Source organism: Schistocerca piceifrons, chromosome 10 (genome assembly GCF_021461385.2).
Source record: "Schistocerca piceifrons isolate TAMUIC-IGC-003096 chromosome 10, iqSchPice1.1, whole genome shotgun sequence".
Taxonomy (NCBI): domain Eukaryota; kingdom Metazoa; phylum Arthropoda; class Insecta; order Orthoptera; family Acrididae; genus Schistocerca; species Schistocerca piceifrons.
This window is the reverse complement of record NC_060147.1, coordinates 133,321,999-133,460,918: the sequence shown is the minus strand read 5'-3', so window position 1 is coordinate 133,460,918 and position 138,920 is coordinate 133,321,999. Positions and strand designations below refer to the sequence as shown.

Sequence of the window (138,920 nt, the reverse complement as noted above, 5' to 3'; positions counted from 1 at the left end):
ATTTGCTCGAGCATAATGGCTCTGATATGCTGGCAACCATTTTATGAAGTTTTTTACCACAACTGTCTTTGCTATTGATGTTTTGTTTTTAGCAGGGCATGTGTGCATGGGGTCTAGTGCTATACTTTGTGCAAAAGAACCCTTGTAATTCCACTGTCTGATATCTGCAAAATTTCCCCTGCTGGTCTGGGAGTAAGAATAGGCCCGAGGTATCCCTGTCATAAGAGGCGGCTAAAGGAGTTTCACACGTCTTGGCCCTTATGTGATGGTCCCCTGAAGGGTTTGACCTCCATTCTTCCAAATTTTCCCGAAGAGCGAGCCAATTGGGGAAGGGCACCTTATATGGTGCATAGTGTCCATTGTGCATTGAGGTCCTGCCCATTTTCCATCTCTTGGGTGAGGTCAACTTCCTGGGTGCATTTTTCAACATGCACTATGCAGTGTCGCTTTCTGCGTCGATGATGACCATGGACTTATTTGCACCCGATATCCAGCACCGTAGCCAGTCCGTTGTGGTGGGGCCGCCTTGTACCCTGTTGGTTGTAGCTCCTGACCACACAGGGATTGCTCTGTTAATGCCTGTGCCGTAAACTGCCCATGTATGCCAAGGGGTAGATGCCCATCCCCCTAGGGCATCGGGACTTCGGCAATGGCCATCCTGCCAGGTGGCTGGGTGGCACCCTTGGGGAATGGCCCCTGGTCAGAGTGGGTGGCATCATGGAGGATGACACGATGAAGCGTCATAGTCCATCATCTCTTGCTGGTGGTGAAACACCAGCAATCTAAGCGTTCATGAGTTCAATTGAACGCACAGAAGTATGACCCCAAATCGTTCCCCTCCCTGGGCCACACCATGGGAGGAACGTCAGGCTAAGGATGGCAGTGGACCTTATTCGTCCTGGTACTTTGTATGTTCGAGAGCTGTTGGGGAATCTTTCATGATGATGAAACCTCAGTTTTTTCTTGAACATTTACAGGACAAGTTTGGGGAGGTTGAGGGATTGTCCACAATGAGATCTGGATCAGTCTTGATCAAAACAGCATCCTCTGCTCAGTCACGGACGTTACTCAATTGAGACAAGCCGGGGGATGTTTCTATAACCATCACGCCCCCATAAGAGCTGAAATATGGTCCAAGGTATCATATTTCACAGGGACCTCCTCCTGCAGTCTTAAGATGAGCTGCACACCAACAGCAAGGTGTACATTTCATCCGGTGTGTCCACCGGGGTCCGAGGGCTAATCAGGTTGCCGCCGATGCCTTCATCTTGGGCTTCAAGGGTGATACATTGCACGAGAACGTCAAGGTGATGGTCTACCGCTGTGATGTAAAGCCCTATATCCCTCCTCCGATGCGGTGCTGGAAGTTCTGGCCATATGTCTTCCCGCTGTACTTCCAGCATCACATGTCGAGATTGCGGATGCCCATCACATCCCAATACTCCATGTGCCCCGCCTTCTATCTATGTCAACTGTGGAGAGCACCATTCGCCTTGCTCATCAGAGTGCAGGATTGACCAAAAAGAAAGGAAAATCGTGGAGTACAAGACCCTGGACCGACTGACCTACACTAAGGCTTAGAAAATATGAACCCCTGCATCATTTACGTATGACATCGTCTTACGCCGCCGCTACAACAGTTGTGGCACCATCAGCTCCACCAACCCCAGTCACCTCTCAGAGCCAGAAGACTACACCTGCCCCCTTGATGGTAGGGGCTATTTCCCTTCCCGTTGCTCCCACACACTGCCTACTTCAGGAGCAATACCCCGCCCTCCCAACCATCAGGGACATCCATCCTGACTTATAAGCCAGAGAAGCGTAAGTCTTCTTCGGCTTCTCTCACTAGGAAGGGGTCCCTTGCATCACTCCCTCCCCAGGTTTCTGCTAGTGGGAAAGACGACACTCACCAGTGGCTGAAAAGCTCCAAAGGAGCTGATTGCAGGGCTTCACACTCATCATCAGTCCCGGAGACTGAACCAGTGAAGTCCTCCCAGCCAGGGAAACCCAAGGAGCAGCGAGAGAAACCCAAAAAGAAAACCCCTAAGACCAAGGAAATTATGGTGGCACCCACACCACCGCTACCTACAAGCTCTGCGTCTGAGGATGGGGTGGCAATTCTGGCATCTGCTGCTGACGTAGATCTCGCCAGACCCTCAGAGACAATGGATATAGACTGCTCAGGCAATAAGTCAGTGGCAGCAGGTGACTCTTCGGCGTAAACTGCCTCATTGAATGTTTCATGCCTTCCCAGTCTCATGACGACATCACCCTCCAGTGGAATTGCGGCGGTTTTTTCCACCTCGTAGCTGAGCTATGGCAACTGTTCAGCCTTACACCCGCTATCTGCATTGCCCTCCAGAAAACCTGGTTCCCGGCAATGTGGACCCCTGCCCTCCGTGGCTGTAAGGGATATTACAGGAACTGTAATGACTATAAACGAGTGTCAGGTGGAGTTTGTGTTTATGTCCTAAACTCAGTCTGTAGTGACACTGTGCCCCTTCGAAGCCGTGGCCGTCAGAATATATATTTTCCTCCATTTGGTGCAACACCCCTGAGTGTATTAGCTGCACTGATTGATCAACTCCCTAAACCTTTCCTACTTTTGGGAGATTTTAATGCCCATAACCCTTTGTGGGGTGGTACCATGTTTATTGGCCTAGGCAGATATGTCGAAACTTTACTGTCTCAGTTCGATCTCTGCCACTTAAATACTGGGGCTGCCTCATGTTTCATTGTGGCTCGAGGTAGTTACAAGGCCATTGATCTATCAATTTGCAGCACAGGACTCCTCCCATCTGTCCACTGGAGATCACATGACGACCTGTGTGGTAGTGAGCACTTCCCCATCTTCCTGTCACTGCCCCGGCATCCCCACGGATGCCTGTCCAGATGGGCTTTAAACAATGCGGACTGGGAAACTTTCACCTCTGCTGTCACTGTTGAATCTCCCCCACACAGTAACATCGATGTGATGGTTGAGCAGGTGACCTCTGAAATCATCAGCCTCTCCAACATTGTTGCTGGAACGTGTGGTGTGTCGACGGATGACTTGGGTCATGGAGTCACGTGGCCTGCTGGGTCCATGTCAGGGCGGCGGTTGGAAACCTTAAGTGCTCTCATTATCAAACACTGGAGCAATATAGTCTGGCTAATTTGCACTCCATTTTATGCAAAAGCTAGTTCCTCATGCGTCTCAATGCTTACAACATTTTATCTCCTGACTTGTGTGTCCTGCAGTGACATAATTTGCCAGGTACATTCAGTGGTCCAAGTGGATAGCGTCTGCATAATGTGTTGCAAGTGGAGTTGGCAGTAAAGAGGTATTAATTTAAAAGTCATTCCTGATGCTGAAATTTTACTGTATGAACAGTGAACATGGAGAAAGTGACAAAAATTTTTTCCATTCATCATTTTATGGACAGTGTAAGTCAGAAAAAGTTACACGTAATTTCAAACCTTTATGAAAAGTTTGTTACTAAGTGCTCCAATTCTCTAATACTAGATGAATGTAGCTTGGCTAACTCAATTTGTGTACCTCAAGGTGTGTACACACTGTGATGTATTACTGTGTTACACCTTACCATAAGATTATATACCTCTTAATGAGCAGAGTGATAGCATTTTAAATTCTGTCAGTAATTATATAAAATACTGAAAATCAAATTTCTGTTGCCCCTGGAAGCCATTAGTTAGGCACTCTGCAACTAGGAAGCACGAATGGGTTTAGCTGTTTAGTAATACAGATTCAAAGAGTAAAAGTAACAACTCATCAAATAGCTGAGGTGCCGAGTCTCCTACAGGCACTTGAAGAAAACAGAATGTCACAAGCTTTTGCACAAATCCTTTCTGAGGGCTGTAAAATACATGTAATACGTGCCGCTGTATGACTACATTGTAGCAACTGATTACATTGTGCACACTGAGTCCAGTTGCAATGTCAGCACAATGCAGTCAGTTCAGACAATTTAACTGTACAAGTGCACATAATGCATATACTTCACAGCTCTCAGGAAGGATTCATCTGAAAACTAGTGACATTATCAGTCTTCGGTCCTCCGAGTCTTTCGCAGTGGCGCGTCTGAAGAAAGTCTCAGTTTTCAATCTTTGTCAATTTATATAAAATACTCGAGCTTTTGACGACTGTGTCCACCGTAGTCGTCAATTGTAAAAGTCACCGACTGCCAGGGCTGTCACGGTTTTGTACTTACGTAGGCACAATTGCAGCCACCGACACGAATCAGAGGAAGGTGAGTCGAGCAGCTGTGGCCCACAGTGGGATCGAATGACCGAGCGAGTTGGAGCGGCACCACATATAGAACTGCTGCTCCCACCTACCTACAAGTGTCTGGCACCCGTCTGTTTCCTTTCAATACCCAGAGCCTGTCCCCGTGCCTTATTAAGTGTGTATGCCTGGCTTCTGTTAAAATTGTTGCCATTTGTTCTAATCTCAGCTGCTTCCTTTATAACGGAATCCCAACATCTCTACGCACGAGCCGAGCCGTACTGTGTGGCAACGACAGCAAGTTAACACGTGTGCTGCAGAGACGTGGACCGGACCAGTGTTCCCGTCCGTCCCCAACATATGAGTTATGCTGCACCCTGTTAAAGGTGAGATTGCTCTCTGTGTCCAGTGCGTATGGCGTACCTCGCAACTGAGGCAGCATCTATATAGGTGAAACAATTCATGCAGTTGCAGAGCACTGTACTGAGCACGAGCGACTGTGAAAAAGGGAGCTCGACATGTTGGCCATAGCTGAGCATTGCCTTGAAAATGGACACAAAATACAGACTGACAAGGCCACAGCCTTGACTCGTGCAGCAACATATTCAGCTCCCATTATAAAGGAAGTGCGTGAGATTTTTTAACAGAGAGCAGGGGTACACACCTAATAAGGCGCGGGGGTGGGCTTTAGATATTGGAAGGCGGCTACTACGAATGCTCGACGCTAGTACCGAGGTGGGAATGGCAGTTTGAAACGTGGCGCCGGTCCCCCTGCTCTGCGCCACTCGACATCACTCGGCCCCGCGGCGGGCTGGAGCTGCCGGCTCACCTTCCGTGTACGAACCTCTTTGGCCCCCTCCGGTTGGAGCTGGAGGCTACGATCGTGCCTACGTAAGTAGAAAATATCGACAGCCCCGGCTGTCGGTGATTTTTACTCCCAGTGGTGACAGTGGACATAGTTGTCGAAAGTTTGAGGAGTATTTTAACCGGTGTGGCTCGAAAACTGGTAAGATTTTATTCGATCTCGGTCTCGTTTGTGTAGCTATCGGTATTCGGCACTTCGACTATTTGATGAGTTTTACCTTTACTGCCCAAGTTAATTGCTACTGTACTTGTCAGGATGGTATAGGAGCTCAGGTGAGTATCCGGGGTGGTTTTCCTACACGTAAAATGAGAAATGACAGGATCCGGGGAAAAATTGGTTTTATTCCAAAGAACTATCATAAGGGGTACAATATTCACGAAAACTGACTACGGCTACGGAGTGAATTGCATGTGGTACAGAAAGAACATTTCACCCTCAATTGGAATTTTGTGGAGACATCCAGAGGGTAAGGAAGTTGGCAGGCAAGAGAGCTATCCGCTGTCGCAGCCGCTACCTCACCGACCCTCTTCTGTACTTCATGTAACGGCACGCGGTCCTCCCACTGGTGTGTTTGTGGCAGACAGTTGGCATCTGTCACTCGGCAATACCGTCGTGGCATCCCTAGCTCAGCGTAATAGCTCGGAAGCCGGCCACAAATACTGCGGAGTAGTTTATACAACTGCTCACCCACTGCCTGAGGCTAAGTTAAAATTATGGAAGTAGAGTACTATTAAATTTTTTACCGTTATTACCCATTACCATGTACACTTATCATTAGAGAAACTTAAGAGTGTTTCACAGGCAAGTGTGACATTGGATCCCCGAATCAATGAAGTGTCCAGCAACATCCTTGTGATGGAGGTGCTGACAGCTGCGGACTGTTAAAGTGTTTGTTGTAGTTGTGTTTCTGAGAATGGTGCTAAAAACTGGTAAGAGTATATGGAATATCAGACAAGCTTTGTGATTGGATTCAGAACTTACTAGCAGATAACATTCAGCATATCATTCACTTCAGAGCAATATTGGCAAATACGAACTTCTAGTATACCTTAAATGAGTGTTTAGGAAGGTTACTGTTAATTTTACATATGTGACATGTGGTGTACAATGTCAGACATGTTAATATGCCTGCTGATGACCTTTTGAACTGCCAGTGGATTGTAGTGAAATGTAGGAAAATCTGCAGAGTATAAAATCTTTGGGACTAGACTGGGTATAATCCCTCAACATAAATAAATGCCATATGTTGTGGTTTGAAGTCCAAAGACGGGTTTGCTGCAACTCACTACACTGCTCACTCCTCTTTAAACCTTTTCACTTCCCAATAACTGCTGCAAGCTACAGTAATTTTAACCTCCTTACTGTAATCAAACTTTGATCACCTCCTCACTCACCGCCCTTCTCTTCTTGCCATTACTTAATTGATGGTTTCTTGATGACTCAGAATGTGTCCTCCTCATACTCGAGTTGTGTCACAAATTTCGTGTCTCCCCAATCCTGTTCGATACCTCCTCAATAGTTACGTGATCTACCCATCTAATCTTCAGCGTTCTTCTACAGCACCACATTTCAGAAGTTTCTATTCTCCTCTTGTCTGAACTGCTTATCATCCACCTTCTACTTCCATACAAGGCTATATTCCAGATGAATACCTCCAGAAAAAGCTCCCTAATAGTTGAAATTTGAGACTCTGAGAATGATAAGGGCCCAAAGCACAAAGTTTTGAGAAAAATAGATGTTTCTGAAAAATCAGATTTGTTGACAAATCACCAACCTCATTAGGCCTGATTTGCTTTTAACCAAGCCTCAACATCCTACATTTCCTTTGAAAAAGTAATGTACCCACTTTATGTTACGAAATATTAATCAAGAGGCACACGCAGGCCTGCCGGGCTGAGTTCAGTGGCGGCCGAGCAGAGCTGCAGTCTGGCCAGCTGGGTGCAAAAAAAAATCTCTCTGGCCCATTTGCAAGCAGTTTTTACCTTTGCACATTATTTTCCTACAGTCTTACACAAAAACCACCTCACAGCTGTAATATCCCTAAATCTTCTCCGTTGCTTGTAACCATTAAATCAACATTTATCAGTAATGACAAGCCCAGTGCTATTAAATATCCTCTCACTTGAGGCACGAGAAGAAAGTCTACACAGAACTTCTTGTGCCACTTGAGAAAGTCTCTGTAAGTTATTGCTCTCGATTTTCACTACTCCAGAGGGACTGTCCATCTGGATTTCCCATTCCTCTTCCGCCCACAATGGAAAGACTCTCTTTGCACATTTTGAAAGCCTCGATGTTGAGGCTTTATACTCTGCACAACATTTTGCAAATAATGCAACATACCACCACAGAGGATGTGTTACACCACATAGCTGCTGACAGATTTGGTACACTGTTCACCAGAATTTATATCTTTTCACTAATATACTATCAACCCTTGAGGACGTCAATACTTAACTAGCAAAAATATGTAATATTTTATTTACCTTGAAGAGCAGCACATCTGGAACTTGCTGCAGTATAAACTTCCTCACACACTTATTGAGAGTTGCTTCGGAGGACACACCTGCAATACTAGACAGAATGCTAGCAAATGCACTGGTTTTATTTTCATTTTTCACTTAAGAAATTCTGAATGCGAGCTTTCGGTCCTGAAATTTCTTGTAAATGTTTGACAGTACTGAAGCACACAGTCTTCTTCAAATACGATCTCTTATCCAATTTTTGGAGTTAGAAACATTTAACCAAATATTTAAACATTATTTGTTGAGAAATGCATCACTTTACATATACGAGAATGCTTACAACACCGTCTGCCGAATTCTCAGCACTGTGTTCCTGTACGTGGTACACTGACAGGACAAGCAGCTGCAGCACCCGTCGGACCATTGTCAGCTTCCGTTGCCTCGGTAGCCTCGTGAAATATTTTGAGAAATTGAATTAATTTCTCTGTGACCTGGTAATTCCAGTTTCCAAACAAGTGCATTTTCTCAAATTCACATGAAACTTCAGGTATTTGTTCACGACTGCATAAACATGGATTTTAGCACGACAAACAAAATATTCCAACAAGTTTCTATGTGCTGCTTTACAGTAAGATGCAACCGTGAATCTTTCACACAGCCGCTCCTTTCTAAATAAGTTACGACATTTCTCGTTGCTTCCAATTATGTGCAAACATGAATACAATATTCCCACAACCATTTATCCTCGAGGATGTCACATAAAAGAGTGCTACGGAATTGGTTGTTGTGTGGAAAGTGACAATAGTTCAGAAGAGCCTTTTTCACATTTGCCCACTGATCGGTAAGGAACATAACCCTCAACAGAAGGCTCATACATATTCCTAACTTGCTCATCTTACTTTCAGTTTCTTGCTGTATATCTGTAGCACTTTTCTCCATATCAGACAGAAATTCTGCGACAAACGTGGCCCGATTTTTCTATTGCAACTCTTGAGATATTGAATGTGTAGTAAAAATAAAATAATCTGATTTAGTGTACGTGTCTGTCCACATCAATTGTACATGCAAACACTCCACATTCCGTATCCTGCTACCTTTGGGGGACCATAGTCACAGGGTATTCCTCTGCAACTTGTTTATGGGTGATGAAGGATGTCTTTTGCACTAGCAGTGTCTGTGCAAGATCCTGAAAGCCTTCTCCTATTACTGTGCACCCTGCAAAAACTACAGATTTATTTGGACTATCTGCAACCTGTGTAAAATTTTACTGTACCATGCTATATCCTGATTTCATCAGACCAATGTAAGTTCTCTATTTCAGTTTCAGGGAAAATTCATTTTTCTCTTTAACACATTTCTGATCCTTTAACTTTGGGTGGACCTTTGCTGTGCATTATGTGTGTGTGAAATCCTGTAGGACGTAACTGCTAAGGTCATCAATCCCTAAGCTTACACACTACTTAACCTAAATTATCCTAAGGACAAACACACACACACCCAGGCCCGAGGGAGGACTCGAACCTCCGCCGGGACCAGCCGCACAGTCCATGACTGCAATGCCTTAGACCGCTCAGCTAATCCTGCGCGGCGCTGTGCATTATGTATTTCTGACAACAACAACAACATGCTGAATTGTAAGCATATGGTTGCATTAACTGTCCACACTCGAGCAGATGTTCCAATGGATTCTGGTTCATGTAACAGCCGATTAAGTCTCACTACCTGGGCATACACGTGCAGATTTCTGCTTCAATAGGCCATGCCATGAGCAGAAAGTTCATCAGTTTTCCTGGGGTTTTCATGTGTCAGCAAGTTCTAGTTGCTTCCAGTACGATGACAAAGTGGCCCTCTGACCACATCGAAACTCTTATAAAATTGTAGCGCAAAAGTCCTTGTTTGTGCAAAATGACTCAGGAACATTACATGAACAAGAATATAAAAAACAGGCTGTATGAAGAGCTGGTTGAAACATTTCTGGACAATATTCCAACTGTTGACCAAAGTGTCATAAAAGTGTAGCTACAAAGTTTGAGGTCACATTTCATAAAAGATCTCAGGAACGTGGAGGCTTTAGAAAGAAGCAGAAAAATGGAAGAATGAATTATATGAGTAGCCCAGATGCAAAAGACGCTAAATGTATTTTTTATCAATTTTTAGTTGAGCACACTTCTGTATAGATTTTTTCCTTGCCCACACAATGAAATAGGTTTCATGGTGCAAAACACGCTGTAAATTGTTGAAATTGGCTGTAGAAAATTGTGGTCAGTTTCAAAAAGCTGCTAGCTGCACATTGTCTCCAGCTGCAAAGCCCGCTAATCCGACATTTGCAAAACCCACCAAGGTCAACAGGCACGGCAGTCAATGTCCCATGTCCGGATGCAAAGCATGCCAACTGACATCAGACTTACCAGCCTAGACATTCAAAGTTACCTTTCAGTTTGTTACAAATTGGAAAGATAGCTTTCTTATTCAGAGATAGGCTGGCTGTACAGCAGCAAATGCGTATGCAACAATGAAGCTCTCACTACCGAGGTATTGTCAAAATATATGCTGGTAAGCACAATTCAACTAATCAGCAGAATGTTTGCTGGCGTATTTGCGTTAGTGTTTGAAGGAAATGTCAATGGTTTAAAAGCAGAAAATGGTATAAAAAGTGGGAGTAACTGAAATAGTAGTAACTCTTCAAGAAATTGAAGCCATTGTTGTAGTTGCAAATGACCAGAACAAGACTACGACGGTCCCTCCCGGAGAAGGAAGAGGCATCCTGATCAGTGGAAAAGAAATGTTTCCAAAACAGGATGGTAAGAAGATGAAAAGTATTATGAAAGAAATGTTGTGCAGTGAATACCACACTGACACTAATTCTTAGGACATATGGCGAAGGATTAGTGAAAGTTACTGGTAACTGGCATTTCCAGACTCAAGAAGACAAAAGAAAAAATTGTGTTCACAAAAATCAAAAACAAGAAGATTTGTATAGTTCATGGAGAGCCCTTCTTTTACTTTGAAGCTGAAGATGGGAAGAGCATCCTGAAGAGAGGAAAACATTTCAGTAAAGGAAATGAGCCAACACCAGACACAGCTTGTCTAAAACTTTCAGAAGCCAAATTTGGAGTTGTCAAAAAGCTTTTGGAACTCCACTTTGGTAAAGACTGGGTGACCAATGACAAACTCATATTCTATACTGAGATGCTAAGCAAGAAGGCACTCCTAGAGTCACTCCTGCCACTGTGAACCATCTGAAGAAGCCGGAAGTGATTTTGAGTTGATGGGCAGTGTTGAGTTTGATGTCACAAAAGCAATTTTCAGTTAATTTAATTTTTCTAGAATTTTTTTTTTTTTTCAGTGTTTTAACTAAGATGCAACTTCCTGCCAATTTATTTTCTAAAATTTTCTCAATGTTTTACTAGGCTGCAATTTGGAGCTTATTTTATTTTCTACAGTATCTTGTGAGGTCAGAAATGTGACAGTGTAATATTTTTTAAAAGACCTAATATTGAATATTCATATTTGTTCTCTTTTTGACATTAAGTAAGTCAGTTTTCTTGACAAAATAATACCACCTTCGTATTATTATAAGCCAATTTTATAGAATTTTCAAACTTCTCTTTGAAATAAAACAAATTCCGTTTATATTCGCAATAATTAAATTCCACCTTCCTGTCATTTCTAACATATCACCAAGTAGTGGATTTTGTTTTGTATTTGGATCGACACATCTGCAAAACCTGCGAACTGCATGAATCGGGTGCAAAAACCAGTAAGTTAATATTTAACTTAAGATTTTAAAGTATAATAAAACATAATCACAGGTGTCAGCTATTAATTTGTTTTTTACTCAATTTTTGGAAAGAAATGAAGTCTTAATTTTAATAGTTCAGATGGGACGAGTTTTTCATGATTATCTCAATTTCTCTTATCATGCGGTTAGCAGCTTTTGCATCTGGGCTATTCATATAAATAAACAAAGTTACTTGTACCACGTTCATTGCTGTACCGAGTGAGGTGGCGCACTGGACTCGCATTCGGGAGGACAATGGTTCAATCCCGCGTCTAGCCATCTTGATTTAGGTTTTCCGTGATTTCCCTAAATCGCTTCAGGCAAATGCCAGGATGTTTATTTTGAAAGGGCATGGCCGATTTCCTTCACCTTCCTTTCCTAGTCCGATGAGACCGAAGACCTCGCTGTCTGCTCTCCTCCCCCCAAACTAACCAACCATTATTGTATTCCCATTACATTGCTACTTCCATTATTTTGCATTACAAGCTATTTTCCTTTCCAAAGGATCAAGAACACACTATTCCTAGCATATCAAATCTTCACAATTCTCAAAGGAAGACAGATGATTCAGAAAGCATATCCTCTTGTACGTAGCCAGTCACTCTTGCCTTGTCTGTTTCTCTTCTGCACCGAGCCCTCTCGATACCTGGGCTCGGCCGGGTACCCGAACAAGCCACGGGCCTCAATGGCACATTGCGGCTCTCACACACACACACTGTTGTCGGTACAGCTGAGCTTGACCGCCTGCAGTGCAAGCAACACAAAAAAACGGTCAGCTGCAGGCGGGCTCCGGCGGGTAAATGTGGCGTGATGCACTGCTGATTCTGTGGCTTGGGGTTCAGATAAAACTACTGGTACACCTCTGATTATGAAGTATTACTACTATGTACATGGTGTAGACACTAAACTATGTTGCCATCCGTAGATAACAGTTGAGTAGTGAAGAGCAACAAAATTATGCTTTGTGCTGTAGGCCATATGGAAATGAACAGCAGAGAAATGGGCGAGACAGCTTTTCATGAATGTTCGTATATACGGTGTGGGCCCATATCCATAAGTAAAGCTGGTTCAGCATAAGAACAGCAGATATCAGGGGCATGCATGTATGCTGAAATCTCAAAATTGATGACAGTGTGCTGTAGGTCGTCGTGGTTCTCAGTGCCTCAATTATGTTCAGTGTTAACAAATTTCTCTTCCTCAGAAGCTCTTTCTTGCTATTGCCCATCCACATTTTATATCCTCTCCACTTCTGCCATTTCCAGTTATTTTACTGTCCAAATAGTAAAAATGTACTACTTTTAATGTGTGATTTCCTACTCTTAATTCCCTTTGCATCATCTGATTTTATGTGACTACTTTCCATTACCCTTATTTTACTTTCGTTGATGCTCATCTTCTAATCTCGTTTCAAGACACTGTCCATTCCATTCAACTGACCTTCAAAGTTCCTTGTCATCTCTGATGGAACTGCAATATCATTGGCACACTTCAAAGTTTTTACTTCTTCTCCATGAACCGTAACTGCCTTTCCAAATTTCTTCCTCACAGCTTGTTCAGTCCGCTGACTGAAAAACAGTGGGGATAGGCTATAACCCTGTCTCACTCCCTTCTCAACTATGCTTCCCTTTAAAGTCTTCTGACCGTTATAACTGTAGTGTGTCTTTTGTACAACCACCTGGGTTTTATCTTTGTTATCTTCAGAATTTAAAAGAAGGCATTTGAGTCAATATTGTCAACAACTTTCTGTAAATCTAAAAAAGGCTATAAACTTACAGTCTGCATTGCAGTGTAGTTCCTACATTTTTCTGGAAGTCATTATGGACTTGTCTTCCCACATTTGTCTTATTCGGTTCATATATGGGGAAATGCACAAGCTGGCTACCTAAAAAGAATATTCACAATTCAGAAAAGGGCAGTGAGATGCATTGCAAAAATACCACCAAGACAGACCTGTAGGCAAGCTTTTGTACACTATAATATTATGACAGTATATTCACTGTATATATACCAAAGCATAATGGTGGTAAGGTCAAGTGATAAACACCTCCTAAATAAAGATGTACACAAACACGGTACAAGAGGAAATGAAAATTACTACATGATAAACAGAAATCTAAAACTGTCTATGACTGCCCCAGAAGAAGCAGGCAAAAGGTTTTTTAATAAACTCCCCAAAATCATTAAAAAAGAAACAGATCTAAAATGTTTTAAAAATCATTTGAAACTATATCTCACAGAGAAATGTATATACAGTTTGAGTGAATACTAAGATGTGTTTAAACATATCATTACTGAAATGTACCTGTAAAAATTATCATTTCTGTATGTTTTTTTTGATTTGTGTGTACATATAATGTGAAACATGTAAAACCTTTGTATGATTATGGACTATTTCTGTTTAATCATTTGTTTCATTTATATATATATTGAAATCAAGTTTGATGTTAATAGGCTATTGTATGACACACCCAATACTCTCAGCTGGATTTTCAGCTGGAGTCCATGGGCAAAGAATAAATAAATAAATAAATAAATAAATAAATAAATCTGATTTAATTTTCTGAGGTCAGTTTCTATCAGTCTTTCCATTCTTTTGTAAATAATTTGGCAGTGTTTTGCAACCATGATATGTTCAACTGATTGTTCAGTAATATTCACACAAGTAAATACAAGTCTTCTTTGGAATTGGATTCGTTACATTCTTCTTGAATGTCCGATGATATTTGGCTATCTTTCACCTTGCACAATATTCTTGCTGTGACTGGTCCTCCCAAAGATATCAACAATGCAGTGGAAAAGTCATCTACTCCAGAAGCCTTGTCTCGACTTAGGTATTACTTTCCTCAACTCTTCTCGCAGTATGGCATCACCTGTTGTCTTCTAGTTTGTTTCCTTCATATTCACCTATATATTCTTTTCACTTTGCTCATTTGTTTGTCTTACAGAGATCATGAGAAAACTGAACTGGCAGATTCTTTAAGATAGATACGAACTATCCCATAAATCACCTTTAAGTGAAGACTCTGTGAAAATACTACAGTCCCTTATGTATTGTTCCACAACAGATTGTGTAGACAAATGTAGACAGATTACAGCTCACACAAAGGCTCTCAGGTAATCTTTCTTCTTACACTCCATACTTTAGCGGAAAGGGCAGAAGGCCTCATGGGAAATACACTCCTTACTATCTCACTCCAATTGTGCCACAAGCTAGCACACACAGGACTGAGTCTGCAGAATGAAATAATGGGACACAGAAATGATTGCTCTGTTCCTCCACTGGAACTGGACACAACTATGTAACATATATTAGGATTACATACAATTATTGAACTATATGAAATAAAAGCATCATAACTTCTGAATAGTTTGCATTGCGATGTTCAAACTGCACAGTTGGCTGTGACACATGGTGGGAATTAGTGTGCATATGCACACCAGCCATCTTGTTGATGGCCATTTGCATCTGAAAATGTCACGGTACAGTGTGCCTGAGCATATAGCACTTGTGAAGGCTCACTGTGCATGGAACAACAGCCCAACCGAGTTCAAGCTGAAGACAACCAGTCCAAGTGTGGTAACAATCAAGAATTTGATTCCCACATTGAGGGAATGGGTATTTTTCACGATGACAGTGTTGGTCATCCAAAAGGATGAAAATGCCTGAAAACTTTGAGAGGACATGCACTATGTTACAAACTGACCCCAGGAAATTGATCACATGAGCTGCACAAGAGGTGGGAATCAACTGCGAGACATCGTGACAAATTGTTGAAGACCGGCATCTCTTCCCATACAATATTCAAACCCATCCACCTTTAAGCTGCAGGGTCGTAGTACAGCAGTTGTGTTTCACCAACACTACCGTCCACCGAATTGACAAACAGGACTTTGATGTGAATATAGTTTGGTTTACTGATGAAGTCCAGTCTCATTTGGATGGGTCCCTCAATACGCAAAATTGGAAAATTTGGGGGGACTGGGAAGTTTCATTTCACAATTGAGTAGTCTCTTCACCCTCAACGGGTGACTCTTTGATGTTCAGTGTCCAGTCACGGAATAATTGGTGCGAATTCCTCGACGCCACGGTGATTACCAAATGGTATGTGAAGGTTTTGGAATATGATTTTGTCCCCATTATTGAAAGTGTCCACGATTTTGACAAAATGTGGTGCATGCAAGATGGACCTCAATGCCATCAAAGCAGGAGAGTGATGTCCTGGAGGAGCACTTCGGGGACCACATGCTGCTTCGGGGTACCCAGAGGCCACTGGCACGAGCCCCAATGGGCTGCCATATTCTTCGGATCTGAACTCGCATGACTCCTTTTTGTGGGCTATATTAAAGACAAAGTGCACAGCGTTAACCCCAAAACCATTGCTCAGCTGAAAACAGCCATTCAGGAGGCCATCGACAGCATCAATGTTCCGACACTTCGGCGAGTTGTGCAGAATTTTGCTATTTGTCTGCACCACATCATTGCCAATGATGGCAAGTATATCGAACATGTCATAACCTAAATCCGAATATCTGTAGTGATGTTTACATGTTGAATAGAGTGTGTACATTCTGTAGTTTGTAACCAATTTACATTTTTTTTCATACAGTTCAATAATTGTCACCCAGTAAGATTAACTTTCATAGCTGAAGCGAGTAAAAAAAAAAAACAACATTACTTCTATCCTCACACATACCACTGTTCACTGTTCGCGTGCACCTGGATTTGGTGTACATAACAAAGCAAAACTAAATACTAGCCTAAAAGTGTCCATGTAATTTAAAATAATACTCATCAATGTTCAAGTGATTACAGAGGGGCTGTGTGTATTTGGCTTAGAGAGGGCAGACTCCAAACCGCAAATAAGTTAAATAAGTTGTAGTGAATGATGGACTTTGGGTGCTTGCAGTTTGACATGAGGACACTGTTTATTGCACACAAGCCCATCGACAGTGCACTAACTATTTGTAACCTACAAACACACTCATGGTGGTCTACGTAACTTGGAGAAATACGTCGGTACATAGTTTGTGACCAGACTGGGCCTATGCAGTATCGTGTCAACAGAACACTATCGTGCACTCATAAGACAAGAGGAAGTGGACAAAGTGACCGTGGGTAAATTTGCTCTAAGCTCAATCACACATGACAGAAAGAATACAATTAAATACTCACTACAGTGGCAAGGGAAATGGCATACTATCCGTGAAAGTACCATTACACAATAATACCATTAAATAAATGAGACACAAATGGAACAGGCAGATAAAAGGACAAGCAACATATGAATTTACTATATAATAATTATAATCTGAGTAAGGCAGTACGATTAAACACTCTCGCTACTATGGAGAAGGAAATGACTGGTAATCGTTGGAAGGACAGTCTTGTGCAGGTGCACACGTGCACCCTTCAATAATACGCGTGGCAAGAGTGGTAACGTCTAGCAAGATGTAAACATTGATACAAGGGATTCCACAAGGTGGAAGCTGTAACCTGCAAAAATGAAGCTGCTCGGTGGTGCGTACGGACTGATAGCAAAACTTGGGTCTGTTTCAAGAATACATGAAGCTCTCTGCCACTAGCTATCAATAAGGCTTGCAGATGCCAGCAATCTCAGTTTGGCCAAAGCATGTGGTACTGACTCAGAGGTATTGTCTTTACCATCCGGAGCACTGTTATGGCAGGCCATCAGACTTTCTTTCTTCTAATATAGAATGCATTGGAATTAACACTCAGAAAAACATTATCTCATTTAAACGGAGATGCAGGTCACTCGGTGTCTCCGTGGCAAGTGCTGGTACAGGAGCACTATCGGCTGCTTGCCTTTCTGGGAAAAATTCTGAACTACTGCAAGGAAATGCATGGCAGAGAGAGCGTCCAACTCTCGGGTCCACTTTCACTCGTGGTCCTATCCGACACTGCTGTCTACGTCTGTCGAAGTGGACTGGTGGCAGGCACGTACCCACTCTAGTGCGCGAATCACAGCCTTATAAGTGGTACATTTGGAAGTACCCACTGCTATGCTATTTGGCACGGACTTCAATGCGAGATGCCTTTAATAGGTTCCACAACGAAACATTGTCTCAAAATTTGGTAGAAAATCCGAAGAAATTCTGGTCATACGTAAAGTACACAAGCGGCAAGACGCAGTCAATACCTTCGCTGCGCAGTGCCGATGGTACTGTTACCGACGACTGTTATTGAACGCAGTTTTCCGAAATTCCTTCACCAGGGAAAACGAATGGAATATACCAGAATTTGAAACACGAACAGCTGCTAGCATGAGTTTCTTAGAAGTAGATACCTTAGGGGTTGCGAAGCAACTCAAATCGCTTGATACGGGCAAGTCTTCAGGTCCAGATTGTGTACTGATTAGGTTCCTTTCAGATTACGCTGATCCAATAGCTCCCTACTTAGCAATCATATACAACCGCTCGCTCACTGATCGATCTGTACCTACAGATTGGAAAATTGCACAGGTCGCACCAGTGTTTAAGAAGGGTAGTAGGAGTAATCCATCAAACTACAGACCTATATCATTGACGTCGGTTTGCAATAGGGTTTTGGAGCATATACTGTATTCAAACATTATGAAACACCTCGAAGGGAACGATCTATTTATATGTAATCAGCATGGTTTCAGAAAACATCGTTCTTGTGCAACGCAGCTAGCTCTTTATTCGCGAAAAGTAATGGCCGCTACCGACAGGGGATCTCAAGTTGATTCCGTATTTCTAGATTTCCGGAAAGCTTTTGACACCGTTCCTCACAAGCAACTTCTAATCAAGCTGCGGGCCTATGGGGTATCGTCTCAGTTGTGCGACTGGATTAGTGATTTCCTGTCAGGAAGGTCGCAGTTCGTAGTAATAGACGGCAAATCATCGAGTAAAACTGAAGTGATATCAAATGTTCCCCAGGGAAGTGTCCTGGGACCTCTGCTGTTCCTGATCTATATAAATGCCCTGGGTGACAATCTGAGCAGTTCTCTTAGGTTGTTCGCAGATGGTGCTGTAATTTACTGTCTAGTAAGGTCATCCGAAGACCAGTATCAGTTGCAAAGAGATTTAGAAAAGATTGCTGTATGGTGTGGCAGGTGGCAGTTGATGCTAAATAATGAAAAGTGTGAGGTGATCCACACAAGTTCCAAAAGAAATCCGTTGGAATTCGATTACTCGATAAATAGTACAATTCTCAAGGCTGTCAATTCAACTAAGTACCTAGGTGTTAAAATTACGAACAACTTCAGTTGGAAAGACCACACAGATAATATTGTGAGGAAGGCGAGCCAAAGGTTGCGTTTCATTGGCAGGACACTTAGAAGATGCAACAAGTCCACTAAAGAGACAGCTTACACTAAACTCGTTGGTTCTCTGCTAGAATATTGCTGCACGGTGTGGGATCCTTACCAGGTGGGATTGACAGAGACATCGAAAGGGTGCAAAAAAAGGGCAGCTCGTTCTGTATTATCACGTAATAGGGGAGAGAGTGTGGCAGATACGATACGCGAGTTGGGATGGAAGCAAAGACGTTTTTCGTCGCGGCGAGATCTATTTACGAAATTGCAGTCGCCAACTTTCTCTTCTGAATGCGAAAATATTTTGTTGAGCCCAACCTACATAGGTAGGAATGATCATCAAAATAAAATAAGAGAAATCAAAGCTCGAACAGAAAGGTTTAGGTGTTCGTTTTTCCCGTGCGCTGTTTGGGAGTGGAATGGTAGGGAGATAGTATGATTGTGGTTCGATAAACCCTCTGCCAAGCACTTAAATGTGAATTGCAGAGTAATCATGTAGATGTAGATGTATGCACTTTACAGTAGTTTTTGAACTACAGCTGTAAATGTAGAAGTACTCTTAGTTAAGTGATGAAAAATTTTAGGACTGTGCCCTGTACCTTTAGAATTACACTCAGACTTCTTCCAGTGGAGAACAGTTGCTCGGTGTGTGGCAATTAGGCTGGTAGACAATTTGATTAATAGAAACAGTGGATTTCCTCTTAGTAGAACATAGAACCCTGTGCTATCTTGCATCAAAACAGAACGTTCTTCAGTCCGGCCAGTCTGAGTTTTTGAAAATACTCCGAGTGTGATATATCATTGCCACCGGTGTTCCCCTCAGGGCGGAGACAACTGTCCTGTCTCTGAGGGCAGCAACTGACGAGTGGTGCATGTGCTGTGTACGTTATGGAGGCCTGTATGGGACAAGAATTTGTAGCCCTGGCATCAGGTTTCAGCAGGACTCAACAATAGCAGTATTGTCCTGAAGATGGCGGATAGTTGGATCACTGGAATATTGAATCTAATTGATTTTAGGATCAGGCAATGAGACTTTCAACACAAGGTGTCTACATTACCTAACCACTGTGTCACACGATTAAGCATTATTCCCACTCACTTTGTCTCCTTCAAATGCAGAACTGAAATTACCACATTATGTTCTACTCTGGCAACAGACACTCTTCTAGCAGCATACTATGGTATTGGTATGGGGATTTCTGTTTTACCAGGACTAGCAGATATGTACCTGTAAACAGAGAAAAAATTAATTACACTACTATTTCTTGATGTAATAATTAAAACTCCACGACTTACCCCTTGTATGGATTCAAGAAGAGGAAGGTGTTGAAGGAGCGGTCTTTTTTTGAAATTGAGTACAAAAGTAACACGGGGCATTTGGGATTAAATGCGGAGTATAAATTTGTACATTGTGCTGAAGAATGTTATTTACTTTAGGAATACTTGATACAGATGAAACATATATTCAGACTTTGGTGCTGCTACTTGTGCATCAGTCAATCAATGGCAACTTCAAAATGCACAGCCTGTGGTGCTCGCCACACGCTAGATGCTCCACCGCATCTAGCCGGAGCGGGGCACACACTTGTTGCCCGCCTTGACGGACTTGTCCTTGACGAATCCCGCATTGCACAGGCAGAGCCCCGGGCCGGAGCAGATGCCGTTGATGCAGCCGCCGGGGCAGTTGGCGATGCAGCGCGCCCCACGCAGGTCCATCGGGTCCTTCACGTACCTGTAACACCGGGCAAGTTTTTAGGACACGTCTGATGTAGCAAAGATGCTGACAGACCAGAACTTTATGACCACTGCCCACCACAAGACCGAATGCTTTCTAGTAGCATCGTCAGCAAGTGACACAGTACGAAAAGTAGAGAGCCCTTCAAAGACGGTCTGATCTTTCCCTGCAGCTTCTGTGATAGCTTCCTATCTGCACCATAGTTTCCTATCTGCACCATGAATATTTGAAGAGACCAGGTTTTTATGTATTATACCCATAAGCAGCAGCACTCTCATGTCAGTAGGTTGGTAGTAATGCTCTATTTTGTAGATGCTCTTCGCATATACCGAACAGTGGAAGTGATACGAGAGCAGTAATACAGCACGATAAGATGCTGTGTTCATTTAAACCACTGAAACTTACGAAAAGCTGCAGCAAGCGTATGGTAAAGATGCACACCTTATGCAACAGTGTGTAGGACTTCAAATAAGGCCAACTTGTCTGTGTTAAGGAAAGTGGGCCTGGTGTTTCAGCTTCTAACATCAGCACAGCTGCTGTGATTGCCCGTGAGGATTGGCAGACAACATTACGTAACCTCAGTGAAGTGTCAAGAATTTAATATGGCAGTGTTCTTACAATTACGCACAGTCGTCTCCATACAACCTCTGTTTGTGCCCGTCGGGTGTCACGTCTGTCGACTCTCGAACAGAAGCCTGTGCGAACAGAGATGAGCCGTGAAGTGCTGCGGCTTCTTGCTGATTGAGGGGATGTATTTCTGGAATTTATCATCACGAGAGATGAGTCTAGGCTGCATCATTATGACCCTGAATGAAAATGAGTCAGCACAGTGTGGAAATCACCTGGTTCTCCAACACCAAAAAATTCAAAAGTTGTTCCATCTGCCAGGAAGGTGATGTTGATCACATTTTTTGACCCTCCCTCACACTACTGTTACAGCAGCACACTACACATCAGCTAATCTGGGGAAGCAGATTGTGAGGAAACTACCAGATCTTTCTCAGTCTGAGTGACCACTTCACCATCGTGACAATGCGCAGTCCTACATCGCAATCAAAGTCGTTTGTTTCTGGCAAGTTCAACTTTACCTGTGTGTCACATCTGCCCTGTAGCTCAGATCTCGCACCTTGATTTTTTTTATTTATTCTCATCAGTAAAGGCAAAGCTTTAGGGCATTCAATTTGAGATCTCAGAATCATGCTCAAGAAAAGTGAGGCGATTCTCAAGGACCTGACAAGGAATGGCCTGCACTATGTGCTCGGGGACTTGCTGAGATGCTATAAAAAGTGCATAGGAGTAGGAGAGGAGCACTATGAAAAAGATCTTGTAAACACTGAAATGGAGTGACAAACATCAGTGAAAAAAAATCAGTCTTGGTCTTTATTGATCATTTTGTATATACGTGGAGCTGATATGAAACAGGAATCATACTACTGGTAATTGGGCTAGAAATCAGGAAATCCACTTGTAGCAGTTTGCCTCGACTTTACTTTCTTCCTCTGTTTTCCTCCATGTCGACGTACTGGCTGAAAAAATAGGGAGTGGATGTGCAGTACTGTCTACTGTAAATGATGTAGCTGACAGATGCACAGTTGTGTTTCGCAGTATTTTACTTTCACTTTTCACAACTCCCCAATAATACACATTTATATGCCCAGTGCACTATTGTTTAACTTCCCGTAAGCCTCATTAATAGTTAGCAGGTGAACATCTACGTACTGCTACAATAATTTCCTGTTGAACATCTATGAGCAGTAAAAGCCTAACAACAAAGTTCACAGTTCTTGAAGAATAGAAAAGTATGTATGGAGCAGACACTGTCACTGTTTTAACACAAGGCCTAATCGTTTCACACTTATTACACTCTTAAGCTGATACATTGCTGTCGTTCTACCCGATACAGATTCCTTGTCTGAAACTCGGCCGTGGACTGTCTCGTGACCAAAAATTGGACCCTTAATATCATCACAATAATGGATGCTGAAACTGCACATTGTTCACAGTTAACTTTGAAGAAACTACAATTAAAACTTAACTCATTAAATTAACTGAATACATAGAAAAAATAATTCTTTTTAACAGTTTCTTCTGTTACAAGGTTTAGGCCAAATTATTTGTTTAAATCATGAAATTAACAAATATCGTTACACAAACAATACTTTTGACAAAACCGTTAATTACTCTGGAATTAAATAAGGGCTGTCTTTGCTAACATGCTTTCGAATAGAGCCAAATAGATACTTTAAGGTTACCAGCATTTCATCTTGCAAATGTTTATAATTAGTACAGAATTTATATTTGTTTATACGTCAACAATAGACTAAGTTACAAAACAATTACTGATTTCATCCTATAATGAAAGATACTGACTAGGAATAGTCAAAATAAATTAGAAAATCAATAACATACGTAAAACTAAGCACAAAACTATATTTGGTGTTATATTCCTTAAAAATCCCTACTTGCTTCGTCACACACTGGCATAAGCGACTTTAACAGAGGGCAGATTATTATGCCCTAATGCCTGGGAACAAGTATCTCTGAAACACCGAACCTGCTCAGATGTCCATATACAACTGTTGTGAGCACCTCTGGAAAATAGTTGAAGCAGTGTGAAACTGTGAGTATGTGGCAAAGTTTTTGATGTTCTGTCCTCATCGTAGAATGTTATGCTCCATAAAGCAGGGTCTGTAGCAGATATGACAACAGCATACAACACTGGTGCAGACAACACCGTTCAGCACACACTGGCAAACGTGGGGCTCGACTGCTGTAGATGCCTAAATGTTACCGAGTTGACCCAATGACATCACTTATGACTTTTAGCACCTATTTTTGACCTGTTTTGTATCTGTATCGATGCTGAAGGTGACCAGTTGTAGCGTTACAGACTACAGTGGACAAAGCACTATCGAGTTTACGATGTTTCCTGGTCGGGCAATTAACATTTCGTATTACACCGAGTAGATGATCGTGTCCAGATTATACTGTCATCCAGGTGAAAAGCTGCTAGGAACATACACCACGCCACAGGTGCAGGCTGGTTGGTGTAGTTTTATACTATGGGGAAGATTCTCCTAAGCTCTGTCAGATCTGGAAGGCTGCCAGTTTTAGATGTTTCGGTTAAACGAAAATCAGATGGTCCGCTCAGCCACTCTGTAAACCACAAACCAATGTTCACTGTTTTATTGCTGAATCCAGAGTGTTTTCACCACCTTGTCCAGAAGATAGCTTCTCTAAATACAATGATACATAGAGCCAAAGCTGGTGTGTGTTGCAAAAGAATGGCTATGGGACTTGAGATATAAACTTTGTTCTCTCATTGTAGGTGGTAGGTACCTAGTACAAAGTAGTAAGCTTAATATGTTTGGTGATAAATAAACAGTTTCAATTTCAATAGCTTTGAGTTTTAGTTTGTAAGATATTGTGCCTAGCTTCTATAAAACCCTCCCCACCTCCAGCTCTTCTCCTGGGTACCCTACTGCCCTATCTTTAACCAATTCCCCCCCCCCCCCTTTCCCCCAGCCACTCCTTTCAATTCCATTAAATACAAATATGAGCAAGGATGTAAGAGTACATTTTGGGATAAAATTTTTCTAAGAAGAAGGTGAATTATTCTCCAGAATAAATGTTGGTTTATCATCACAAATACTTTCATTCTATCGTCATTAAATTCCACGGTAAAGTGAAGGGAATAACCATTCTAATGCATCCAGACAAAAGATCAATTATTTGAATCAGTTGATGTAACCATTATATGTACAACAACAAAAGTAGATTTGTAACTGAGATAATGTAAATGTGCAAGATGCCATAATGCAAGAAGAAATGCAGGAGGCCAATTTTGTACTCATCTTAAGCAGGGCAACAGAATGCAAATTATGACATAAGTGCCACACAATTTGAAGATGGAGAGAAATGCAGTCAGTGCATGACACACAGGTCCTACAACATTCTGCATAAGTGGCCTTCCTGGCTGCACAATTTTAAAAGATCCCGCCAAGTAGTGGCTGGATGACTTGGGTGGGAATGGAAGGAAAAAAAAAATAGTGCAGTAGAAAATTTTATTTTTTTCTGACCATTAAAACTAGAATAAAACTTTTCATAATCTATTATGACATGCCGACATCTGGGAAGGATGGTGTAAACATGTGAAGTGTTATCAAATGCGATAATGGGGAAGTGTGAAAGACATAGCGCACAGATGGCCCAAGTTTGATGTGGAGAGGGTGGAGTCACACTTGGCAGAGTGGGATGGCTGAGGACGGACATCTTGGAAGCTCCTCAAGAGACCACAAAGATTATGCAATAGTTGTTTAGTGTCTCCTGCAAAAGCTGAAGTAAATGACTCAATGGGCTCAGATTCAGTCTATATGCCGAGTTTTGTTCAAAGTGTATTTTGAATTCGGAAGAAAAGATTCCGTGTCCCTCCTGACCGAGTAAGTATACTTACACTATATGCTTTGCCTTGCATTGCTTCATTTCCCTGTATCAGTGTTTTTACCAAAGATTGTCACAACTATACAGTGGACAAGACTAGTCCAAAGTAACCCAAATACGGCTTTATTCGTGAAGGTCTCAACTGCAACGGAAAACAGATTCCTGTGAATCCTCACATAATAAGACACAGTACACTGATGTGAATGGCGCACGCACACGCGCGCACGCGCGCACGCGCTGTTAATGTGGAAGTAAACCCATATTCTCTGCAAAGACAAAGATTTTTATGGGTTCTATAACTGCAAGTTGAATACGCAGGATGGATGTACTCCGAGTTTGCGGTTTTCTGCAATGGCTCTTCCCACGATGGTGCCAGATGTGAGCTATGTTAATGTTTTATATTGTATTACAGATAGAACATTTAGAGGCCACTGCATCTCAGTGATAAATTTTCAACAGCAACATTTTGTTTTGCTCTTCCTTATATGTTTAACACATCCCTTCTCTGGCAAAATTCACTTTAGCATTATGATACGAGGCAAGTGAGTCAAGCAGAGATATGGGTTACCTGGGAAAATTTTTGTAATAGGCCAATGAGGTACGTTCACAGAATCGCATACTGCAGAACGATGGCTATCAGCTGTACAGTTAAGGCGAGTCACTACACGACTTACATTTATTTCTGAATCTAACCTCTGGCACTAACGGGACAAATATGTGAGCAAGTAACTAGCAATCAAAATGTATGTCTCAGTGGAGCTGCCTGGTAAGTTGTGTGTACATACCCCGGTTTACACGTGCACACATCAGGACCAGTGCAGTCACCCATGACGCAACCGTGCGTGCAGACTGGGACACAGATGTTCGACTTGGGAGCCGACTCCGTGTAGCCCGGCAGGCAGGTGCAGCGGCCGGGGGACGAGCAGACTGCTCCCGGGCCACAGCCCTTGGGGCAGTCCGGGCGGCACAGCACTGTGGCATTCCTACCCTGTAATGTAAGAATGACCAATTCAGGTTAATTACTGCGCATACCTTACTCCCACAGCAACAAGTATTCTTTGAAAGAAAATATTCCACTTCTACACCTCAATGGGCCATCTACACCAAAGCCCAACCAACAAAATCTAATGAACAATATAGCCAAACTTTATACTGACCCTCATCACAGCTGACCCGATCTTCGATAAAACCGACCTGACCCTCAACAAAATGAACTGAACTATTTATTCTGACTATATGGCACGTTAAAATGTAAGGTCATAGTTGTGGAAGACATTTGTTGTGGCAAAACACACACCGTTACACATAAGGAGTGTCTGGTACAGACAACAAACATCACTGCAGGTCAGTGCTTTTGCAATAATCATGTCCCAACATGGTCCAGAGAATATCTCAGTTTTGTCAGTAGAATCAAAAAACTGATGTACCTCTTTTTAACATAACTTATTTGTATCCACAATATTGAGAAGGTATTCTGATACTACAGAATTAAGTAGCCATTTCATCATTGTAAAAAACAATGAGACAGAACAGAAAATAAATAATAGTTTATTAAGAACATTGTAAGTGCCATACCAGGAAACTGACTTGTTTTAAGTGCCAATGTGAAAGTTTTTGTTCTAAGCGTTGTTAATACTGAGACACTGAATTTTATTTGTGATAACACAAGTAAAGAAATACAGCAGTAATATTATAAGTAGCAGAACTGTAGTCAACAAAAACCGTTTCTCATTTCTTTTACAATTTTTTTTCTAGACAATAACAAAATTAAATCCATGGAAAAAACTCCTCAGTATTCACTTCTCTTTCTTATGCAAGTCTGTTTTCGAGATCAGATGTTGCAGTGTTTGCTGTGAAACTCCCTGCACTGTCAACAAAAAAATGGCAACATTGTCAACAGGTCTTGTTCTTCTGCAGCTGATACACATAGCTGATCCTTCAGATGAAGTACAGCATGGCACACATCTGCAATGGTCTTTCCTCTTTTGAATACGCTGATCTTTTTACATTCTTCTGTTTCTGAGTAAGAATTTTTAAAAACTATTCGAGATGGATGAGAGAGACACTTTACTCATACTCTATTTGGAGATCTTGCACATCTGCATTGACAACAATGTTTCCACATCATCTTTAAAGCCAAAGCAATTAGTTGTATGGATAGGCATTAGATGGAATGGGTTCACACCTTTCACTGATGGAACTCCTGAGGGAAGCACTCCTTGATCTAAGGGCCATGCACCTTCTAGTAATTGAAGGTTTTCTTCATGATTTGACACTTTAAACATGTCTAGGGACATGCAACAGTTTACCGAGAACATAATAGTACTGAAAACACATCTGAAAAAGATGGCATTTAGAACTTCAAGTTCTGTAGTCTTGTCATCCTCAGTTGCCTTTATATTATGGTATGTCAATAATCATTACTTTGGCACTGTCTAATATCAACTGAATAAAACACAATTTTTGTGCCATAGGTGTTTCACCTTAATTTCTTATCAAGGCATTTACAGTATCCTGGAATATGTAAACATTTTTGTACACACAAATAGTATCAACAAAAACATGTACATACTACTCTGTCAGAAAAGTTTCAGGACAGGTTGTTTATTTCTGAGATTGCAGTACTAAAATGGAACAAATTTTATTTTTAATGTTACCTGGTATTTGTGCATCCCTGAAATGACCTTGTCCACATTTCCCCACAAACACACATTAGTTACGGCAACACAATGGATGCCAATTGTGAGCAAAGACCGAACATAAATTCTGCACTAAGCTCGGGAAGACCCCTAGTGAAACGTGGACAATTATTAAGCAAGCACATGCAGGTGAGGCGCTTTCAAGAAGTCATGTTCTCAAACGGCACAAAAGATTTTGTGAAATCAGGGATTCAGTGGAAGACGATCCCAGAGCTGATCGCCCAACTACAGCTCATACCGATGCAAATGAGGAGTGTGTAAGGCAGTTATTGCAAGGAGAACATCATGTAACTGTACCTGTGATATCAGAAGAACTTAATTTGAGTTGTGATGTGTGTCATAATATTTTACATGAAGATTTAGGGGAATGAAAACTTAATGCAAAACTTGTCCCTCACACACTAACAGACAAACAGAAAGAGGAAAGCTGAAGAATTTATGCTGAACTACTGGATGGAGCCAGATGTGATCCCACATTTCTGTCAAAGATTATTCCTGACAATGAAAGTTGGTGCTACCAGTATGGCTCTCACATGAAATGTTGAAGTGCTGAATGGTGGGGTCCTGGATCACCAACCTAAAAAAGGAGTCAAATGACATCCTTTGAGAAGAAAGACTACATCGATTCCATTCTTTGGTACTAAAAGATTAGTTCACCGTGAGTATGGTCCTCCAGGTGAAACAGTGAACCGAAATATTTACATCAAAGTCTTGAAACATTTACAACAATCAATTCATTGTTGTCACCCTGATGTGTGGCATTCTCAGGATTGGTTCTTGCTGTGTGGCAGTGCAAGACCCCATACTGCATAATCTGTAAGCAAGTATCTGGCCACACATTCTGTTATTACTATACCACATATGCCATATTCGCCCGATCTCTCCCCTTGCAATTTTTTCTTGTTTCCGCAAGCGGGAAGGTGACTGAAAGAAAAGCTTCATCGAGATATCTCAGATATCCGACAGGCTGTGACAAGTGAGCTTACCAGTACCTGCTTGCTTCCAAGACCTCCAGTAACATTGGTGACTGCGTATAAATAGCCCAAGGGACTACTTCAAAAGGAGTTGGTCAGTGCAATTTTCAACCTTTAAGAAAACCTGTCCTGCAATATTTCTGACAAAAAGAGTATTCAAGTGTTATGACTTGACAATGGCCAAGGAGTGCTTGGCCGAAAGCTCGTCTAGTTTTAAGCAATTGATGCGGTTGGAAACCTGAGAACATGTTATTCAGAAATGGTTATGTTAGCAATTTTCAGGCCATTTGCAGTGATTTACAGACTTCATGTGCACAAACAACAATGGAATTTTTATGGATGATAATGCACCATGCCACTGGGCCACAACTGTATGTAATTGGTTTGAAGAACATTCTAGACAATTCAAGTGAATGATTTGGTCACCCAGATCACCCCACATAAATCCCATCAAACAGTTAGGGGACATAACAGAGAGGCCATTTTGTGCATCAAATCCTGCAGTGGCTACACTTTCTCGATTGTAGATCGCTTTAGAGAGATCACTGTTCAGTATTTCAACAGGAGACTTAGACGACCTCGTCGAGTCTGTGCCATCTCGAGTTGCTACACTGTGCTGGGCAAAAGGAGGTCTAAAACAACATTAGGAAATTTCCTATAACTTTTGTCACCTAAGTGTACGTGTGCCGCACACTGAGTCAAAGTCAGTCAAAAGTGAGCATTCTATCTGTTGAAACATTATGTTGGTCTGTGTAAGTAAAGTTATGTTATTAGTCTGTCTGTCAGTCAGTAAGAAACTGTTGCGACATCAGTATTTGTGACTGGTGAAATTTTGTGAGACTACTCAGAGGCTATGTAGTTTACCGATTTATGTTGCTAAATTTGTACTAATACCCTGCAAGAAAGCTGATCATTGTGTGTGTAGAAACAATACATGTAAATTAATAGCATTTGTTAAATTATCATTATTGACTGTTTAAATACCTTATGATCATTGCAAGGAGGTTGGTGAGGACTTAAACATACAAGAATTAAGAGGTACAGAAAATAGCTTTGTAATTTTACAACTTCCATTTCTCAAGGCACTTTGGCTCTCTCTAGTCCCACCCATAATGATGTTTGGCAAGTACTCCCAGTGTGGACAGCGTACCTTGACACCGGATGGTGCGGTCTCCCTCACGTAGCCGGGCAAGCAGTCGCACGTGTTGGGGGCGGTGCACTTGGCACCCCGCCCGCAAGGTGTCGAGCAGCGCGGAACACACACGCGGCCTGTCTTGTTCTTCGCGTCTTTCTCGTACCTAGAACACAATTGTTTAGTTAATTCCGGGTCACTTGGACCGTCTGCATCATCTATTGTCACAACAATGCAGAACAAATCCAGGTAGAAATACCACTGCAGTACGTTATCCCACACGGAGAGCCATCGACAGATGTAGAAATAACTTCCTGTGTGACACAGGGGAAGTGTGTCGGGACCCTCGCTGTTCGTGCTGTACATTAACGACCGTGTACACTTCTCTCAGGTGATGCAGTTATTTACAATGAACTACTGGCTAAAAAAAAACTGTAGCAATATTCAGTCAGATCTCAATAATATATGGAAGTGGTGCTTAGATTAGCAACTTGTTTCAAATGTTCAGAAATGTAAAACTGTGCAATTCATAAGATGACGACAGTATCAACAAGTCACAACTGGATTTGGTTAACACACAAATACCGGGGTGTTAGAATTTGTAGTGATACGAAATAGAATTTTTACAAAGACTAAATTGTACGTAAAGCAGGTTGCAATCTTTGGTTCATAGACAGGGTACTGGGAAAATGCAATCACTCTACAAATGAGACTATTAACAAATCACTTATGCGTCTCAGCTTAGATTATTGCCAAAGAGTGTGTGATCCATCCAAACAGGACTAACCGGGAATGTTATAAAAAGTAATGTTGACTGATTTGTTTGATCCTCTGGAGAGCATCACTGAAATACTGATAAACTTGAATTAGTACATCCTTGAAAATATGCATCAATAAACCTGCAAAAGCCCATTAGAAAGTTTAAAGAATGAGTTAAATGAAGAACCATGGAACATACTGCAACCCCTTGTGTCTGTCTCATATAAGGTCACCAGAGATGAGCTCAGGCTGGCTATGGTGCACACAGCAGCAGCTAAGCAGACTTTTTCCAGCTCTCCACATGTGAATAAAAAAGGAAGTAACCCACATGTGCTACAACAGAATGTACCCTCCACCATACACTTCACAGTGGCTCGCAAATAATAGCTGTAGATGCAGATACATTTTACGATCACGCGTTAATGTTATGGTGCTCGATGAAAAAGAAGGCACAAGTTTGTTGCAGTCACATTATCCTGTTCTGTCACAGTTGCCAGTTCATGCGAATGTCCCGAGACCTTTACAGATGCAGGAGAATGGTGTTCTGGTCGGTGACTCACCCAGAGAGGCAGGTGCAGACACCGGGTGCAGAGCAGACTCCACCCACGCAGCCTCCGGGACAGTGGGGTATGCAGCGAGAGCCGGCCGGCCGGGCTGCGGGGTCCACAGTGTAGCCGGAGTTGCAGACGCACTTATTAGGACCCGTGCAGCGGCCGTTGGCACAACCTCCGGGGCAGTTAGGGCGGCACCTGCAATGTGATCACCATCACGTACTACGAGATTGAATGGTGCCTGGTAGCAGTGTGTGAAAATATACAGGGTGGGGCAAATAAAAGTGGCCTAGATGAGGGGACGCAGTTGAACGTGAGTGTACGATATAACCACATCCTCTGACGTGCACATTATGTTTATGCTCACCATGTGATTCACACCAGTTCCTTGGAGCACATTTACATGATCTTCACATCTGATAGTGCTATTAATGGAAGTAGTGTGCGATTACTTTGCATGGGGAGCCCTCACGCCTTAGGTGTAATGCGGCAACCCTCGTAGTCTTCGAGAACTGCATATAACATTTCAGATGAGGTTGCAACAATCCCAGCAGTCCAGCTATAATAGTACACCTTCCCAAAATTTCAACTCAACATTACGATACCAGTCCAATATCATATGCTGTCTATATGGTTAAGTGGGTATCATATAGTTCTATATGTTCTAAAGTCTTTATAAGTTAATGTAACATTCCAGATCCATCACCAAGTACATTCTTAATTGTTAAATGACTGACACAACTAATCAGAACCTGTGCCTATGCCAAATTAGTCATCATTTTGTAAAACTGTAGTGATCATTCTGTAACAATTAGAGGCTGCAGAAGCTTTGGTATGAAAAGCCAATACTTCGAATTAACAAAATGGTAATTTAAAAATCTGATAACAGAAAACCTCATTACTTTTGTGAAACAGTTTGAAAGTTATTAGCAAGTGATTTATTTACATTTGTTATTTATTTTTATGTCCTCTTTTGTAATTAATATTCTTTGTAATTATGTTTCCAATTAACTCTCCATTGTTTTCGTCACCCAACTTTCCAATTTCCAGAATTTGAAGCTATATTTGTGAGTTTTACATATGTAATCAGATAAAGCACGAGTTCTGTACAGTCAATAAATGTTAGTAAAAAAATTCATACTGTAACTAATTCCAGACCAAAATAATACGAAAGACATTATTATAGTTAAAGTTCAGCTTGATTTTAATATTTAAAACCACTGACGATACTGTAAAAATGATGTCATTTGATTTTGCATTTCATATCGTATTGAGCTGTATTATCAGTTCCTTTATGTTTTGTAAATTTTAATTGTAACATCAAAATTGTACCAAATTAATAATGTTTTTTTTTTTTAATTCATTGTTAAAGTTCTGTACAAAGAAACACAGCAGTGCTGCTTCTGGCATGCTCAGTATTTTGTCACAATTTTTTTATGTCAGGGTCAGTCTTTTTGTATCTGTTTCAGTCTCAGTGTTTTGTCTTGACATGCTTTGGACAGTCCGCCTTTTGGTGATGCTGTTTACGTCATGTGGAGAACAAATAAACAATGATAGAATTGATAATAAACCTAAATCTTTTATTTACATAGTTTCTACATGCAAATACAGAACCAGGCAAATTTCATAAGAAGAATTCGACAATGTGGAGGCAGCAACAAAAACGACAGGTTACGTATCAGTTTAGTATAACTTCCGCTCATATCGATACTGCTCAGAGTGTTAAATACTGCGTTTATTACAGTAGAAACACAGTGTAGACTGTATCTGCAGGACTTTTGGATATTTGTTGTTAAAGAGAGGGTTGTACAGCTATACAGCTTCGATCTACCTTCAGCAACTTGCTGACCAGGGCCCAAAAGTGCCGAGAGATGAATGGTGGTCACTTTCAACGTCTGCTGTAGTCAGGTTAGTACTGCATTTCCTTTCCTCTGCTGTGTTTCTTTGTGCCCTGGAACTGTTCTCCAGGCCACTCTTATTTGCGCCATCCAGTGCAAGTGACATCATTCTACCCACAAATGGGGAGATCCACTGGCACAAGTGACTTTGACAAAGGCTGGAGTGTTATGGCCTGGCACCGGGGAACTAGCATATTGGAAGTGATAAAGCTGGTCTACTGTTCACATGCTGCTGTCATGAGCATCACTGGAAAGTGACTGGAAGAAAATGAAACCACGAGTAGGTGACTAGATGTTGGACGTCCACACACAGTACAGAATGTGGAGGTTGGGGACTTGCCTGTTCTGTAAAACAGGACAGGCAGCAGTCTGTTGCAGATGACACAACACAATGCTGGTGCAGTCACAAGTGTTCCACAGATCACCATTTAGTGCACACTGTCGAATGAGGAGCTTCGCAGCAGACGACACTGGTGTGTTCCGATGCCGACCCAAAGACGTCATCAGTTACGACTGGGACGAGATCATCGAAATTGGACTGTGTATTGTGTAGACGCGTCACCTAGTCAGAGAGTCGTAGATATTTTTATTCCAGGTCAGTGGTCATATCAGATTTGTCGTTATTCGGGCAAACTGCTGTTTGAGATATGCACGGATGCAGTACAGTGGAGGCTGTCTTACGCTTTGCGGGATATTCACTTGGACCTCCACAGGACCTGTGGAAGTAACTGAAGGCACCACAGCAGCTGTAGACAAGCAAGTCCCCAACCACCATACTCTGTACTGCAGGCCACGTACATCCCCTCATGATTTGTATATTCCCCAGTGGTGATATCTTATCCAGCAGGATAATCATCTGCATCACAAAACCGGACTCGTGCTACAGTGGTCTGTGGAGCTTGACAGTAAACTCACATCGACATTTCGGCCAGAAAATTTGCCTCTTCTGAACTTGATAAAATATATGTCAGTTGCAATCAGTTGCCAGCTCTGGGCATAAGCTTGTGGCCTGTAATTTACGGGAACTGCATACACGTGTGCACACGTGCGCGTGCATTTGATACCGCGTACCTCCAGAAATCTACAGAGGGCTTGTCAAATCCGTTCCACATGTAACTGCTACTGCATCGCTTTCCAAAGGTGCACCGACCATCTATTAAGCAGACAGTCCTAACATTTTGATGTAACTAACTTTGTTATTTATTGTTTAAGGTGATCCAAACAAGAAGAAAATTAACATTTATTTAAGACAAAAAGAATCCACATAAACAGAATTTTATTCATAATGCCTTAAACCTTAATAATTCACAACTTTTTATCTACCATAGAATGGGGTGAGAAGCGACACCATGGTTGTGACAGAGCAGGCTGACTGCCACCACCATGTTTTGTATGCACTCCTGTTCCATGTATTAAGGCCTATATGAAATTTTTACCAAATTTCTTTTAAAGATCCTAATGTTAAAGTTCCTTCATGAAGCACATACCATGTACATCATCACAATGGTAGAAACAAATTCCCCACAAAACTTCATTATCCAGATAGTTCAGTTTATTGTTCTGGTTGCAATGGGACATTCAGTTTCATCAGAAATGATGTTAATAAAAGTTACTGTAATTCTAAAATTTCATGTATCTATCCACAGGAAAAGTCTTCTGAGCTAATAAGTAAATTTCAAAGGAAAGACCATTCCCTAATTAAAGAGCTATTTTCCTCTTTTCTTTTCTGTGAAGTATTTAATTTGGATATTGATACATCATCACACCGTGTCATACCGTATGAACTTGGGACTGCCTTATCAAATGGGCATGTAAAATTCTTTTGAAAATAATTTTGTTTGTAATAGGAAACAAACTAAACTTTTTGTCAACCACAGACACCACATGGAAGATGTATATGTGCGGTTGTAGAAGACGTATCCTTTTAAAATTGAATGGTTCTTTTGAAAATAAATTGCCTCAACTTTGTATCTTCATCCCTGTATAAGGCATACTCTCACTAAATGTGTTTTATTCTATCTACTGCTCATAGATTTGAAATGAGGTTGGTGGCACCTTGTCTATGAAATTTTTAGGAAAAGAACATGCTCAGTGATGTTTGCTGTTCACAAAATCTCACACCTCTGCTTTACTATGGACACATGAAAAAGTAGCATATACAAGCTACTTTGAATCCATTATTATGTACGGTATTGTTTTTTGGGGTAGCTCGACAAATATTGTGCAGATACTAAAAATTCAGAAAAAAATCATTCGAAATACGTGCACTGCAAATCACAAAGAACCATGTCGACCATTATTGAGAAAACTTAAAATATTAACTCTGCCATCCTTATACATATATGAGATTGTTATATTTTTGTACACCAGACATGAATTATTTGAGGGAAACCATTTTGTCCATTCACACGATGCTAGAAATTAAGAAAATTTTATGCGTCAAACCCACCACCGCAAACTATCCCCACTAACCTCAATACATGGGAATGAAAATTTGTAATAAATTAAAAGGGAACAAGTTGATGCAGATGAATTTGGGTTCACTTTAAAGAAAGCTATATGAGGTACTGACACTGAAGTGTTATTACTCAGTGGATGAATTCATGCAGGACAAACTGGAAATTTGAGCTGGATATAATGTTTTACATATTCCAAGAAATATCCTTATATTGTTATTATTTATTGTAGTGCTATTATTTATCAATGTAAAAATATTTCTAACTGTATTATAAATTTTGGACACGTTTCCTGTACGCAAACCAAATCTATTGTAAATGTACGTCATGAGATGAGTAATTCACAGTTCACTAAAGACAATTTCTACAGCACACGTCAAAAATTTATTCATGTCTTTTGGACTACTTTCATCCTGTTAGGTGTACTGTTTTGTAATGTGTGAAATTTGGTTCTACATTTATTACCAAAGAAGGAAACTCTGATGATTTAAAAGGCCAAAGGCTTGAGTTTGAAACGACTGGTAGCACAGATTTTGTTGACACTAAGGAAACTACATGCAGAACTGTTAGGGCTAACCATTTCTTTACTTCCAACCTGTATATTTCATAAAATGACAACCTAAATGTATGGAGTGCTACTGAAGCATTTGACAAACATATGGCGGAAATAAGGGTATTTGCCACCTCATTCTTCGCCTCCAAGTTCACGTGGCCTTTCCTACAAACCTTGTGAACTTGCTCCATGCAAATGAGGTAAGTTTTTTGGTTGTCACAAAGACACCGTGACTTTTGCAGTTTTCTGTGTCACATATGCCTTTACATGGTGCTTTCAACATCTAGGTGAAACACTCTGTTATGAGCTGTTTAAGTGACGGATCAGGGCTGTCACGTAGATGTAGTATTCACTTTAATATCTAAAAAGCATTTAGCTCAGTACAACATTGCCTCTTTTTAATGAAAATATGCTCATATGAGGTATCAAGTGAAATTTCTGGCCAGCCGGGGTGGCCGAGCGGTTCTAGGCACTACAGTCTGGAACCGCGCGACCGAAGGTTCGAATCCTGCCTCGGGCATGGATGTGTGTGATGTCCTTAGGTTAGTTAGGTTTTAAGTAGTTCTAAGTTCTAGGGAACTGATGACCTCAGAAGTTAAGTCCCACAGCGCTCAGAGCCATTTTTTGAAATTTCTGACTCAGTTGAGGATTTTTTGGAAAAAAAAGGCAATGTGTTTTCTCGGATGTAGGGCGATTGACAGATGAAGTAGCTTCAGGTGTGCCCCCAGGAAGTGTCTTTGGACCCTTACTGTTCACGTTGTATATTAATGAGCCAGCAGACTGTATAAAAAATAACATCAGAATCTTTCCAGATGGTTCTAAAAATGGTTCAAATGGCTCTGAGCACTATGCGACTTAACTTCTGAGGTCATCAGTTGCCTAGAACGTAGAACTAATTAAACCTAACTAACCTAAGGACATCACACACATCCATGCCCGAGGCAAGATTCGAACCTGTGACCGTAGCGGTCGCTCGGTTCCAGACTGTAGCGCCTAGAACCGCACGGCCACTCCGGCCGGCTTCCAGGTGGTGCAGTTATCTGTAATGCAGTTATCTATAATGAAGTACTGTCTGAAAAAATGAGCTCAAACATCCAGTCAGTTACTTAGATTTCAAAGCAGTGCAAAGAGTGCCAACTTGCTACAAACATACAAAAATGTAAAATTTTGCTCTTCAAAAAGTGTAATAACGCAGTATTTATCCTGTAACAATAATATGAATCAGTCACACTGGAATCAGTCAACTCATACAAATACCTGGATCTGAAATTTGTGGGGATATGAAATGAAATGAGCACATCGGCTCGGTTGTGGGTAAAGCACGTGGCAGACTTTGGTTCATTGGCAAGATACTGGAAAATTAAATCACTGCACAAGGAAGATGGTTTCCAAAAAAACTCTCGCAGCCCACCCTAGAATACTGGTCAAAATTGTGCGATGAATACAAATAGGACTGACAGATGATATTAAACAAATACAAAGAAGAGCAACACGAGTGGTGTGACCTCTTAACTGGCATACACTTCATCAGTTCTTGAAGCTACTTACCAAGTTTCAATAGTCAGCATTAGGTGAATACTGCAGAAAAATATCCGAGGACTATGCAGTACACACAGGTGCATTTAAGCAGGAATTGCTCCTGTGCCCTGTATGCAGATGGGATGGCAAGAAATAGTAATATGTGCTACAATGTGAGGTTCCTTATGTCATGCATTTGACTACAGTTTGCAGAGGATACAGACAGATATAGATGTAGTTACTTCCACTTTCCTGTGCTATGCCTCGACAGTGCGCCTCCGTAGTCGAGTGGTCGACATAAGTGACTGCCGTTCTGAAGACCGTGGTTCAATTCTGGTACTTCCGAGAATTTTTTCTCAGTGGGCGGACTTGTACAGAGTGCACGCAACTTTGTGATGCCAGTTGAGAAGCTATTTGACTGAACAGTAGTGACTACACAGTTTGGAAAGTCTGCAAAACGGCCGGGAGAGCGGTGCGCTGATCACATAATCCTCCACACTGCATCCGTACGATGTCAGAAAGCGGGAATGACAAGACGGCCGGTAGACGTCCCTCGGACCTTTACGGTCTCGACGAGGAGCTCGCACGTGCCTCGACGAAGTGCCGCTACAGTCCAAGTGAAATTGGGTACCACACGGTGTTCGAGCAAATCACTGTACTTAGCAGCAAGTGCCGACAACTATCCGAGGTAGTTTTCTGTGGCACCTTTCCAGAGAGGAGACTGGAAAATTATGGCAGCTATTTGGTGTGCAGGTACTTACGTTTTGGTGGCAGCATCCAGGTAGTAGCCAGAGTCACAGGTGCAGGTGTCCGGGCCAGTGCAGCGGCCGTGCGGGCAGCCCGACTTGCATGTGGGCGCGCACTGGTTGGACTTGCCCACCTTCACGTAGCCGGCGTGGCACGTACACTCATTGGGTGCCGTACAGTCACCATTCAGGCAGCCCCCTTCACACCTGCGGTCACATGTTAAACCTTTTAACCCTTCAACATGACATGGTGTGACTGTCATATGGACCCATCTGCACAAGTTAGTTCTGCTCTATATGGAAACAGTACATCTGCTGACAGATTCATGACATAAGCTGCACAAGTTAGTTCTGCTCTATATGGAAACAGTACATCTGCTGACAGATTCACGACATAAGATTAGATGTGGCAGAATGTAGTATGTTCTCCTCATCCTTATTTTGGATAGAGACCTTGGACTGGCAACTGATAAATTAGAAGTACATGCAAGGCATGTCCAGTAAATAAGAATTCTGAGTCTGTGTCGTTCAAAGGGATTTTTGTTTCCTTGACAAAGGTGGCAGCACTGCATTCAATAAAAATGAGTTGGCAGTAGAATGCATGATCAATTGTCTGGAAACTTATTGTAGTGCTGAAACATATGTGTGTATTCTGAATCCAATCCTGCCAGCTGTGATGTGAGGACTGGAATCTGGTTTCTTCTTGAGAAGGAGAATGTACTGTTCCTGATTTTGAGTGAAATCTAGCTTACAGGAATAGTGTAATGAATCATAGTAATGTGTACAAGTGGTTCCAGGAATTTAAAGCTGTCAGACGGAACGTTCATAATAATAATAATAATAATAATAAAAGATGTGTGCATCCCTAAATCATGATTTGAAGAGATGGTGAACAAGATTGAAGAAATTATTCATGGCGGCCATCAACTGACTTCAGGCAAGACCAATGCCACATTCCCAGAAATCTCTGCATCTCCCCACATGTAATTACTGGAACACAGTGTGAATTGTGCATGCATGAATGTTTGTACCCATTTCTCCCTCTTATAAAGGGATTTGTCTGAAAGCCAAAATAAAACAGTCTCTTATTAATTGTGTCTGTTGGATTTTCAGCATCTCCTCTGTGAGTTGCAATGTATCATTATTTCTGTTGATTGTTATATATTAACCTGTAAATTATTCAATATTATTACTTCTCATATGAAATACAGAATCTGATGTTATAAATTATCAACTTTATTGTTCATTTGTTATTACTTATTTCCTTTCAGTTTTATTTCGTATTGTGTGTAGTTGAAATTAATCATATTCCATTTGACCACTTGGCATCCTACCCTAAAATGAGAAATATCATCCCCATCCCTCCCACACAGGTAATCTTCTACCCACCTAAGCAATACCCTTATCCATCTCTGCCCCAAAACTGCTTCCAGCCACTTGCCTCGTGGCTCATATCCCTGTGACAGACCCAGATGCAAGACCTGTCTCATATATCCTCCAACTACCACCCACTCCAGGTCTGTCTGTCACAGGCATCTCGTACCCCATAGAAGGCAGAGTCACCTGCGAAAGCAGTTGTGCGATCTACCAGCAAGCATTGTGCAACATCTTACATGGTTGTGACAACCGACAACCTGTCCATCTGCACAAAAAATCTGAACAGCCCAGTCGTCGAATATGGCACCCGACAAGATGTGCTTCACTTTTAATGACTTTTTCAGAGCCTGTGCCATCTGGATCCTGCCCAATTGCAGATTTTCTGAACTGTGCAGATGAGAACTCTCCCCACAACATATCCTTCATTCTCATAAGCTCAGTGGCCTCAACCTTTGCTGTCCCTGTCTTCCACCTTTCCTGGTCCCATCCCAGTGTGCACACACCTATCCTGCCAATGCACCTACAACTCCTTTCCTCTTCTCTCTAGCATAGCCTCTGACACTCCACCTAGCAACCTTATCCCAATCCCACCACATCCCTGAACAATTCTACATGCAGCACTAGCATCTTCCCCACCCCTACTCTCTATCCCTTCCCCTCCTTCCCCATACCACTTCCTTATCACTACCTCTTACCCCACCAGATTGCTGCACACGTCAAACACAGTTGTAGCCAGTCTATACTTCCTATATTACTGTCATTATTCCATCCTGGACTTTCAATTGTTTGAAACTTACAATAACTTTTATGTAAGAAAGGTGAGTACATGTTACTTACTACATCTTTGTGGGGAAAAGCAACACTGAGCTGTGGTGAAAAGCAACACTAAGCTGTGATGAACAATAAAAAATTGCTTCTCTGTATTGTAAGATAGCTGGTTCTAACATGCTAAATGTAGTTGGGAAGTTCTGCCAAAATGTAAACCCCTAAATCATTTACATTTTCTTTCAGGCCCTACTTTTTTCTGTGTTATTTCTGGTATTAAGTCACATTTTTTACGCATGCTTTTACACTACTGTCCAGTCTGTTGTTACTGTATGTTTTGTATCAATTGACAGTCTAGAGAAGGAAGCGAAAGTAATGGAACTATGTTGCAATTAAACATTTCAGTGTATATTACTTCACTGAAAACACATTGTTAGATAAAAAGAAATACCTCCTTATGTGCAACTTAATTTTTTCCACATCCCTGTAGGCTCTCCTCCAAGACAAACCTACAGAATACAGAGGGAGGGAGGTCTCGTGTAAACTGTACGAGACTGTGATTACCTGGGCAGGCAGACTTTCCTGGTGTTGTCCAGCGTGTAGCGAGCGTCAGAGCAGGAGCACACTCCGGGTGCCGTGCAGTTTCCGGGGGCGGGACCGCAGCCACCAGGGCAGAGTGGCACACACAGCTTGCCCGTGGAGTCCGGCCAGTAGCCGTGGTCGCAGTTGCACGTGCCGCTACCGGTACACGTGCCGTGAGCGCACTTACCGGGGCACGTGGGGATGCAGTTTCCACTCAGGTCCAGTACCTGTGGACGACACCGGCCGACCGTTATTTTAAACACATTCTGAGGTTAAAATGGGTCAGGCAGCAGTCAAAGGCCCGACAGGGTTGGGTTGTTTTGGGGGAAGAGACCAAACTGCGAGGTCATTAGACTCATCAGTTTAGGGAAGGACGGGAAAGGAAGTCAGCCGTGCCCTTTCAAGGGAACCATCCCGGCATTTGCCTGGAGCGATTTAGGGAAATCACGGAAAACCTAAATCAGGATGGCCGGACGCGGGATTGAACCCTCATCCTCCCGAATGTGAGTCCAGTGTGCTAACCGTGGCTCGACAGGTGGACTAGACCCTGGCTATTGGTCCCTACAATGGATTTTACGGTTAGGATTGGACACCACGATATAGTGGAGTGAAAAGCCTTTTCCAACTTCCTGGCAGATTAAAACTGTGTGCCGGACTGAGACTAGAACTCGGGACCTTTGCCTTTCGCGGACAAGTGCTCTGCCAGCTGAGCTACCCAAGCATGACTCACACCCCATCCTCACAGCTTTACTTCTGTCAGTATCTCGTCTCCTAACTTCCAAACTTTACAGAAGCTCTCCTGCGAACCATGCAGAATTAGCACTCCTGAAAGAAAGGATATTGCAGAGACACGGCTTAGCCACAGCCTTGGGGATGTTTCCAGAATGAGCACTTGCTCGCGAAAGGCAAAGGTCCCGAGTTCGAGTCTCGGTCCGGCACACAGTTTTAATCTGCCAGGAAGTTTCATATCAGCGCACACTCCGCTGCAGAGTGAAAATCTCATTCAAGCCTTTTCCAGTTCTGCAACCCTAAACTTCCGGATCTATGCCATCCTTGGTAAAACTTTAATGTGGTACACTTTTTAGGAAACGATATAACAGGAAGTTGACAGACTTTTCTGCAGAGGAGACAGAAAACTCAAATAATTACAGCAGTTGCCACAGCTACCAGTGCACCTATGCTGAAAGAGAGCCAACACACGTATGTAGTACCTGTAAATAATACCATTCTGATATTTATGTTTTAATACCTAACCCCGTTGGAGAATAGGAAAAAAAAACAGTCCTCATATATTATTATATGGAATGTCTAGATGGCAACCATCACCGGAACGTAGGGTCTATACAGTGAAGCATATACCATGCAACTTCGTGACCAAATGGTGTAGGCAATATACAGAAAGTTTCAAAATTCATGTTACACGCTTCTACCCCTTGTAGAGAGACTCGGTGGCAATTTTAAAGTGAAGATTTGGAGCTCATTTTAATAGACAGTAATTTTTTCCCCCCACTCCATTTGTTAATGCACCAGGTGGTCCACTACAGAGTCTGTCTATAGATGTATGTGCTAGTCCAATGAGAGGCTGGCACAGCAAATACAGAAGCGGTGGACCATCTAAAAACAGTCAGTAGAGAGATGTGCCAAAACGGAGAGCCAGTGACTACACGAACACACCTTTCCACGACCGCAGGTGCAGACGTTGGGTGTGGAACAGTTGCCACCGCGGCAACCACCGTCACACTGGGGCAGGCAGTGGTAGTCGGTGCCCAGCTTGTACCCCGAGCAGCAGTACGGCACGGTCTTCCAGCCGGGGGCCGGCGTGAATGTCTGCAAATACCACCAACAAATGAGTTTCTCACTGTAATGCCAAACATAAGCTGCAGAAAGAGATTGTCACAAAAATATTGGCTAACATCCGTTATCACATTGAAACATCATCAAGATTAGAAACTAATCTGTAAATAGAGGATGTAACATACTAGTATTTTTCTGAAAATTTTTCAAACCCATCACTTCCTCCCTCCCCTCCCCCTCTGCCACAACTCTTCCACTTGATTGCTTACACCTCTGACTCCACCACTTACTTACTCCTAACTTCCACTGTTCCACCACATGTTATCCGCAACTTCAATAGTTACTTATCCTCGACTTCACTGCTCCACCACCTGTTTTTCTCCCAACTCCATCATTGCTTACCTCCAGCTTCACAGCTCCATTGTCTCCTTGCCCCAAATTCCAGCACTTCCTTATCCGCAACTTCACTACTCTACCACTTCGTTATCGGGAACATCACTACTCTACCACTTGCATATCCCTGTATCCCTGACTCCACTCACTGCAACACCTCTCCCTCCCCCCCCCCCCCCCCCCGCACTCCAACACTGCATACCTCCTCTGTCCCACAGATCCTCTCGCTGCTTACCCCACCACCCTGGACAATGGATTTGCTCTCGCTGCTTACCCCCCCCCCCATCCCACGGATCCGCTCCCTGCTTATCCCCCCACCCCACGGCTCCGGCCGCTGCTTACCCCCCACCCCGCCCCACGGCTCCGCCCGCTGCTTACCCCCCCCCCCCCCACTCCACCCCGCCCCACGGCTCTGCCCACTGCTTACCCCTCCACCCCACACTGCCCCACGGCTCCGCCCACTGCTTACCCTCCACCCCAATCCATGGCTCCGCCCGCTGCTTACCCCCCCACCCCAACCCACGGCTAAGCCCGCTGCTTACCCCCCCCCCACCCCACGGCTCCGCCCGCTGCTCACCCCCACCCCACGGCTCCGCCCGCTGCTCACCCCCCCACCCCACGGCTCCGCCCGCTGCTCACCCCCCCACCCCACGGCTCCGCCCGCTGCTTACCCCCCCACCCCACGGCTCCGCCCGCTGCTTACCCCCTCACCCCACCCCACACCACGGCTCGGCCCGTTGCTTACCCCCCCTCCCCAACCCACAGCTCAGCCCGCTGTTTAAACCCCCACCCCAACCCACGGCTCAACCCGCTGCTTACCCCCCCCCCCCCACCCCAACCCACGGCTCAGCCCGCTGCTTGCCCCCCCACCCCAACCCACGGCTCAGCCCACTGCTTACCCCCCCCCCCCCACACCAACCCACGGCTCCACCCGCTCTTACCCCCCCACCCCAACCCACGACTCCACCCGCTGCTTACCCCCCCCCAGCCCACACCCCCCACTCAAACCCGCGCCACGGCTCCGCCCGCTGGTTACCCCTCCCCCCACCCCACCCCACGGCCCCGCACGCTGCTTACCCCCCACCCCACGGTTATGACAGCTGCTAACCCCCCGGCCCACGGCTCCGCCAGCTGCTTACCCCCCGGCCCACGATTCCGCCAGCTGCTTACCCCCATGCCCCGTGGTTCCGCCAGCTGCTTACCCCCATGCCCCATGGATCCGCTCGCTGCTTACTCCTCCCACCCCTCCCCAAACTCAACACTCTGCTTACCACTCCACCCCCCCCCTTCCCCCCCCCCCCCCCGAACTACACACACAACAAAATTCTTGACATGCTTGCTCGAGTTGGGTGAGCTCCTAGTACTCACACTGCCTGTAGAGGCGGGTGGCGTTGCTTTTGTTCCATTGGCTGCAGCCAGTGTGGCATTATATCTGCAACAACAAGAGGACTATTAACACCACTGCCACTACGACTACTACTACTACTACTACTACTACTACTACTACTACTAATAATAATAATAATAATAATAATAATAATTGCACAGAGAGTTCACAGTGTTATGATGCAAATGATAGAAAAAATCTTTAGTACATCTGACGTCACAGTTGTGAGAAAGATGTGTTCTTGATGGATTATGTGCAATTAGATCAAGGCTTAAAATTAGGTTCATGTCATTTGGTGTGAAGAATAGCTCAAAAACATTCGATTGAGGTAATGCAAAATTTGTTCACAACATCGTAGCTGTTGACGATGTTTGCACGTATTTGTATGAGCTGTAAAAGGAAGCAGTAATCGTTGTTTGGGTGTTCCTCAACGAACCGAAATCAACAAAAGCTGTTTACTTGTGAAGCACTTTAAAAGATGGTTGCTTGTTTCTTTGCTTGAACTGGATGTATGGTGCACATTGCTTTAAAGAATTGAGTAACTGTTAAAGCTGAATGTTACACAAGTTAGTTTGCCATGAGACACTGACGAAATCACAGAAACCAATCAAAAACATTACGTTGTTCTTCATCGTAGCATTACCAACGGTCATACAAAGTCTAACGATTGATTACTGGACAGAGCAAAACATGGATTATTGTCTCATTGCCTAAATTTGTCAGATTTATCAGTCTACGTCATTTCTTTCTGTTCCTTTACATAAACAAAAAAAATGTGGCTAGAGATTTTCATCCCCTCGAGAAACTGTTTAACTTTTACAAAACCATGTTTATTAGGTACCAAAATCAAAATGTAAGAATGTTTTCAGAATCAGATCAAATATATGGAAAAGTGTGAAACTTTTAACGATCTTGGCCCTAACTGTGAAGGCAGTGGTAAAATAATACCGCAGTGTTTGTATAACTCAATTCTTCAATCTTTGTTATCCTCCATTCCATGTTACTTTCTTCACGTGTAGGTGCAACATTTTTTATCAGTGTTTTTGTTTCGAATATTGATAGTTTTTTCTTCATCTTTGTTTTTAAATATTAATGCTTCACATGTATATTATGTTAGTGGTATAATAGTCTATTTATACAAGCGAATTTTGGAGTTAGTACCGTAGTAAATGATCTTGTGCTTCAGACGTTGATGAAAGTAAAAAGTGTTTTATTCGTTGTTACTAGATTGGCACCTATTTCTACATACGATGTAGTGTTGTTACTAAAACATCTAACGCAGCCCTGACAAATTCACGAAGGATGCGTGAGACATCTTGAAATATATAGCCAAATTGCTGAATAGGTCGCCGAGGCAAAAGTCATTGACTGAATGCAAAATGACATTATTAATCCAGTATTACGCGTTTCGACGTCTGCAGACATATCTGCTCATGTCTGTTATCTGTACAAGGTATAACTACTACGTCAACTTGAGCACGTAACTACTATATCTAGTGGTTGCTTACGGTTCCAGGATCTCTTGATGACGGCAAACAGCGAAGCACGTAATGCTGGATTAATGAAGTAATTTTGCATTCAGTTAATGACTTCTCCCTCAGCGACCTGTACAGCAATTTGCAGATTACATACGTGTATATGCTAAAAAGATCCCCAAAGTGGGTGAAGCTGTCAACAGTCTTCAAAGCGTACCCATTTACATCCTAAGGTGCATCACTTCGGATTTTTCGTAGTTATGACCAGATATTCTGTCTTTCCTTCATTAATACGTACGCCTGTTTTCTCGGCAATTTTGTAGTTTTACAAAACAGATTTAATCAGAATGATGTAAAAGTTTTTTTTACATCATTCTCATTAAATCTGTTTTGGAAGTACTTATTAATGATACATCATCTGCATAGGCAAGTCTACCAAGCTACCAAGTCCGATCTTATGCTGCAGTTGAGGAACGACAGCTATTTCATGTTCGACGAGTGATATTGAGGACATCAATGATTAAGAAACGTCTAAAGAAAAAACGTGGAAACATCATGACGCCAATGATACATTTACGTTCTTAAAGGTGCAAATTCGCTCTAATATCTTTTGCCTGATTTTCAAATTCTTTGCCGGCGGCAGTTATCATCTCATGATGGTCTTATAAGCCGAAAACTGGTTCATGAGACAGATTTACAGCAACCACAATTTCTGCTTTGTTTTTGACTGGTCAGAGAACATCTTGTTTGATAACAGTAGGCTAAGAACTGACGGCGTTCCCGCGTAAGCAACTGCAGTCTTGTCCGACACTTTTTTTTTTCCTGTTCAAATGTTTAGAGGTCGAAGCAACGAGATATTGCAGTTTGTTGCGGCACGCGGCGATACATCGAAAGCGATCCACTTTCCTCGTCCAATTCTTCTCGGAAGCCGCGCGCAGTCCTCGCCTGTGACGTCATCGGCTGCTGAAAAACAGACAGAGCGGCCGTGCCAAGGTCGTAACAGAGCAGCCAAAGAGCGAGGAGCGGTTCAGCGATTTACCTAACGGCTGTACGTGACTCAACAACATTCCCATTACTCGCGTATGTCACCCCTGTCTGATAACGCATGGGACGGAAATCGATAGACGTGATGTACACATACCGACAAACAAATGACTACAATATCAGAAAAAAATGGATGAAGCGAAAGAGCTTAACGAACCGAGCAAGTCGGTAACGCGTTCCTCCACCTATGGTCCTTTCACAAGCACTTATCCCGCTTGGTATTTATTGACAGAGTTGTTGGATGCCTTTCAGAGGAATATCGTACCAAATTCTGTCCAATTGGCGCTTTCAAATCCCGAGCTGGTTGGACGAGTCTGCCCGCAACGTTCCATACGTTCTGAACTGGGGGAGGGATCCGGCGACCTTCTGGCCGAGGAAGGGTTTGGCAAGCACTAAGACTAGCAGTAGAAATTCTCGCCGCGTGTGGGCGGGCACTATCTCGCTGAAACGTAAGCCCACGAAGTCTTGCCATGAAGGGCAATATCTCGACGTACCTCTGTGCTGTGAGTGCGGCGGATGAGAACGAAAGGGCTCCTGCTATGAAACGAAATGGCACCCCAGATCATCACTCCTGGTTGTGGCGTATGGCGGGCGACAGCCAGTTTGGTATCTCATTGCTGTCCGGGCATTTCAAAATACGCCCTCATTGACTGGACAGAATTGCCTTCACTGATGAGTCACCTTCGATCTGAACCCCGATGAGCTGTGACTTCAACCCGCTTAACCTTTACACCAACAGTCACTTCACATAAGAAATCAATAATATGCGTCACTAAAAGTGACAAACAACATAGTGACGTAAAAACAAGAACCATTCCACATTCTGACTGCTTACAGCGCTGTATTTTCAACTTGTGGCACAAAGTGGAACTATTATTTTTTCAGCGTACCCTGCGAACGCACCGATCAATGAACACACCTGCAACGCTTCAGCGTTCTCTCATGTACACAGCCTGCGTTGCAGCACTTTGAACACGGGTTAGTTTAGTAGTAGTAGTAGTAGTAGACGCTTTATTCATCCGTAGATCTCTTTTTACAAGGATACAGGACATGCCAAAGTATTTACAAGTTTAGATCAATTTAAAATAAACTAATTCGTAAACACATTTATTTACAGACTTCTAGTTAGAGACAACCATTAGATTTTACTCCTGGTATATAATACTTTTTTTACAAATAACTTATTAAATAATGTAATGCCACACTGTTCATTCATCTCTCACTATCAGTCACTGCACACACTATACACACAGTTTCAGAAAACACTTCACTCACTACACACACACACGCACACACACACACACACACACACACACACACACACACACACACAAGTGATCTCTGGGCCATTTTCTGTACCGCAACTTCCCATTTGCTATCCTGAAAAACTGAGTCAGCATCTCTCCACAATGAGTGAGACGTTGAGCTCAGAAAGAGGAAGAGGTGTTAGTATTGTGCTATGCACAGCTTGAAGGGAGAGTATTTCTAGAAAGGAAAAAAGAAGGAAAGAAATATAAAGTGAAGGTGTTATGCGGAATGTTGGATGTTTTATAATAATAATCATCATCATTATTATTATTAATTTGTATAACACCTACTCTGTTTTATTTAAGTAATCCTTCGATGTATAAAATGTATTGCATAACAGGTACTTTTTAGCTGTCTTTTTAAATAAGTGTATTTTTGCAATTTCTTTAATCTCTTTCGGTAATTTATTGTACAGTTTTATTCCTTGGTAGAAAACGCTGTTTTGAGTTTTATGTTTATTTTTTCTTGGTAAATGCAAGTTGAAAATTGTACAGTGCAGGTGAGTTTTGAAGTCACGACCCTCCATGCAACAGATTAGTATCATAACCACTGCACCACTCGGTAAAAGCGAGCAAACGAGACAATGAAATGAACTATGAATTTCATAAATGTGATGTGTACATCTACGACCAGAGCCATGGAACACCCAAAGTAATACGCCCAAGTACCGAAATCTGAACGCCCAAGTATCGAAATCTGAAGGGCTGTCTCGTTTGTACCGTCTTACAAGATATGAGTTCTGAACCATAGTTCTTAAGACATAAACTTTTAAGCATTAAAGACATGAACTTTTAAGCATTATCACATGTGCTTCTGCCTTCACGGGAAGCAACGTGCCTACTTCCTTCTTTTAAAGACGCGCATCGATGACAAGTATACTTTAAAAAGGCACATCAGACATCTGTATGAATCACCAGCGGATAAAAACTGAAGAGCGAACTCCAGTCTGGTTGTAACTGGTGTAACGTTTTTCGTATTGGTATTGGTCTCACCCATTCTCGGATGAACTGCTTTTAAACGATATATTCAAAATCGTACTTCATCAGTCTGAAAAAGGAGTGTATTCAGTACACACGTTAGAGTTTCGCAAGTAACTCGCTTACCTGGAAACAAAAAAAACCATAACGTATCAACAAAGTTCAAGTTGCCCGCCCGGTTGGCCGTGCGGTCTAACGCACGGCTTTCGGGAGCGGGAAGGAGCGCCTGGACCCCGGCACGAATCCGCCCGGAGGACTTACGTCAATGTCCGGTGAACTGGCCAGTCTGTGGATGGTTTTTAGGCGGTTTTCCATCTGCCACGGCGAATGCGAGCTGGTTCCCCTTATTCCGCCTCAGCTACACTATGTCGGCGATTGCTGCGCAAACAAGTTCTCCACGTACGCATACACCACCATTACTCTACCACGCAAACATAGGTGTTACACTCGTCTGGTGTGAGACGTCCCCTGGGAGGGGGGGGGGGGGGGGTGTCCACGGAGGGCCGAACCGCACAATAACCCTGGGTTAGGCGTGGGGCGGCGGAGGGTTGAAGTGGACTGCGGTAGCCGTCGTGAGGTTGTGGACCACTGCGGCTGCGGCGGGGACGGAGCCTCTCCGTCGTTTCTAGGACCCCGGTTAACATACAAATACAAAAATACATACAAGCTCAAGTTCCCTTTCCTTTGACTATTTTTTCGTTGCGGAATACAAGTATTTGTGAACCACACGCGGTTCCACCATTTCGTCCAATACTTTTGGCCCGGAGTTTACAGTGGGCGGCAGCGTTGCCGAACATGTGGCTGCAGTTCGTAGTTCAAAAACTTTTGTGAATACACTCCTGCATGCGCACAGTCCGTTGCCAGTAGAAAGTATAACCAGAGGTATCCAGGCTTTTAGTTTACCTGCGCCGCATTGGAAGAAGGCGAGTATGTCTGGGCCACGCATAACGTATTTAACGCCAACAATAACAGCGGAAGAAACAAAGAAGCGCGATGGACGAATGACATAACAGCATCGTGTGGCGTGAGTTTCATATTGAAAATATTCAGTTTATCGTAACTTCATACAAATGGAGTTTGTAGAATTTTTTTGCCGATCGCATGGTAAATGCCCATCTGGGCTTATCTGGCTCCAAAAGTTGCAGGAGTTTGTGTGCAAGGAAATGTTACCGTTTTTGTAAAATCAGCACCAACGGCTGTTTCTCTCGAAACACGGCTCGTCGATTTCCGCAGACTGCGTGGAACATTTAGGGCCAGAAAGTGATTGTATCATAAGGCACAAGCTGCCAAAACAGGATCCAAATTTGTCACTACAAGATTTATGAACTACTACGACAGCAAAATGTGATCAGTCTGCTGTATACTGAGCACTTTTTCAGCAACTGGGCTGCTGCACCTAAAAAGCTGAGCGGAATCAACAAGTTTCATCTCCGCAGTCCACCCAGATCATAAGCAACAGTGAAGCAAAGCCTGGCAATTTATTCGTATTCGTCACAATACACTGAGGTGACAGAAGTCGCCGTATACCACCCACCACCCCAGTACCGTATCTACATCTACATTAATACTCCGCAAGCCACCCAACGGTGTGTGGCGGAGGGCACTTTACGTGCCACTGTCAATACCTCCCCTTCCTGTTCCAGTCGCGTATGGTTCGCGGGAAGAACCACTGTCTGAAAGCCTCCGTGCGCGCTCTAATCTCTCTAATTTTACATTCGTGATCTCCTCGGGAGGTATAAGTAGGGGGAAGCAATATATTCGAACGTCATCCAGAAACGCACCCTCTCGAAACCTGGCGAGCAAGCTACACCGCGATGCAGAGCGCCTCTCTTGCAGACTCTGCCACTTGAGTTTGCTAAACATCTCCGTAACACTATCACGGTTACCAAATAACCCTGTGACGAAAAGCGCCGCTCTTCTTTGGATCTTCTCTATCTCCTCCGTCAACCCGATCTGGTACGGATCCCACACTGATGAGCATAACTCAAGTATAGGTCGAACGAGTGTTTTGTAAGCCACCTCCTTTGCTGATGGACTACATTTTCTAAGGACTCTCCCAATGAATCTCAACCTGGTACCCGCCTTACCAACAATTAATTTTATATGATCATTCCACTTCAAATCGTTCCGTACGCATACTCCCAGATATTTTACAGAAGTAACTGCTACCAGTGTTTGTTCCGCTATCATATAATCATACAATAAAGGATCCGTATCGAACCTACTCTTGCAACAACTCGACGTGGAACGGACTCAACTCGCCGGAAGGAAATATTGCCTCTATAGCCGTTCTTAATTGTGGAAGTGTTGCCGGTGCAGAACTTCGTTCACGAACTGATCTCTCGATTACATCCCATAAATGTTCGCTGGGTGACCAAATCAATCGCTCGAATTCACCAGTGTCCGAACCAGTTGTTAACAATTGCGGCCCAGTAACACGGAACACTGTCTAACAATACCACCTCTTGCAAAGTAGGTTAGAAATCAGATTGATAATGTTGCTCACGCAGCATATGTTCGCTTTATCGGGCGACAACAAAGTTATTGACTGTAGATGGTATCGTCAGAATGGAAATAATGAAGTCACTGTAAGAAAGTCAGTAATTTTGGCACTTATCTTGAATGGATTCCCACGTAGATTTCGTCGAAGTTGATTCTTGGGTGATTCCACTTTGACTGCTAGAAGATCCAGATCTGTATTTTAGCAATATTTGAAGGCCTAACAAATGCGTTTTTCAGGAAATTCTTAATGATCAAACAATCCCAGATCAGAACAATGGTATGGTAGAAATAATTTTTGACTTGGTGTTCACGATCGACATTTTTATTAAACTTCTTTTAAATTCACATATACTTCTTAATTGTCACTTCATCAAGAAAACAATTTTGTACCAATCTTCATATATTTAATTTCCACTTTAACCAAACACAAGACTTGACTGTTCTTTTACAAAGCGAAATAACAACTTAACTTCTGCAAAGTGAAACGAATAGACTTGGCCACTGTTTCTATGTTTCGATACAGTGTATCGATACGTGGAACTGTTTCAGTGTTTCGGAACGGCTGTGGTTCACTGTTTCGAAACAGTGATGTTTCATTCCGCCCCCGTCTCGGATATCCGGACCAGATTCGATCTCGAGCCAGACACAGAAACTGTATCGTTGTTTCAAAATAAGGCTGTTTCAGTCCACCTGTGCTTGGAATGGAACGATTGTATCGAAACAGTGATGTTTCATTCCGCTCTGTGTCGGACGAGATTCGGGCTCGGCACAGGTACTGAAACACAACATACCACTTCGTGAAACACTTTCAAGAGTGTCGAAATCGTTTTGACAAGCAATAGCATGAAGCTTAAGATATCCGAAAATAAAGCTTCGTTTCTAGGTGACTGTCCTATTCCGAAATGGCGTAACATTTGCTTTATAAACATTAACCAAACAATAAAACAACGCGTACTATTCACTTTCAAAATAATAAATATGTGAAAATCATTCAGTTAAATTACACTTTTTTTTATAACATGCGTTTCTCTGTTGAAGTACAGTAATCATATTAAGAAACGCAAGTAAGCCTAGAACATTTTGAATAAAAAAAAGGCGTAGAGTGACAGTTATTAGACATATACATAAATTTGATGTAGGTATAATTGCAAGCAATCTGTTTGACATATCACTGATAGTGTAATGGTGAACGGGAAGGCCTGGGAAGCATGGTGAATTTATAGTAACGGTTCGAAACACCTTGAAAGACAAAATTTTTCTGTTATATTTTGTTATTTATTCGAATTATTTGGCATTATTTGTGAGTCTATAGTCACTGTGTCTATTACCCACAATGATTCCCTTTGTGTGCATGGGAATTAGCAGGGTGGGTATATTCCCATACTAGCTGAATGTGGGAATCCCAGTAGCATATCCGTTGTTTCTGCAGTTCGCTCCCACCTCCAGTTTCGTTCGTGGTGGTTCTTCTGTCTTCAGCTATGGCTGTCCTCAGCCAATTGAAAAGTATGAAAGTCACACGACACGAAAGCAGCGCATTTGCTGCATGAAATACGAAACTGCCAAGACGCCTAAGTGGGAGTTTCATACTTTCTGCGATATGATTAGCGCTCTCGCACCTCAATTGTGTTTATATGGACATACCTATACAGTAGACATTCAAGATGATAAAATGTCTAGGTTTATTAGATTACAAAACACAAACTGTTTCACTGTTTCGAAACAGCGTATCGAAACATTACACTGTACTGTTTCATTTGTTTCGAAACAGTTACGTGTTTCAGTTTGCCCATCTCTAGAAACGAAGACTGCTCTGTGCGCATTCGCGCCAAAACGGTTACGAGTAAGTCAAAGATTATTGCAGTCTCACAGAAATGAATACACACAAGAACCATATCACTGTAATATTTCGATACATCCGAGTACCTATACATTAATAAAACCAAAATGTGAGTATTGTCACAAAAATATGTCTGTTACTTCGCAGAAAAGTAGTACGATATTACTGGTATCGAGAACTGGGGTTGGAGTGCCGTAGTGGTCACGTAAATAAAGAACCATTACAACTGCCATCCATAAAAATACCACCTTTGTTTGGGAATATGGCGTACATGAATGGTTGCAGATGGTCTCCATCTCCAGTCAGTGATCTGTTCATTTCATTTCACGTAAACGCACCCCACACCATTGTGGAGTCAGCACGGGCTGGCACAGTGCCTTGTTGGCAAGTTGGGTCCATAGCTTCCCGGGGGTCTGCGCCACACACTAACCCTGCCATCAGCTCTCACCAAATGAAAGTGGGACTCATCTGACAAGGCCCGAGTTTTCCAGTCGTTTAGGGTCTAACCGATACGGTCACGAATCCAGGAGAGGCGCTGCAGGGGATGTCGTGCTGTTAGCAAAGGCACTCGTGTCGGTCTTCTGTTGCCATTGCCCATTAACGCCAAATTTCGCCGCACTGTCCTGACTGATACGATTGTCATACGTCCCACATTGATTTCTGTGGTTATTTCATGCAGTGTTGCTTGTCTGTTAGCACTGACAACTCTACGTAAAGGCCGGCCGGTGTGGCCGAGCGGTTCTAGGCACTTCAGTCTGGAACCACGCGACCGCTCCGGTCGCAGGTTCGAATCCTGCCTGGATGTGTGTGATGTCCTTAGGTTACTTAGGTTTAAGTAGTTCAAAGTTCTAGGGAACTGATGGTCTCAGATGTTAAGTCCCATAGTGGCCAGAGCCATTTGAACCATTTTTCTACGCAAAGCCCGCTCGTCTCGGTCGTTAAGTGAAGGCTGTCGGCCACAGAGTTGTCCGTCGTGAGGTAATGCCTGAAATTTGGTATTCTCGGCACTCTTGACACTGTGGATCGTCTCGGAATATTGAATTCCCTCACGAGCTGGAATGTCCCATGCAGTCCGCATTCCCGCCGTGTGGCCATCATTACACTGGAAACCTTTCCACATGAATCCTCTGAGTACAAATGGCAGCTCCGCCCTTTTACACCTTGTGTGCGGATACTACCGCGATTTGTGTTTGTGCAAACCCCTATCGCTTGGGTTTCGTCACCCCAGTGTCGGAAACGCTAGAAGGAGATTAAATATACCGAAATTAGTTCATCGGTGGCTGAATGGAGCTAGCAATGAAACGCCAGTACATGCATTCACACAGGTTGAATAATATGTAATAAAATCGTCGTAAGTTCAGAACAGTTTGCTTTAGGACGTTCAAACGGGACGGTTGGCCGCAGGGCATGATGAGAATTAATATGCGCATTATGGTTTGGTTTAGATGAAGCCCACTTTCATTTGGATGGGTTCGTCAATAAGCAAAATTGGTGCATTTGGAACACTGATAATCTGCATTTCGCGATCGAGAAGTCTCTTCACCATCAACGGGCGACTGTGTGGTGTGCAATGTCCGGTCACGGAATAGTCGGTTCAATATTCCTTGATGGCACGGTGACCACCGAACAGTATGTGAAGGTTTTGGAACATTATCTCATCCCCATTATGCAAAGCGACCCTGATTTCGACAATGTGTGGTTCGTGCAAGACGGAGCTCGACCCCATCAAAGCAGGAGAGTGATGTCCTGCAGGAGCACTTTGGGGACCGCATTCTGGCTCTCAGGTACCCAGAGGCCACTGGTACGGGCCTCGATTGGCCGCCATACTCTACGGATGTGAACACGGGCGACTGTTTTTTGTCGGGGTCATATTAGAGACAAGGTGCACAGCAATAACTCCAAAACCACTGATGAGCTGAAAACAGCCATTCAGGACGTCATCGGCAGCATCGATATTCCGACACTTTAGTGGGTCATGCAGAATTTCACTACTGGTCTGCGCCACATCACCGCCAATGATGGCAGGCAGATGGAACATGTCGTAACCTACATCCGAATACCTGTCGTGACGTTTAGATGTTGAATAAAGTGTGTGCACGCCGTAGTTTGTAACTAATTTACGTTTTTTCATATAGTTCAATATCTGTGACCCTGTATATACATATATGTGTACAAATTTAAGATGTTTTTTGACACTTTATTTGCTTTCCTATCGTTTGTTGTTGTCGAAAGGTCCTGAATTTATAGTAGTTTATACGAAGGAAGCCCATTTGACTGTTAGAGATCACACCAGTTCAAGTTGTTATGCGTGAAGCAGGTAAGCCCCGAAAGGGGGAACGGAACACTTATGCTGCTAAGTCAATGCAATCAAAAGGTATGGCCATTTGTGTCACATATTAAAATATGATACACAAACTCACTCATCAAAACCTACAGATAAGTTCCCGTTGACATAGAAATTTGTCAGGCAGCAAGCTTTCCCCATAAAAGTAAGGAAAAAATCCCAAACAGTTAATTTGTCATATTTCATTTGTTTACACCTCAGGGTCATCTGCTGCCACCGATTTATTTCCTGAGCAGTCTGTATCCATGGTGTTATCCATGGTGTCTGAGGGTCCCGCGAGATCTAGGTCCTCAGCGGACGCCAGAATCTCCACCTCATCCTCAGAAGCAAAGCTTGTAGGTAGCGGTGGTGTGGGTGCCACCGCAAGTCCCTTGGTCTTGGGGGTCTTCTTTTTGGATTTCTCTCGCTGCTCCGTGGGTTTCTCTGGATGGGAGGGTTTTGGCTGATTCAGTCTCCGGGACTGAGGATGATCGTAAAGCCCTACGACCAGCTACTTTTGGGCACTTCAGCCACTGACGGGAGTCATCTTTCCCACTAGCAGAAACCTGGGGAAGGAGTGACCCGAGGGACCCCTTCCTAGCGAGAGGTGCCGAAGAAGACTTACGCTTCTCCGGCTGGTGTCCCCGATAGTTGGGGGGGGGGGGAGGGGGTAGTTCTCCTGAGGTAAGTGGTGTGGGAGAAACAGGCCCCTACCATCAAGGGGGCAGGTGTAGTCTTCCGGCTCAGAGAACCAACTGTAATTTGTGGAACGGATGGGGCTACAACTGTTCACGTAGCGGCGGTGTAATACGAAGTCATAGCCACAGGATGTAGATGCTCAAATTTCTTCTTAGCCTCAGTGTAGGTCAGTCGGTTCAGAGTCTTGTATTCCTTTTGCACTGTAAAATCCTGCAGTCTGGCGAGCAAAGGGAATGATGCTCGCCACAGTTGACACAGATGGGAGGCGGGGCACATGTAGTATTGGGATGTGATGGACGTCCACAACATCGACCTGTGGCGCTCGAAGTGTGGGAAGAAATATGGCCTAACTTCGAGCACTTAAAGCACCGCATATATGGCTTTACGTAACAGCTATAGACCATCACCTTGACCTTCTCGCGCAATGCGTCACCCTCGAAGGCCAAGATGAAGGCACCGGATGCAACCTGATTATCCCTCAGACCCCGATGGACGCGCCAGACAAAATGAATGCCACGTCGCTCTAAGTTGGCGCGCAGCTCGTCGTCAGACTGCAAAAGAAGGTCCCTGTGGAATATAATACCCTGGATCATATTTAAATTCTAGAGCGTGACGGTAACAGAAACATCCCCCGGCTTGTCACAAGTGAGTAATGCCCGTGTCTGGGTAGAGGATGCTGTTTTTTTCAAGACGTCCGTCCACCTCTCCAAAATTTTCCTCCAAGTGGTCTACAAAAAACTGTGTCTTTATCAAAACAAAGGCCACCTGGCAGGATGGCAATCGCCAGGAGTCCAGATGCCCCAGGGTGACAGGCATCTACTCCTTGGCATACATGGGGAGTTAACGGTGCAGGCATCAGCAGAGCGATCCCTGTGTGGTCAGGGGGCTACAACCAACAGGGCACATGGCAGCCCCACCACAACGGACTGGCTACTGTGTTAGATATCAAGTGCAAACAAGTCCATGGTCATCGTCAGCGCAGAAAACGACACTGCATAGTGCATGGTGGAAAACGCACCGAGGAACGTGTCCTCGCACAAGAGTTGGAGAATGAGCGGGACTGCAATGCGACGACGAGAAAGTAGGCTACAGATCTCAAGGCACAATGGACACGATGCACCATGAAGGCGCCCTTCCCCAATTGGCTCGCTCTTCGGAAAATTTTTGAAGAATGGAGGTCAAACCTTACAGGGGACCATCACACAAAGGCCAAAACGTGTGGGACTCCTTTTAGTTGCCTCTTACGACAGGCAGGAATACCTCGGTCCTATTCTTACCCCCGGACCCACGGGAGAGGGGTGTGGGCGTGTGGGGGGGACTGGAACTCACGCTGGTGAATCTGATACGGTATTTGTCCATTTGTCATCCTTAGTTTGGTTATGAAAATATGGACGAAATTCGCTTGCATAGTTTACGGGGCGTCTTGTTTTCGCTCCGCTAAAACCAGTACGGTGCTATAAATAATTAGTCCTTCCCCCCTCATCGGTTCAGTAAGCCACCGCCCCCCCCCCCCCCTCTCCCTCCAACTGAGCGAGTGCATAGTATTCTGCATGGAGTATTAGTTACGAACTAGCTGTGTGCAAATTGAATGCCACGATTACTCACAGTCGACCAAAAGCGCATCCGGCACAAAATTTCAACACAACGTCTGGCGATGTTTAATCGCAATCCGCAAGACTTTTTGCGCCCATTTGTAACTGCTGATGAAATCTGGATCCATCAGGTACACAGCAGACTCAGAACGGCAGTCAAAACAATGGACGAAGACTGCTGAAAGTGCGCCGAACAAGGCAGAGACCGTATTGTGAGACGGTAAGGTGATGCCCACTCGCCGGTCGATGTGACCGAGCGGTTCTAGGCGCTTCAGTCTGGAACCGCGAGACCGCTACGGTCGCAGGTTCGAATCCTGCCTCGGTCATGGATGTGTGTGATGTCCTTAGGTTAGTTAGGTTTAAGTAGTTCTAAGTTCTAGGGGACTGATGACCTCAGATGTTAAGTCCCATAGTGCTCGGAGCCATTTGAACCATTGTTTTGATGGCCACTGTTTTTTGGGATTCCAAGAAGTAATCTTTATAGTTTACTTGAGAGAAAGCAGAACAGTAACTGGACCCTATTATAATTCATTGTTGGATCGTTTGAAACTTGCGCTGGCTGAAGAGAGTCCAACATTGCCAAGCAAAAAAAGTATTCTTTCAGCAGGATAATGCACCATTCCCCATATCAATAATGAAAGTGCCAAAAGTGTATAAATTGGGTTTTGAACTGGCTCCTCGTCCACTCTATCCAACACATTTAGTGCCAAGTGACTTTTCCCTGTTCCCTAACTTGAAACTTTGGCTTGTTGCGAATAAATTTTCATCAAATGAGGAAGTGATTGTGCACTCAGTGAGTATTTTGGCAGACGCTATTTTTCCGATGGCATGGAAAGGCTGGAGATCGCTGGACCAAGTGTCCATCCCTCAGAGGAGAATATGTAGAGAAGTAATGTGACTCGCATTTGGGAGGACGACAGTTCATAGCCGCACCGGGCCATGCAGATTTACGTTTTCCGTGGAGGGGGGATTGGACTGCTGCTTCGTTCAGAGCGTGCTAAAGTGCCAGGGACAACAAACGCGACGGCACCTCGCGGTCAGCACTCACCAGAGGACGTTATCTCAGCTGAATACGACAGCACACCATTAGCGGCGCTGTCTGCGTGTTGACCGTCGCCGTAGCCGCTCCAGTGGCCCGCCCCCACTAATGCCTCGTGGGAAGTGAGCCGAGCGCCGAATTTTCCAGCGACCAGGGCGACCGATAACGCCGATGATGTGTGGCCAGAAAGGAAGGCATGATGTAGCGTGACTGAATTTTCTACATCTTAGCGACGATGTCTGGACTCATAAGCGAAAAACGTTCTGGTATCTGACGGTGGAATACGTATACTGGTGCTGTTGCTGCTCACATAATACACTATTGGCCATTAAAATTGCTACACCAAGAAGAAATGCAGATGATAAACAGGTATTCATTGTACAAATATATTATACTAGAACTGACATGTGATTACATTTTCACGCAATTTGGGTGCATAGATCCTGAGAAATCAGTACCCAGAACAAGCACCTCTGGCCGTAATAACGGCCTTGATACGCCTGGGCATTGAATCAAACAGAGCTTGGATGGCGTGTACAGGTACAGCTGCCCATGCAGCTTCAACACGATACCACAGTTCATCATGAGTAGTGACTGGCGTATTGCTCGGCCACCATTGACCAGACGTTTTCAATTGGTGAGAGATCTGGAGAATGTGCTGGTCAGGGCAGCAGTCGAACATTTTCTGTATCCAGAAAGGCCCGTACAGGACCTGCAACATGCGGTCGTGCATTATCCTGCTGAAATGTAGGGTTTCGCAGGGATCGAATGAAGGGTAGAGCCACGGGTCGTAACACATCTGAAATGTAGCGTACACTGTTCAAAGTGCCGTCAATGCGAACAAGAGGTGACCGAGACGTGTAACCAATGGCACCCCACACCATCACGCCGGGTGATACGCCAGTATGGCGATGAATACACGCTTGCAATGTGCGTTCACATGAGCACTTGTTCATCTCTCGTACTGCGAAAACATCCTTTCTATTGAACGAGTGCCAATAGCAGTTAAGGTATCCATTTTAGAGTCCATAGTTACTGGACTTACTTTCTTGTTCTGGTCCGTATTACCTCATCCCAAAATATGTAAGCTTAAGAGTTTGCAGTAGAAGAGATGCGTTTTACAGTATCGAAGATGGACAGGTGTTCATACCTGGCTCTGAAAGCTAGTTACCCTAAAATCTTAGCAACAACAGTAATGATACCTGTTTTCTACTGTCAGAGATATCAGTAAGATTTTCGCTAATAACTTTCGACTCAGTCTATTCTGGAGTCCCTTACTTCAAACTGATACGTTTGGCCTTCTGCATAAACCCTCAACTGTTGGCACATCATCATACAATCACCGGCTCAATGTTTTCATCTGCCAGGAAGTTTGACATTACACTGTATTTAGAAGGCAGTAAACAGGGTCTTTTTAGTTTATACTTTCTACCTTGTTTTCTTTATCAATGTGAAATAACATCGAAAATTATTTTCCCAGTTAAATACTTCTGCCTCTTCACTGCTGAAACTACTTTCATTAAAACAGTTCATGTATTTACATTCTTATTCATGCATAATGGGAGAGAGTGTTTCTTTGTGCAGGGACTGTAAAATGCACATACCTTTTTGCTTTCCGATACTTTATCAATCTTGTGGGAGAACTCTTGTAGGAATAAATACCAGTCTGTGGTGCAAGATACGCAGTGTGTCATAAAAACAAAGAAAACAACAAGATTACAAAGACACAAAAGCACAAAATCTATTACCAAAATAGAAGTGGCCCTGCGACAGCATGTTACTACTGCGGTGTTCGTACACAACGCCACAGTCTAACGTTTCTACAACATACTCCAGATTTCAACACTCCGCACCCGGCACACTCAGTTAATCACTGACGTCACTGACACACTAGCAACGTGGTTGGCTGCGGATTTACAACCAAGTAAACGGCGGACACTCGCAATGAGTAGTCTGTTTCCACAAAAAAAGTCGCTGGTTTAAAACAGCTTCACACAAGTAAACGAAATTAAACACAGGCATGGACCAGACTCAAAGACTCGTTTGGAAAGGATCGGTAACACCAGTATCTCTCTGTATAACTGAACACATCAGTCTGCTAAAGTACTGGAAGCATCAATGTGTCTACACGTACATCTCAATTCAAACGCCTTCAGAACAGACCACGAAAGACACAACGGTGCCGACCGACCGCCGTGTCATCCTCGGACAATAGGCGTCACCGGGTAGGGACATGGAGCAGCATGTGGTCAGCACACCGTTCTCCCAGCCGTTGTCAGTTTACCCGATCGGAGTCGCTACTTGTCAATCAAGTAGCTCTTCGATTGGCCTCCCAAGTTATGAGTGCACCCCACTCGTCAACAGCACTCGACAGACAAGGACGGTCCAAGCAAGAGCTAGTCCAGCTCGACAGCGCCTAACTTCGATGATCTGACGGAAACCGATGTTACCGTTGCGGAAAGGCCGTTGACATGTATGGAGTAGGCGAGGAGTCGCTCCCTAGTTTTAAATATCCATACGTTTTGTGATAGTTGATGTTTATTAACGAACGTCGTCGTGTTACGTTGCAAGGTCCCCGAGAAAACCTGATCGTCCGTAGCATTTTCTAACGTTGGACGACGAGATGGCAGGAAACTTTACTTTACAAGAGCGCGCCCAGGTCACTTCTTGGTTTGAAGTGTGGGGATGTGCAGCCCTCGTTCAGCGATGGCGGCAAGGTGTTGGTAGCCCTCATGCCACGCTTAATGCTAAAACCGTTAGGAATTGTCACACCAAGCTAATGACAACTCTGTCTGTAAACCATGTTGACGACGACCTTCAGTGTTGTGATCTCCAGAAAATGTAGCAGCAGACGCATCTTCAACGTACAGTCCTGCTAAATCAACACGCAATGCAAAAAAATTGCTCTGAGCACTATGGGACTGGACTTCTGAGGTCGTCAGTCCCCTAGAACTTAGAACTACTTCAACCTAACTAACCTAAGGACATCACACACATCCATACCCGAGGCAGGATTCGAACCTGCGACCGTAGCGGTCGCGCGGTTCCAGACTGTAGTGCACGCCATGCAGCAGGGACATAGTGTGTGTTGTGTTAAAGAAGAACCTCGTCTTGGAACCCCATTATATTCAGGAGTTATCGTGAGAGCACTGAGACAGGCAGATGGTCCGTAGCTCGTGGTCCCGCGCCCGGGTTCGATTCCCGGCAGGGTCAGGGATTTTCTCTGCCTCGTGATGACTGGGTGTTGTGTGATGTCCTTAGGTTAGTTAGGTTTAAGTAGTTCTAAGTTCTAGGGGACTGATGACCATAGATGTTAAGTCCCATAGTGCTCAGAGCCATTTGAACTACTTTGAACAGGCAGATGGATTGTGAGGAAATTATGTTGTCATGGCATAATGATTGACTGGATTTGTTCAAGAACATTATTTAGAGTGAGGAAGTGGTGTTCCACCATGGGGGATTCGTGAATCGATACAACTGCCATTACTGTGCAATAACAAATGCAAGAATGACAAAATCACGAAGTCGACCAAAACTGACAGTTGGGTGCAATGTGACTGTGGATCGTCTCACTGGTCCATTCATATTGAAAGAGACAATGAGAAGTGATTGGAATCGTCAGATGCTGAAGGAATATGTGTGACCACTAGTATCACAGTGGGACAGTGTTGCGAATATTCTTTTTCAGCGTGACGGAGCAGCATCTCATTTTGCCTGCACTGCTTGTGACGGCTGGACAAGCACTTCCCAGGACGTTGGTTGGGATGGTGAGGACCCGGTGCACAACCTCTTGAGAAGTCCCGACCTCACGCTTTGTGACTTATGTGGTTGGCCCAAAGAAGAGGTGTGTTAAACAAAGCCACACACTCTGAATGAATTAGAGTAAAGGGTCACAGCTGTCCTTGGAAATGGACCTATGACTTTCCTGCAGATATCAATTGATGACATTCCTATACAGTTACATCGTTTGGTTGACAACGGAGGAGTATATATGGAGTACATATATTCTCACAGTCCTGAAAACAGATAACAGGTTTCATGTGCAGATATTCATTAATTAAAAAACTTACAGACATTTTAAACTAGGGAGCGACTTCTCATCCACCCTCTACACATTCTGCCAATCTTCTTTTAAGGCAAAGCCATAGCGGGCCGGGCCGGCAGTGCCAGAGTGGGCCAGGCCGGCAGTGCCAGAGCGGACCAGGCCGGCAGTGCCAGAGCGGACAGCCTGGCAAAGCCACAGCCAGTGGGCCAGCAAAGCTATAGTTGCCAGGCTGGCAAAGCCAGAGCCGGTGGGCCAGCAGGTCCAAAGAGGACAATCTGCAAAAGGTGGCTGACTGGCAAATGCACAACCAGTGGTCTGGCAAAGCCAGAAAGGACGACACGGGAAAGGTGGCCGGGCTGGCAAAGTCAGAGAGGCTGGCTTCGCAGTGGCAGTGGGTCCAGAGTGACAAGTCCAGAGGGAACAACCTGGCAAAGGTGGCTGCACTGGCAGAGCCAGAGTGGCCCACTTGGCAAAACCAGAGTGACGGCCTAGCTGCTGCAGTCAAGAGGACAATATAGCAGAAGTAGCTGCGATGGCAAAGCCAGAGCGGCCTGTCTAGCAAATTCAGAGTCAGGTCCTGACCTGGCCAGCATGGGTGAGTACTTACAGACATAAAGCCACGGGCTGGTGTACTCACAGGACTTTGGTGACGCCGCAGACGCCGGGCTCCCTGAGGAACGCGGCGCCGTCGGTGTATCTGGCGAGGTGCTCCCTGCTGCCCGGCGGGGCGGCGGGGTCCGTGGCGTTGCGGACGGCGGTGGCGTTGGCCGGCTTGCCCTTGAACCAGCCCTTGACGGTGTTCACCACCCCGGCCTCGGCCACCCCAACGTCTCCCGCCAGCAGCGCCGCGGCCGCCACCAACAGCACCAGCCCCAAACGGAACATCGCTGCAAAACGAAAAGGTGGGCAACGATGCAATGAAGGCGAAATAAAAGGTTCAACTGCTGAGACTATTCAATATTGCAACGGAGTGGAAAAACTAGTACACCGTTACTAATTACACAGACTCTGAAAACACTGATGTGCCAAAACACTATCATTAGCTCATTAATAGCGTACAGGTCCACCCCTCTAACTCAATAGTCGTTGCTCGGTTTCAGGACATATATGGTACCACATGTCTATCGACAGGCAATTCACGTAAATTATGTACAGTGGTTTGTTGGCGCTGAGCTGGCACCCAATAGCGTGCCAAGTGTATTCCATTGGGTTCGAGTCAGGGGAACATGGTGGCCAACACGTGAACGCGAGTTGAGTGACATGTTCCACCAGCCACTGTAGCACGATTATGGCCTTTTACACGGACAGTTGTCCTGATGGAAGATGATGTTGCCTCTGGTGATCAATGGAAGCATGTGGTCCACAAAATGAAGTTTTACTTGAAGAAAGTCATCTATTTTTTAACATAAAAATAATTCAAAATCTTTTTTGGCTGTGAAAATTGTAGTAAGACATGTATGAACTGTGAATTCAGATGAAAGAGTGTCTTAAGTCTGTGGCTGAAATGAATCGGAGGTACGAAATGTCATATGTTTATATAAAACAAAATGTGATCGAGGAGCGTGGCTGCTGTCAGCAAACGGTATCTATTCTTCTAATAATTTCCGTGTATGCAGCCGGATCCCGTCGACATTCTTTGAATAGGTTTCGACACGATGTTCTTGGATTTACACTACTCATTACTCTTATTATACGCTTCTGTACTCTAAAAATTTTTTCTGTTTGTGGAGTCACCCCAAAATATATGATATAATGGAGTGAAAATAAGCAAATTATGCCAGTTTTTTTATATTTATATCTCCTATGTCTGACATCATTCGCATTGCAAACACAGACGTGTTTAGGCGCTTTAGCAGTTCGTTAGTATGTTGCTCCCAACTGAATTTATTATCAAGTTGTAATCCCAAGAATTTTACGCTCTCAACTTCTATTTCCATGTCATCATATTTTATACGCACATCAGAAGGAAATCTCTTGGAAGTTATGAACTGCATATAGTGGGTCTTCTCAAAGTTTAATGACAGTGAATTGGCTATGAACCACTTAGTAATGTCAGTAAAAATTTGATTGCCGCCCTTTCTAAATTTACATTTTTAGAAGTTTTGCGCCCTAAAACCAAAAACAAATTTGGTTTTAGGGCGCAAAACTTCTATGGTCATTAGCGCCCAGCCCGTGACTTAGGAAACAGTAAAAAACCGAAATTGAAAACCAGCAGCAATGGCAACAAAGTCATAAAATTGGAGAAACTAATAGCAGAAGGAATGCTTAAAAATCCACTACAGAAAGGGGTTGGTTGTCCCCAAAAAAAGCTTCAAATGACTGACGTCATTTCACTGTCACTAATAAACTGGAGAATGCGGTCGGCTGAGCGCGTGTCATCTGCTAAAATCGACGATAGATCAGGCGATAGCTGTAGACGGGAGCGTAACGGATTAAAATAGGGGCACTCAATTAAAAGGTGTCTTACCGTCCACAGCTGAGAGCAGTGGGGACAGAGTGGGGGAGGATCGCCGCTTAAAAGATGTCGATGGCTAAAAAGACAGTGCCCTATCCGGAGTCTAGCTAAAATTACCTCCTCCCGACGACGCGTTCGGGAGGAAGAGGTCCAAGCGCAAGGAAGGGCTTTCACTTCCCGCAATTTATTATGGGGAAGTGTTGACCAATGCGCATGCCATAAATGAACAACTTTGCGACATAAACCGCTCCGTAGATCGGTGAAGGGAAGCGACTGAATAGCTGGCCGAGGAAGAGAGACTGCAGCCTTGGCCGCTATATCGGCCGCCTCATTCCCACAGATACCAGCGTATCCCGGGAGCCAGAGGAACGCCACCGAGACGCCCCCCAGGTGGAGCAAGCGCAGACAGTCCTGAATCCGGTGGACCAGAGGGTGCACAGGGTAAAGAGCTTGGAGACTGAGGAGAGAGCTGAGAGAATCTGAGCAGATTACGTACTGTATCCGCTGATGGCGGCGGATGTAGTGGACAGCCTGGAGAACAGAGTAAAGCTCCGCAGTATAAACCGAACACTGGTCGGGAAGCCGAAAGTGATTTGGGGTGTCGCCAACAATATAGACACTCCCTACACCTAACGATGTTTTCGAGCCGTCGGTGTAAATAAATGTGACGTCCGTCATTTGTGCACATAGAGCAGCAAATGCCCGACGATAAACAAGTGTAGGGGTACCATCCTTGGGAAATTGACAAAGGTCACGGAGCAAGTAGATCCGGGGACGGAGCCAAGGCGGTGCTGTACCCCAAGTTGTCAAGAAGGTTTTAGGAAAGCGGAAGGAAAGAGAATGGAGCAGTTGACGGAAGCGGACTCCCGGGGGTAGTAGGGAGGAGGGGCGGCCTGCATACCCTACATCAAAGGAGGCGTCGAAAAAAAGGTCATGGGCTGGATTAGCAGGCATGGAAGACAGATGGCTAGCATAACGACTCAGAAGGACTGCCCGCCGATTGGACAGCGGAGGTTCAGCAGTCTCAGCATAAAGGCTTTCCACAGGGCTGGTGTAAAAAGCTCCAGACACTAAACGTAATCCACGGTGGTGGATAGAGTCGAGACGCCGAAGAATAGACGGCCGAGCAGAGGAGTAGACTATGCTTCCATAATCCAATTTCGAGCGCACTAAGGCGCGATAGAGGCGGAGAAGGACCACTCGGTCCGCTCCCCAGGAGGTACCATTCAGGACACGGAGGGTGTTAAGGGATCGCAGACAGCGAGCCGAAAGATAGGAAACGTGGGAGGACCAGCACAGTTTTCTGTCAAACATAAGACCCAAGAATTTAGCGACGTCTGAAAACGGAAGGTTGACAGGACCTAGATGTAAGGAGGGCGGAAGAAACTCCTTACGTCGCCAAAAATTAACACAAATGGTCTTACTGGGTGAGAAACGGAAGCCGGTTTCGATGCTCCACGAGTGGAGGCGATCGAGACATCCTTGAAGACGTCTTTCAAGAAGGCTGGTCCGTTGAGAGCTGTAGTAGATCGCAAAATCGTCCACAAAGAGGGAGCCCGAGACATCAGGAAGGAGACAATCCATAATTGGATTTATGGCGATGGCAAACAGTACAACACTCAGCACGGAGCCGTGGGGTACACCGTTTTCTTGGGAGAAAGTGCGGGAGAGAGTAGTGTTCACCCGCACCCTAAATGTGCGCTCTGCCATAAATTCGCGAAGAAAAAGGGGCAGCCGGCCTCGAAAGCCCCAAGAGAACAGTGTGCGGAGGATGCCTGTCCTCCAACAGGTATCGTATGCTCTCTCCAGATCAAAAAATATTGCTACCGTTTGGCGTTTCCGGAGAAAATTGTTCATGATATAAGTGGAGAGAGCAACAAGATGATCAACTGCAGAACGATGCTTTCGGAATCCGCATTGGCCTGGTGTTAAAAGACTGCGGGATTCGAGCCACCAAGCTAAACGGTAATTCACCATACGCTCCAAAACCTTACAGACACTACTCGTGAGAGAAATGGGGCGATAGCTAGAGGGGAGATGTTTGTCCTTTCCAGGTTTCGGAACGGGAACGACAATAGCTTCCCGCCATCGTCTGGGAAAGGTACTGTCGGTCCAAATTCGATTATAAAGGCGAAGGAGGTAACGCAGACTATGGGTTGATAACTGCAGCAACATTTGGACATGGATACCATCCGGTCCTGTGGCGGAGGAGCGAGAAGAAGAGAGGGCATGTTGGAGTTCCCGCATGGAGAAAACAGTATTGTAACTTTCGTGATTTTGAGAGGAGAAAGCAAGATGTCGCACTTCCGCTGCACGTTTCTTCGGGAGAAACGCTGGCGGGTAATTTGAAGAGCTCGAAATCTCAGCAAAGTGCTGACCCAATGAGTTAGAAATTACGACGGGGTCCACTAAGGTATCATGCGCGACAGTGAGCCCAGAGACCGGGGAGAAACTAGGCGCGCCTGAGAACCGTCGAAGCCGACTCCAAACTTCCGAGGAGGGGGTGAAGGTGTTAAATGAGCTAATAAAGAATTTCCAGCTTGCCCTCTTGCTATCGCGGATGACGCGACGGCATCGCGCACGGAGCTGCTTATATCGGATACAGTTGGCCAAAGTTGGATGGTGACGGAAAATGCGAAGAGCACGTCGCCGCTCACGTATTGCGTCACGGCATGCCTCGTTCCACCAAGGAACTGGGGGGCGCCGGGACAATTCGGAGGTGCGTGGTATTGAACGTTCCGCAGCTGTAAGAATAACGTCGGTAATATGTGTGACCTCATCGTCGACGCTGGGAAAGCGACGGTCATCGAATGTCGCTAGAGACGAAAAGAGTGTCCAATCGGCTTGGGCAAACTTCCAGCGTCGCGAGCGCATATATGGCAGTTGAGGCTGCAGTCTAAGAACACATGGAAAGTGGTCACTCGAGTGTGTATCATCAAGGGCGAACCATTCGAAGCGCCGAGCTAGCGGAACAGTACCGACCGCAAGGTCCAAATGAGATACATTTGTCGTGGAGGCAGACAAAAATGTGGGGACCCCAGTGATGAGGCAAACTAGATCCGCTTGGTGGAAGACGTCTAGCAATAGTGAGCCACGTGGACAAGGATGTGGAGATCCCCAAAGCGGGTGGTGGGCATTGAAGTCCCCAACCAGCAAATAGGGGGGTGGAAGCTGACCAAGAAGATGAAGGAGATCAGCTCGTGCCATTGGTGTGGACGATGGAATATATACCGTACGAAGAGAGAACGTGTATCCAGAAAGGGAAAGACGGACGGCGACAGCTTGGAAGGAACTGTTTAAGGGGATTGGGTGATAATGGAGAGTATCATGGAGAAGAATCATGAGTCCTCCATGGGCTGGAGTGCCTTCAACAGAGGGGAGGTCATATCGGACGGACTGAAAATTAGGGAGAACAAAGCGGTCATGGGGACGCAGCTTTGTTTCCTGAAGACAGAAGATGACCGGCGAGTAGGATCGTAAGAGGATCGACAATTCATCCCGATTGGCTCGAATGCCGCGGATATTCCAGTGGATAATGGACATAGGGTGAACAGAAAATGGAGGAATGTGACCAAGGGTGCTGTCAACTCAACGATTGCTCAGAGCTTGCGACCGACAGCATGGAATGGCATTCAGTCGAAGGCAGAAGATCCTGATCCATAGGTTGGTCAGGAGCAGCTCCTGCCACCAGCGATCGGCCGGTTGACCGGCCACCAGCAGTGCGCCTCGGCGACACAGAAGACGGCCGAGGGCGATTTCCGCCAGGTGGTGCTGCAGATGGGACACGCCTTGGCGGAAAAGGAGAGGAACTGTGTTTCTTTGTAGCCTTCTTAGAAGTATGATGTTTAGATGAAGGAGGAACCGATGGTTGTGAAGTTGCGGTACGTAAAAACTCTTCACGAGTATGCTCTTTTTTCGAAGACTTGGCGTCTGGCTTTTGGGCTCGAGATTTAGCACAACCCGACGAAGGGTGAGCCATAGAGTGGGCAGGCGAAAGTGGTGAGGTTGAACGGGCGATCTTTGCGCTGGCCGATCTGACGACCGTGGTACTAAAGGTGAGGTCGCAAGTCTGCGTGGCCGCCTCCTTTGTTGGCCGAGGAGAAGCAAGGACAGTGCTGTGTTTTCCTGTCTGAGGCACGGTGGGCTGTCGACTGGCGAATAATTTTCGAGCAGCAAAGGTCGACACTTTTTCCTTCACTCTTATTTCCTGGATGAGCTTTTCGTCTTTAAAACGGGGCAATCTCGAGAGGAAGCAGCGTGGTCACCCATACAGTTGATGCAGCGAGGGGATGGAGGTGGACAAGTACCCTCATGGGCATCCTTGCCACACGTAACACATTTGGCCGGATTGGAACAGGACTGGATGGTGTGATTGAACCGCTGACATCGATAGCAACGCGTAGGGTTTGGAACGTAAGGGCGAACGGAAATTATCTCATAGCCTGCTTTGATTTTCGATGGGAGTTGAACTTTGTCAAATGTCAAGAAGACAGTGTGGGTTGGAATGTTGTTCGTGTCAACCCTTTTCATAACTCTATGAACAGCCGTTACGCCCTGGTCAGACAGGTAGTGCTGAATTTCTTCGTCAGACAATCCATCGAGGGAGCGTGTATAAACGACTCCACGCGAGGAATTTAAGGTACGGTGCAGTTCCACCCGGACAGGGAAGGTGTGGAGCAGAGAAGTACGCAGCAATTTTTGTGCCTGGAGGGCACTGTGTGTTTCTAACAACAGGGTGCCATTCCGTAATCTGGAACATGACTTTACAGGACCTGCAATTGCGTCGACACCTTTCTGAATAATGAAAGGGTTGACCATGGAGAAGTCGTGACCTTCGTCAGACCGAGAAACAACAAGGAACTGTGGCAACGATGGAAGAACCGTCTGTGGCTGAGACTCAGTGAACTTACGTTTGTGAGCAGACATAGTGGAAGGTGAGGAAACCATTGCGGAAGAATCCCCCATGATTACCGGCTTTTCCGATGGCGCGCTCCTCCCTTGTGGGGGCCCTCTCTGAGGGCACACTCGCCTTAGGTGATTGTTCACACCTCAGGTCACACCTCCCGACGAACGGACGGAGGGACCAATCGGCACTTTCGGAAGGTATCAGCTCGGGTAATCACCCCTCCCTGGGCCTGGCCGTTACCAGGGGGTACGTACGTGTCCTACCTGTCCACCCGGGGCGGGGAATTACGCGTTACCCCGTCACCGGCTACACATGGAAGTGCGTGGGTCGGCCTTCAGACACGCACAGGGAGGAAAAAAGAGAAAGGGAAAGGAAAGAAGAGGGGGTCTCAAACGCCGCAGCGGAGAAAAGGGCAAAGAGAAGAGGGAAGGAAAAGAGAAGGACAGAGGAAGGACGAGGACTTGCAAGTGTAGAAAGCAAGGAATTTGGAACAGTTTCGAGCGTCCGTCTCCGGACGTAGGCACAAACCATACTCCCAGAGGGGGAGAAAGGGAAGGAAAGAGCCAGAGGTGAGGGGGGAGGGTGAAGATGGGGGACGGGGAAGGATGTGGAAAGGGAAGGGAAGGTATGCAACCCGGAAAGGAAGGAGGGCCACATTAGCTCGGGGTCCCGTGCTCGCTACGCACGTGTCCACAAAAGAGTTGTGGACCCCCTGGGGGGGGGGGGGGGAGATGATCCCTGTGTGTTCAGGGGGCTCAACCAAAAGGGTACATAGCGACCCCACCACACAGGCTGGCTACCGTGCTGGCTATGCACCCTAGCATCAGACAACGACGTAAAAGAAAAGGTGGAATGTACTAGGAGGGCGCACGTCGGAGACACTAGGTAAGGTGCTCTTCCCCAAATGGCTCACACTACGGAAGAGAAATTTTGGAATGGAGGTCGAACCCCAGAGGGGGACCAAGGAATGCCAAAAGGTGGAGATGATTACGCAACAAAGCTGGAGTGTAAAACCAACAGAACCAGGAGGATAGCGGGGGCCAACATAAGCAAGGACACCAATAGAGGGAGAGGAGAGGGCGAGGGGAAAGGAGCATGGAGGGGAAAGGAGGGGAAGGGGAGGAGAGAAAGAAGGCTGCAATGGCTCGAGGCCCCGTGCTCGCCACGCACGTATCCACAAAAGAGTTGTGGACCCCCTGGGGGGAAAAAATTTACATTTGATTTACTATTTATTGTAATGAGCGGTACCGTGCAGTAAGGTGGCGTCAGTCTTCCGCTATGCACGGACATTACGTTTAAAAACAAGGTTCTGTAGCCAAACGTGTGGGGAATAATACGCTATTTGGAATCCTGAATAAAACCACTTATTGAGCGCCCCTCATAGGATACTAACAACCACTTACCTGCTCTTTCCAGCATGAAAACTCTCCTAGCCTTCTTAATGGATTTGTTAACTATGACGCCATAATCGCTAATCCTCCTCTGTATACAGACATCGATAAGGTCAGTGCTCTTTGTAGTTACATGCCTTGTCGAAAACATATTACGGAAAAAGCTTTTACAACTTCTTCACAAGACTATTTGCTCGTACCACCTACTGTGAACCCTGGAAGTACCACTGTATACTCTGTAGGTTAAGGCCTCTTCCAACTAATATTGCATGATGAGGGTGTTTCCGCACTACTCAGCGTAGACCTCGATTTTACAACCGACACGGTGGCATCAGGTGGCATATGAAACACTGGATTACTTACTCGAGTTCACCTAGGCCGCTTGTCCGCATCCAGACAACTTCGCAGTCAGACTCAGTTTTCTCCTCGATAGACATTTCTGTCGACTGCACATCTACACCCGCACTCCCCAAGTCACCTTACGCCGTTTGGTGGAGGGTACTTTGTGACCACTGTCACTTCCCCGTTTTGCTGTTCCAGTCCAGTGAATCAGACGGTGGTACACAATGCCTCTCTTACAGCGTCTGCTACTGGAGTTAGCTAAGCATTTGCGAGACGCTTTCCCGTTTACCAAATGAACCTGTAACGAAACGCTCTGCTCTTCTTGGCATATTCCGTATTTCGTCGATCAGTCCTATCCGGTACGGATCCGCAGACTGACGAGCAACATTCAGGCACTGATCCAACGAACGTTCTGTAAGCTGCCTTCTTTGTGGATGGACTACATTTCCTGAGGAGTACACGAGTGGGCCTTCGGCTACGAAAGCCCATATCGATGTTATTTCGTAGAATGGTTCGCACGCTGACACTTGTTGATGGCCCAGTATCGAAATCTGCAGCAATTTGCGGAAGGACTGCACTTCTGTCACGTTGAACGACTCTCTTCAGTCATCGTTGGTCCCGTTCTTGCAGGATCTCTTTCCGGCCGCAGCGTTGTCGCACATTTGATGCTTTACCGGGTACACTCGTGAAATGGTCGTAAAGAAAAATCCCCACTTTATCACTACCTCGGGGATGCTCTGTCCCATTGCTAGTGCGCCGACCATAACCCGCGTTCAAACTCACTTAAATCTCGATAACGTGCCATTGTTGCAGCAGACTGCAACTGCTCCAGACTCTTGTTGTCTTATATAGGCGTTGTTGTCCGCAACGCCGTCTTCTGCGTGTTTACACATATCTGTATTTGAAAACGCATGTCTATACCAGTTTCTTTGGCGCTTCAGTGAACATAAACTGTGAAAAGTATTCGACCTATAGGCAGGGGCGTACCCAGGATCAGAACTGGGGGGGGGGGGGGGGGGGGGAGATTTTGGGTCTACCTTTATCGATTAATATGTTGTGAAAGAAGGAGATGCACTGAATAACAATGTCTTCGTGTTCTAAAGGAGTTTTTTTCTTTGGGAGAATATGCAACTTGCTCGTGAAAAATCCGAACGTGCGTTCCACTTGCACTCTAGCCGCCGATAACTTCTTGGTAAATAATCTTTTTTCGTCACTTAGTAACAATCCAGAAAATGGACTCATTAAATTATGCAAGTGAGCAAGGGCTTCAGGCAGCCCTAATGGAGCTTTTACTGAAATGCCCGGTAGTTTTTTCGGTGATGGCCAGTTTTGTTAAACTTTCTAAAAATTATTTTATAAATCACTTGCACTAAATGTCTCGCCATCTACTGCTTGTCATAATCTGCACGTCAACTGCTATTAATCTACAGTTAGCGTCAGCTGTAACTAAAAAATTAATAGTTTAGGAGCTGAAAAGCATTTTACATTTGAATATGGTAGGAGAAACGATGTTTTTCGTTAGAAACTTCACATAGACATGATCCCTTACTGCCTACAAGTGAATACGCTGTTCCTTGGCGACGTAACATGCCTGCGAATAGCAGAGCGGATCGCTTATCGCTAAATTTATTATTTCTATAAACTTCCCTGCCGACAGTAACGTGCCGAAGACGAAAAACTTACTCCCGGATCTGCGCGAACGAATTCGCCCCCTGCCGCTCGCTGGGTACGCCCATGCCTATAGGACTGCTTTGGGGTACTTCCATATTCATGTTCGAGACGCCTTTCGGAAGTCAAGTAACGTGGCGTCTACCTGGTGCCAGCATCTGCTGCTTTTTGGGTCTCGTGGACGAACAGAGGGAGCTGGGTTTCAGACTATCGTTGTTTTCGAATGCCATGCCGATTCCCACAAAGATTTTAGGCCTCCAGAAATGGCTTAATACGCGAGCACGAATCTTGTTCAAACTTTCTACAACAGAGCGACGTTGTGGATAAAGTCCCATAGTTTTGTGCGTCTGTTCGACGACTCATGTTAAAAACTGGAATGAACAGTGTCTTTTTCCAATCACTAGGAACGTTTCGCTACCTCCAGCGACTGCTTCGACCATCGTCTCTCCCGTGCACCATCTTCTAGCGGATAGCAGGAACTGTGGTGGCGTAAGCTGTCGCTAGCACACCGGTTGGCAAAGATGTAGCGCAAAGATCGATATTAGGCGCTGGGTCAAGAGTGTCTTTCACGAGAGAGGCCAGAGAGCGACTCGCAAGGAACGCTCCACAGCAGGTACACTACTGGTTATTAAAATTGCAACACCAAGAAGAAATGCAGATGATAAACGGGTATTCATTGGACAATTATATTATACTAGAACTGACATGTGATTACATTTTCACGCAATTAGGGTGCATAGATCCTGAGAAATCAGTACCCAGAACAACCACCTATGGCCGTAATAACGGCCTTGATACGCCTGGACATTGAGTCAAAAGAGATTGGATGGCGTGTACATGTACAGCTGCCCATGCAGCTTCAACATGATACCACAGTTCATCAAGAGTATTGTGACGAGCCAGTTGTTCGGCCACCATTGACCAGACGTTTTCAATTGGTGAGAAGTCTGGAGAAAGGGCTGGCCAGGGCAGCAGTCGAACATTGTCTGTATCCAGAAAGGCCCGTACAGGACCTGCAACATGCGGTCGTGCATTATCCTGCTGAAATGTAGGGTTTTGCAGGGATCGAATGAAGGGTAGAGCCATGGGTCATAACACATCTGAAATGTAATGTCCACTGTTCAAAATGCCGTCAATGCGAACAAGAGGTGACAGAGACGTGTAACCAATGGCACCCCATACCATCACGCCGGGTGATACGCCAGTACGGCGATGACGAATACACGCTTCCAATGTGCGTTGACCGCGATGTCGCCAAACACGGATGCGACCATCACGACGCTGTAAACAGAACCTGGATTCATCCATAAAAATGACATTTTGCCGTTCGTGCACCCAGTTTCGTCGCTGAGTACTCCATCGCAGGCGATCCTGTCTGTGATGCAGCGTCAAGGGTAACCGCAGCCACGGTCTCCGAGCTGATGGTCCATGCTGCTGCAAACTTCGTGGAACTGTTCGTGCAGATGGTTGTTGTCTTGCAAACGTCCCCATCTGTGGACTCAGGGATCGAGACGTGGCTGCACGATCCATTACAGCCATGCGGAGAAGATGCCTGTCATCTCGACTGCTAGTGATACGAGGCCGTCGGGATCCAGCACGACGTTCCGTATTACCCTCCCGAAGCCACTGATTCCATATTCTGCTAACAGTCATTGGATCTCGACCAACGCGAACAGCAATGTCGCTATACGATAAACCGCAATCGCGATAGGCTACAATACGACCTTTATCAAAGTCGGATACGTGATGGTACGCATTGCTCCTCCTTACACGAGGCATCACAGCGACGTTTCACCAGGAAACGACTGTCAACTGCTGTTTGTGTATGAGAAATTGGTTGGAAACTTTCCTCATGTCAGCACGTTGTAGGTGTCGCCACCGGCGCCAACCTTGTGTGAATGCTCTGAAAAGCTAATCATTTGCATATCACAGCATCTTCTTCCTGTCGGTTAAATTTCGCGTCTGTAGCACGTCATCTTCGTGGTGTAGCAATTTTAATGTCCAGTAGTGTATTTAGGCCGCCGCAGCCTCTAACCGGGGCTCAGCCTCTGTCACTGACTCATTCTAGTTTGGCATCTTTCACCGAACAGCAGCCTTGCTTACAAGGGAACCTCCCCATCGCACCCCCCTCAGATTAAGTTATAAGTTGGCACAGTAGATAGGCCTTGATAAACTGAACACAGATCAATTGAGAAAACAGGAAGAAGTTGTGTGGAACTGTGAAAAAATAAGCAAAATATACAAACTGAGTAGTCCATACGTCACATAGGCAACATCATGGACAATATGAGCTCAGGAGCGCAGTGGTCCCGTGGTAGCGTGAGCAGCTGCAGAACGAGAGGTCCTTGGTTCAAGTCTTCCCTCGAGTGAAAATTTTATATTCTTTATTTTTGCATAGTTATTATCTGTCCGTTCGTTCATTGACGTCTTTGTTCACTGTAATAAGTTTAGTGTCTGTGTTTTGCGGCCGCATCGCAAAACCGTGCGATTAGTAGACGAAAGGACGTGCCTCTCCAATGGGAACCGAAAACATTTGATCGCAAGGTCATAGGCCAACCGATTCCTCCACAGGAAAACACATCTGATATATTCTATACGACACTGGTGACGGCATGTGCGTCACCTGACAGGAATATGTTGTCGACGCACCTAACTTGCACACTTGGCGAAGGGGTAAAAAGATTCTTCTACCTTTCCCGATTTAGGTTTTCTTGTGGATGTGATAATCACTCCCAAAAAAGTGATGAAAACATAAGAGTTTGTCACATAAACTGAAAATAAAAAATTAAACTTTACACTCGATGAAAGATTTGAACCAAGGACCTTTTGATCCGCAGCTGCTCACGTTACCACGAGACCACGGCGCTCCTGCGTTTTCAGTCTCCTTGACGTTGCCTATCTTCCTATAAACTACTCAGTTTGTATATTTTGCTTATTTTTTCACAGTTCCACACAACTTCTTCTTGTTTTCTCAATTGATCTGTTTTCAGTTTTTCAAGGCCTATCCACTGTGCCAACTTATAACTAAATCTGAGGGGGGTGCGATGGGGAGGTTCCCTTGTTAGTAACAGGCTACGACAGTGCATAGCGGGACTCGTGCTATTCCAGCAGTACCGGTATGACTGAAGTGTGTTACAGCAAGATTACCGATATTGTCTACAAGAGGAGCTTGTACCACGAACATGGACTCTATGCAAGATAAGTAACTCTGCCAGTTTATTTACATAAAGTCATATTAATCCAATTGTGCATTTGTGTTGTAAGAGGATACCGGCCACCCATAGTAACATCCTCTCCCTTGATTTCTACGATACAACACCTTAGGGCTACAGCGGAGACGAGGGTGGTATACTACAGGAACAAATGAGTGTTATCTGTCAAATGTCGTGTCGCCTCGCGCAAACAGTCGACCGGTAGTGACGCAATCGGCTGGGAAACGTGAGGCGGACTCTAAACTACTGTCAGCTCAGCTGGAAGGCCTGCGTGTTTCTGCTGGAGTCGTGCCTACGTGAGATAAAAGCCTTCCACTGGTCAGAAGTTCTGCCAGATCTCTGCAGGCTCGTCCGCGCGGCTAACAGAAAACCAGTCGCCCCGTGAAGCGTGTAGCCGACGCGACTTTGATATCGTAAAAAAAAGAATGATTACCTTCATGGGAGAAGCTGCACCTATTCAGATTACTTTGTATGTGCTTTATGCTCTTACAAGCGTCTCTCACTGTGTTGATCGGAAGATAGTAGTGCGGACTCATTTCGCGATTTCGTTTTTTTCTGAGGCAGTGCGGCTAAAGAAAAACTGTTTGTTCAGCAGAATCGAGCAGCGAGAGTACTGTGTAAAATAGGTTACCGTATATCTCGCAAAAACGCTTTTGACCCTTTATTGGGCAATGTTGCTCCGAAACAATATAGAAATCAGGATTGGTTTATAGAAAGGAATACAGTCTCCCACCATTTGTTTGACACTGGTGCAAAGTAACGTGTCCTCCCTGTGATCCAGAGATAACACAGTGTGAATCACCTGAAACTTGCACCGCTGATATTGCGGAAATGGGAAGTGCTATTGATGTGCGGTTTTCGCAGAATTGGTTCCTAGTCAGGGGCTCGTGTTGTTAGTCAATAAACAGATTGTAATACTACTTAGAAATTTTACTGTACTTTTGTGAAAACATACACTTTTTAAGTGAAACAATGCCTACTAACATTAACAAACTTAAAGTAGGGTAAACTAGAACGATAGTGACGTTTTGTTGCAGGATTCTAGTGCGAGCCGTTTACGAGATATCGTATTTTGGAAAGTTTATAACGCTCGCTTGCTGTGACACAAACTAATGTTACCCTCTGGGAGGATTTTTAATTTTGCGTGTGTCTAACGGATGAAGGTATCGGACAGTAATTTTGAATATATTGTAATTAATAGAAAAACTAAACAGGCTTTTACTTTGGGAATAATGACAGTAGTAAAGTTCATATACGATGAAAAATCGAACGGTCGCTAGCCCAATTAGGAACTTTAATTTGAAATATTATGTTTAAGATTTGGGTTGGGTTGTGTGGGAAAGGAGACCAGACAGCGGGGTCATCGGTCTCATCGAATTTGGGAAGGATGGAAAAGGAAGTCGGCCGTGCCCTTTCAAAGGAACCATGCCGACATTTACCTGGAGAGATTTAGGGAAATCGCGGAAAACCTAAATCAGGATAGCCGGACGCGGGATTGAACCGTCGTCCTCCCGAATGCGAGTCCACTGTCTAACCACTGCGCAACCTCGCTCCGTTATGTTTAAGAAAACTGAATATTAGTTGTTGTAGTGACTTTCATTAAGATTCCCTTTGAATAGCACACGGGATACACACGAATACAGGGCAATCTAAGTTGTGGGTAGTAGTAACTACCATGAATGCACAAACCAGTAATCATAGGAAGCAAAATTGTACACAACTCATAATAATAACAGTTACAATCACTATCATTACGTGACTCGGTACTGAGATGTTACCCCAAGAAGCACCGAACTAAAGTTGGGCATGGAGGGGCTTCCGGACTTAACTGACATATAAATACCACAAATAAAATTAAATAATACAATTACACTATTTACATTCCCATTTATATAAATATATGAATTTATTTAGTAGCGGTAATATGCCAGTTATCTTTCTAATATGAGGAGAATATGGTGGGGACCCATAAACTGATACTGTATCACTAGTCAAACTCTATGATTATTTCAAAAAAATGGTTCAAATAGCTCTGAGCACTATGGGACTTAAAATCTACGGTCATCAGTCCCCTAGAACTTAGAACTACTTAAACCTAACTAACCTAAGGACATCACACACATCCATGCCCGAGGCAGGATTCGAACCTGCGACCGTAGCAGTCGCGCGGTTCCAGACTGCGCGCCTAGAACCGCTAGACCACCGCGACCGGCTTCAATACCTCCTCATTAGTTATGTGATCTACCCATCTAATCTTCAGCATTCTCCTGTAGCACCACATTTCGAAAGCTTCTATTCTCTTCTTGTCTAAACTATTTATCGTCCATGTTTCACTTCCATACATGGCTACACTCCATACAAATACTTTCAGAAACGACTTCCTGACACTTAAATCAATACTCGGTGTTAACAAATTTCTCTTCTTTAGAAACGCTTTCCTTGCCATTGCCAGTCTTCATTTTATATCCTCTCTACTTCGACCATCATCAGTTATTTTGCTCCCCAAATAGCAAATTTCTTTTACTACTTTCAGTGTCTCATTTCCTAATCTAATTCCCTCAGCATCACCCGATTTAATTTGACTACAGTCCATTATCCTCGTTTAGCTTTTGTTGATGTTCATCTTATACCCTCCTTTCAAGACACTGTCCATTCCGTTCAGCTGCTCTTCCAAGTCCTTTGCTGTCTCTTACAGAATTACAATGTCATCGGCGAACCTCAAAGTTTTTATTTCTTCTCCATGGATTTTAATACCTACTCCGAACTTTTCTTTCGTTTCCTTTACTGCTTGCTCAATATACAGATTGAATAACATCGGGGAGAGGCTACAACCCTGTCTCACTCCTTTCCCAACCACTGCTTCCCTTTCATGCCCCTCGACTCTTATAACTGCCATCTGGTTTCTGTACAAATTGTAAATAGCCTTTCGCTCCCTGTATTTTACCCCTGCCACCTTCAGAATTTGAAAGAGAGTATTCCAGTCAACATTGTCAAAAGCTTTCTCTAAGTCTACAAATGCTAGAAACGTAGGTTTGCCTTTCCTTAATCTAGCTTCTAAGATAAGTCGTAGGGTCAGTATTGCCTCACGTGTTCCAACATTTCTACGGAATCCAAACTGATCTTCACCGAGGCCAGCTTCTACCAGTTTTTCCATGCGTCTGTAAAGAATTCGTGTTAGTATTTTGCAGCTATGGCTTATTGAACTAATAGTTCGGTGATTTTCACATCTATCAACACCTGCTTTCTTTGGGATTGGAATTACTACATTCTTCTTGAAGTCTGAGGGAATTTCGCCTGTCTCATACATCTTACTCACCAGATGGTAGAGTTTTGTCAGGATTGCTCTACCAAGGCTGTCAGTAGTCCTAATGGAATGTTGTCTACTCCCGGGGCCTTGTTTCGACTCAGGTCTTTCAGTGCTCTGTCAAACTCTTCACGCAGTATCTTATCTCCCATTTCATCTTCATCTACATCCTCGGCCATTTCCATAATATTGTCCTCAAGTACATCGCCCTTGTGTAGACCCTCTATATACTCCTTCCGCCTTTCTGCTTTCCCTTCTTTGCTTAGAACTGGGTTTCCATCTGAGCTCTTGATATTCATACAAATGGTTCTCTTTTCTCCAAAGGTCTCTTTAATTTTGCTGTAGGCAGTATCTATCTTACCCCTCGTGAGATAAGCCTCTACATCCTTACATTTGTCCTCTAGCCATCCCTGCTTAGCCATTTTGCACTTCCTGTCGATCTCATTTTTGAGATGTTTGTATTCCTTTTTGCCTGCTTCCCTTACTGCATTTTTGTATTTTCTCCTTTCATCAAGTAAATTCAGTATCTCTTCTGTTACCCAAGGATTTCTACTAGACCTCGTCTTTTTACCTACTTGATCCTCTGCTGCCTTCACTATTTCATTCCTCAAAGCTACCCATTCTTCTTCTACTGTATTTCTTTCCCCCATTCCTGTCAATTGTTCCCTTGTGCTCTCCCTGAAACTCTGTACAACCTCTGGTTCTTGCACTTTATCCAGGTCCCATCTCCTTAAATTCCCACTTGTTTATTATGTTACTTATAATCCGTCTTGATTGCAAAATGTTTATTCATATGACCGGTTTCTGTTCCTCTAGAACCGTCACCAGATCTGATATTTCGGTTACAGGAGCTGATGTGACGCAGCATGTGAAAGTTACTGTGCTTGGACGGGTTACTCCTGTAAGCGAAATATCAGATCTGAAGATGGTTCTAGAGGAACCGAAACCGGTCATATGAATAAACATTTTGCAATCAAGACGGATTATAAGTAACTTTGTAAAATCAGTGATTGCGGCTATCCTATCAGACATTATGTCTGTTTTTGCAAAGTCTGTTTATTGGCTGACAATACGAGCTGCTGACCACCAATACACTCTGTGAAAACTACACACCAATAGCACTTCCGTTTCCGCAATATCTGCAGTGCAAGTTTTAGGCGATTCACAGAGTACGTGAGTGTGTTTTACCTGCAGGGTACTGTACCTAGCAACGCATCAAGATTCCTAGATGGTGCTTCCGTCTAGTGACATGTTTTAGAATCGCATGAAGGAATGCGCACTACAGACCGTCATAACCAATTTTCGGCATTTTTTACAGCTGTATTGTGAGACATGAAGTTGTGTTTGTGCAGCGATTGTAAATATTTCAAGTTCCACATATTCAAGTGCTGTACAATATACACTACTGGCCATTAAAGTTGCTACACCACGAAGATAACGCGCTACAGACGCGAAATTTTACCGACATGAAGAAGATGCTGTGATATGCAAATGATTAGCTTTTCAGAGCATTCACATAAGGTTGGAGCCGGTGACGACACCTACAACTTGCTGACATGAGGAAAGTTTCCAACCAATTTCTCATACACAAACAGCAGTTGACCGGCGTTGCCTGGAGAAACGTTGTTGTGATGCCTCGTGTAAGGAGGAGAAATGCGTACCATCACGTTTCCGACTTTGATAAAGGTCGGATTGTAGCCTATCGCGATTGCGGTTTATCGTATCGCGACATTGCTGCTCGCGTTGGTCGAGATCCAATGAGTGTCAGCAGAATATGTAATCGGTCGGTTCAGGAGGGTAATACGGAACGCCGTGCTGGATCCCAACGGCCTGGTATCACTAGCAGTCGAGATGACAGGCATCTTATCCGCATGGCTGTAACGGATCGTGCAGCCACGTCTCGATCCCTGAGTCAACAGTCTGCACGAACAGTTCGACGACGTTTGCAGGAGCATGGATTATCAGCTCGGAGATAATGGCTGCGGTTACCCTTGAAGCTGCATCCTAGACAGGAGCGCCTGGGTGCACGAATGACAAAACGTCATTTTTTTCGGATGAATCCAGGTTCTGCTTACAGCATCATGATGGTCGCATCCGTGTTTGGCGACATCGCGGTGAACGCACATTGGAAGCGCGTATTCGTCATCGCCATACTGGCATATCAGCCGGCGTGATGGTATGGGGTGCCATTGGTTACACGTCTCGGTCACCTCTTGTTCGCATTGACGGCACTTTGAACAGTGGACGTTACATTTCAGATGTGTTACGACCCGTGGCTCCACCCTTCATTCGATCTCTGCGAAACCCTACATTGGCGGCCGGGGAGGCCGAGCCGTTCTAGGCGCTACAGTCTGGAACCGCGCGACCGCTACGGTCGCAGGTTCGAATCCTGCCTCGGGCATGAGTGTGTGTGATGGCCTTCGGTTAGTTTGGTTTAAGTAGTTCTAAGTTCTAAGGGACTAACGACCTCAGAAGTTAAGTCCCATGGTGCTCAGAGCCATTTGAACCATGTTATATTGTAAACGATGTGTCTCTGACGGGCTCTATAAATCGGATCTCTGGCGTTGCACAGCCTCAGAACCAAAGATACTGCTTCCTGTCTGAAGTTATCGTGTTGGAGTACCAGAGCGCTCGGCGCACAGCAGTATCACACTGTGGCCGACAGAGGATGCAGTAGGCAGTTTTTATGGTGTGCTCTGTAAAGCCACCTAGTCTTAGATTATAATGTCGGAATGTTCTCATACCAATATTTTGTGTTATACCGTACGTACAATAGGTTGTTAAAAATGATGAGTGATTTTATAAAAGAATGTAAAGAGAAATCATGAAATGTAAATTTAATTGTGACAAGAAAGGTTACTGGATTGATGTTAGAAAGAAGCTTTACGAGTATATCTATTATTGAAAGTATGAACTTGGAAGCAGAAGTCTTCATGCAGTAAAGGTAAAAAAAAGAAGTTAATTTTTTATTACTTTCCTTTTGCCGGCACGTTACTATAAATGAATTGAGTGATAATTGTTAACTGTGAGTTCCATGTTGAATAACCCCAGAATGCACGTAAACAGATTTGATGTATAGGCTAGTTAGATATTTCCGTTTTGCACTGTTTGTAAGATTTGTTAACACAGGTACACGCAATGTGAAGATCTGTATATGTTTTTTAGTGATGTTACATAATACTTGCTGTACAGATCACATTGTTTGTGTCTATGTCAGCAAAGAAAGGTTTTCATTTAGAAAAGATGATGAAATTTTTCTGAGCAATGTAATTTCAGCTGTCAGATGTTTTGAAAATCCAAATACAATTTCACTATTGAAAAAGTCAGTGTTACTAATTCACCCAAATCACTACCAATTCCCTGTTTTTTAAAGACAACCAATTTTTCTTAAATGTTTTCATTTATCTGCCAAAAGAATTTCATGTATGTTTCGCAGTATTACGACCAGCATTGTACGCCGCTGAGCCTGTACCTAGTATATTTTATTCTTCTTCGTGAGAGAGCAGAATATAACGCGATCCACCGTTGCTGCTATAGACTTGAAACAATTTTATTAATTTGTATGTGCACAGGGATCAAAGTTATCAGTTTTGAACAGGACCGGAGGATTCAGTACCTAAGGGCCTGAATGTACACTGCTGGCCACCGTAAATGCAACACCCTGAAGGAAGCATCCGAATCAAGTGAAATTTACACCATGGGTTTGCAGCGATGAGATATGCAACTGATTAGAATTTCAGCGCAGACGCACATCACGCGCACCTGTGGCGCCACCTCATAGCGCCATTTAGGGCTCGGCGATTTCGACGAGTGTACGTTCGGCACGTGTGTTTACCTTGTGATTGTTTCACAAGACGCTCAGTTATGCCTCGTAGACAACAGCGAACATCGTTTGATCAAGTATCCGAGTTAGACAGAGGAAGGATAGTGGCTTACCGAGATTGTGGATTATCATACAGAGAAATCGCTAGTCGTGTTGGACGAAACCAAACAACTGTAATGCCGATATGTGACCGTTGGATGCAGGAGGGTACGACGGACCGACGTGGTCGATCGCATTCACCTCGGTGCACCACTGCACGTGCTGATAGGCAAATTGTGCGCATGGCAGTGACGGATCGCTCAGTGACATCCCGAACCATAGCACAGCACATTGCGTCTGTAACGCATCAGCCAGTGTCTGCGCGTACCATTCGACGCCGTTTACAGCAGAGTGGTCTGTCCACAAGACGTCCATTGCTTCGTCTACCATTGACGCAGAACCACAGACGTCTCCGTCGCCAATGGTGTGATGACAGACGGATGTGGACGGCAGAATGGAATGACGTTGTCTTTACTGACGAGGCACGCTTCTGTCTGCAGCACCACGATGGTCGGATTCGAGTGTGGAGACACCGTGGAGAGAGGATGCTGGACAGCTGCATTATGCACCGCCACACTGGTCTTGCACCGGGTATTATGGTATGGGGCGGTATTGCATATTACTCTCGCACGCCTCTAGTACGCATTGTCGGTACTTTAAATAGCCGGCGCTACACTTCCGAGGTGCTGGAGCCAGTTGTCCTTCCTTACCTTCAGGGCTCGGCCACAGGCATATTTCAACAGGATAATGCGCGACCACACGTGGCACGCATTGTCCAAAGGTTCTTCGTCAATAACCAGATTGAAGTGCTTCCCTGGCCGGCTCGCTCTCCGGATCTTTCGCCGATAGAAAACATGTGGTCCATGGTTGCTCAACGAGTGACCCAGATTACATCCCCAGCTGCCACACCAGATGATCTTTGGCAACGTGTGGAAGCTGCTTGGGCTGCTGTACCCCAGGAACACATCCAACGTCTCTTTGACTCAATGCCGAGACGTGTGGCAGCGGTGATCTCCAACAATGGCGGCTACTCTGGCTACTGATTCTGGCAGGAACCACATGTCACAGACGTCTGTAGACGTAATCATTTGATACTTGGTCAACATGTTATCTACAAAATAAATTTTGTTGTGCTACCTCTTGTTTTTCTTGGTGTTGCATTTACGGTGGCCAGCAGTGTATTTTGCAGTGACTGTATTTCTTTCTTGGTATTGGGAGTTGCTTTGCCCAATCAGTTCGTATAACGTTTAGTAAGAGTAAGTACACCACTTGCAGTTACAACATGCTACACGATAACTTCGGCTTTGTATGCATTCCCAGTTCAGGCATTCATTTAAGTATTTCAAATAAATACAAAGAACGTTATATCCTGTTGAGCCAACGGCATCGTCAGTTACATTTACAGTGAGCACCGCGTCATTGAGATTGGGCCGTGGATCAAGGGAAACGTGTCGGCCGGTCAGTTGCATCACGTTTCTAGTTACATCGGCTGATCTGTGAACAGATACGCCACCGCCTAGGTAAACGTCTGCCCGAAAAGTAGGTCTGCGGGCGATGATTGTACAGTGATGGACCATCACCTGGGCTTGCACGGGACGTATCGTGATATTCGAAAGCAGCGTATCAGCTATGGAGCGCGAACATTACGTGTTGCGCTGTGGCTAGCACTGCGGTAGTAGGGCATTATTTGTTTACACAGGACTGTGGCGAGAACGGTGGCAGTGCGTTTAATTTGTTTGCACAGATCACAAACAAAACTGATGCGGCGCCTAGAAACAGCTGCGCATCTGCGTCTGTCTTTTTTTCCCTCGTCTCGTCGCTTGGCTTAGCGCTGCCCGACCTTCGAGAAGAAATGTCTCTGAAGTGAGCATTCAGATGTGCAGAATTGATATTGTGTTGTCAGCAGGGGTGGCTCGAGATATACATTTTTAAATTCAGATACATATGGAAGTGAAATTAATAGCATCTGTTGTATAACAGTTACGCTCGTCAACATATTTATATAACTTGAGTCGCTATCGATGATAACAAAAACAACACATCAATAATAATAATAATAATAATAATAATAATAATAATAATAATACAAGCAGAAACAGACACATACAAGATGATACCGCGGATGACTGAAGTGAATTTTGCAACATGAAGTCACCCAAGCAATTAATTCTACTCACAATTGGAAAGCCTCTGGAAAAGATAAAATACCAAATTTCTGGCTAAAGAAGTTCACCTCAACACATTCACATCTAACTAAATTATCTAACAGTTACATTGCAGACCCATACACATTCCCTGATACACTTACACATGGAATAACTTATCTGAAACCTAAAGATCAAGCAGACACAGCAAACCCAGCTAAATATCGTCCCATAACATGCCTACCAACAATATACAAAATATTAACTTCAGTCATTACACAGAAATTAATGACACATACAACACAGAACAAAATTATAAATGAAGAACAAAAAGGCTGTTGCAAAGGAGCACGAGTATGTAAAGAACAACTGATAATAGATGCAGAGGTGACATATCAAGCTAAAACTAAACAAAGGTCGCATACATTGATTACCAGAAAGCTTTTGATGTGTACCCCACTCATGGTTACTACAAATATTGGAAATATACAAAGTAGATCCTAAATTGATACAGTTCCTAAACATAGTAATTAAAAATTGGAAAACTACACTTAATTTCCAAACAAATTCAAATAATATCACATCACAGCCAATACAGATTAAGCGTGGAATATACCAAGGAGACTCATTAAGTCCTTTCTGGTTCTGCCTTGCTCTGAACCTACTATCCAACATGCTAAATAATACAAATTATGGATTCAATATTACTGGAACATGCCAACACAAAATCACACATTTGCTATACATGGATGATCTAAAACTACTGGCAGCAACAAATCAACAACTCAACCAATTACTAAAGATAACAGAAGTATTCAGCAATGATATAAATATGGCTTTTGAAACAGACAAATGTAAGAAAAATAGCATAGTCAAGGGAAAACACACTAAACAGGACGATTACATATTGGATAACCACAGCGACTGCATAGAAGCGATGGAAAAAACAGATGCCTATAAATATCTAGGATACAGACAAAAAATAGGAATAGATAATACAAATATTAAAGAAGAACTAAAAGAAAAATATAGACAAAGACTAACAAAAGTACTGAAAACAGAATTGACAGCAAGAAACAAGACAAAAGCTATAAATACTTATGCTATACCAATATTGACCTACTCATTTGGAGTAGTGAAATGGAGTAACACAGACCTAGAAGCACCCAATACACTTACACGATCACAATGCCACAAATATAGAATACATCACATACATTCAGCAACAGAAAGATTCACATTAAGCAGAAAGGAAGGAGGAAGCGGATTTATCGACATAAAAAACCTACATTATGGACAGGTAGACAATTTAAGAAAATTCTTTCTAGAACGAGCAGAAACTAGCAAAATACACAAGGCAATCACTCATATAAATACATCGGCTACACCACTGCAATTTCATAACCACTTCTACAACCCTTTAGATCACATAACATCAACAGATACGAAGAAAGTAAATTGGAAAAAGAAAACACTTCATGGCAAGCACCCGTATCATCTAACACAGCCACACATCGATCAAGACGCATCCAACACATGGCTAAGAAAAGGCAATATGCGCAGTGAGACAGAAGGATTCATGATTGCAGTACAGGATCAAACAATAAACACCAGGTATTACAGCAAGCATATTATTAAAGATCCCAATACCACAACGGATAAATGCAGACTTTGTAAACAACAAATAGAAACAGTAGATCACATCACAAGCGGATGTACAATACTAGCAAATATAGAACACCCCAGAAGACATGACAATGTAGCAAAAATAATACATCAACAGCTTGCCTTACAACATAAACTTATAAAACAACATGTTCCCACATACAAGTATGCACCACAAAATGTACTGGAGAACGATGAATACAAATTATACTGGAACAGAACCATTATAACAGATAAAACACCACCACATAACAAACGTGACATCATGCTCACCAATAAAAAGAAGAAATTAACACAACTAATCGAAATATCCATACCCAATACAACAAATATACAAAAGAAAACAGGAGAAAAAATTGAAAAATACCTCCAACTGGCTGAGGAAGTCAAGGACATGTAGCATCAGGATAAAGTTGACATTATACTATCAACTACAGGAGTCATACCACACAATATCCACCAGTACATCAATGCAATACAGCTACATCCAAACTTATATATACAACTACAGAAATCCGTAATTATTGATACATGTTCAGTTACCCGAAAGTTCCTAAATGCAATATAACATATACCGTACTGTTAAAAGGAAGTCACGCTTGATCAAGGTCCGCGTCACTTTCCATTTTTGACCAGACATAACGTCTGCGAAAAGAAAGAAATAATAATAATAATTTGCATAACTTGTCTGAAAAAAAGAAGAGTTGTTTTTGTGGAATTTTGTTGTTTTGTGAATAATTAAGTACATTTTATGGCAAGAACGAAATAATTTTTAAGCTTTCGTTACTCTCCGTTTCGCTTTTTTGTGAGAGATTTTTCGTGCTTTTTTATTTTTGCGGGCAAACGTACAAGATCCCTAATTCATGCATACCTGGAATAAAGTGAGCTCTTAGCTTCGAGGAGCAAACTGAACGGGCATCAGGTAACGGCACCGTCACGTCAAGGTGTATTTATACTGTCCGTCACATCACGTCAGTTCCCTTAGCCCGGTACCGAACGGCGAAAGCGGGGTTACGTATCACGTTGTATTTATACGCAAAGTCTCAGTATCGTATCGGAACTGAGGAACCAACAACACAGTTTGGCAATGACCAAAGCAAATTTCGAAAAGTATTTTCTTGATCAATTTTGTTTGTTAAAAGTGCTAAAAAGAGCGGTAGCGTTCTCGCTTCCCACGCCCGGGTTCCCGGGTTCGATTCCCGGCGGGGTCAGGGATTTTCTCTGCCTCGTGATGGCTGGGTGTTGTGTGCTGTCCTTAGGTTAGTTAGGTTTAAGTAGTTCTAAGTTCTAGGGGACTTATGACCACAGCAGTTGAGTCCCATAGTGCTCAGAGCCATTTTTTTGCTAAAAAGAGAAACGACTTTTCGAAACACCAAATTTAATTGCTAGGGAAAATACACTACTGGCCAGTAAAATTGCTACACCAAGAAGAAATGCAAATGATAAACGAGTATTCATTGGACAAATATATTATACTATGGCCGAGCAGTTCTAGGCGCTACAGTCTGGAACCGCGTGACCATTACGGTTGCAGGTTCGAATCCTGCCTCGGGCGAGGCTGTGTGTGATGCCCTTAGGTTAGTTAGGTTTAAGTAGTTCTAAATCTAGGGGACTGATGACCTCAGATGTTAAGTCTCATGGTGCTCAGAGTCATTTGAACCATTTGTACTCTATCCATTTATCCGTTGTGCCCTCTGGGCAAAACAGTGGAAATGCTGGACTCTTACTGTTTACGTCCTTACATTGAATTTCACAGAAGGCTACTTTGACTTTTCCTTATGCCGAATCAGTCCTTCTGACGTCCATTCTTTCTCGAGCTCACCATATTTTTCCTGTAAGCTTGGTTCCCTGCACTTCCTGTTAATTTCACTCTAAAGTGACTTATACTGCTGTCCCTGAATATTTTTGTTCTTCCTTCTTTCGTCGATCAACTAAAATATTTCCTCGTTACCCTTTCGCTGGTTATTCAGTTTTTTTCTCACGGTGTCCTTTTAAATTAACGCCATTCTTATTATTGAGTTGTTGCATAAGTTGGTACCGTTCTTCTATAAGTTTAATAAACGCCAGAGATACAAATAAGAGACTTTAGTTATCAATATTGTATTCTCGTTCACTATTTCGAACAGTTGGGCATGGCTGTGTGTGACGTCCTTCGGTTAGTTAGGTTTAAGTAGTTCCAAGTTCTAGGGGACTGATGACCTCAGATGTTAAGTACCATAGTGCTCAGATCCATTTGAACCATTTTATTATACTAGAACTGACATGTGATTACATTTTCACGTAATTTGGGTGCATAGATCGTGAGAAATCAGTACCCAGAACTATCACCTCTGGCCGTAATAACGGCCTTGATACGCCTGGCCATTGAGTCAAACAGAGCTTGGATGGCGTGTACAGGTACAGCTGCCCATGCAGCTTCAACACGATACCACAGTTCATCAAGAGTGTTGGGACGAGCCAGTTGCTCGGCCACCATTGACCAGACGTTTTCAGTTGGTGAGAGATCTGGAGAATGTGCTGCCCAGGGCAGCAGTCGAACATTTTCTGTATCCAGAAAGGCCTGTACAGAACCTGCAACATGCGCTCGTGCATTATCCTGCTGAAATGTAGGGTTTCACAGGGATCGAATGATGGGTAGAGACACGGGTCGTAACACATCTGAAATCTAACGTCCACTGTTCAAAATGCCGTCAATGGGAACAAGAGGTGACCGAGACGTGTAACCAATGGCACACTATACCACCACGCTGGGGGATACGCCAGTATGGCGATGACGAATACACGCTTCCAATGTGCGTTCACCGCGATGTCGCCAAACACGGATGCGACCATCGTGATGCTGTAAACAGAACCTGGATCCATCCGAAGAAATGACGTTTTGCCATTCGTGCACCCAGGTTCATCGTTGAGTACACCATAGCAGGCGGTCCTGTCTGTGATGCAGCGTCAAGGGTAACCGCAGCCACGGTCTCCGAGCTGATAGTCCATGCTGCTGCAAACGTCGTCGAACTGTTCGTGCAGATGGTTGTTGTCTTGCAAACGTCCCCATCTGCTGACTCAGGGATCGAGACGTGTCTGCACGATCCGTTACAGCCATGCGGATAAGACTCCTGTCATTTCGATTGCTAGTGATACTAGGCCGTTCAGATCCAGCACGGCGTTTCGCATTACCCTCCTGAACCCACTGATTCCATATTCTGCTAACAGTCATTGGATCTCCACCAACGCGGGCAGCAATGTCGCGATACGATAAACCGCAATCGCGATAGGCTACAATCCGACCTTTATCAAAGTCGGAAACGTGATGGTACGCAGTTTTCCTCCTTACACGAGGCATCACAACAACGTTTCACCAGGCAACGCCGGTCAACTGCTGTTTGTGTATGAGAAATCGTTTGGAAACTTTCGTCATGTCAGCACGTTGTAGGTGTCGCCACCGGCGCCAACCTTGTGTGAATGCTCTGAAAATCTAATCATTTGCATATCACAGCATTTTCTCCCTGTCGGTTAAATTTCGCGTTTGTAGCACGTCATCTTCGTGATGTAGCAATTTTAATGGCCAGTAGTGTATATACATTGGTCAGTCACAAGACTGTGACCACCGACTTACTATCGATATAAACCAGTCCAGTCGATAGCAGCGTCACCTGGGGAGGAGTGATTGCTAGTGAGACACACGCACGGTGCATGTTGTATCAGGGAGCGTGCTGTCCGTGTGTAGAACGCGGAAGGCGCGCTATCTACCTGAGTTGGACCGAGAGCAGATTGTGATGGCCTGCAGGCTCGGCACGAGCATTTCGGAGACTGCACGACTTGTCCGTTGTTCGAAAAGCGGTGTGGTGTCTTCAAGGTGAAAGCACGGTCAGGCGTCGTGGGGCTGAGCTGCCACTCCTCATCACAAATGTCGGACGCTGTTGGCTGGGCGGACTGGTGAGGCAGTGAACCAACATCAGGCTTTAATGCTGGGCAGAGTACAAGTGTGTGCGAACACACACAGTGCACCAAACACTTCTAACGATGGGCCTCCGCAGCCGACGACCCGTGAATATGCCAGTGTTAACACCACGAGAAGGGCAACTACGACTGAAACGGGCACGTCACCATTGGCTCTGGACGTTGGCGCAGTGGCGCAGCGGCACAGCGTAGTATGGTCTGATGAATCCCTAGGCGTTCGGATAGATAGTAAGCTGTTGTGGAAAGCCCATGTTCAGAAACTAAATGCTGCTTAATTTACCATTAGAACAGTTTCTGAAATAAGTGACAGTTTAACACGAAAAGTAGTCTACTTCGCATATTTTCATACGCTTATGCCATATCGTATTATTTTTTGGGGTAATTCTTCTGATTCCAAAAGGGTATTTTTGGCTCAAAAACGGGCTGTTCGAGCTGTATGTGGTGTAAGTTCGATAACCTCTTGTCGACCCCTATTCAATAGTCTGGGAATTCTGACATTGGCCTCACAGTATATATTTTCTTTAATGTCGTTTGTTGTTAGCAATATTAGCTTATTTCCAAGAGTTAGCAGCTTTCACTCAGTTAATACTAGGCAGAAATCAAATCTGCATGTGGAATGCACTTCCTTGACTCTTGTGCAGAAAGGAGTTCAGTATTCTGCTGTAACCATTTTCAATAAGCTACCACAAGAACTCAAAAATCTTAGCGGTAGCCCAAAGTCTTTTAAGTCTAAACTGAAGAGTTTCCTCATGGTTCACTCCTATTCTGTCTAGGAGCCCCTGGAAGAGCTGAAAAATTAAGCAAATTCCAGTGTTACAGTGTTGATTTTCTTTATTTAAACTTACGAATTGTCGCCTGAATACGTTTCTAGTATTTCATTTTATCTATTTCTACTATCGTGTTATAATTTCATGTATTGACTCGTTCCATGACCATGGAGACTTCCCCTTAATTTGGTTTCACGGAACAATAAATAAATAAATAAAACCTTCTTCATCATTCCGATGGGAGGGCGTGAATCCGTCGTCTTCCAGGGGGACATCATCTTGATACCTGTTCTGTGGGACGGAGAAAAGCTGGCGACTGCTCCATTATGCTCTGGGGAACATTGACGTGGGTATCCGTTGGCGCAGTAGAGCTCGCGCATGGCACCGTGACGGCCTAGGAGTGTCGTGCACTGGTTGTGGGTCACATACGCCCCTTCATGACGATCGTGTTTCCCAAAGGCAGTGGCATTTTTCAACAAGATAATGCGCCATATTACAAGGTCAGGAGTGTGATGGAGTGGTTAGAGGAACACGGTGGCGAGTTCCAATTGTTGTGCTGGCGCCACAATTCGCCAGATGTGAACCCGATCGAACACATCTGGGTGTCTTGTTGCAACTCTTGTTCACTAAAGTACGAGCAGCCCTTAGCGGCTCGCCATCTTACTTACAACAATTAATGACGTCGCCTTTCCGGCTTGGATCTTTTTCAATATGTGACTTCTAAGTACTGCATCTTTTTCCAGTCAATACAAACTTTAATTTTATTAATGTATTGTATACCTAATATGTTTTAGAACAGTTAGTCTAATTCTGAAGACGACGCTCATAGTAGCGTCAGAACCTGGTCAATTTTGACTTAATATTTGTGACCGAGGCCTTATTTGTTCTAATACATCTGGGATGTGATAGAACGTGGCGCCAGAGCTTATTGCCCCGTGCCCGGAATTTACGAAACTTCAGGGACTCGTGTGTGCAGATGCGGTGCCAACTCCCTCCAGTGACTTGCCTTTCACGCCACGAGGCATCACCGCTGTTATCCTTGCCACAGGTGGACATATCGGAATTAAGTAGGTAGTCCTAATGTTCTGGGTGGTCGGTGTTATGCAGATACATCAGACAACAGCTGTAAATAACAAATGGAGCCTGTTTATCTTGTTGTTGTTGTTGTTGTGGTCTTCAGTCCTGAGACTGGTTTGATGCAGCTCTCCACGCTACTCTATCCTGTGCAAGCTTTTTCATCTCCCAGTACCTACTGCAACCTACATCCTTCTGAATCTGCTTAGTGTATTCATCTTTTGGTCTCCCCCTACGATTTTTACCCTCCACGCTGCCCTCCAATACTAAATTGGTGATCCCTTGATGCCTCAGAACATGTCCTACCAACCGATCCCTTCTTCTGGTCAAGTTGTGCAACAAACTTCTCTTCTCCCCAATCCTATTCAATACTTCCTCATTAGTTATGTGATCTACCCATCTAATCTTCAGCATTCTTCTGTAGCACCACATTTCGAAAGCTTCTATTCTCTTCTTGTCCAAACTATTTATCGTCCATGTTTCACTTCCATACATGGCTACACTCCATACGAATACTTTCAGAAGTGACTTCCTGACACTTAAATCAATACTGGATGTTAACAAATTTCTCTTCTTCAGAAACGCTTTCCTTGCCATTGCCAGCCTACATTTTATATCCTCTCTACTTCGACCATCATCAGTTATTTTGCTCCCCAAATAGCAAAACTCCTTTACTACTTTAAGTGCCTCATTTCCTAATCTAATTCCCTCAGCATCACCCGACTTAATTAGACTACATTCCATTATCCTTGTTTTGCTTTTGTTGATGCTCATCTTATATCCTCCTTTCAAGACACTGTCCATTCCATTCAACTGCTCTTCCAAGTCCTTTGCTGTCTCTGACAGAATTACAATGTCATCCGCGAACCTCAAAGTTTTTATTTCTTCTCCATGAATTTTAATACCTACTCCGAATTTTTCTTTTGTTTCCTTTACTGCTTGCTCAATATACAGATTGAACAACATCGGGGACAGGCTACAACCCTGTCTTACTCCCTTCCCAACCACTGCTTCCCTTTCATGTCCCTCGACTCTTATAACTGCCATCTGGTTTCTGTACAAATTGGAAATAGCATTTCGCTCCCTGTATTTTACCCCTGCCACCTTTAGAATTTGAAAGAGAGTATTCCAGTCAACATTGTCAAAAGCTTTCTCTAAGTCTACAAATGCTAGAAACGTAGGTTTGCCTTTCCTTAATCTTTCTTCTAAGATAAGTCGTAAGGTCAGTATTGCCTCACGTGTTCCAGTGTTTCTACGGAATCCAAACTGATCTTCCCCGAGGTTGGCTTCTACTAGTTTTTCCATTCGTCTGTAAAGAATTCGTGTTAGTATTTTGCAGCTGTGACTTATTAAGCTGATAGTTCGGTAATTTTCACATCTGTCAACACCTGCTTCCTTTGGGATTGGAATTATTATATTCTTCTTGAAGTCTGAGGGTATTTCGCCTGTTTCATACATCTTGCTCACCAGATGGTAGAGTTTTGTCAGGACTGGCTCTCCCACGGCCGTCAGTAGTTCCAATGGAATATTGTCTACTCCGGGGGCCTTGTTTCGACTCAGGTCTTTCAGTGCTCTGTCAAACTCTTCCCGCAGTATCGTATCTCCCATTTCATCTTCATCTACATCCTCTTCCATTTCCATAATATTGTCCTCAAGTACATCGCCCTTGTATAGACCCTCTATATACTCCTTCCACCTTTCTGCTTTCCCTTCTTTGCTTAGAACTGGGTTTCCATCTGAGCTCTTGATATTCATACAAGTCGTTCTCTTATCTCCAAAGGTCTCTTTAATTTTCCTGTAGGCGGTATCTATCTTACCCCTAGTGAGATAAGCCTCTACATCCTTACATTTGTCCTCTAGCCATCCCTGCTTAGCCATTTTGCACTTCCTGTCGATATCATTTTTGAGACGTTTGTATTCCTTTTTGCCTGTTTCACTTACTGCATTTTTATATTTTCTCCTTTCATCAATTAAATTCAATATTTCTTCTGTTACCCAAGGATTTCTACTAGCCCTCGTCTTTTTACCTACTTGATCCTCTGCTGCCTTCACTACTTCATCCCTCAAAGCTACCCATTCTTCTTCTACTGTATTTATTTCCCCCATTCCTGTCAATTGCTCCCTTATGCTCTCCCTGAATCTCTGTACAACCTCTGGTTCTTTTAGTTTATCCAGGTCCCATCTCCTTAAATTCCCACCTTTTTGCAGTTTCTTCAGTTTTAGTCTACAGGTCATAACCAATAGATTGTGGTCAGAGTCCACATCTGCCCCTGGAAATGTCTTACAATTTAAAACCTGGTTCCTAAATCTCTGTCTTACCATTATATAATCTATCTGATACCTTTTAGTATCTCCAGGGTTCTTCCATGTATACAACCTTCTTTCATGATTCTTAAACCAAGTGTTACTTATGATTATGTTGTGCTCTGTGCAAAATTCTACCAGGCGGCTTCCTCTTTCATTTCTGTCCCCCAACCCATATTCACCTACTATGTTTCCTTCTCTCCCTTTTCCTACACTCGAATTCCAGTCACCCATGACTATTAAATTTTCGTCTCCCTTCACAATCTGAATAATTTCTTTTATTTCATCATACATTTCTTCAATTTCTTCGTCATCTGCAGAGCTAGTTGGCATATAAACTTGTACTACGGTAGTAGGTGTGGGCTTCGTATCTATCTTGGCCACAATAATGCGTTCACTATGCTGTTTGTAGTAGCTTACCCGCATTCCTATTTTCCTATTCATTATTAAACCTACTCCTGCATTACCCCTATTTGATTTTGTGTTTATAACCCTGTAGTCACCTGACCAGAAGTCTTGTTCCTCCTGCCACCGAACTTCACTAATTCCCACTATATCTAACTTCAACCTATCAATTTCCCTTTTTAAATTTTCTAACCTACCTGCCCGATTAAGGGATCTGACATTCCACGCTCCGATCCGCAGAACGCCAGTTTTATTTCTCCTGATAACGACATCCTCTTGAGTAGTCCCCGCCCGGAGATCCGAATGGGGGACTATTTTACCTCCGGAATATTTTACCCAAGAGGACGCCATCATCATGTAATCATACAGTAAAGCTGCATGCCCTCGGGAAAAATTACGGCTGTAGTTTCCCCTTGCTTTCAGCCGTTCGCAGTACCAGCACAGCAAGGCCGTTTTGGTTATTGTTACAAAGCCAGATCAGTCAATCATCCAGACTGTTGCCCCTGCAACTACTGAAAAGGCTGCTGCCCCTCTTCAGGAACCACACGTTTGTCTGGCCTCTCAACAGATACCCCTCCGTTGTGGTTGCACCTACGGTACGGCTATCTGTATCGCTGAGGCACGCAAGCCTCCCCACCAACGGCAAGGTCCATGGTTCATGGGGGGGGGGGGGGGGCTGTTTATCTTATAGGTTGTTTTTTAGGTAACTAATAAAGTCATAAACAATTGTATGTTTTTGTTTAAGTAAAGCTGGTCTGTTCACTTAAAATGTTATGTAATGGAAGAGCTACATTGTTAGTGTCAGCTCGGTCTTGTTATTGTGAAATCTAAATAGGTTTTCGGTTTCAGATATTTTATAAAATGACTTATCTTAATAATATGAATATTTATATATATGTTTTAGAGAGAGAGATATTGATTTTTGATTGAGACTAAGGCGTAACTGGTACCTGAATTTTGGTTGCTGCCTCCTTAAATGATCAGCTTCTGCACCAGTTGGTGACGTATTATAATTGTTCTTTAAGATTTAAAGTACGACTCTGTTGGTTACTTGGCCGTATTGCGGATAGCTTTGAGCCCAAGTTCTCGTTGCTTTTCATACCTAAGGGATCACTGTTGTAAGTAAATAAGACCTAACAGCAATCTGCTTTTCGTGACAAAAGGAGATAGCTTCAAACTAAACGTCCTGCTACATCAAAATTCGTCAGTGGAGTTCAGGACCACTATTATACAAGAACATAATACAATTACTGTAATTAAGAAATTATGAGAGATTGTTACGTATTGAATGAAAACTATAGACAATGCATTTCCTTTCCTGTATTTTAGTGAACTTTGTACACTTACAATTCTGTCGATTGATAGTCGGCGACGACAATGAAGTTCACCTTTTCCAAAAACAAGATCTTTCAATTCTTCACTTTCAGAAAATTTGTGTACATAAATGTTTGGCAACTCTTACACATACTTTACTCGGTTTTATCACTGAAATATCAATTTTCATTACATGTAACAATTCGTTCTGAGCGGCGACCTAGCAACACGTCCTCTTTCCACAAGATACAGATTAACAGTCTTCTTTTTTCAATAAATTAATTGTTTTATTTTTAGTCCATACTCAAAGATTCACGACTACTATCGTTGCGGGGATTGCGCGCTAAAGAGTTCTTGCTGCCCAGCTGCGTTTCACTTCACTTCAAGTACTTTTTGAATCAAATTTACATTTACGGTATTTACATACATTGCTGAGCTTCTCAGAATAAAATCAGCCACAAATTAGTTAAATTAGTGAGGCTCACATAACATTACAATTTGACCTCTCTTGTGAAAGAACGCACAATGGAAAAAATATGCAAGACGCCACGGAACATTTGTAATTTGCCACGAAAACTAAGCTTAATAGTACAATAAAGCTGACGAAGAAGAAAAAGCACGAAATCGACTACTGTAACACGAGTGAGCGCGGCGAAAACAGGTTAACTTCCGTTGTAAACAGGCGACGATAACGTCATAACTTTCTTCCCGAGAAACATCGACGTGATGTGACGTGACTGCCAATTTGAACTGGCCTTAAACGAACGTCGTCCCGGGGTCACGTGACAACTACAGCTCTTGTTGACAACAGGCGCTGAACGCAATGGTCACTCCAGAGATATTTATACTGTTATGTCCCTGACTGCAGTGTTATCTCTGCGACACAGGCCGTCCAGAACTGTAGCAGAAGTTTGCGTCAACCGGCGTTGCGGTTTCCCCTAAGACCTCGTGCCGGAGCGGAAGAGCTCGAAAGCTGGCGGCGAGGTAAGACGTCGCCAGCTGTTAGCAGACCTTTACTAGACAAGCTGCGAGTGAGCGAGGAGGATGTGGGGCACCACTGTTACGTGTCGCGTGGTCAAAACACCGCCGTCTTCGAGGCCCTGTATCTACCATTTCCAACCCAAATACGCAAGCCACCTTTAAAGCATGCGACGGGGAGTGCTTCTGGTGCCACATTTTCTCCCCTCGCCTTTTCCGTCATTCACGACAACGACTTGCTACCTCTCATATGCCAACCTCTTCACCTCAGAGTAGCACTTGGAACCTACGTCCTCAAGTATTTGTTGGATGTATTGATATCTCTGCCTTTCTCTAGTATTGCAAGAGTTGTTCCTTGGTGCCGGCCAGTGTGGCCAAGTGGTTCTAGTCGCTTCAGTCCGGAACCGCGCGACCGCTACGGTCACAGGTTCGAATCCTGCCTCGGGCATGGATGTGTGTGATGTCCTTAGGTTAGTTAGGTTTAAATAGTTCTAAGTTCTAGGGGACTGATGACCTCAGATGTTAAGTCCCATAGTGCTCAGAGCCATTTTTGTTCCTTGGTATCTTAACACAAGTCCTATCATCCTGTCCCTCTCTCTTGTCACTGTTGTTCATGTACTCCTCCCCTCGCTTGTGCTGCAGAAAATCTCCTCAGTCTTCTTCATCTTGCGTTACGGCCCCTGTAGGACCACGGGTAGCCCCTTCGTGGACTGCATTTTCCTCTTCTTCTCACAGAATCTCTTCATTCTCTCTCTTCTTCTCTCCCGCTCTTCTTCCGAGATCTTCACTCCTGGCGGCTCCACTGGTGACGTTATAATCTTTTTCTGTATTCCTCTCTGTCATTGATCTTCGGCATATTTGTCAGTGCATATTTGTTCCTTCAATTTTCCTTTCCTTCGACCTTGATCCCCAATTCCAGCCAGTCCTTCTGAAGTTCAACAACCCACTTGGTTCCTGTCTTTCCCCTTGTCTTCCCTGTTGTTTCCCACACTCTCTTCGTCATTCTGTCCATACTCATCCTAACTACATGCCCAGTAAACCTTGCCCTTTTGAGTCGGATTTCCCCGGATATTGTTCTCATGTTCTGGTACAATTCTTCCCTAGGTCTTTGCATCCACCTCTGTCCACCTCTTTTGGGACCTAGTATTTTTCTCAGTATTTTCCTCTCTTCTTTCTCTAGTTCCTCTGCCGCATTTCTTCCTAGTGTCATCGTCTCAGCAGCATGTAATACTGCATTCCTCACTGTTGCCTTGTAGTGGCTTATCTTTGCCTCTGTGGATACATTCTTTTTATTGTATATCTCTTTCGTCATGCAGAAGGCTGACTTTTATCTTCTTTATTCTCTCTGTTATTCCCTCCTTGCTCTTGTTCCTTCCTGTTATAAATTCTCCCAAGTATTTAAATTTGTCCACCATTTGCACAGTGCCTTCCGGTGTTTCCCAGTCTGCAGTGGTGTTTAATGTCTGTGTTGTTATAGGCGATCCTAGTCCCACCTTTCTGGCTACCTACCTTAAGTTGTCGAGTTGTGTCTTTGCGTCTTCTTCCGTCTCACTATTGCTATGTCATCTGCAAAGGCTAGGCAGTCCACTTGAGCCCTGTTGTCCTTTTTGTCCCCTACATGGGTCTTTGGTATTCCTATTTCCTCGTTTATTGCTCTCCACTGCCTGATCACTTCGTCCAGTACTATATTGAACAACAATGGTGACAATCCACCTCCCCGTTTAACACCAGTCTTTATCTCAAATTCTTCTGACAGTGCTCCTCTGAATCTCACCCTTGCTTTTGTGTCTGTCAGAATTTCTTTTACGAGTTCTTGTGTGGTTTCATTAAGTCCTCTGTTCTTCAGGATCCTAACAAGAGTCAGTCTGTCGATGGAGTCATATGCCTTTGTGAAGTCCACGTAAGTTATTGCTTTCTTTTTGTTTTTTAAGGCCCTATGTTCTATCAGTTGCTTTAGAATAAATATCTGTTCTAATCTCCTCATTCCTAATTAGTTTACGTACTTTTCAAGATCCTTTTACAGTACCACATAGACGCTTCGCCTGCTTCGTTCGGATTTTCGCACAGTCCATCGTTCACTACCGTACAGTGTTGTGCTTCAAACGGCCATTGTCAGAAATTTTTTCCCAGATTAATGGCGATGTTTCGCACTAGTAGACTTCTTTTGGCCAGGAATGCCCTCTTCCTTCTGCTAGTCTGCTATTCTGCTTTTCAGATCCTCATTATAGCGTATGTCGTGCGTTATATTCCTTGCGAGATAGTATAATTTCTTGTCCTCTACAACGCGACCCCCAATTCTGTTGTTTAATTTACTGGTCAACTCATTTCTCTCACACCTCATTACTTCCCGAGGCAAAATTTTTGTGAAAATTTTTTAAAGGAGCCGGCAAAGGTAGAATGAGGCATCTGATACCCCGCTTATATGAAAATAAATGTATAGGTCCAGGAAATTTAGATAGTATAGTTATGTGGAACTTAAATAACGCAAAACTAATTTTATACCTCGGACTGGATTTTACATGAAAAAAATGCATGTACTTCAGTACTATAACATGGAGTTCCCAGGTGATAACAGACATACTTTACAGCTCATTTTCTGTGCTATGCCACTTTATCAACTACGTCTCAGTATCGCACCGAATTTTGTGTGTGGAAATAGGTAACCATGAACTTCTGTAGCTCGGAAATGGATAAAGACATCACGAAATTTTCACGGTTGTACGAAATTGGGTTTGAAGTGTTGGCAGAAGAGCCAACACCGTGTTGCTAGAGGAGGTGGAACAGGTCAGAGAAATAAGACTAGCAAAACAGGAGGTACTGGTAGAATACTTAACTTTAATCCACAATCGGTGTACATCTCTCTTGACTGTACATAATTTCCATTTCAATATACACTGGTAATGGCGCCTTGCTAGGTCGTAGCAAATGACGTAGCTGAAGGCTATGCTAACTATCGTCTCGGCAAATGAGAGCGTATTTGTCAATGTAGCATCGCTAGCAAGGTCGGCTGTACAACTGGGCGAGTGCTAGTAAGTCTCTCTAGACCTGCCGTGTGGCGGCGCTCGGTCTGCAATCACTGACAGTGGCGACACGCGGGTCCGACGTATACTAACGGACCGCGGCCAATTTAAAGGCTACCACCTAGCAAGTGTGGTGTCTGGCGGTGACAGCACAGGGATCTTAGGAACATATTGTAAGTTTGTTGTGCTTAGCTGTCTCGGAATCCTCGGGTGGGTTTTGGTCCACTGGTGACCGAGAAACTATAGTAAAAAACTTTTTCTGTGGAATTTTCCGCCGGCCGGTGTGGCCGAGCGGTTCTAGGCGTTTCAGTCCGGGACCGCGCTGCTGCTACGGCCGCAGGTTCGAATCCTGCCTCGGCATGGATGTGTATGATGTCCTTAGGTTAGTTAGGTTTAAGTAGTTCTAAGTTCTAGGGGACTGGTGACCTCAGGTATTTAGTCACATGGTGCTCAGAGCCATTTGGAATTTTCCGAGGCCTCGTAGCCCACATTAAATTCAGAAAGAAAGTACCAGTTTCCTCCATTGCATAAGCAGGGAGAAGTGTGTAATATTCATACTTTGACACTGTGCTGCAGGTCAGCGACACTAAGACGATCCTGTTAGGTACGCAAATGGTCCCGAGGCCAAGGGCCATCCAGAATGCTTGCTCCTACGATTTTTATCACCATCAGAACCCGAGCTACGATTTCCGGAAAATCCGATATCTATGTGCGGTGGTTTGGAACAAATTAGGAAAGTATGCTGTCGGATGCGTACCGATAGTGTGAGTTTACCCTATCCTCTATATTCGCCAAATCTGGCCACGTGGCAAATTTTTCTATTCTCAGAAATAGCAGCTGTCGGTTTACAAGCATGGATGAGATTAAAATCGTATCGCTGACGGAGTTGAAAGCTATCCCAAACATCGAGTTCCAGGAGTGTTTTGGAGACTGTAAAAACTGCTGGGACGTAAGTGTAATATCGAAGGGTGACTATCTTGAAGGGAGTAACACTGATGTAGACTGTAGACGAATAAACAGATTCACTTGCAAAGAAAATAAAAAATTCCTGTTGTTTCGGAACACGCCTCTCACGGCCTACAAAGTGAAGTACCCCCTGCCACGAACTTAACAGTGGTTCAAATGGCTCTGAGCACTATGGGACTCAACATCTTAGGTCAGAAGTCCCCTAGAACTTAGAACTACTTAAACCTAACTAACCTAAGGACATCACACACGCCCATGTCCGAGTAAGGATTCGAACCTGCGACCATAGCAGCCTCGCTGTTCCGGACTGCAGCGCCAGAACCGCACGGCCACCGCGGCCGGCACTTAACAGTGGTCTGCAGACTACGGGTGTAGACTCAGCTGACAATGTGGAAGGGCATCGACAGGCTGCAGTGAAAAGTAACGACTTCTGCCTCTGCCAGAGGCCGTTTAGCGAGACCACTCAAACAGCCTCAACATCCATCAGTGACTCACCTGTGCGGTGTAAAGTTGACGCCAGTCGCGGGAGGTCAATGAATGAAGGCCGTATGTCGTCGTGTTAGCGCCTGTTCTGCGTGATTAACGCTGGCCGACGTTCGGGGAACCCCGTAACGAAGTTCGGACTTGCTTTAACGCGAATCCATTCTTCTACCAAGAAACCCCTTATAGACGGACCGTCGCTAATCCTTCGGCGACCGCCGTGTAGTTTTTTTACCAGTCCGCGCGCGGCGTGTTCGATTGGGTAGCAACGCATCATCACCTACCGACTGTAACAAGACATGGATATGGATGTCCTAAAACTAAAGCAGCCTTTCGATGCCCCTGGTGATTGGTCTGACGAATTCCTCTCCTGTGCGATCCTCTTTATTTCAGAGTAGCACTTGAAACCTGCATTCTCAATTATTCGCTGGATTATTCCAGTCTATGCCTTGACGTGCTGGTTCTACCCTCCACAGCTGCCTCTACTTTCACGGAGATTATTCCCTTAACACATGTCCTATTACCACGTACCTTCTTCTTGTCGACGTTTTCCACCAGCTCGTGTCCTCGTTTATTCTCCGGAGGACCATCTTATTTCTCATTTCACCAGCCCATCTAATTTTCCACATTCTTCTGTAGCACCACATCTAAAATGGTTCCGATTCTCTTCTGTTCCGGTTTTCGCACAGTCCATGTTTCACTACCGTACGGTGCTCTGCCCCAAACGTACATTCTCAGAACTTCCTTCCTCGAACTAAGACCTATATTCTACAGGATGATTCAAAAAAGAATACCACAACTTTAGGAATTTAAAACTCTGCAACGACCAAAGGCAGGGCTAAGCACTATCTGTCGGCGAATTAAGGGAGCTATAAAGTTTAAAGTTTCATTTAGTTGTACATTTGTTCGCTTGAGGCGCTGTTGACTAGGCGTCAGCGTCAGTTGATGCTAAGATGGCGACCGCTCAACAGAAAGCTTTTTGTGCTATTGAGTACAGCAGAAGTGAATCGACGACAGTTGTTCAGCGTGCATTTCGAACGAAGTATGGTGTTAAACCTCCTGATAGGTGGTGTATTAAACGTTGGTATAAACAGTTTACAGAGAATGGGTGTTTGTGCAAAGGGAAAAGTTCTGGACGGCCGAGAACGAGTGATGAAAATGTAGCACGCATCCAGCAAGCATTTGTTCGCAGCCCAGGAAAATCGACTCGCGGAGCTAGCACAGAGCTGCAAATTCCACAATCAACTGTATGGAGAGTCCTACGAAAAAGGTAGGTTATGAAACATTATCGTCTGAAATTGGTTCAAGCACTGTCTGCAGCTGATAAGATTAAAAGAATCGATTTCTGTGATTTTATCCTTGCTCAAATGGAAACAGATGAATCTTTCGTTTCAAAGATTGTGTTTAGTGATGAAGCAACTTTCCACACTAACGGGAAAGTCAACCGTCACAATGTCTGTATATGGGGCACTGAGAATCCGCGGGAAACAACTCAGTATGAACGTGACTCGCCTAAGGTGAACGTTTTCTGTGCCATTTCAGCCAATAAAGTTTTTGGTCCCTTTTTCTTCGAAGGTGCTACTGTAACTGGACTACAGTATCTGGAGATGTTAGAGAATTGGTTGTTCCCTCAGCTCGAACAAGAAGCACAACAATTCATATTTCAGCAGGATGGAGCGCCACCACATTGGCACTTATCTGTCCGTAACTACCTGAACGGGAACTACCCGAGGCGGATGGATCGGCCGCCAGGCAGCCCGTGACAGAGCACTTCATCACTGGCCTCCAAGAAGCCCTGATCTTACCCCCTGCGATTTTTTCTTATGGGGGTATGTTAAGGATATGGTGTTTCGGCCACCTCTCCCAGCCACCATTGATGATTTGAAACGAGAAATAACAGCAGCTATCCAAACTGTTACGCCTGATATGCTACAGAGAGTGTGGAACGAGTTGGAGTATCGGGTTGATATTGCTCGAGTGTCTGGAGGGGGCCATATTGAACATCTCTGAACTTGTTTTTGAGTGAAAAAAAACCTTTTTAAATACTCTTTGTAATGATGTATAACAGAAGGTTATATTATGTTTCTTTCATTAAATACACCTTTTTGAAGTTGTGGTATTCTTTTTGAATCATCCTGTATAATTAGCAAACTTCTTTCCGCCAGGAATGGCCTCTTTGCCCGCGTTAGTCTATTTTCTATGTATTTCTTGTTTCGTCCGTCATAAGATATTTTGCTTCCGAGAATTACGTAACTTCATATTCATGGAGATCACAGATTTTGATGTTTAATTTCTAGTCAATAACATTTCTGCTACTTCTCATTACTTTCGTCTTTACGAAACAGATTCGCATTCTGCGACTGTGCACTGACGTCGCCTGTTTGGGGCACATGGAAATTTGTGCCGGATTAGGACTCGACCCCGGATTTCCTGCAAATCCCGCACGGTCCAGTAACAACTTTGGATATTCAAGCACGCCTCCACAACTGATCCAAAAAGCAAGAAGTTACGTAGTCACAATCCTTATGCTCGCACTGTTTGTGATTTCCGTACAGGGAGAGAAATATTATATCGTCGTGTAACCATACCACGACGGGCGTAACTCACCATATTACTGTGCCGAACAGTTTTTGTGTCTCGCTAAGTGCTATGAAGGTGTGTGTATCTTTCTGTATTCGCTTACGCGAAGCAACGTCAGAACTGCCTCTCTGGCGGCTTTAGCCGAACTGGTCATCGTCTACGGTAACACATATTTTAAACGCGAAAAAATATGGCGCGGTGTCTGATGGGAGCGGCTGTAAATGGGAAATGCCTTTGCAGTCGCTCCCATCAGACACCGCGCCGAGTGTCAACTTTGTTTGCGCGTACGACAGCACATGAAACTCTTGTTTTCAGGTAGACTGAACGTAATAGGGTATTCATTGCTGAGGTAGGGAGGCATTGAGCTCTGAAAACATACCACGTGTGCAGAATTCATTATCGACATTTGTTGAATCATTGGGTCTACAATAACTTTTGGTTGAACTGTGAAATGCAGGAACAATTATTCCCTTCTATTTACATTTACAATCATTAAAACACTCCATCTTACGTCAACGTGTTGTCAAAGGTGATGAAAACCAACCAACAGCACACTAAGATGATCTTTCCTCGGTTGGGGACCACAGTTATAATATACTCTTAATCTTTAAATTAAATCATTGCCGCTATTTATTTACTCCTCTACAGCGATTTGGGCCGTGCAGCCGTTTTAAGTGCAAGGTGAAAACAGTCGCCTCTTTATAATATCTGAATCCGTATTAAAAAAAGCAATTCAGGTAACGTTAAGCATTGCACACACACTTAAACGTGTGACAATGCTGGCCAATGCAGTCACTACGTTTACATGTGACATCTTCCAAGAGACGAAAACCGAATTTAGGAAACCGTTTTTTGCTGTCGTGTTTACATGTTAAGGTCTGAAGCGGATTTGCTAGCCCAGTTAAATATGAAGCCTGTAAAACAATTGTTCCAGTTTCTAATTTAGTCACCACACTCGCTACATCTGTTCACTTTAATAGTAGAAGTGGACAACTTCATTCTCAGTATAATATTTCTGCTTCTCCTTCACTGCACAATGAGTCACTCTGTCCATACTAGTCGAGTATTTTGAAAACAAGACGCAACCTGACAGCCCAAGCACGTTTTCAAAATGGTTGTACGTTTACACGGGAGGGTAAATCGATCGTGGTAGTGGAAAACCGGCAGCTAGAAACTTAATTCCAGAATCGATTTTCGTTTTTACATGGCCACGCGGAAGCGGTATTGGTAAGTCGGTTTACGAATTCCGGTTTTGGAGAGCGTGTAAACATAGTGAGTGTTGTGGCAAGCACGAACCGTGTCCACTCACGAGTGACAGTTTCTAATGGTTGACTCAGTTCAACAGCTGACTATTCCGTGATGCAGAACGCCTCTCTTGCAGCCACTGCCACTGCAGTTGGCTCAGCACCTCACCGACGCTTACTAAACTAACTCGTAACGAAACCTTCCTATGAGTCAGTAGCGAGCCAGTGGGTGTGTTGGACATTCCATCGAGCTACAGACCCCCTTGAAGATGTCTCCCGCAGACGGGGACGAAACGTTGGGAAACAACACAGAATTCATGAACCGACCACGGCGTAACAGCCCGTATAACTATAATGGACATGACATTTCCGGCCGTGAAAGTCTACATTTTAGTATAAGAAATGGCATATTTTAAACCAACAATTGCCTCACATCTAAACAGCGCAACCTAGGGGTTAAACTAAGAATGCGAGCCTCGTATAGACCACAGCAGCAAAAATTGAAAATTGGGGTCCATAAGAAAGGCGTGGACTGTTTCTTCTCACCTGCAATCCTCCAAAGGAATAGGAAAAAGGGGGGGGGGGGTCTGGGAGTAATGACCCTCCGCCACATACCTTAATGTGATCTCCGAAGCACACATGCAGATTAGAGTTGCTGATGATAGTAGCGACATAATACAATGACCATGACAAGAATGAATGACTAGTTACACCACCTTGTAGTTCCGGTCGGTATAGAAAGAAACATTCGCCACAATTACTTTTATCCGGATCCTAGTGCTTTAGCAGACGAAACACGTATTGAAGCAAGGACAATGCTCAGTATCGATATTGCTGAAGTACGACACTCCTTGGGCGCCCTCCGTTACGTTGGGCAGAGAATCTAACGATGACTTTCGCTGGGAAAGGCAGGTATCACTTTGGGTGCGGCTGGCCGCTTTCTTTCTCAGTGACCACCAGACATTGAGGACTCTCCCCGCTGAGACATTTTCTCGTACATGTTTCGTGAAAGGCTTTTGATCATTCCGATTACTTGTGCTGTCCGTAAATACTGACGACATGTTATAATCGCAGAATTTAGAGCAACTGGTATTCGCGAATCATAGTGTGTATAACGACCACAGGGATGGCGGTTATCGCTGAAACAACTGGTTTTCGGTTGTGTCAGTGTTTCAAAGCCAATCTAACAGGACTGCCAATACCGCTCAAAATAACCGGCTTCTGAAATAACTGATTTTCGGTTATTTATTTCTGTTATTTCCTGTAATGAACGTAGAAATCGAACGAAGATTGAAAATTTTTGACTTCCTCACTTTCATGACACAGAATCAAAATATTAAATATACAAACAAAGAAATAGTTCTTCCACTGTTGGCTGCTTTTCTCGTAAAGTTGTATAAGTGGTTGAATACTACAAAAAGTTCACCAGTATCCTCCCACTGATTCTAATTTTTTTTTCAAAAACTGCTCAAATATTCACGCTGTAATCGGGATCGTACCGCTATTTGCACATGACGAGTATTCACTGCTAAAGGATGAAAACTGAAGTTGAAGAACTTTTTTGTGTTAATTCGTTTGTTTTTAAGGGCTGCAAACGGTTTAAGGCATGTTATTTAGTTCAGCTTTTTGCTATTTTTATTGTAACTATGAATGACTTTTTAACGCACGTTTTTAATGTTTTAAATTACATTGAGCATTGCACTTCACTGATACCGCACTTCGTAAAATACTTCCAGACTAGGAGCCGGCCGGCGTGGCCGAGCGGCTCTAGGCGCTACAGTCTGGAACCGCGCTGCTGCTGCGGTCGCAGGTTCGAATCCTGCCTCGGGCATGGATGTGTGTGATGCCCTTAGGTTAGTTAGGTTTAAGTAGTTCTAAGTTCTAGGGGACTGATGACCTCAGAAGTTAAGTCCTATAGTGCTCAGAGCCAGACTAGGAGTGGTGCCATTCTGTAATACAACCGATATTTGTTGGCGACTGTGACAAATTACGGTCTAGTTGGGGGCAACACTTGCACACTTCAAGTACGCGCCCACCATCTGATAGTTCACGCCGCATGCAAACACGTATTTTGTTGACTCAGCAATGCTTACCAATTCTTATGCCATGTGTTTGTTGCTAGTTTCTGCCGGCATTGTTATTAAAAAAGCACTAATCGCTTTTCCTATTTTCTACAATAAAGCAATACTTCCAACGGAAACTATACGAGTGCAAATTACTTCTCATTTAAAAAGTTTTATTTAAAAACGAAAAACTTTAGCACTGCTGCAATGGAGAAATGACATTTCTTTTTTTTACCCGGTTATAAATAAAAATAACAACACCTCTTATAACCCAAACCAAACAAATGCTGAAAAATGCCGGTATCGAGTTTAACCGGCCGGACTTTCCCAGTCCTAACTACCAACCGGTATTTCAACCAGTGTCTAGACCCACACGGACGTTTCTGCTTCCGCTATTCCTTCTTTTATTCTCTCATATCCTATCTCAACATGTTTTTCAATGTTGTTGTTGTGGTCTTCAGTCCTGAGACTGGTTTGATGCAGCTCTCCATGCTACTCTATCCTGTGCAAGCTTCTTCATCTCTCAGTACCTACTGCAACCTACATCCTTTTGAATCTGTTTAGTGTCTTCATCTCTTGGTCTCCCTTACGATTTTTACCCTCCACGCTGCCCTACAATACTAAAGTGGTGATCCCTCGATGTCTCAGAATATGCCCTACCAACCGATCCCTTCTTCTAGTCAAGTTGTGCCACAAATTTCTCTTCTCCCCAATACCTCCTCATTAGTTATGTGATCTACCCATCTAATCTTCAGCATTCTTCTGTAGCACCACATTTCGAAAGCTTCTATTCTCTTCTTGTCCAAACTATTTATCGTCCACGTTTCACTTCCATACATGGCTACACTCCATACAAATACTTTCAGAAACGACTTCTTGACACTTAAATCTATAGTCCATGTTAACAAATTCCTCTTCTTCAGAAATGCTTTCCTTGCCATTGCCAGTCCACATTTTATATCCTCTCTACTTCGACCATCATCAGTTATTTTGCTCCCAAAATAGCAAAACTCTTACTACTTTAAGTGTCTCATTTCCTAATCTAATTCCCTCAGCATCATCCGGCTTAATTCGACTACATTCCATTATCCTCGTTTTGCTTTTGTTGATGTTCATCTTATATCCTACTTTCAAGACACTGTCCATTCCGTTCAACTGCTCTTCCAAGTCCTTTGCTGTCTCTGACAGAATTACAATGTCATCGGCGAACCTCGAAGTTTTTATTTCTTCTCCATGGATTTTAATGCCTACTCCGAATTTTTCTTTTGTTTCCTTCACTGCTTGCTCAATATACAGATTGAATAGCATCGGGGATAGGCTACAACCCCGTCTCACTCCCTCTCCAACCACTGCTTCCCTTTCATGCCCCTCGACTCTTATAACTGCTATCTGGTTTCTGTACAAATTGTAAATAGCCTTTCGCTCCCTGTATTTTACCCCTGCCACCTCTAGAATTTGTTTTTCAGTGCCTTTACGTAACTGCAGTCACTGTGAGTGTTCGCCAGACTTGCATTTTCGGTAACACGTAGAACCCTACAGTGGCTCTTAGTTGGCACTTTTCACATTTTTTAAAAATTTCTCTTGGGTTACCTCCTCAGTTTTGAGGTTAGCTTTATTCAGGATTCCAATACATCAAATTATTGCTCACCCTTTTGGCTCCAAAGCCCTGTTTCCCAACGTGGCGGCCTTACGCTAGCTTACTTCTACATTTATACTCTGCAAGCCACCCAACGGTGTGTGGCAGAGGGCACTTTACGTGCCACTGTCATTACCTCCCTTTCCTGTTCCAGTCGCGTATGGTTCGCGGGAAGAACGACTGCCGGAAAGCCTCCGTGCGGGCTCGAATCTAATTTTATATTCCTGATCTCCTCGGGAGGTATAAGTAGGGGGAAGCAATATATTCGATACCTCATCCAGAAACGCACCCTCTCGAAACCTGGACAGGAAGCTACACCGCGGTGCAGAGCGCCTCTCTTGCAGAGTCTGCCACTTGAGTTTGCTAAACATCTCTGTAACGCTATCACGCTTACCAAATAACCCTGTCTGTGACGAAACGCGCCGCTCTTCTTTGGATCTTCTCTATCTCGTCCGTCAACCCGATCTGGTACGGATCCCACACGGATACTCAAGTATAGGTCGAACGAGTGTTTTGTAAGCCACCTCCTTTGTTGATGGACTACATTTTCTAAGGACCTTGCCAATGAATCTCAACCTGACACCCGCCTTACAAACAATTAATTTTATATGATCATTCCACTTCAAATCGTTCCGCACGCATACTCGCAGACATTTTACAGAAGTAACTGCTACCAGTGTTTGTTCCGCTATCATATAATCATACAATAAAGGATCCTTCTTTCTATGTATTCGCAATACATTACATTTGTCTATGTTAAGGGTCAGTTACCACTTCACTGGAGATCTTCCTGCATTTCGCTACAATTTTCTAATGCTGCAAGTTCTCTGTATACTACAGCATCATCCGCGAAAAGCAGCATGGAACTTCCGACACTATCTACTAGGTCATTTATATTTATTGTGAAAAGCAATGGTCCCATAACACTCTCCTGTGGCACGCCAGATGTTACTTTAATGTCTGTAGACGTGTCTCCATTGAGAACAACATGGTGTGTTCTGTTTGCTAAAAACTCTTCAATCCAGTCACACAGCTGGTCTGATATTCCGTAGGGCTCTTACTTTGTTTATCAGGCGACAGTGCGGAACTGTATCGAGCGCCTTCCGGAGGTAAAGGAAAATGGCATCTACCTGGGAGCCTGTATCTAATATTTTCTGGGTCTCAAGAACAAATAAATCGAATTGGGTGTCACACGATCTCTGTATCCGGCATCCATGTTGATTCCTACAGAGTAGATTCTGGGTTTCCAGAAACGACATGATGAGCGAGCAAAAAACATGTTCTAAAATTCTACAACAGATCGACGTCAGAGATATAGGCCTATAGTTATGCGCATTTGCTCGACGACCCTTCTTGAAAACTGGAACTACCTGTGCTCTTTTCCAATCACTTGGAAACTTCCGTTCCTCTAGAGACTTGCGGTACACGGCTGTTAGAAGGGGGGGCAAGTTCTTTCGCGTAATCTGTGTAGAATCGAATTGGTATCCCGTCAGGTCCAGTGGACTTTCCTCTGTTGGGTGATTCCAGTTGCTTTTCTATTCCTTGGACACATACTGGGAGCCCGCATGGTAGCACTCTCCTGATGGACGTCAGATCCAACGTGTTGATGCATCAATGATCTCCCCATTACCCACGTACTGCTTCCTGTGTAATGCATCCTTCAGACTTGTGTGAGGCCTTGCGTTGTAATGGAGAAGTTGATCTGCATTTTTGTGGCGACGAATACGCCGAACTCGTTTCTTCAGCTTCCTGAAGGTAGCACCACACACTTCAGAGTTGCCCGTGGCGCCATAAGAGAGGACATCAGACAGAACAGCCCCTTCAGAGTTCCAGAGGACCGTCGGCATGGGAAACGTCTCTGAAACTTTTTCTTCGGAGGTGGTGCGGCGCCACTCCGTGGATTGGCGTTTTGTTTCCGGTTCGAAGTGATGAACCCATGTTTGATCGGCAGTGACGATGTTCGACCAAAAATTGTCACTATCAGCCTTGCAACGCACCTTTGTTGGTGTTAGTGGTCTTCTCTCACTTAGCGAAGAACCCAATGGGCACACACCTTTGAGTACCCCAGCTGGTGGACGAGCATGTCAGCATTACCAACAGAGACGACCAGTTGTGCAGCGAGGTGTTTGTGATTCAACGATCACCTCGAGAGAGTGTGTCCGCACGTTCGAACGTGCAAGAGTCGCAGCAGTGTGCAGCCGGCCGGTCCGCGGGGGATCGGACATGTTTGCGCGAACTTGTTGCGGTTGTGACAGACGCCTCGCACAACGACTCACCGTGCTTTTGTTCACTGCCAGGTCTCCGCAGACATTCTGCAAGCTCCTACGGATATCTCCGATGCTCTGATTTTCCGTAAAAACAATCTAAATGACAGCTCCCTGCTTGGAACGTAACTCCATTACAGACGCCATTTTTAAAGATACGTACAGCGCCGCTACATATGGGAACTTCATGAAATTATAGGAGCTGAAGCGGGAATATTCCACGATGTCCCACAACAAATTCTGCATTTTTTCCAACAGAAATTTGACAAATTAGCAGAGAAAAGTAAATATATTGAACGCTCCTAGTGTCTTTGCTATTGAAAATCATAAATTCGTTTCCATCACTCTTCGGTTGAAAGGAATGCCGGAAAAAATGCGGACATGGAGATAAGCGGACAGCTGATTGTGCCGAAGGTTTGTGGACATAAGCTTTCCTCGCTTTCAAGCCGTCGTATTCACATCTTTCCCGACAGCGCCACTAACGTAATGTGCCTCCACACATTCAATGTTTATTAATGATACTGTATCAGCAGTCCTTCAGTACACTGAAGGCACTATCACACCGTTAGTAGCTACATACGGTAACTATTTTCATTTAGGAACACGATTTCAAGAAGCCAACATGTCGAAGAATGATCAAGCGCTTGTTGCTATTATATTAACTTCGACTGTCATAAAAAAATAATGAGAAAAGATGGATACGTCAATGGTTGAGAAAAAGAACAACATACTCCATGTTAATTTGCTTCCTGACTTCAGATGTTTATTGCGGCTTATGAAAAATTTTTAAATTTTACGGATCAGTGTGGAGGAAAAAGTAGCAATTTAGAGAGGAAATTGCTGTTGGAAAAAGGAGTAACAAATTTATGACGAGAGGAACGTCGTTTGAGCGCTGTTTAGTGCTGTAATAACAGCAAACTGCAGGTGTATAATTGCCATGAATACCTGAAAAGCAACTGTCTCTGTCATGCAATAACGTTTTTTGTTAATTACGGAAAAGTAAAGAAACAATTTTGAGTTTTGTGATTATTAATTAACTTAAACACTTTTGCCTTGTTTCACGAATTTTATTACTGTTACTGTACAACCTAGGTCTCGGGTTATAAGACCATTTTCAAGTACATTACTGATTCCTAAAGTTGATACTGCACAGATAAATGTGATAAGGCAAAGATACTCATTTCAACTTTTTAATGTATCGATCCATGACATAATGTAAAATTACAGTAATGACCATTTAAAAAAAATTAAATATGTAATTACACAATTCAGCAACTACACTAACACGATGGGACTAAAGTTATGCATCAGCCAAGAACATTTTGTCTACTGATGGACTGAAGCCCAAAAGTAGATAGATGTAAAGCTTTGAGCCTCAGCCTATCAGTAGATAAAAACCTGAAACCAATGTTGTGCAGTAACAGTTCAAATGGTTCAAATGGCTCTGAGCATTATGGGACTTAACAGCTGTGGTCATCAGTCATTTACATTCTGACAGGCCATATTTAAGTATTACTACAGTAAGTAAGTATTGCTACAGCTGGATGTCTCGATTCCTTCATCATGTGGCAATTTCCTAAGACTGTCGTGCATTTTACACACTACCGATTAGCGTATAGGTATTCAAAGTGAAGCAATTTTACGCAGGTGCCGTGTGGAGTACAGCTGTGATACAATTCGACAAGCTAATTTTGTGTTTTAATATTTGAAATTAAAGCTGTGTTACAGATAATGATTTATTAACACATTTCGGAGTGTTAAACGTAATTTTTATTCACTGAACTTAAGTTACCTAACAATTTTGTATGAAAATGCTATTCAAAAAATTAAATCTGCGAAACTAGACCTCCGTGTTGTTTTAAATGAGCAGTACGAGCACATGCATGGTTGCATGTACTGCTATTTCAGGCTTATTCAGAGGCCAAACAATGCTTTCTGGTAGTTTTAAAGATTAAGTAACGATGTCTATCATTCGAAGAGTTCGCCTCTTTTATGTTAAAGATCACCATGTCCTGACCTTGCTTCGGAAGCAAATTGAGCACAGTGATTTGTGTTTCGACCTGTGCTACGTTTACAGCGCTCTTGAGGGTTGGGGGAGGGATGTGGTTCCAAGTACGAGCCGAGGGGCGGTAAAGGGGAGGGGACAGGGTAGGAACCCCTTCGGACTAGCTAAGACCTTTCGTGAACCGGTTGCTTACGCAAATCTCCGTATCCGCTTATCTCCGGGAATTGTTGAAAGGACAGCCAGGGTTCACACATGGGAGCGATTACCAGCTATCTGAGATGTATAGAAGGGCATCTCAGAGAGGAGATGCAGTTGGAGAGAAGCGAGAGCGAAGCAAATGTGTAATTGAACAGTTCGGTATGTTTATGAATTTATAACGTAAATTTTATACATAAATACATCCATATGTACTATAAAAATGTGTGGAGTGTTTTTCCCACATCTCCTCCCGAACCTCTGGACCGATTTAAACAAAATTTGGTGCGCGTATACCTTACCATCGGGCGACAGTCGCTGTCAGGGTAAGAACCACCCACTTATCATAGGGGTGGGGGTGAAAAAGAAGCGTAGCGTGTAACGGGTGAATTTCCAGACTTTATTCATCCAGTATTTGAGAATGGGGGCACTTAGCGACTTGCAACAAACTTTACATATTTCAAACCTTTACGAAATTTTTTCCTCTCTGACAACCCCAACGAAATGATGAAAGGAAAAATGTTTATCGCATACTATTTTTCTGCTGTTCATGCAGCAAAAGTATCACATGAGGCATTACGTTATAATTTATTACTTCTTTCCTAGTAACTGCATTCGCGGCACAGTTTACAAACAGTATGCACTTGTACCACTGTACGTAAGTTCAAAATTGCAGTCAGTTCCACAAGAAAGTGTACACCGTTACTTGTATGAAATAAAAGACACTGTTATAAATATGTTATCACTAACTGCACAGTCACCTCGTTGTTATTCCAATCGCCGCCATTATCGGTTATAGCTTGGCACCTTAGCCTTCTGTCCGGTAAGTCATCCACGTTTCCAACCTCCAAATATCTTTTGACCCACTTCGTGACGAATGTCTTCAACTTTCTAAGAACTTTAGCAGCAGCTCCATATGAAAGCTTTGGTCCGTTTAGATGATTTACAAGGAGCATTGCCTCGTGACGCTTCAGATATTCTGCACTCATTTTAAACTGCTACCGACCAAACAAAACACTGTGTAAAAGCGCACTGATTACAGATTCGAGAGATGTCGCTGCGGACGTTGCATTTAAAACTATGGCACACACTTCCTTGTGGAACTGGCTGTATGTCACAGTATAACGCACAGATCAGGAGATATGACGTCATATACATCGAGTACGAGGCCAGACACTGGTGTAGAGACCCAGACGATCACCTCAGCAAAGCCGGATTCCTCCGCTAGTTTGAAAATAGAGTAAAACATAAATCCAGAATACATTTTCACTCATACATCTTTGATTTAACTTACCATTTTCCTTCTGCGACCAACTTTCCGAATTGGTGACGTCAAGTCTGAGTCGTGTTGACAGAGAAACTCGATTTCGAGGAAGCTCAAGGATATCGACTTAGAACACTGTCGGAAAAATTTCGTCACAACAAATATGGATAAGACGACAAGAAGCAGTAATGACTTAAGCCTGCAGCTGCGTCTGATAATCGGAGGGTCAGTGACAGGGAAACAGCTCACATACCGACAGTTACTATGGAAGTGCATTCCGCACGAGGTCTATTCGCAAATAACGAGAGGAACTCCGCGAAAAAGAGGGCTACTGAAAAAAGCAATCAGTTTCGTTTATTTCAAAATAAAGCAGATGCTTCGCACGAAAATGACTTCCTCTGAAAATTTACAGCCGCTATGGACCCATACGTATGAAGGATGACACACACTACAGTCCATTGGGACGGTACGGTGAACATCTACCAAGAACAGGCAACAACACTGCAGAAAGGCTTGCTGTGATTATTTCATATTGTGCTACGGAACACCAACTTGCGGCGTCTGTACCACGATATGCTGCTGGGAAAGCTCACGGTAGAGGTGCGTATAAAACTCACAGAACAGGGTCTTCAGTACTATGTTTAAAACAGTTTTTGACAACACGGCGAAAATTACAGAAACTTTTAGAGGTGTGTGTGTGTGTGTGTGTGTGTGTGTGTGTGTGTGTGTGTGTGTGTGTTGCCCTTCGGGCCCTTCTGAACACGCTGAACAAAGTGAACACCCCGCCATCCTAGATTGTCCCAAAGTTCCTCATCCGTTTGAAGGATGAGGTCCCTGTGAAAAATTACACCTTGAACCATATTCAAAGATTGGTGGACGGTAATGGACACAGGAATTGTGCCAAGATGGTCGGCACGTAGGGCCACAGACTGGGTAGCTGAAGCAGTTTTGATCAACAACGTACCCAACTGCCTCTTGCTCAAAGTCCACTTCGCCAAACTTGTCATCAATGCGTTCCACAAAAAATAAAGGTTTGGTATTGGTGAAAGCATCCCCACCAGTCCTGGTGCAAACCAGATAGCCGGGGAAAGGTTTCGCTCCTAGCCGACGAGCCTGACCCTCCTCCCAGGGGGTAGTCATGGAAGGGAAGGCCGAAGGGGCAGAAGAAGCAGCACGAAAATAATCCTTTTCATTCAGAGACGGCCGTAGAAGAGTTCTGGACCCATATACGTTTCATTTGCATAGCCCCGATACCACCGACTCGGATCAGGGGCCCTCCCCATGGGCGCCACCCAGCCACAGGAAGGGCCATCTGGCACAGCGGCCATTGCCGGGAGTTCTCCAGGATGACAAGCAACCACTCCCGGGCTTACATGAGAAGGTCACAGCTCCGGTATCGGAAGTGTGATCCCTTTGTGTTCAGAGGGCTTAACCAAAAGGGTAGATAGTGACCCCGCCACATTGGCTGGCTACCGTGCTGGCTATGGATCCCAGCATCAGACAACGATATGAAGGAAAGAATGGAAGGAAAGAGGAGGGCACACGCTGGAGACACTAGGTGAGGTGCTCTTCCCCAAATGGCTCACACTACGGAATAGAAATTTGGTAATGGAGGTCAAACCCCAGAGGGGAACCAGAGAATGCCAGAAAGATGAGGTAATTATGCAACAAATCCAAATCGCAAAGCCAACATAACCAGGAGGATAGTGTGGCCAACATAAAGGACACCAAGAGAGGGTAATGAGAGGGCGGAGGGGAAGGAGCAAGGACAGGAAAGGAGGGGAAGGGAAAGGAAATGCAGCCCGGGAAAAAAGGAAGGCTGCAGTAGCTCGGGGCCCTGTGCTCGCCACGCACGTGGTCACGAAAGGACCGCGAGCCCCTGGGGGAGCAGTGTTGTGTGTAGTCGTGAGTGCGTTATGTCGGAGCTGGGTGACTTCGACCGCGGCCAAATTGTTGCTGCTCTTATGGTGGGTGCTTTCGAAGTACCCATGGTAACCTAAGAGTTTCGTGTTTGAAGAGGCACCGTATCTAAGATTTAAACTGAAGACTCATCCGCTAGGTCACAACGAAGACGAAAGTGTGTTTCGAGTGATGGTGATGGACAATCATTATAGAAGACTGTGACGGTAAATGAAAGAGGACAACAGCTGCAAAAGTCACTGCAGAATTGTCTCATCCGCGAACCCTGTCAGCACCAAAACACACAAAGGGAACTCCGTAAACAGTGAACTGCAGGGCGAGCTGGAAATCCATAAACCCTCGTCAGTGATGGAAATACCCGGAATAGGAAAACGTGGTGCTGAAGCCAGAGAAACTGGACTGTGGAGCAGTGAAAGAAAATCACTTGGTCGGGAGAGTCTTGCTGCACGCTGTTCCCAACTTCTGGCCCAGTTGACGTTCCAAGAATGAAACGTAGCACGGGTTCGGTGACGATTTGGGCAGCCATGTCGTGGTTTCCATGAGTCCTATGGTTACTCTCTAAGATCGCCATACTGCCGTGGGGTATGTGACCATTTTGGCTGATGATGTCCCTGCCGTGGTACAATGTTTGTTCTCCGGTGATGACGCAGCCTTCCAACACAAGGCTTCTGCTCACATCGTCCAGGACTGGTTTTGTGAGCACGAGGATGATTTGTCGCACCTCCCCTGGCCATTCCAGTCACCACTTGTCAGTACTATGGAGCCTTTGTTGTCTGTTTCGGACAGCAGGTGCCCGACCCCTATCCACCTCCATCATTGTAACCTCAAGTTGCCACTATTTTGCACGAAGAATGGTGTAAGACTCGCTTGCAAACCATACAGGTTCTGTATTTATACATTCCGAGACGACTGGAAGCGTTTTGAATGCCAAAGCTCTTCCTACACCACACTAGGTGAGGTCATGTGTTGCGTTTTTGGTATTTTCGTGTTTTTGTGCACTTCCTGTACCTCTTCAATGACTTGGGCAATTTAACTGCACCATCACAATGCGTATATTCAAATTAAATTTGTAAACAAAAACCCATCACAGGTTGAGAAGAATAGTGATGTCCATACCTACAATACTAGAGCAAAAAATTATCTCTGTTACCCATTATTAAAGTTGTGAGTGGCTGACAAAGGAGTTCAATATGCAGGAATAAAAATATTGGATTATTTGCCCAAATACGTAAAAATGCCTGATAGGTAGAAAAGCAACTTTCAAATCTAAACCAAAATCAGCTCCTATTTCGTGGACGAATTTGTTTGAAAACTGGTATCCTGAAAAAGTTCAAATGACCCTCGTAACATATAACAAATTTAGGAAAGTTTCATTCATCAGCCAGAAGAGAAGTAAACATACGAGAGAGAACCAGGGGGTGGCGGGGGGGGGGGGGGGGAGGGGAGGAATGGCAGAAGCGGTAGTCGTTGATTATGTTCAGAAATTAGCTGCAGAAGTCTTTGTCTGTATATGGGAGATACGGCAACATTGTTACGACAGGAAGTATATTATTAAGCCACCTCCGTTACTTCTACATCTCCAAAACCACGTGCCTGTCGAAAATAACAAACATTCCATTTCGAAAGATTTCCATGGATAGACACAGCTTTGCCTCAACGAACTCGGCACATTCTCGCGAACGACTGACCCAGATTATCTCGGGGCGAACCGACCAAGTTCGTGACCTCCAGTAACAGCGAAACCGCTAGAAGCAGAGATGTCACAGTTTCGTAACAGTCTCTTCGAACTGTAATAGTTATACTGCAACTCTCTGCGGCGGACTGCCCGTATCGCGATTCTGCACTGACAGCTCAACACACACTGTACGCTGAGACATCGCCTACTGGCCAAGACATGATCATACGGAGTAGCTTCACAGTCAGACTAACGGAAAGATGCTGTGCTGACTATATTTATACGTTTTGACGATGCCATTATGGCCTTATCACTTAGGGACAAGGCGTAAGAAAGATCTGAGGATGGTCATTACGGACTGAAACCGGTCATCGTCTAAAGAATTGATATTGTGATCAAAGACTGGAATAAAAAACAATTGACTTATTTTTATGGACCTTGACAAAAGCACGACGAGACGAAATTCTGCAAAGCAGTCGTGAACAGCATTTTTTAAAAGTGGCTGATTATCCAGAACTGAACGAAACGGTTTGAGGTAGTGTTGCTGAGTTGGATTTTATGACATCGTAACAGAAATCATCTAACGGGGTCATGCTTGCGAAATTTCCATTTCTTCAGAGCACCGTTTCTTTAAACACTCGATGTAAACAAACTGCTTGGCAAATTTCTGAGCTGCCAGTGGGTTAACAACACCAGACTACAAATTTCAATAACACAATAACATAGAATCTCAACACAGCCATCTAGAGGCCGTTGTAAAACTTGAACGCCCTCGTTGTTACGTCTATGTTCACTAGCGAAGCATATTTAAACGGTAGCAGTACTAACGCATTTTCCATAACGCATGTTTTACCGAGGGCGAATTTATGCCCTACACAAAAAAAGGACAAATTTCGTTAATTAATGTTAAGTTTTATTAAGAACGTAGATTTTAAATAAGGACTGATGTATAAGTCGGGTCCAAGATCTGAAAATATGTTTCAGCACAATCTTAGCAATACCAACGCAATTTCCGTAATGTGTACAAAGAGAGGTGGCGTACTTGTAGTACCCCGAAAATATGAATATAACATTTGTTGCGATAAGTCAGATTCACTACTACGACCTGAATATTTGGTTTTACGTTATACTTGAAACAACTACGGAATCTGGTATAATAAATCGTTAAAAACAATTTTTTTCAAAATGTTAATATCTAATGTACATGACCAGTTTACAATATTTCCAAAGGCGCACTTAAATTCCTCCCCTCCACCCCTTGTTATTGAGAGTTAAGCATACATGGGAACAAAGGATGCCCACACACTTCTACCCTTCTCTCGATTCCGTGATTCTGATAAATCTACTGATCAGTGTCAGAAGTGATGTGTTCGGAACTCGCTAGCAGCACAGGTCGTCAGCGAGTCCGTACCTCTAACGGCAGTTGCCGATGACGCGCCAGGGAACATTCCGTCTCGCTTTCGTTAGCACCACAACTTTCTCGACACCACTCAGAGACACCGCTATCCTGCAGCCCAACCGAGAAACCTATCTTAGAAGTACCTTTATTCTTTGCTCGCCCGTCCTGCATCGCCCAGTTATAGCAATCCTGTAAGCCAGGAATAGGAATAAACCGTATCCTTAAACCAACTGTACTGCCAGAGCCACATAACTATCTGTGGTGGAATTTACTTCACTGTCGAATATCAACCTCCCCCCTCCTTTCTCGTCGCGGTCATTACGCGGAAAGTACAAGGGAGAGTAAGAAAGAAAGAACAGAGTCCAACTGTTTACCACAGACAAACTGTGGAAAACAGACATACTGCGCATGTCACTGAGCAGAGGAAGATATCAAGTCTTACGCTCACACGGCCACTGTGCCATGCGCTTAACATGAGCACCATACGTTGCTCGATAAACATCGAAACGGTAGACCATTTCATTCCACAAGCAAAGTAACAGATCCCTGTTTACTAAATCGACAGTTTCAACAATTCGATTTCTTGTATCTTGAAGAATAGCTGCCGTACGTGGGACAAAGACAGTCTTCTATGCACTTATATAGAAAAAAATCGCAAGGTGCTAAGTGTAGTGACCTGGAAGGCGAAAAGCAGTGAACAAGAGTGTCATGGACATGATGCAGGATTTGGGATGGGTACCTTTCAAACAAAGGCGTTTTTCGCTGTGGCGGGATCTTCTCACGAAATTTCAGTCACCAACTTTCTCCTCCGAACAAGAAAACTTTTTGTTGACGCCGACCTACATAGGGAAAAACGATCATCATAATAAAATGGGGGAAATCAGAGCTCGCACGGAAAGATATACGTCTTCGTTTCTTCCCCGCGCTTTTCGATAGTGGAATAGCAGAGAATTATTGTTAAGGTGGTTCGATGAACACTCTGCTAGGCACAGACGTAGAAGAAGAGCCGGTGACCCACCTCTTCCAACCAATGTTGTGGGTTAGCGTTGTTAAGATAACGCCGCACCTCAAGGTGAAAGTGAAACGGGGCGCCGTCATGCAGCCGGACGCTGTGGCCGAGACGTTCTAGGCGCTTGAGTCAGGAACCAAAGTGCTGCTGCTGCTGCTGCTACGGTCGCAGGTTCGAATCCTGCCTCGGGCATGGATGTGTGTAATATTCTTAGGTTAGTTAGGTTTACGTAGTTCTGAGTCTAGGGGACTGACGACCTCAGATGTTAAGTCCCATAGTGCTTAGAGCCATTTGATTTTTGACCGTCATGCACAGAAATCTCCTTGAAATTGAGGAAACAACCAATTATGCAGCTTGTCCAGCTATGATATCCCTGTCATTTTCCATTGCAAAAGAAAGATCCATAAACTCCGTGAACAGAAACAGCACGAAACACGTTCACGTTCGGTGACTCCCTCATGTTCGGTGACTCCCTCATGTTCGGTGACTCCCTCATGTTCGGTGACTCCCTCATGTTCGGTGACGACGCCAGAATTTTCTGACCCCCCACACTCTTTCATTATGGTGGTTTGGTTCACTCCATAGGACAGGTCCTTTGCAGAAATCATCGTCTACCATATCCTGGAGAACTGAAATGCCGGCCGCTGTGGCCGAGAGGTTCTAGGCGCTTTAGTCTGGAATCGCGCGACCGCTATGTTCGCAGGTTCGAATCCTGCCTTGGGCATGGATGTGTGTGATGTCCTTAGGTTGGTTGGGTTTAAGTAGTTCTAAGTCTAGGGGACCGATGACCTCAGATGTAAAATCCCATAGTGCTCAGAGCCATTTGAACCCCTTTTTGGAGAACTGAGATCCAAAATTCGTACCTTCTGTTACGGTCGCCGGGACGCAGTTGCTGCAGTAACTGCAACTTGCAAGCGTTCATATGCGGGCGTCGATTCCAAACACGTCATACCGTTGTCTGAGGGAGTTTGAATTCCGGGCCTGCCGTCTTGTGTACTTCCCAGGGCTGTGTGTCGACATTATTTTGGATACACTCGATATTTTCATCAGACGTACGTGACCAACCAATGCTCTTCCCTTTGCATCTACAACCAACTTGCAAGAATTTTGTATACCAGTCATAAATCTGCTTGTGCAGAGGCGGCTTCTTGCTCAATCGACGGCGGAATATACATTATGTGATCAAAAGTATCCGGTCACTCCCAAAAACATACGTTTTTCAGGCTAGGAACATTGTGCTGCCACCTACTGCCAGGTACTCCATATCAGCGACCTCAGTAGTCGTTAGACATCGCGAGAGAGCAGAATGCGGAGCACCGCGGGACTTCGGACTTCCAGCGTGGTCAGGTGACTGGGTGTCACTTGTGTCATACGCCTGCACGCGAGATTTCCACACTCCTAAACATCCCTAGGTCCACTGTTTGCTATGTGATAGTGAAGTGGAAACGTGAAGGGCCACGTACAGCACAAAAGCGTACAGGCCGATCTCGTCTGTTGACTGACAGAGACTGCCGACAGTTGAAGAGGGTCGTAACGTGTAATGGGCATACATCTATCCAGACCATCACACAGGAATTTCAAACTGCGCCTGGATCCACCGCAAGTACTATGACAGTTAGGTGGGAGGTGAGAAAACTTGCATTTCATGGTCGAGCGGCTGCTCATAAGCCACACATCAGGTTGGTAAATGTCAAACGACGCCTCGCTTGGTGTAAGGAGCGTAAACATTAGACGATTGAACAGTGGCAAAACGTTGCGTGGAGTGACGAATCACGGTACACAATGTGGGGATCCGATGGCAGGGTGTCGATATGGCGAATCCCCGGGGAACGTCATCTGCCAGCGTGTGTGGTGCCAACAGTAAAATTCGGAGGCGGTGGTGTTATGGTGTGGTCGTGTTTTTCATGGAGTGGTCTTGCACGCCTTGTTGTTTTGCGTGACACTATCACAGCACAGGCCTACATTTATGTTTTAAGCAACCTCTTGGTTCCCACTGTTGAAGAGCAATTCGGTAAAGGCGTTTCCATCTTTCAACACCTGTTCGTAATGCACGGCCTGTGGCGGAGTGTTTACACAACGATAACATCCCTATAATGGACTGGCCTGCCCTGAGTCCTGACCTGAATCCTATAGTACACCTTTGGGGTGTTTTGGAACGCCGACTTCGTGCCAGGTTTCAGCGACCTACATCAATACCTCTCCTCAGTGCAGCACTCCGTGACGAATGGGCTGCCATTGCCCAAGAAACTTTCCAGCACCTGATTGAAAGTATGCCTGTGAGAGTGGAAGCTGTCAACAAGGCTAAGGGTGGACCAACACCATATTGAATTCCAGCATTACCGATGGAGGGCGTCACGAAGTTGTAAGTCATTTTCGGCCAGGTGTCCGGATAATTTTCATCATGTAGTGTGCGTTGCACTCGAAAATTGGATTGACTTCGCTCAAATTCGAACACACAAAGTGATGTAGTCGCCATATTGCAACAAACGGCAGCGTAGCCGTGCCAAAACTTTGAACCTTCCTCTATCCAACGACATGCCCAATGTGTCTTTCTATTTCTTGTAGTTTGTAATAAACAGTTAAAATTCACTCCTTTTTCTTTTGAATTACCCTGTATTTATAAGGAAGTAATAAACGCATGCGCGCGGAATATCAACAGTATATCTCGGTGATGTGCAACGCCTCTCCCGCAGTTTCTGCCACTGGAGGCAGTTGGTCATCAATTTAAACACAAAGCTACACCGTGACGAAGAGTGCCGCTCTTTTTTTGGACTTTCTCTACAGCTGGTGTGCCCATCGGTCCGAGGATTGGTTTGAACAAATTCTCCACGCTAGTTTATCCTGTTCAAGACTCTTCATCTCTGCATTAGCAGGACAATGCGACACCCCCACACGTCCAGAATTGCTACAGAGTGGGTCCAGGAAGACACTTCAGAGTTTAAAGTACTATGGGCCCGTCAAAACCGACATTGGACGGTTGATGACTGGAAACACGTTGCCTGGTCGGACAAGTCTCGTTTCAAATGTATCGAGCGGATGGTCGTGTACGGGTATGGAGACAACCTCATCAATCCTTGGACCGCGACTTTCACCAGAGGACTGTTCAGTCGGTATTTGTTTGGTCTCTGTTGTACCAGATGGTTTTTAGTAATAACCGATTAAAAAAAGCCGAGATATCAATTAGCTATAATAGCAGTGCTAAAAGCCTTTGTTTTTAAATAAACCTTTCTTAACAATGAAGTAATTTTATAAGTAAAATTTGCGTCATGTTGAAATATTGTGCTATTACAGAAAATGAGAAAAGCGATGAGTCCTATTTTAATAAAAATACCGCCAGAGACGAGCACGAAGCAGTGAAATACAATCCGTCATTTGCTTTAAAAGATAGAAGATATGTCTGCCATTTCTATAAAATAATATAAGAGGAAGGAGACTGTGATAATAGTTATAAATTAAAAACTTAACCACTGTTCATTCATAATGCACAATAAAAATAGAAACTAGCTGATCTTCTGCCTGTGTCTACACTACTGGCCATTAAAATTGCTACACCAAGAAGAAATGCAGATGATAAACGGGTATTCATTGGACAAATATATTATACTAGAACCGACATGTGATTACATTTTCAAGCAATTTGGGTGCATAGATCCTGAGAAATCAGTACCCAGAACAACCACCTCTGGCCGTAATAGCGGCCGTGATACGCCTGGGCATTGAGTCAAACAGACCTTGGATGGCGTGCACGGGTACAGCTGCCCATGCAGCTTCAACACGATACCACAGTTCATCAAGAGTAGTGACAGGTGTATTGTAACGAGCCAGTTCCTCGGCCACCATTGACCAGACGTTTCCAATTGGTGAGATATCTGGAGAATGTGCTGGCCAGGGCAGCAGTCGAACATTTTCTGTATCCAGAGAGGCCAGTACAGGACCTGCAACATGCGGTCGTGCATTATCCTGCTGAAATATAGGGTTTCACAGGGATCGAATGAAGGGTAGAGCCACGGGTCGTAACATCTGAAATGTAACGTCCACTGTTCAAAGTGCCGTCAATGCAAACAAGAGGTGACCGAGACATGTAACCAATCGTACCCCGTACCATCACGCCGGGTGATACGCCAGTATGACGATGACGAATACACGCTTCCAATGTGAGTTCACAGCGATGTCGCCAAACACGGATGCGACCATCATGATGCTGTAAACAGAACCTGGATTCATTTGGAAAAATGACGTTGTGCCATTCGTGCACCCAGGTTCGTCGCTGAGTACACAATCGCAGGCGCTCCTGTCCGTGATGTAGCGACAAGTGTAACCGCAGCCATGGTCTCCGAGCTGATAGTCCACGCTGCTGCAAATGTCATCGAACTGTTCGTGCAGATGGTTGTCGTCTTGCAAACGTCCCCATCTGTTGACTCAGGGATCGAGACGTGGCTGCACGATCCGTTACAGCCACGCGGATAAGATGTCTGTCATCTCGACTGCTAGTGATACGAGTCTGTTGGGATCCAGCACGGCGTTCAGTATTACCCTCCTGAACCCACCGATTCCATATTCTGCTAATAGTCACTGGATCTCGACCAACGCGAGCAGCAACGTCGCGATACGATAAACCGCAATCGCGATAGGCTACTATCCGACCTTTATCAAAGTCGGAAACGTGATGGTACGCATTTCTCCTCCTTGCACGAGGCATCACAGCAACGTTTCACCAGGCAACGCCGGTCAACTGCTGTTTGTGTATGAGAAATCGGTTGGAAACTTTCCTCATGTCAGCACGTTGTAGGTGTCGCAACCGGCGCCAACCTTGTGTGAATGCTCTGAAAAGCTAATGATTTGCATATCACAGCATCTTCTTCCTGTCGGTTAAATTTCGCATCTGTAGCACGTCATCTTCGTGATGCAGCAATTTTAATGGTCAGTAGTGTACATAATGTGCCTTTATGTGCTTGTAGCCCCTGGAAACCGACAAATTAACGTGAAAAATAGACTACTTCAACCTCAGTTTTCACCATCTAGCACTGACTAATGCCCAAATAGTGCTATAACCCCCAATTGTAACATGATTTTTGAGTACGGTTTCAAAAAATTTATGCCGATTGGAGAATACTGACGATTTTTTCTAGTATTCAACCACTTACCAAAATGGTTCAAATGGCTCTGAGCACTATGGGACTTAACATCTGAGGTCATCAGTCCCCTAGAACGTAGAACTACTTAAACCTAACTAACTTTAGGACATCATACACATCCATGCCCGCGGCACGATTCGAACCTGCGACCGTAGCGGTCGCGCGGTTCCAGACTGAAGCGCCTAGAACCGCTCAACCACTTACCACTTTTCGAGAATAGCAGAGAACAGCGGACGGACAAAGTTTTGTTGTTGTTGTTGTTGTTGTTGTTGTTGTTGTTCTTGTGGTCTTCAGTCCTGAGACTGGTTTGATGCAGCTCTCCATGCTACTCTATCCTGTGCAAGCTTCTTCATCTCCCAGTACCTACTGCAACCTACATCCTTCTGAATCTGCTTAGTGTATTCATCTCTTGGTCTCCCTCTACGATTTTTACCCTCCATGCTGCCCTCCAATGCTAAATTTGTGATCCCTTGATGCCTCAAAACATGTCCTACCAACCGATCCCTTCTTCTAGTCAAGTTGTGCCACAAACTTCTCTTCTCCCCAATCCTATTCAATACCTCCTCATTAGTTACGTGATCTACCCACCTTATCTTCAGCATTCTTCTGTAAAAGTTTTCTTATATTTTCTGATTTACTTTAATATTTTTATTCTGTGTGTCTTGAAACTGAGTCAAAAATTTTCCATCTTTGTCCGATCTCTACGTTTACCACAAGAAAAATTATGAACGAAAAAATGTAAATCGGTTACTTCAGAAACCGGTTATTTTGCGGCGTTTTAAAAATAAGGCTAAAGTGGGGTGGATAAAAACCGATATAACCGAAAACCGGCTGTTTCAGCAATAACTGCCATCGCTATTTGGTGGTGACATCTGTATTGAGTGTTAGCGTTACTGTAATGTTAGTTTTCTCTCTCTCGTCAGTTGCTGTTCTTTTTCGTTGGCTTATCTTATTGTTTACACTTACAATTTCTCCAGCTTTTTAAATAGCGCTTGTATAGACAGCTCTTGAGGGCTATGCAGAACCGTGCGGCTGCTCTTATCAGTTACACGTCATTCCCGCTGAACGGAAACCATTTCCGCTTTTTCAACTGTGGTACACACTGTATGAGCCTGAACTTATTCAGCAGCAACGTGTCCGATCGTTACAACAGCAGAGCGCAGACTGATGGTCGCCTAATGCATCGGTAAACACACCAACCGTGCGTGAGTCACGTGTTTTGCGCGCATGTGGTACAGTGCAGAACAGACGCGTCTGGGATCTTTTCTCTTCGAACAGCGGGAGACTGCTTCGCGGCGCTCTTAGTTTGTTACTATTTGATCATTTTCCACGCATCTACATCTGCATGGCTGCTCTGTGTTCCCACTTACAGCGTGACAATTATTGAACTATATGAAATAAAATCTAGACGATTTCCTTTAGGACGTCCAAACTGAACGATTGGCCACAGGGCATGATGCGAATGCGCAAGCTCAATTTCATTTGGTTGGGTTCGTCAATAAGCAAAACTGGCGCATTTGGAGGACTGAAATTCGGCATTTCGCGATCTAGAATTCTCTTCACCCTGAACGGATGACTGTGTGGTGTGCATTGTCCAGACACGGAATAATCGGTACGATATTTCTTTATGGCACGGTGACTACAGAACGCTACGTGAAGGTTTTGGAAGATGATTTCATCCCCATTATCCAAAGTGACCCTGATTTCGACAATATGTGGTTCGTGCAAGACGGAGCTCGACCCCATCGAAGCAGGAGAGTGTTTGAAGTCCTGGAGGAGCACTTTGGGGACCACATTCTGGCTCAGGGGTACCCAGAGGCCACTGACATGGGCCTCGATTGGCTGCCGTATTCTTCGGATCTGAACACATGTGACTCCTTTTTGTGGGGCTATATTAAACACAAGGTGCACAGAAATAACCCGAAAACCATTTCTGAGCTGGAAACACCCATTCAGGAGTTCATCGGCAGCATCCATGTGCCCACACTTCGGCGAGTCATGCAGAATTTCGCTAGTCATCTGCACTACATCATCGGCAAGGATGGCAGGCAGATCGAACATGACATAACATAAATCTGTATCCGTAGTGACGTTTACATGTTGAATAAAGTGTGTGCGCACCGTACTTTGTAACTAATTTACCTTTTCTTTCGCGTTGTTCAATAATTGTCGCCCTGTAAATACACACATCAAAAAAAGGTTTGCCTCACCCCTCTTCCTAGAACTGAAGTTAGACGTTGACTGTGGATATTGTATCACAGAGACAGTCCCTTTGACTGTTCAGGAATGTCACTAAACCCGGCCGAAGACGTAAACAACCATGCATGAGCATGAGACGGAGGGGGTCCGACAACCGATCAGTTCCAGTCATTCCACAAGGAAGGAGGTACACGGCTTGTGTTGTCTGAAGTTCAACCATGCGTAGGCGGTCAACACCGCGGTTAGATCGCGACCGCACTGTTACTTTGTGCTTGGAGCGACTCTCAAAAAATGGTTCAAATGGCTCTGAGCACAATAGGACTTAACATCTTAGGTCATCAGTCCCCTAGAACTTAGAACTACTGAAACCTAACTAACCTAAGGACATCACACACATCCATGCCCGAGGCAGGATTCGAACCTGGGGCCGTAGCAGTCCCGCGGTTCCGGACTGCAGCGCCTAGAACCGCACGGCCACCGCGGCCGGCAGCGGCTCTCAACAAGGGAAGTGTCAGGCGTCCTGGAGTGAACCAAAGCGATGTTGTTCGGACCCTGTCGATGACATGACTCGCTCAGGCCGCCCAAGGGCTACTACTGCAGTGGATGACCGCTATCTACGGATTATGACTCTGAGGAACCCTGACAGCAACGCCACCATGTTGGATAATGCTTTACGTGCAGCTACAGCAAGTCGTGTTACGACTCAAACTGTGCGTAATAGGCTGCATGATGCGCAACTTCACTCCCGACGTCCATGGCGAGGTCCATCTTTGCAATCACGACACCATGCAGCGCGGTACTGATGGGCCCGACAACATGCCGAATGGACCGCTCAGGAGTGGCATTACGTTCTCTTCACCGATGAGTGTCGCCTATGCCTTCAACCAGACAACCGTTGGAGACATGGTTGGAGGTAACCTGGTCAGGCTGAACGCCTTAGAAACACTGCCCAGCGAGTGCAGCAAGGTGGAGCCTCCTAGTTGTTTTGGGGTGGCATTATGTGGAGCCGACATACGCCGTTGGTGGTGATGGAAGGCGCCGTAACGGCTGTGCGATACGTGAATGGCATAGTACAACCATACCTGCAGCATACTGGCGAGGCATTCGTCTTCATGGACGCCAATTCGCGCCCCCATCGTGCACATCTTGTGAATGACTTCCGTCAAGATAACGACATCGCTCGACTACAGTGGCCAGCGTGTTCTCCAGACGTGAATCTTATCGAACGTGCCTCGGATAGACTGAAAACGGCTGTGCATGGACGACATGACCCACCAACCACTGAGTGATCTACGCCGTTGAGGAGTGGGACAATCTGGACCAACCGTGCCTTAGTGAACTTGTGGATAGTATGCCACGACGAATACAGGCATGCATCAACGCAAGAGGAAGTGCTACTGGGTAATAGAGGTACCGGTATGTACAGCAATCTGGACCACCACCTCTGGTGTTACAACATGCAATGTGTGGTTTTCATGACTAATAAAAAGGTCGGAAATGATGTTTATGTCGATCTCTATTCCAGTTTTCTGTACTGTTTCCGGAACTCTCGGAACCGAGGTGATGCAAAACTTTTTTGGTGTGTGTATTTGGCATATGCTCCATAGAACTATCTTCAGAGTTTTGTTTCGGCTCTTCCGCTCTCGAACTGCATGTGGAAAAAATGAACATCCAGATCTTTCCACGCGAGATCCAATTTCTCTTACTTTATATACATGTGATGTCTGTTCTTTCGGACGCTCTTCACAACATGTCCGAAAGAACAGACACTATTTTGAACTAGAAGCCTTATGAATTAAGACAGAAAGGATTACATCCAGCAGCCATTATGAATTAAGACACAAAGGAATTACAGGCGTTGGCTACAAGCGGGCATCAATTGAAATCAATGGGGAAGTTGAAAATTAGTGCCGGACCGGTGGTTCGAACCAGGGTTTCTAGGTAAATGCTCTGACCACTGTTCCACCTGGACACTGCTCGGACTAGCACGCCTCCTGTCAGACCCAAAATCCCAACTTACCCACACACTACTGACGTAGCGCCCATTATCCCCACTACTCGCTGCATTCCGCCGGTACCCGTAAGAGATCGAGCCTGCTGGGCAACTGCACTGAAGAGATGGTTGGTCGTCTCGCTTTAATTATACGTATCTGTGTGGTCAGAGCATCTGCCTAGTGAACAGGAGAACGGGGCTCGATTCCCGGTCCGGCAGAAATTTTCGAATTTCCCCGCTGACTTTAATCACTAACCGCTTGCAACCAATGTCTGTAATTCCTCTGTCTTCTCTTATTCCGTCACGATTCTCATTTCATCCCATATAGGTGGGAGCCAACAAAATGTTTTTGAATTGGGAGGAAGTTGACCACTGAAATTAATTGTAAAGATTTCGCCACAAAGGGAAACGGCTTTGTTTTAATGGTTACCCTTCTTTGAACTTTTTCGGCGTCTTTCGTTAGTCGCATCCGGTAAGTATTCCACATACCGCAGAAGATACTCCAGAAGAGGAATAGACTTGTGCGGGGACAGACCAGTCTGGAGAGCTGTATTAAATCAGTCTTCGGACTTACAACAACAACACAATGACGATGCTGACACCTACTAATCCAACTGGCAATGGCTATAAGCAGCAATTGGCCAAGAACAATAAAGGAGACGAAAATGAGGAAAAGACAAAGGTATAAACATAGGAGATTCTAGATTGAAAACGAGTCTTAAATATTTATCTTTAGCTGATGCTTCAGTGGTCATGAGTAAGACAAAAGAAGCAACTGAACATGCAGCAGAAAAACTACACAATATATCAGCAAGGTAAACCTTCAGATATTTTACGAGAAAATTCATTATTTTGAAAATGCACATGGAATTACAAGGAAAGCTCCACTAAAGACAGAATGTGAGACGAACTTATAGATCGCACTGCTACAAGAGTTTAAATCCATCCACCTTCCAAACGCAGTCATGTGGAACCATAGTGACAAAAAAGTGATACAGCACAATGCGAAACCACGACACTGCAAAACAGTTTTTTTACAGCTAACACTGGTGTTTCAGACACCTTAGCTGTTTGATGGCACTCCAGGCTACAGAACCTTAAAAACAGGAGCGAAAAAATCTTAGGAAAATATAGGGTTCTCCGCATGAAAACGGAGTTTGGGTAACAGGGGAGCATCTTATCTGCACACGCTAACAAATTCACTAATACAGTGACAGGAGACTCTCTAAATTCATCCGCCACATTCATAGAGTCGACAGTGAGATGCTCCTCGAAAGGCTACCCAACACTATTCATTCAAAAAAGTCCAAATCAGCTGGGCAGAAGGCAGTAGGGAAGATTTACAAGGTATGAACATCACATACGAAATCCTAAAACGCGTAGCTTATGGAACACTTCACCGACATCCAAACTTCTCAAGGCACTTAATGTTGTGGGCTTTTACTACCGCCAGAAATTCCTGTTCCTTTTCCCCTCGCAAATGTAGCGGGGGAAAAAACGACTATCTATACGCTCCAGTAAGGTCTTTGATCTCTCTTACCTTGTCTTCGACGTCCTGACGCGAGATGTATCTTGGACACAGTACGATCGTTCTGCTGTCGATCGCAAAACCCAGTTCCCTAAACGTTTCCGTCTGCCCTCCAGGGATTACTGATTCACTTCACGAATCATCTCCGTAATGCTCTTGTGGTGGCAAAACCTAGCGGTAACAAATCTAGCAGCTTGCCGCTGAATTGCTTCGATCTCTTCCTTTAACCCGACCTGGCGGCATTCCTAAACACTCAACCAGTACACGAGAATGGGCCAAATAAGTGTTCCACGATCAGAAGATAGGAAGGAAAAATCAGTGATTCCGGGACGACTTGTAAACAACACGATACCGCGCCGACGACGTCATTAACATGGCGGAGATACGAGTCTCCAGAAATGACCATTACATGACGTCACAAACGACACGAACACTTAAGTAATACGAACCTCCACAGGCGGAGATATTTTTGCATGGAGATGGTCAGATTACTATGGCAAGCTGGAAAAATTATCAAAAATTTGAAATATGGGCCCACAGTCGAAAAGTATAGGGCTTTACCAGGGGCGTGACTTAACCGTGGACTATGCAACGTGTAAGGAAAGACTGGCGTTGACAGTTCGTGGCTTCGGGAACTCTTAACCAATCTAGAATGAGATTTTCACTCTGCAGCGGAGTGTGCGCTGATATGAAACTTCCTGGAAGATTAAAACTGTTTGCCGGACCGAGACTCTAACTCGGTCCGGCACACAGTTTTAATCTGCCGGGAAGTTTCTTAACCAATCTGCCACCTAATCTAGACCATCCTACGTAGCAACGTATCTCCACGAACTAAAAAACAAAGGTCAGTATCGCTCTCTCCAGTACATTCGCCATTTCCAGTAGACCTTTATAGGTCTAGTATGCAACAAGATTCACGTAACCCGCGGAAACTAAACAACATTGTTAAAGAACACGAACGAGACAAGCAAAAACACCTCAAACGCTGACTACGTAGCATATACGCCGCTCGTTAAAAAAATTCACCATTGGCTCTCCTTGCTGTCTAAGGCCGGTACAAACATGAACGGACGAGAATTTACAACTACAAATGAAATGATTGCTTGCAGCAAAAACGCAAAATAACAGATTCACAATCGCATAATACACTGTCAAATCTACTTATAATGCGGCACGACTTTACAAAATTGGACAGAAATGTGGATTTTCTGCCGTACCATCTAGACCCACATATTTATCCAATTTTGGTATGTTGCGCCCCACCATAAATCGGTACGCCCAGTCTTTATTTTAGTGTTTGGTGTTCTAAGATTACGAATGTATTATTTAGTATGTCTAGTATTAGCAATCAATTTCTTTGACAATTTTGCACTTGTTGCTGATTATCTTTGAACAATAGTATGCACAACTTCTTTGTTATTTAAGCTAAACAATGAGCCAATAACCCGAAAGTTAGATCGATAAAATACACAATTAAGTTGCGAAAGAAGTGACTGATTTTTCCGTATTTCAGTGGAACCCCGTTTATCCATCCTTCGTTAATGCAAGTCTCTGGTTCATCGGGATCGATATTTCATTTTTTAAGTACAGTAATTAACATTCCGGAAATAACAGCGGCAACAATCGTCGGTGACAATCATTAAATTCAGCCAACGGCCTGACTAGGTGTCAGTTAACAATTTAACACTTGAGTGGTAAAGTGGCACAGCGTTGTTTTGCCCCCGTTAGCTGCGAGTGTAAAACTGCATCAGAGAGAAGGAAGGTGTCAGTGTTCATGGGTGAGAAGTTGTATGCACTATGGTGACGTGTCTGTGAGGCTACTGACTCAATTTGCACATTCAACAAAGAAACTGGTTACAATGTCGACTAGTCAAGAGTTCGTTTGAGGCTTTTACGAACATTCCAGGGCGGCTGACATGTGTTTAACTGACGTGAATGACGGTATAACATCTGATGAGTTTCGCTGATTGTTCGTCTGCAGACAATGTCGACAGAGATCGTGGATTAGCTGGCGAAGTTGGCGGCTCAGTGTGAAGACGCTATGATGATCACAGAGGCAGCAAAATAATGGCTTATTCGGAACGCCTTACGGAAATTACTTCGGCTGAACTATAAGCAGGTGGTAGAATTCGGTTTATTGGGAGAACACTGGAGAAGTGCAGTCAGTCTACAAAAGCACAGCGCGAATGGTCACAGGTTTGTCTGATCCATGGGAGAGTGTCACGGAGATATTGCAGGAACTGAAATGGCAGGCTCTTGAAGGCAGATGTAAACTATTCCGAAAAACTCTATTAACAAAGTTTCAAGAACCGACTTTAAATGATTATTCTAGGGATATACTACAACCCCCTATATATCGCTCACACGGGGATAGTGAGGATAATTACAGCACCCACAGAGGCAATATAATCAATCATTCTTCCCGCGCTCCATAGATGAATGGAACAGGAAGGAACCCTAATAACTGGTACAATAGTTTGTACCCTCTGCCGTGCACGTCACGGCGGTTTGCAGAGTATAGATGTAGATGCAGATGTAGAATCTGGCTACAAAGGAACGTACTGATCATTTTAGTGCATACAAACTCATTGATCTTTTTCGTTATCCAGTCCCCACATGCGGAAATAATTTACACTCGTGAGTGTACATAAGAATAATGTGTTTGTTTCTGGCATTTAACCAAAGTCACAATTTTTTTTTTAAATTTCCGGAATTTCGATAATCCAGATACCAACATACAGCCCTCCTGAAACGAGATTATCGTATGGCATTACTTCCCGGGAGACCCCGTCTGTGTTATTTTGAGCTCTTACAAGGGAACCTCCCCATCGCACCCCCCTCAGATTTAATTACAAGTTGGCACAGTGGATAGACCTTGAAAAAATGAACACAGATCAATCGAGAAAACAGGAAGAAGTTGTGTGGAACTATAAAAAAAATAAGCAAAATATACAAACTGAGTAATCCATGCGCATGATAGGCAGCATCATGGGCACTGTAAACTTCGAAGCGCCGTGGTCCCGTGGTTAGCGTGAGTAGCTGCAAACGAAACGTCTTTGGTTCAAGCCTCCCTCGTAAGAAAAATTTTTTATTTTCAGACTATTATCAAAGTTAAGGCACTCAAACATAATCAACTTCGCTCTCCAAAATTCCAGGACATGTTCCGATTTGCTTGGACACATGCAGGATTTGACGGTCTACACACGGAAAAATTTGAAAACGTTAGAAACATATGTTTTGACAGAGCACAGGGAAAACTGTGCGACTGTGAAACTGTTGCAGTCATTTGTTGCAGTTCATGTGACAAACTCTTATGTTTTCATCACTTTTTTGGGAGTGATTATCACATCCACAAGAAAACCTAAATCGGCAGGGTAGAAGAATCTTTTTACCCATTCGCCAAGTGAACAAGTTAGATGGGTCGACAACATATTCCTGTCAGGTGACGCACATGCCGTCACCAGTGTCGTATAGAATATATCAGACGTGTTGTCCTGTGGAGGAATCGGTTGCCGTATGACCTTGCGAGCAAATGTTTTCGGTCCCACTGGAGAGGCACGTCATTTCGTCTACTAATCGCACGGTTTTGCGGTGCGGTGGCAAAACACAGACACTAAACTTATTACAGTGAACAGAGAAGAGATGTCAATGAACGAACGGACGGATCATAACTTTGCGAGAATAAAGAAAGTAAAATCTTCACCCGATTGAAACTTGAACCAAGGACCTCTCCCTCCAGAGCTGCTCACGCTAACCACGGGACCACGGCGCTCCTGAGCTCACAATATCCTTAATGTTGCTTATGTTGCACATGGACTACTCAGTTAGTATATTTTGCTTATTTTTTCCGTAGTTCCACACAACTTCTTCCTGTTTTCTCGATTGATCTGTGTCCAGTTTTTCAAGGCCTATCCACTGTGCCAACTAAATCTGAGGGGGGTGCGATGGGGAGGTTCCCTTGTTAGTACAAGTCTTTGTACTCGACGACTGGCGCGTTAATGGAGATGAAATTATGAAGACAACACAAACACCCAGTCACCGAGCGAAGAAAATTTCGGTCCCATGTAGTCCGGATAAACGAGGTTCCTCCATACTGTTTATGTTTACGCAGGCCGTTAGTAGACGCTGCAGGCGGAGGCCAGCGCTAACTTACCTTCTGCTTGGGCGATCTACGGACCGAAGGCAGACGGCGAGAGAGAGAGAGAGATGTGAACACCGCGACGGACCGACAACGACTGTAGCGGAGGCGACGCGGAGACAGCCGAAGCAGCCTCTCTGCCATTGGCTGCAGCCGCCGCTCCTGCATTCCCATTGGCCGACGTCGCCGAAGCAAACAGCTGACGCACGGCGCGCGCATCTGCGAAGAAGTGCGTCTTCCGTGGAAGGAAGAGCCGGCGTTTGGAGAAATACGCGCGGTAGAGAGCCCTCGTTGCTAAGTCGCGAGGTTATCCTTAGGGTCATTTCCCGGAAGCTGCAGGGTCCAGAGGCCATTGGGTACTATATTGTTCGTGTCACCAGTCTCTGCCTATCTCGCGCGAATATTTTCACCTCCACGCAAGCAGCCTCAACAGCGGTTCTCAACCTGGAGTAATTACTCCCTGAAGGATGAAATATAATTTCCTGTTGTTAAAAGATCGTTACTGTAATCACTATTTCTGAAGACTGTTATACTAATTACATAATCTACTAATTTTTTTATTTTTTATTTATTTATTTTGCAAAAACAGCTTGTGCAACGAACGTGTGAACAGGAGCCTCCTAATATCGTCCACCCACTAACACGTACTTCTACTTTGCACCATGCATTTATGACGGTAAAATTGGGACATGCAAGGTTATCGGAAATTTCCGTTACAAACTTAAAGGATTTGTAGAGGGCAATGAATACACAATACTTTGAATAGAAACCCATGTCCAGAGATGTCATCCAACGAGCGTCAATGTTAGAGGCACCAGCGCCTGTAAATGTACGAGGGTAAGTCAATTATTACAGGCAATTTAGTTATATTTTTGTTTATTTTGACAGTACTGTCGTTTCACGTTGATGACGTATGCTTTGTTTATTTGTTGTTATATCTTTGCAATTTTCAAGCTGCTAGATTAGTTTCGTTATCGCTGCCGTGCTGTTAATCATGGCTGCTCCGCTATCTATTTGCACCAAAGAAGAGCAACGTTCGGTGATCCGTTTTTTGTGGTCGGAAGGCGTATCAGGGGCCGAAATTCATCGAAGACTTTCGGTACAGTACGGGAACAGCGTTTTGCCACAACCGAGTGTCTACGAATGGATTGAAAAATTCCGAAATGGTCTCACAAGTGTTACGCGAGATGAAGGAGCCGGACTACCGTTTACCGCCACAAATGAAGAAACCATT

General features: G+C 44.2%; 1 protein-coding gene across 1 annotated transcript; it reads right to left on the bottom strand.

Annotated features, from left to right (window-relative positions):
- Nucleotides 1-20,037: 20,037 nt before the first annotated feature.
- LOC124718868 (tenascin-X-like) lies at nt 20,038-137,820 on the bottom strand. Its single transcript, XM_047244501.1, has 10 exons — nt 137,702-137,820; nt 63,866-64,115; nt 44,369-44,432; nt 42,488-42,640; nt 40,796-41,040; nt 38,105-38,296; nt 30,928-31,116; nt 29,627-29,774; nt 25,589-25,791; nt 20,038-20,360 (listed from the first exon to the last, which is right to left on the bottom strand). Exons 2-10 carry the CDS (start codon nt 64,111-64,113, stop codon nt 20,192-20,194), a joined length of 1,611 nt encoding a protein of 536 aa, XP_047100457.1. The 5' UTR covers nt 64,114-64,115; nt 137,702-137,820; the 3' UTR covers nt 20,038-20,191.
- Nucleotides 137,821-138,920: the final 1,100 nt, after the last annotated feature.

Coding starts and splice junctions, on each gene's coding strand:
- LOC124718868 (XM_047244501.1), bottom strand. CDS start 64,113: ATGTTCCGTTTGGGGCTGGTGCTGTTGGTGGCGGCCGCGGCGCTGCTG. Junction 42,641..44,368: donor CACCCGCCTCTACAGGCAGT/GTGAGTACTAGG, acceptor TGGTATTTGCAG/ACATTCACGCCGGCCCCCGG. Junction 38,297..40,795: donor AGGAAAGTCTGCCTGCCCAG/GTAATCACAGTC, acceptor ATGTGACCGCAG/GTGTGAAGGGGGCTGCCTGA.